At 44.1% G+C, this 121896-nt stretch overlaps 1 protein-coding gene across 1 annotated transcript; it reads right to left on the bottom strand.

Moving 5' to 3' along the window:
* Positions 1–1952: 1952 nt before the first annotated feature.
* Positions 1953–105650, bottom strand: LAMC1 (laminin subunit gamma 1). The gene is made up of 28 exons (XM_088447205.1): positions 104828–105650; positions 35417–35721; positions 33214–33344; positions 32412–32578; positions 28621–28809; positions 25798–25915; positions 25588–25686; positions 24443–24579; positions 23611–23733; positions 21945–22134; positions 20261–20373; positions 19126–19347; positions 18684–18872; positions 17782–18027; positions 17378–17531; positions 16515–16657; positions 16163–16341; positions 15633–15789; positions 15326–15531; positions 14301–14380; positions 12824–12961; positions 12576–12720; positions 10977–11126; positions 9003–9117; positions 8664–8863; positions 5892–6050; positions 5707–5806; positions 1953–5169 (listed from the first exon to the last, which is right to left on the bottom strand). The coding sequence occupies exons 1-28, from the start codon at positions 105210–105212 to the stop codon at positions 4913–4915; spliced, it is 4797 nt and encodes a 1598-aa protein (XP_088303331.1). The 5' UTR covers positions 105213–105650; the 3' UTR covers positions 1953–4912.
* Between the last annotated feature and the right edge of the window lie 16246 nt (positions 105651–121896).

Raw genomic sequence — 121896 nt, 5'->3', positions numbered from 1 at the left:
ACCAAAGACAAAAAGCAAATAAGATTGTTAAGGTTTTATTTATTAGAACTACTTTTGTATGAGATTAACTGGGATTTGGGACAGAAATGTTATCAGGAAAGGTCCTTTCACAAACTGAAGAGGAGATATTATAGGAACAGCCCTTAACAATAACTCGGGTGTCCATAGACATACACCAAACTTTCCCTTTAAATGTTATTATGTTATGTAATTCCATGGTATACAGCAGTGTACAGATCATTTTATTTTGGGGATATAAATGCAGCATCACACTAGAACCAGCTTACTTAGAAGCCAGTTAACCTAGCAGTATGTTTTATAAAACAATTTTATAAAAAAATCTGATCAAACATGAGGAGAGGAGCTATTCTTAGCCTTTTTTAGAAGTGCACTAAATAAATATATTACAGAACAAAACACCCCGTTCTTGTCCCAGGAGAGTGGTGTTCAAACCTGCCCACTACTATGAGGAGAACACTGTGAAGACTTCAAGTAATCACCCTTGGGCTGAGTTTTTAAATGGTACCCACACCCATTAAATGATTAACAGCTCTTAGACAAATAAGGGCTTCTGTATTCTCACTCCTCTTGCAGAATCCCTACCCTGCCTCCCATGGTGCTGCTGCAACTCACTCAGGAGGACTTCTAGCCTTGGGGAGCAGGTAACAGGATAGATTATAAGGATTGTCAGGACTCCTGTATCGACCAGTGGTTGGAATTCACGCTTCTGCTAAGAAAAATCATGGACTATTTTCTGCTGTACACTTTTTTCAATATCATTACGTCACAGTGAAGTTAGCAGACACGTGTAGAAAGAAATGTAAACTAATCGTCATAAGACTTGGTTTTTGGCAAGCTAATGTTGCAAGTCACATCACAGTAATAAATAGCATTGGCAGGGTTCTTTGTTAATGTTGCTCTCCCTCCCAAAAAAGTTTTACTATAGATTTAAAAGGACCATTTACCCTAAAATACAAAAGAAAGGAGAGTTCTGGTAAAACTTACCTTGGTTAACCCTCTTTCTTCAAAGTCCATAGGATCCACAGGGGAGACAATAGGGTATAGGTGGGACTTGGAGGACCGGACACCAACAGAAAAGCTTTTTAATCCCATATGGGCCTGATTAATCACGTATCGCAACTGCTTACACAGATCGGCCGATGGTGCTTACTGCGCATGTACCGCGTCGGCCAGTATTGCGATCGCACGGTGATCACGTACGCAGATATAAAGCCGTCACAGAGTGAATGGGGTGGTGACGGGGGAGTGGTCGGAGAAATGCAGACGTGCCTGTCCATTAGAACGCTATTTCCCAGGTGTGCATAAATTAGCCACTGCGGCTGATACGCAGATTGAGTCCTCACGGTGTGCGACGAGACTTGACATTTCGGAGTAAGGTCAGACCTGCATTTTCGCAGTGGCGCTGCGTGCGTAATCGCGGCTCCAATAGCGATCCGTATCGGATTTGTTACTATATGGTACATTTCAATCTCTATCCATGACAGCTATAGCTACACACGTCTGCATAGGTACACACGTTACACCATCTTGGTGAATACTGAATGGTTGGGCAGAAATCTGAAGCTTTAGTTCCGTAATTCGAAAAAGGAGGCTGTGATGGTAGTCGATTATACCGATGGTTTCGCAGTCTTGCTAAACATTACGGATGTGTGGTAAGTAAAGTGGGCGTCCTTGTGCAGTGCTGCGAGGGAATAGCGATCGCAATGAATTAGCATACTATCACAGTTGAACTGCGTGCGTAATCGCTATTGCAATCGCAGTTGCATAAGGTAGTGAATCAGGCCCAGTGTTCAAAGTAACTTGTATACTTGTTTCTTAGTAAATATTTCTACAAAGCTGAAGTAAAAATATACCCCAGGTATAGAATTCTCCCACTCCAATCACACTTACAACAGAATATAAGAGGGGGAAAAAAAAACACAAGTTCCGTAGGGGTTACAAATATTCACTTTATTATAAATAAGAAATACTGTTTTATACATTAAAAAAAGGTGTTGTGTTCTGTTGAACCCCTTTCTTCCCTGGAAAAAAAAATATGACCACAGATTACCCCCTTCCCCTCCCCTCAGAACAGTCTGTTGTCCTTGAAAAGTCCAATATTAGGCACTGCTAACCCAGAGAGCAAAGGGGCACACACCTCCGTGGCCATAGGAGCTTACACAACAGTGGGACTGATGCTTCTCTGGTAGTGAAGGGCCCTCAGCAGTGGATAATATAAGAGGCTGCTAGAAGGTGTCACAAGACAAGAGGACAGAGACACAGGTTAGGGAGTACGGGGGTGACTGACTTTAGCTTTGTGCTGTAACCCCATAGAAGGGTCTTTGCTCCTAGAGGGGTGAGTTATTGTGAGGCTTCTGGGGAAACTCTCAGCCAGAGCAAATGTTGATCAGGAGAAGAGAAAAACCGAGGCAGCTTGGAAAGAAACATTAGCTATAAAGGAACTGCCCTCTCCCTCCTTCTGGCCCCAGCTTCTCCCAGCCAGAAATGTATTTACAGAGAGAAGATAAAGACGGGAACAAAATAGACATTCAACTTGTGTTATAATCTGGATACAAAAAAAAAATAATAATAAAACACTCACAGGAATCAAGCAAATTCGAAAACCATTTATAGCACCAGTGTCAACAAAAGGGGTGTACCCTCCAATATCTCCCCAACACGCACCGGGGAGCCGGTATGGAGGGTGTCCTTCAGAAGAGGGATTGCTGTATAGAAAGACCAGGTGTAACAGAGGTATGGATTCTCAGCACTGTGAGGCTAACCACACACAGAAGCATTATCTGCCTGTGGATTTCCCACTTAGGCAATCTGGGCCTACTCACTCTATGCCGGAGCATTACGGCAAGCACCCGTCACCGTAAAGCTCCCATGGGTACCGGTACACTGCACGTGTGTAAAGCCTGTAATGCGCAAGCAAAGACTGAACAGGCACCCATTACCCAAGTGTCTAATTAAAGTGGGCGGAATAAAACTCATCTGGTATTAGCCTAGGCGAGATTAGTTACAATTCTTACCTATTTCATTGAGAGGTTTGTCCATATGTGCAACATTATGCTTGTTGTTTATTGTTTATTGGCACGTTATCCCCCCCCCCCGTAAACCTGCTTGAGAATAAAATACCCAAAGCGTAGGAAAGGACAGCTTGGTAAGTAGTACAACAACATTCGTTACAGCCATACGGACTGCTTGTCTCTTTCCAATACTTTCAGATACGTGACTGCAATCAAAATAAGTATAACCTTTGGCACAGGACATAAATATACCAATTAAATCATCTCAATTAACCATTTCAGTACAGGCATTTATCAAACCAAAGTCTTGACTGTGTATTTTCTTTGCCTTACCGAGGTTCTTAAGATATGGACATATAGAACAGAATAAGCATTGTCCTGATTTTACAGCACATTTATACCACCCATGACGTAACTTGCTATAGTACGGATTAATATATTAAATGTAATTTCGCAAGCAGGGGTTTCAGTTTTCTGCAGAAAACAGGTTAAAATAATTGTGTAAAAGGAATAAAACTCATGAACTTTAGCAGTTTGGCCTTCTTCCCTCAATATAAAGTGTCAGCTACAGTGTTCTGTGCATGTCGGCTGCGCGTGGAGAAGGTCATTTGGAATAATGAAATGTAATAGATCTGTCCTGCAACAAGTTAGGTATGGCACCTGAAAAGGCATGTACTGTATAAAGCAAATGTGAATAGACAGATCCTCTTGTTCTGAACAGCAAGTGGCCATAATAATAATAAAATAATAATCTACTATACTACAGAGTGCAGAAATCTCAAATATATAACTATGGACTGGATATAAACACCTCCTCTGATGCTGCCGACATATAAACTATGGTAAAGTTATATACATATTACTGTTCTAAATAACAATATTCCAGTGGATTTTCTTTTAATGGGGTTTGAATTTGGCCTCTTGCTAGTGTGAGATAATGGCTTCATCTTTACGGTGGGTGAAACCTTTCCAAAGTATTCAGATGACATCATACGTTCCCTTTGCTACCGTGCCATGAAAACTTGGCTGGCCGCCGGGACTTGGGGAGTAGATCTCTCTTGCTGTACCGTTCTAGGACACCAGGACAATCCTGTACACTGTTACATGTGGTGATTTGAGTGACAGTCCCAGCGCCTTTGTTCCCAGAATTGCAGCAATACTTCAGGGCAGCTTACCGTTCTATAAACCTCACAGCAGACGTCTCTGCATTAGAAGACCCTTTCTATACAGCAAAACAACAAGAGCCCGGGCACTTATTAATGTGAGGGCTCTGTGCTGTTGGGGATAATACTGGCTGTGTGGTTACGCTACAGGGCAGGAAGCCGGGCGGTTGGTTAGTCAAAGGGAATGGAAGGCAAGAGGAGTGTATACAAGGAACATATTTATTCCGCAGGCTTGTGGGGCGATAGGCCCTAATTTTCTAGAAGGTTGAAAGCATAGCTTTATTAACCACTTCGGCGCCACAGAGCACTTGGATGTATTGCATTGAAGAGGCAGCTTACTGAAGCGGTTAACCCTTGCTAGAAACTGTCCCTTGGCTAACACTGCAGAGCTACCGCATGGGATGTTGCGGTGGTCTTATGCCATGTGGAGGCGCTTTACTGCTGTTCCTCTCACCATTATATCTCTCTGCAGTAAGACGAACAGCAAATTCAGGTGGTTGCCTCTTGTACACACAATATGGCGGTAGAGAGTTCAGGTGAAATAATATATTTCCAATTACAGCCCCCATAAAATGTTCAATATTTGGAGGGCATGGAGTGAATGGTGTGTAGGAAATACAGTCTGGGGTGGGTGAGTAATAAGGCACTTCACAGCCAAACGTGGAGGTTGGTGAGGAAGGAAGTGTGGCTAATCTCCTCCCTTTCTTCCCAAAGGCTTTAGGGTTTCTCAATGATGGGGGTGTTATAGCAACCAGGAGGAAGAGTGTCTCGAATGTCCTCAAGATTTGCGATGTCTTTGATGATCTGGTCAATGTCTTGCTGGTAGGAGAGGAGGGCGGCATCCTGCAGTTGTGCCGATTCCTCCAACTGCGCCACCTTGCGGTCTAGATCGCTGTCACGGAGTTGGGTTTTTGCGTTGTCTAGTGTCCTTTCAAGCTCAGTAAGCTTTCCTACATCCACAGAATCCAGCTTCCCTGTTGTATGGAACAAACACAAGAACTCATCATTCTGTGCAGGATAAACACACTTTTCATTTGTTACAGGAGTGAAACTAACATTTTCCAAGTATTTAGCCTTTCGCAGTGTCTCTCTGATGCTTTTTTTTACAAATCATTTACAACATTTTTATATTCTTTTGTTTTGTAGAACACGTTACACAAGATACAATATAGTGTGTGGTCGGTGCTTAGTGCAGTAGATCTTGTTCTGGAAAGCCATATCATGCACAGACATTCTACATACCGGAAGACACCACAAATGATCTAATGCAAGCTGGGCGTGCGTCTCTTATTGTTTTACAGTTTTCTTTCATTGTTATAGCGTTTTCTGTGTATTGATTTGTGACCAAAGCTATATATTGTGGTACAGTCATCAATATCCATTGCTACAGGCAAGTAGCCTTTCTCCCCACCTCTCAGGGAGAAGCATCTACATTATGCAATCACATACATACCGACATACATACATATATAATTGCATACATTTACAGGAATTAAGTGATAGTTCATTACCGAGCTGGTTGAGCAGGTCATTGATGACCCCGAGAACACTGTTTACAGAGTTCTTGGCTTTCCTGGCATTGTCCTCTGCTACTTGTGCAGCATCGGTGGCCTGGAGGACAAAAGGGTCATTATATACTGCAAGCACCCAGCATGTAGCCTCCCCCTAATTGCCCATATATCCCCATAGCCCTCACCATATTAGCCATCATCATGTCACTGTCCGCTTCTTCCTGCTTTTTTTTCAGCTGGTCCTCGGCATCTTGCAGCTGACGCAGCATATCCTGCAGCTCTCCATCTAAATTGGTAACATCCTTAAATGTCTTGTCCGCGTCGGCTCTTGCTGTCGCAGCATTCTGAGTATAAATGTAAAAAAAAAAAAAAAGATCTCAGATTCATGTCATGGACATTATAAGCAGGTTCAACCATGTTGATCATACAACTGCGGCTACAACTAGTCTCAGTTGATATAATACAAGGAGCAAAATAAAAGCGTCTTCATAGAATCAACCACAAATGCATCACAAATGAGAAACCAAAGTAAAAGCAAAAACCTTCTGAATACAAATTTAATAAGATGATTCAGTTTCTCGGCAAAAGGAAAACCGTTAGCATCTAACAGAATGCTCAGCACTTCTACTATGTGATCTAATTTTGCCCGATATCTTTGGAACTCCGAGACCTGATCACACCCCCATGAAGTCGCCTCCACCACCTGACTCTTTTTACAACACTACAGAGGCTCTGAGGAAGACTATACAAGTGAGCTCAGGAGTTCCAAATCAGGACCATGCAAGTCCCTGATGTGGGGGAGATTTATCAAACCTTCCAAGAGGACAAGTAGATTGTTGCCAATAGCAACCAAATCAGACTCTAGCTATGTATTTAATAGACTGTACTACAGAAAGAATAGCTAGAAATTGATAGGTTGCTATGGGAAATAGATTTGGTATCACCAATAACTTGAAAATACTTCATATATTATATATACTCAGCTTAAAAAATCCATAAGGTTTGCTACATGCTGACGTTTAAGATAGATTGTCTCCATTTTACGATGCTTTTCAATCTTCTTTCGAATTTAGACTTTTGATGCAGTAAATTCAACGTCTGAGACCTGGCTGAAGTTTCCTTTTTTGTTGTCTGCAGCGTGCAATTACATACATAAGTGCTGTTTTTTTTTTAGCTTTGAACATAACAGATGCAGCTCCTAAGCTGATAATGACTAGATGGAGGAGCATGACATTTCTGAGAAATACTAACTATAACAGATGTGTGCAGCGTCAGGAGAAATATTCCCTTTCATCCCGGGGAACATACAAGCAGAAGACACCACAGAAGGCTGCAATGTGGAGAATAGACAACCTATTAACCCGTCCGTTCAACAAACGTATTCCTTACTGAGTATTAGGAATCTGGTCCACATGAAATAATCCAAGATATACAGGTGGAGCAGCTTTTGGTCTCTGGCATCTGCTTTGCCTGATTGCTGAAAGATTTAACTTATTTACTTGTACATTTTATACCCCTCTTCCACTGCCGCAATAACCCGGTTATTGCTGCGTCAACCCAGATCGCGGCTCAGTGTAAAAGGGTCATTAAAAAAAAGAAAAAAAAACAGGTTGACCCAGAAATCCGACCCTGCTCACTACCCGGGTTGAACCAGGGAAGGACCTGAGTAACAGTGCAGTTTAAACGGCACAACCCGAATCAAGTTGACACGGGTCATGCCTCAAACCAGCGGATTGGCTGGCTTTAATAGCGCTTGGAGATGACATCTCCAAGCATCCACTAGTGTGAACGGCTGGACCCTGGAAATAATGTGGGGACAGTCGCCAGTGTGAAAGGGGCAAAACCCGGCTCCAACCCGTGATCAGTGACCTTTGTTGAAGATGGGTTTTGGCAGAAAAGGGGTATTACTAAGGGATGCAGTTTATTTAACGGCGTCTGAAATGCCAGACATCGGAATCCAGACGCTGGAAGCCCGACTCTGTACTAAAGATAGGAGTCTAAATACCAACGCCTATCTGTAGCCAGATGCCGAAATCCCAAACGAATGTAAGCGGGGACTGTTAGCTGCGGAGGGTGGGGAAGAAGGATTAGTTTTAGGCACCCCCGGAGGGACTTAGGGTATTACAGGGCAACAATAATCATATAGAAAGATGCTGCTAAAAAGCATATACAAACAAAATGATACAGCGATATACAGAGGTGCCCACATACATCTTACCTCCGTGCGCTACAAGTCGCATTAAACATAACGCATGAGTATCTTGCAGCTCGGTAGCGCAGAGCAACTTGTTACCTTGAAATGTGTCTTATTTGCAAAGCGATGCACATAGGATGCACAAGCTGCTTCTTCTGATTAAACTTCTATACAGCATGCCTATATTCTGTGCATATGCTATGTTACAGTGTCAGCTGCTGTGATATACTGTAACGTAGCATTAAGCATGCAGATATAACTGCAGTTATACACAGAATATTCATATGCCGCATCTTTTAATCAGCAAAATCTGATTGTGCGTCCTATGTGCATCGTTTTGCGAATAAGACACATTTAAAGGTAACTAAAAGACACTCGGCGCTACATTCACGCCACGCATGGTGAGACTAGAAGAGTTGTTTAACGCGCAAGTAAGATATATGTGGACACATCTGTATTTAGCAATAGTTGGTGGTGATCATGGACAAGTCAAATTAATTGCAAGGTGGATCCTAATCAGTTCCACACTAATACTCCAGCTTAAAGTGATTCCCGTGATGGCACTTAACGAAACTAAGGCTCCCAGGCAGTGACTGGTATAGAGAGGTAGCAGCCGGAGTTTTTGTGCCCAGGCTTGGCACCACTATCTATACATCACAGAACCTGCGCTTCAGGAAAAAAGAAGATTAACAGATTTGTGTCACAGCCCTTCTGGTGTCCCGCTGACGAGGATCACTAGGTATATGTGTAGTACACCGCCTACCTTCTGGACGGTATTAGCGATTTGCTCGGCTTCCTCGGCTTTGCTCTTAGCCCCTTTGGCATCAGCATTGGCATTGCCCAGGGCACTTTCAGCTTGGCGAGTCTTGTTGTTGGCTTCAGCAATGGTTTGGGAGATGGCGGGAATCTTCCGCAAGGCAGCTTCAGCTGCAGTTTTATTATCATTCACTCGCTTGTCAAAATCTAAAGTAGAGATAAGAACGTTTACAGCACATTGGTACTGATCATCTATAACAGGGGTAATGAGGGCAGAGATCACAAACAGATTACCCAGTCCATGAGTGTCCTGCTGCTACCACACTAACCAGTACTGCAGTATTACCTCTCAGGTTGTTCAGTATTTCGTTGGCTTCCTGCAGTGTGGTACGACCTTTCTTTGCGGCCTCCTCCGCTTGGGCTTTTGCGGCATCTGCCCGGGCCAGCAGCTGGTCAGCCGTCTAGAGAGCATAAAGAGGAGAAGAGCCTTCATGTCAGCTGGAAACAAATCTACTGATGGCACTAAGAGGCTGCAATGTGCGAGATGTGATCTACTTCATGGAAGGAAACTAGTTTTGTCAGATCATTTGCAAATTTTCAATCCAGGAAAATATTAGAAAAGAATCAAAGGTCAAATTCCTGGTGACATTTGCTAAAACATATCTGGCTGTTAAATTTGTAAAGATGAACATGTGCCCAACATAATAAATGAGTGACTAAGGCTGCTTCTTCACAGATTAGAAAAATAAAATACAGTAGTCACCCCTCAAAGAAACCTAAGAAAGAGTACTCACAATGTCGTTATTGCAGGTAGTTGTCATAAAGTACAATAAAGTATTATAAGCTGTTCAAATGATTTAAACACAGTGGGCGTGATCCTGTTTCGCACTTAAAGTGATCACATTCCATCCCCTCCTGTCCCACGCAGACATCTGCGGGTAGTCAGAGTTGGATGTATCTGTGCGAATGCGCTGCCTCCAGCTCTCTGCTTGTGGGAGCAGCAGTCATAACGATTACCAACATTCACACCAGCTTTAGCCTTGGTACAGGAGTTCTGGCTGAGTGACGGATCACTGCATACGCTCACACTTCAGAACAGGGCATCACTTTGTGTACAAGCCCACAGCAACATTTATTTTATTTGCAAATGTTCCTTTATCGCCCGGCTGTCACCAAGTATCACCAACACCAAGTGAGAAGCGATCAAGATGCACACGGCTTGTAAGTACATTAAGATGCATAAGCAGCCTGCAACGCATACACGGTTCGCTTTACAAAACTATTTACAAGAATTGATTTGGAATTACTTGCAACTCAGAATCAGTACTAGCGGCTGGAGTATTACTTTTCTTTTGCACTTAAATCCCCTACTCCAATACTGTAGGGGCAGTGAAAATTTTATATTTCATCTCATGGAACTACAACACTGTCATAAGAGTCCGATATCCAAGATGACTTCTTCATCTACTCTACAAGGATATAGACGATGGGATGTCCCAAACACAACGGTCATAAGGCAGGAGAGTTACCCAAGTAGAACAGCCACCTGGAGGACTTTCCTGCCGAAGGCAGCCATCCGTGAAGATGTTACCGGCCACCTCATAGAACTTGGTAATGGCCATAAAGTCACGCTATAGACCACCGAAGACCTGTGCTGCACCAACAAAGGAGGGCAAACGTTCATAGTCCAGTGTGCCAGAAAGCCTGTCGGAGATGACTGCAGAGACAGATAACTCCTGTTTCTGGCCATTTAAGACAGATTTTGAGGGTGGTACACTTGTTAAAAGTTTTATGGGGCTGAACAAGCAGCATGTGGAAAACAATGGGTCCACTAATGTTTGCTTGATGTGGAGCAACTTTTGGTTGAAAGACAGACATCTGTCCTTGTGCCGACACTTGTAGGAAAGAGTAACAGCCGGGACTAATAAATGTTTTATTGCAGTTCTGCAAACAGCATAAGCTGGGTTCACACTAGATGATTTTTGGACAATATGCCATACTAGACCGACACATTGTCCAGATCTAGTGTGTATGTACTCTGCACGCTCCTGTGCACCAATGTCAGGTCGTTCTGTCGGGCGTGAATGCATGCCAGGAAGGTGAATGGTGCAGGCGAACGATATATCGGATTGTCGTTCACCGGATCAAAGAGTGTATACCGCCCGTCCAATATATCATACCGTTGTACCATTGGGCATTGCATTGGCGGGTCGCCTAGTGTGTACCCAGCCTTAGGGTGTAAAACCTTTTTACATTGTAAACACGGAGTATGTGTGGCTGGTATGGCCGCAGGAAGGGGTGATACGGTGAATGAACCCACCTGTTGTTCACTCCTGCCTTTGTCAAGCAAACGTTTGACCTCCATCTCCCGACCTCTCATGTCCTCGCGTAGGTCATCATAGTCTCGCAGCTTTCTGTCGATCAGCAGATCCAACTCCTCTGCCTCTTTCTGGATCTTTCCAGCCTCATTCTGGGGGAAAAGGGAAAAACATTTATATGTCAGTGTCGGGTTAGGTTACAATGCCTCCACATTACTTAAGTGAGTAAGTGGTCGGTGGTACCCTGAGTGGGGTGTAGTTAGCAGACAGACGGGATGCCGCCGATCTGAATACCAACGCTGGAAGTCCGACACAGGACTTAAGATAGGCGGCAAAATACCAACGCCTATCTTAATTCCGATGCCGGAACACAGACAGATGCCAGCCCGAACCAGATCCGGGGCATCTTGGCTGTTAGCCGCAGAGAGGGAGGGTTAAGTGTAGTTAGTATAGCGGGGTTAGCGTTAGGTTTGGCAGCGGGGGTGTAGGGTTAGGCACCACAGGGAGGAGACTTAGGGTTAGGGTAAGTATACTTACCCGACCCCTGTTGGGATACCGCTGTCTGTATTTTGAAAGGAGGCATCCCGACAGCTGCCATTACATACCGATTCCCCCTGACTAAGCGGTCTGTGGTACCCTGACTGTAAGCGGTCTGTGGTACCCTGACTGTAAGCGGTCTGTGGTACCCTGACAGTAAGCGGTCTGTGGTACCCTGACAGTAAGCGGTCTGTGGTACCCTGACAGTAAGCGGTCTGTGGTACCCTGAGAGTAAGCGGTCTGTGGTACCCTGAGAGTAAGCGGTCTGTGGTACCCTGAGAGTAAGCGGTCTGTGGTACCCTGAGAGTAAGCGGTCTGTGGTACCCTGAGAGTAAGCGGTCTGTGGTACCCTGAGAGTAAGCAGTCTGTGGTACCCTGAGAGTAAGCAGTCTGTGGTACCCTGAGAGTAAGCAGTCTGTGGTACCCTGAGAGTAAGCAGTCTGTGGTACCCTGAGAGTAAGCAGTCTGTGGTACCCTGAGAGTAAGCAGTCTGTGGTACCCTGAGAGTAAGCAGTCTGTGGTACCCTGAGAGTAAGCAGTCTGTGGTACCCTGAGAGTAAGCAGTCTGTGGTACCCTGAGAGTAAGCGGTCTGTCTCAAAGATTTAACAACTGCTACTGCAAAGGATTTCCAAATCCGCTCACTTTTATTGAACGCCTGTACGTTTACTATTTGCACATTCACGTTCCGTGTTTCAAACGACAGCAGTCAGTGTTGCATATAATAGTAACGTACTGATCTGTACTGGGGCCAATGAACATTTGCATAAGTTGTAGTAGGTCACATGCATCCTGTACCGTTATGTGCTACACATTAACAGTTTATTGCTGCAAATTTTCCTTAGTACAACTCAGTGTAATCATTCATCCCTCAACTCCCCTCTGAGCATTCACTCAGCAGTTAAAATGGACAAACACTCTTTAGAATTTCCCACAAATTCAAACAACCCCTGCCTGAGACTGATCATTAACTTAGGTATTACAGGTCATCTGTACTTCTGACCTCTACTTGCTGTAATCCACCCACTATGCTTCAGGATAAAAACGGCCTCAGAACTCCCTTTACCTGTAAAGCTGTGGTGTCAATTTTAGGAGCATTGGTGAGATTGGCATAGATCTGCAGAGCCCGGTTTCCTGCCTCCTCGGCCTCTGCATGCACCTTGCTGGCTTGCTTCTCCAGCTCCCGGGACAGATCCTTAGCTTGGTTATACCTTAAGAAAACAGCAAATAACAGTTTGTTGGGGTTTTTTTTGCATTGAAGAACATTGCAGGACACTGCAGTCCTTTATGAATACAATAGGCTCAGTCACTCACTTTTTATTAAGTTCTTCTATATCGGAGGCCGTCTGGTTCTCTGCAGCGAGAGTCTTCAGTAACAGGCGGTAGGCTTCATTTGCGGTGTCATTCGCATCCTTGGCGGCTTTCTCGATGTCACGAGCTTCCTGCGTATGTCTGAAGACACAACACTGGATTAACAGGAGGCTGACTTTTTTGTACCACAGAACAAGTACAGATTCTGATAATAAAATATATAATATAGACTTAAAGTAAATTGTATTATCTCAGAGCAGATAAATGTAAGGTCAGTGAAAGAAGTGTTCAAAAATCTTTTACTCAAATCACAAATCCCCACAGTAAAAATTGCTCCCTATTCCAAAGGATGTGGAACCACAGAGGAGTTCTGTACTCTATCCCCCTTTCATCCCCAAATTACAGATGTGTCCATATACACCCATCCTCAGATCGCACAAAAAATGTACCAAACTTCCCACCAGACTTTCCCAAAATATGCTTCTTAGTTGAGGTACCCTGGAGACCTGCGCTGGCATTACATGCAGCTGCTGTGTGTGACACAAAGGCAAGAGACGGCAGTCAGATAGGAGTGAGCCGCACCACATATAGTGGTTTATTCATCTGTAACTTGGTAGCAATTCCTTTGCAACAAAAACACTAATCCTAACTTCTTAGTACTTAGTATGTATGTGGCTACAATACGAATAAGATGCTAAAATTGGGTAAAAATGATGAAAGACCAGGTATCGCTGCTCATGGCGGAGCGTCTAATGCATCATGTGGCGCAAAAAGGATATGGGTATGAGGACACATCTGTAGGATTACAAGTGGGTGGGCTGCCAGGGAAACTACTTCTCCCATTCCAAATACTTACAGAACAACATTAATGAAAAGGACTAATTTGTGGGATCTCTTCTCTCTTTAATATCTCCAACCAAGTCACCGGACCACTACCCACCAAATCCGTACACCGGACCACTGCCCACCAAATCCGTACACCTGACCACTGCCCACCAAATCCGTACACCGGACCACTGCCCACCAAATCCGTACCTGGGGCTGTGTGAGGAGCAGCCGCTCAGTGCAGAGAAATTATTTTATAGTTCTAGTTACAGCTGGGGTTTTAGGGGGGGGGGGGGGGGGGGGGATCAGTTTTAATTCTTGCCTCAGACTTTTCCAGTCACATGTAATATGCCACCCACACGATGATGTACTCTGTGCTGGACTGTAATTATCCCTGACCTGTCAGCATCAGCAGCTTACCTGTCTGACAAAAGACAGATCTATTGCTGACCTTTGCTGCTGTTGGGGGGGGAGGGGGGGGGGGTGACAAGAATAATCTAATCATGATTATTTCTGGTGCTGCATTTGCTTTTTCTTTGATGTGCTATGAAACAGGGAGAGGCCCTAGTGACAGTAAGCACCCCTGTAACTGGTATGAAGATTCAGGTGTTTGGCCCCAATTCTATAGAGCTAAAATGTACAGGTGTCCCCTCACCTTTCAGCCAGCTTTCTCGCCTCTTCTGCCAGCAGTGTCATGTTATTGGGATCACCGGTTGTCTGCGGTGGAGTGATGGACTAAACAACAAAAACAAAAAGCAATTATTAATTTTATACACTAGCTGTATCTGATGACACTGGGAAAACTTAGTGATATTTATCATTGTAAAAATCAAGAAGTAACTTTGCTTAAGTGCAGCAAGTGCTGAGCTGTATTGCTCTATTATGTGTCCACAAAGATGGTGAAGCACATGTTATGATAAATACAAGGGTAACCCAAAAAGTAAAGAGTGTTTGCCTGTTTAAAAATATATATTTATTTATTTTAGAGTACCTTTGTCTACTTCTCCACATAATCACTCCCTTCATTTAAGAATTTATCATATCTCTCCAGCAAGTTTAGAATCCTTTTATTGTACTCGGCTGCCTCCAGTCCATCCAACCAGTTATTGACTACAGGCTTCAACTCACCATCACTTCCAAACAGTTTCCACCCAAGAACTATTAGAGCTTAGTGAAAATCACTTGGAGCAAGGTCTGGACTATAGGATGAATGAACGAGAACATCACACCCAAAACTGTGACAAGCGATGGGCGTCCCAGGCGATCATCATGCATGTTTGCCAGTCCATTTTTGAACATGTCACACCACTCTCTTACATTACCACACGCCGGCTTTAATGGACGAGAAATTTTGGCAGGACTCACTTACTGCGTAATTGAAAAACACTTTACAGTCGAAGGGATTTTGAATCGTATGGTTCATTTTCATGCTGCAAAACATCGCCAAACACAACTACAACAGAAGACCACTCACACAGCATTGGATTGGGGAGGGTGAATGACCTGCAAACAGTCTCTACTTTCTGGATTACCTTTGTATTTCCTTATAATGGAACAAACATGCGTCATCATATTTTACTTTTAATACTCAGTAACGGTTTCCGGACGCATCTGTCCATGCTGCTACATCAGCTTGTATCCTAACTCAACCTCACCCCTAACTTAATCTTGGGTACATACCACATTAGCAATTGCGACCTTGGCTTTCTCCAGTTGCACCCTTGCAGATTCAATGATCAGCTCTGTGCCTTCCACACGATCCCGAGCCTCACGCGCCTGTTTGTCGGTGTCACGGATCATATCTTTGATATTCTGCAGGCGCTCCAGTTGGGAACTTAGAGTGGCGTTTATCTCTGCAAGACGATCCAGCATCCCCTGATCTACATCTGAAACAAAACACAGTGCCAATGAGCAGTTAGCATCAAAAGAGAAAAAGGCAAAGCTGCCGAAACCGCCCCGCCCACCCCCCAAAGAGACAAGATTGTACCTTTGCTACCCTGGGCATCCAAAAGGAGGTCACTGACAGCCTTCTCAGCCTCCCTAAGCCGCTCCTCAAAGCCCTGATCTGTCACTGCTTCATCACCTGTTCCTAGGTTCTTCAGGAGCTCCTCCAGTTCCTGCAGCTTTTCTCTTTGATCAATCACCTAATATAAAACACATAAATAAGCATACATAATCTTTCCTACCATACATAATATCAGAGTCCTAGGTGTAATATAACACACAACAAAAAACATTCTTCTGTACATGTAATAAAGTACAAGTCAATCACTTTACATTTCTCTACTTCTCAGACATCAGTTAAAGAAAGCAACCAAAACGGACTAACAAAGTCAAACATGCGTAGTGCATTATTAAAATGCAACAGCAGCGCCACCTGGTGGCTGCCCTCAAAATAGCAGTAACAAGTTGCATTTTGTTTTAGGATTGACAATTACTTTGATTGTAAAAGCAAAACAAAGCATAACCTAGAGATGCTCAAAGCTAAGCTTTGTATAGGTGAGACAGCTGGCTCACCTTGTCTTTAACCAAGCGGTAGCAGGCAGGACACTCCTGACAGCCTGGGCCAGAGCGGTTGTAGAAATAGTTTTCCTCACACTGGTCACAGCGGATGCCCACAAACCCATCTTTACAATCACAGCGCCCATCCTCCTTGCACTGCAGAGTGATTGAGCCCTCAGGATCACAGTCACATGCTACAAGACAGATCAGAACAGGAGATGATTGGTCACGGAAAACAACAATAAACCTCCTTTGACATTATTCTTTAACAAACCAAAGCACTGCCCCCAAATCATGAACACACACACACACACACACACACACACAGAGGATCTTTAGGGTTTATACCCAGGGATAGCTCACTTACGTTTACAGCCTTCTGGTCCAAACCCAAAGTGGTTGGGCTCACACTGCTGGCATCGTTTGCCACTGATACCAGGCTGGCACTCACACTGCCCGGTGCGAATGTCACACTGCCCGTTTGTGGATCCTAGGGGATGGCACTCACATCTGCAAAATCAAAACATCCTACTTTATGTATCAGTGCAAACATACTACGTTTAATTTGCTTAGCTAAATAAAGGTATAAAAAGACCACAGCCGAATGCCAAAGATTGTAAAACAATCATTCTACCCCTGCTACCCAGTCCTCCAAATTCCGCTAGTAGGACTAATGGTGTCCATCCACTAGACGATTAAGTTGAGTGATATGAACGATTGAAAGATCATTATCGTTCAAAGTCATTTGCAAAAATGTCTAAAATGACCAGTGATGTGCGTGCCCGCTAGTCGTTTAGACATCTATCATCGTGCAAACATGCTGGTCAACCTGATGATAACAGATGAACCTGCACTGAACGACTGCTCGTTCAGTGCAGGCTCATCACAGACTGACAAACGACTGCACGATTACAATGTCGTAATCATGCAGTCGTTTTCAAGTCTTCTAGTGGATGGGCACCTTAAGAAAGATGAAAACTAAAAACTAGCCACCTAAACATTAGCAATCCTTCACGTGTTGCTTTTTTCACCATACGAATAAACAGATTAGCAACAATGCAAAAATTGAATACCCGTTATAGCAGAGCAGTCAGTCCTGGAGAGTGCGAATAGCAGGGAATACAATTCAAAAACAATCTTCTAAAGAATGACGGAGGAGGGAGAAAATGCCTATAAACACTCTAAAATAGCATTTTAAAAGACGACATAGAAGGAATGAGGAGCTCGGACCTCTCACAGCCACGGCCACTTTGCAGGTTGTAGAATCCAGGCTCACAGGCTGAACAGTCTCTCTCAGTAACGTGTGGAAAACACTCGCACTGGCCGGTCACCTGGTTACAGCTGCTCTGACTGTTCACTGTGCCATAGGAGTTACAGCTGCAGGCTGGAATGAGAGTGATCACTTGTTTGCAACTATACACAATGTCAGTTATTTTTATCATAAAAAATATTTTAAAATGTCTAAGTAATGAGGTAAATGTAACTACTTTTAAATATTAAAAAAAAAAAAAAAAAAGGGCTTGCAAGTAGATTAATCCCAAGTTATTCTGATTCGCTATTGGGTGCAATTGACCCTGACGTATAATCGCCCATGCAGTCTGACCCCGATAAGGTAGAATGCTAAAATGCCACACCTTTGCATTTGAGGTCCGGGGTTGCACCCAGGGGACTTCCATAGAAGCCATCCCTGCAACGATCACAGTAGAAACCAGCGGTGTTGTAGATACATTTCAGACACTCTCCCGTCAAGCGATCGCAGTTTCCCACGGCGTTTGGATCAATGTTGCTGTTGCATTCGCAGGCACGGCAGGGTCGAGGTGCCCCATTCTGACCCAGTGGGTCACCAAAATACCCATCATCACAAAGCTCACATCTTTTTCCTATAAAGTAACAAAATAATAACATTAAAATGATACAATGCAACTAAGTCCTCTCCGTCCCCAAACTGGGTGCATTATGCTACTGGGAAGTTCAAAGGGGAATGACAAAAGAAAACAGAAGTCCAACAAAAAGGTTTACAAAGGCAAAATATGACTTGTATTAGAGAAGTCATAGTGCTGAGATGCCTTATGCCATTTTACACGAAATTGGGATTAAGTCAAGATCAGATTTATAATTTTACCTCCTCCAAGGTACGACAGTTCCCAATGCAAATAGTTTAAGTTAGGTTATACTTTAGTTTTTATCTTTCATTATATTAACGTTGTTTGACCTCTACATACAACAGCAACAAACAGCTGTCTTTGTTATGTCTGTGCTGCCATACAGATATACACGTGTATAGATGTTCCCTCTGTGCGTAGCTTTACAGTCACTGAACTACAACAATGGCTCACTACTGGACTTTTATTTTACGGAGTGACAAACCTTTACACAATTTTGTTTCTTCAATGTTAATCAGAGTCTACTATATACCCTAGTAAATTAACAAACAAAGCATCTTATTGCAGACTATGGCCATTTAACTGTAATTGATGAGATGAAAGATCAGTAGTTAGCCATGGACACAGACTGACATGCCGGAGGTAGTTCTCACCTGTAGTCCCCTGTGGGCAGTTGGTGCACACCACCTCCTTAGTTCGAGGAACAACTGCACAGCTGGATCCGCCAGGGCACGGACAAGGTTGGCAATCAGAACTGGTACCAGCGCTGCTGTCTCCGTAGTACCCCTCACTGCACCGCTCACAGTGAGGACCTGCAGTGTTATGCTGGCAGTCGCACACCCCTACATAAAAGAAAACCCAGAGAGGAGTCTAACATTATTCTAATTCCAATTCTTATAGACCAGTGATTCACCAATAACCCTGATATGGAACTTTGTTTCTACCGTAACTATTACAGCTTTAATATTTAGAACACGGCAACAAACAGTTTATAAACCAAAAACACACAAAGAAAACTGTGGAGCATACTCAGATAATAAAGCATTACCACCTAATCTCGACTCCCCTCAAATGAGCAACTGTTCTCACACTCACCTGACTCAGAGTCACATGTATCACTATGTCCATTGCAAGTGCATAGCACACAGGGGCTGTAAGGCCCAAGGTTGGGGTTCTCTCTCCGGTAGCCAGGAGCACAGCTCTCACAGAATTGCCCGACATACCCTACAGGACAGCTGCAAACCTCCACCCATGGTGCAGGATCACCAGCACCTGGCTGTGCGGTCACTAACCTAACCTCCTCCAGAAATCCAGCACCTGCATAGAAAAACATGGTTACTTAAACCTGTAGTAAGATAAAAAAATAAAATGTTGATGCATCTTATGCACAATAAAGTGTCTCGGCCATAACCGAATAGACCAAATTAAGTTGAGCAGTCTGAGCTCCCCAGCTGTTCTAGATTAACAACTCCCAGCATGCTTGGCAAGCCTTATAAAGGCCAACATAAGCTGGAGACCAGAGGTTGCCTACCCCTGTTCTAGTGCATCTGAAATCCACTTTGCATGGCTGTCCGTTCTACTAGAGGACGTATAAAACATGATAAGTAGACAAACAAAAATTGAAGACTGGTCTCAAAAGAGAAGCTTTGCCGCATATGCTGGAAGGTGCACAAACAATACTTCTATGCAGACAATAATAGTGTTTAGTTAAATTCCATGAAACCTCAGCTTGTTCTGGTCTTGTAACTAGCAATTATCCATCATTTATAAGCAGATAAGGACATGGCGTCTATTGCCAGGGAATGCAGAGCTAACACTGGTTCCTTTTAAAATAGATATATTTCTAGGGACATCTCCCATACCAGGCGGATGGCAAAGAGTCCAGTGAATGGATTCTTAAGCAAATAATTTAAAGAAAAATACCTTAAAAGGATACTCTCTAATCATAGACATTTATTCCTGTACAGTTTCGTTATAATACAGGGCTTTTACATATTAGCCTGAACAAGAAATCAAAAGTTTGCATTGTACAGAGAATATTTACAGTAATTAACAAAGCAACTAAATATTACTACAGATATCATACGATAAGTGCTTTAAACACATCTATAGGCAACAAATAACCATTAATTACACACATCCCATAACCATACTGCTCCCTTACATACATATAGTTACTCAGTATCAAAAAGAAAAAAAACAAAAGAAAAGAAAAAAAACAAAAACATACTCCTTTCACTGTATGTTCCTCGGATTTTGATGGTAGTAAGATTCTGGAGCATTTTCTGGAATTCAAACGGTGAAACAGCCGGCCTCCAGGGATAATCAGTAGCCTCATGTAGCCTGAAGTGCATATGGTAATAGGTCATTTACATCCCCAAGACATGACATTTCAGATGATTCACCAAACCAACACCAGAACTCATTGCTCAGAGATATTTCTACATATATTATATATGAAATTCATGGTTTTTAATCTCACGTTCTATAAATAAAGCAGAGTGCTGGTTTGTACGGTTCTCACAGAAACCCTACACTGCCCTGTAACTCAGACTCTTCCCCCACTAATGTAACATCTTGGAACCCTCCATTCAGTAAACAAACCAGCAGATTTCAAATTTGATTTATGTTTAAAAAACAATTATGTGCCGTGTATTTAAATCAGAATCAGATGTTCTCCAACAAAGGAAACCATTAAACAGTGTATGGTTAGTCTCCATCTAAGTGTCCCATCTATGAGACCGTCTGCAGTCGCACTCCACGTACTGTAGTGCATTTCATGCCAAAACACATGGGTATGTACTCGCCTAGCAAACATCATTTACAGTCCAAACCAAGGACTGCTCACGGTAATACCAGTTGAAAAGCCAGCTACTGGGCAACGAAGTATAGTAAAAACTTAAAATAGAGTGTTGAACAACATTATCTACTCCACTTTATAAATCACCAGGGCATTTAATTTTTGTGGTGGATTCTAGGGGTAGGCAGCATGGTTATATTTTTATTTACATCAGATATACTAAAAGGACTTCTTGAGTATGGCAGTGGGGGGCAACATGACCTCTTCAGAGCCCTTTCATCCCTCTAGGAGACCACAGAAAGCCTCTACGGAGCAGAATTAGATCACGTTCCAAGACCAGAGCAGCAGCATGGAGCAATCGTAGAGCCCCAGAAGAAGTTCCATTATGGGTGACTAGTTAAGCTGGTGGGAAAGCATCAAACCCTAATCTGCTTTGCACCAGTATTAAGCCACTGCCATCAGTACCAATAAGATGAGGATCAGATGTGAAGTTTCCCGATTCAGGAGGGCTGTGTATGCAAGGAGCCTCCTATAATAATGTATATGTGGAAGTTGAAACGTTCACTTAATAAACCATTTCCAGGTGCCCCGTATTAATCTTACTGAGAATGAATAGTGGTGGGAACATGTGCATATTGTACGGGTATTTATAGAAATCAAAAAGGTCAGGGGAATTTTAATGGATTCTAGCAGATTGAGGTGGGGAGTAGACATAAATTACTGTGATCTATGAAGTGGTAACCCTTTCCTTCCCCCAGATCTGCTCTCTCCATGTCCATACAGGTGCCATGCAGTAAATTCCTTACATTACTCTATTCCATTGCAAGAGGCACCAGAAGGCAAAAGCCCCATCCATCCTAGAGGCTGGCAGAGAACCCAACACATGTGTTCTGTCTAGTGTCTGCAATTGCTGCTGATCCCTGCATTTGCTGGAGACCACATGTGCATTGCTCAACCTGCCTGGTACAGACCTCTAGAAAGGAATGTGTTAATACTCTCTTTGCTAGTAAACATTGTCACTGAACTATAAACACTTGCATGCCGTATATCAGAACATATAAGTGCTACCATCCTCTCCACATCCATCGAAGGACCTGGGCTGAATATTATTTACCTGAAGACATACTGCAGGGAGTTTTCGCTGGGATAGGAGTTCCCCTGTGCGATCAGAGGCACGGATACTCGGAGCCCGGCGCCTTCCAGCACAAGATCTTCCGCTGAAAGTCGCGTGTCCCGCCGCTCCACGCGGAAACCGAATGTCAAGTTCTGTCCATAAGTTAGACCCTGTTTACCAAGGAACTTTGCTGCAAGAGAAGTGAAGATCAAGACAAAAGATTAGGTGAACGCCAAGTGTCCAAATCTTAACTAAGCTTTATGTACACAAGACTTTTTTTCCTCCCCAAGTACTAATAAGACTTCCTCCAAGTATCAGTGGTTCAATGCTTAGAACCTCTGTAGCTCTGGACTCTAGTGACACTCACCACCTCCCCTCTCTGCCCAATCGCTCTCTAATGGGTAATACATTGAAATTCAATGATTCTGGGACATAGTGGCTTTTTGGATTTCAAGAGCACTGATTGGTTGGTTACTCTACACATGACAAGTTTGTCCTGTGTCCTGTGTTTGTCCTGTTGTGTACTCTTTACACAACAGTTCCCTACAGATGTGCCCACATACATCTAGCCTCCTTGTGCGTTGAACAGCCCTCCTAGTTGCATTATGCCGTGGCGTGACTCTGTAGCACCGAGCGTTTTTCATGAAACTTTTTAAATGCAGAGTGGTGCGAATATAACGCACAAGCAGCTTCTGCTGATTAAAATATGCTGCATCCCTATATTCTGTGAGACACTACGGGTGTATCTACAGGCGAATTGCTGTGTTTCAGTGTCACAGCCGCTGACACTGTAACGTAGCATTTCGCTTGCAGATAAACCCGCAGTTGCACACAGAACACAGATGTGCCGCATATTTTAAGAAGCACCACTCTGCGAATAAGAAGCTGCTTGTGTGTTATATTCGCTCAGCGTTACAGAGGTCACACTGCACTCACACGTTGTGTAGCGTGACTTGTAGCACACAGAATTAGCCATTAGAAAAGCTTTGCGGGATGGAATACGTCTCTCCTGATGCCTGTCTTTGTGTTACTTGGGAGGGGTGGGGGCGTGGGGAGTAGTGTTTGAGAGACACAACTCCTAATCCAACCATCTAGCAAACCTAATATTTATGACAATGCATCTTATTAATACTAGTGCCTAATGGCATCCATGGGGAACTTGAAGTAGCAGGATGCATTGCCAAATATTTCCACAGCCCATATAAAAATACCGTAGCTGCCTCCATTTGTAAAGTCAGTTGCAATTGTTTATATACTACTTTATAGAGCACTGTATAATGTGCTATGCCATTATTGACCACTAGATGTCAAAGCGAATTACAGCAGACGTGGAGCAATGACATTGACAGAATAACCTCCCGAAAACCGCGGCTCTCAAACAAACCACATCCCGATATAAAAACAGCTTTTCCTTCACTTAATGTAATAATTTGTCTGCCAGATGCAAATAACATTCTGCTAGAGTTCAGAAGATGATCGTGATAGAGGTTCATTTATTAATTTCCTGCAGAACATTCTCTGCTCTTCCATCCACCCCGCTGGAAATGTTTGTGCTCTATCTAAATCAGACGGCTGATCTAATCTGCATTAAAAAGGCTAAATCGTTACTTTTGGGGACATACACAACTTGTTCTTCACAGACTGTGACAGCTTCACTGCCACTTACCAGGTGCAATGAAGTAGATAGGGAAGTAGCTTTCTGAGGCAACAGACAATGAACTGGTTTCAGAAATCCAGGTTAGGGGGTACTCTGCACCATCCCTCTGCTGTGCCAGCCACCCGTCCGTTCCTGAAAGACAGCACACACAATTATATCATAATACATAGCATGATCTCCTGGGGAGAGCTCAAAGAGAACCCAATCCATCAATCCAGGAGCATTTGGTAATGGTGCTTACACACTCATACAATGAGGTTCATCAGAGAGTCAGCAAGTGCTCAGATCTGAGGACAACTTGGTGACACATATACAGGACAAAGAGGTGGCAGAGAACAGTTTGCAGGTAACACAGGCCTGGCCATAATTTCAAGATCAATAGTAACAACTTCTATTCAAACTGGTTTACAATAAACGTTACTCTTCCTGCATTGCGGATTTACAGGACGTCAGGATGGCAGTAAAGGTCAGCACTTTGTGCTCAGGTAGAACTAGTAAAGATCTGTCCATTTTGTTTTCACATCCGGACAAACCAATACAATTTATCTTTTCACGAACAAACTCGTTAAGCAAGGACAGACCTCAGCTTCAATACCAGCATGGGAGAGGTCTGCTGAGATAACACCTTCTAAACACAAGAGACTGCTGCAGTGAAAGTGTAACAAGCCAAAAGCAGTGTCTGTAGGGAAAACACCACAACTTACAGGGCAAATAGCGGACCGGACGTGACGCTTATTACAGTGAAACAGAAGCCAGGCGTATCACAGGTGGTTATGAATGTTCTGCTTATTATAGATCCTGGCAGATGGTGACAGAATTTGCACGTGTAGAGGATAATTACCAGTCTCAAATGTGGAGATGATACTGGAGACTGTGAAACCTTCTGCGCTGCTGCAGACGGAGGAGTGACCATAACAGAAACAGGGGGTGCAGCCGCGGGGATTTGCTGCGTCCATGTGAAAGAAGCCAGGTTTACACCTAAAATAATAGATAAATAAATATGTAGAATGTTTCACATGTATTGGAGAATATGGTAGAAAACTAGAACAACATTATGCAAGTGTGAATCTCAATTCTTCTGATCTTCCGACAGATTCAGTGTAAAGAATCTTGTGGTCTTATGTGAAGTGTTGTGAGACTAGAAATCGTTTCACAGCTTTGTCAAACCTTATTCACTTCCCAGGGAGGAACTTGCTGAATAGAAACAGTCTGCTTGTAGGCACGATTCTGTGTCAGTACCTCACATCCTACAGTGTCCGTGCTTGCCTGGTAATCTCAGATCTAGCAACTCCTGTTACAATGACGCTTGCTTGCATTTAGCAGCTATTTAAACACACATAAACCTTACTGACTATCATACAGAAGAATTATTGTTCAGATGTAGATCTAATACACAGAGACAACCCCTTGGCCAAGCATGTACTACTAACTTTCTGAGCGACGTTCCTGTACTCTTCACCAGCCTTTGCCTACTGCAGAATAATACAGTATAGTAATGCATGGGGGTGGGGAACGTTAATATAGATATTTGTGAATGTTTACAATCAGCTGTTAATTATAAGGCAATCCGTATATTTAGTCTAATTTTCCGCTCATGAAGACTGTACTTGTGACTCACATTGGATAAACAAATTTGGGCGATTTAATTAGCACCGAGGGGATGTAGCTCCCAGGTTAAGTGTCTGGAGGTAATTAATTGACTGCATTGTGTCTGGCACTTAACATAAGAGGTGCACTTTAACGGCACTAATGCCCAGGTCTAGACGCTGTAAACAGCATCTCCTGGGTTAAGTGCCAGGCAAGAAGCAGTTACTGCACGAGGTAAGCCCGCTACTACTAGGCCCGAGGCACTACTTATTGCAGATTTCTACTCACACCCTCGGGAGACTCAGAGCAGAAATCCACTAGTTGCGTGCTTACCGCCGGAGTAACCGAATAGCTCCAGGCACTTGATAGCAAATATGTTACTCTATGCGGCAGACTTACCTTTCACAGTTGAAACCTTCTACATTGTCTTTACAGCTGCAGCGTCCGGTCTCTACATTACATTCATCGGTGCTGCCGGCAGCATTACAGGCACAGGGTCTGGTGAGAGAAGATATTATTTACCACCCTGGAGATCATATCCACCTTGCATGGATGTATAATGATTGGTGTTGCTCTGTGTATGGAAACCATCTCCCATTGGATAATTACCTGCAGCCGGCCTCAGTAAGAGAATGGAAACTGGGCTGACATCGGTCACACTTTTCACCCATCACACCGGGCTTACAGCTGCAGCGTCCATTGTTATCACACTGGGTGCTGAGCGAGCCTGTAGAGAGCCAGGGAGATGGCAACACGATTACTGGTGAGCAAAACTTCCATGGAGGTGAAATTTAAATAACTTGTTAATCTCACCAGTCAAAGTTAGTGACAAAAACATACATTAAATGCTGCAAACAATCGGATTTCATGACCGCCTGTGTATAGTATGTATTATATCAGCGGGCAGTACTAAGTGCCAGGGATCAAGTCAGTTGTTAACAAAAACTTGAAAACTGCATGTTATTTAAATAATGTAGTAAAAACACATCAATACCATTCCTGGTGAGCGGCTTTGAAATATTTTACAGATGAAACAGGCTTTATTACAGTGAAGGGTGCCCCATGTCTAAGTATAATGTGAGAATATGTGGTAACTAGTCATGGCTCTGTGTTACAAAGTCTATATGTGAATAGCCTCGGATACTTGCATTGTATTGAAAGCAGAAAACTCTTTAGTCCCTGTGTATGGCTTAGTTATAACCAAATCCAATTGTACAAAACAGCATTGGAATGGGAGTCGGTATGAAATACCGCCGTCCCTCTGGCCGGCAGTTCGAATCCCGTCTGTGGCAGGTCAACAGAAGCAGAGATCCCGGCAGCGGAAGCCCGACAGCGCTGGAAATCCCAATTGTCCGTAGGAAAGTAAAAACTAACCTAACCCCCTAACCCTGGCCAGGATAAAGCAGTCGGGAAGCCGGCTGTCGGGATTAAGACGGACGGTTTCCCGATTGCATCCCCTGGAATGTTGTATAAACCTATGACAGTAAATATATGAACTTCGCCACCAATTAAAAATTCCCCCAGCTCCATCTAAAGCTGGGTACACACCAGGTCGATGGGTCGGCAGACTTATCTGACGATTGGCAAGTGTATACACACACTTACCAATTCGTCTGTCCGATGTGTTGGGCTTGACAGCTCAAATATAGGGGCATTTAAATCGCCCACCCAGTTGAGCTGTCAATCACCTCCGGGTCCCCGTAGCATGTGTACGGGCGATTAGCGGGTCATGTGTACACCCAATCAGATGACCGATATATCTTTCAGACATATCACCCATCTGCTGTGCTGCACAGCAGATCGGATAGGTCTGTACACACCCAGCGATGTCCTACAGATATATCACCCGTTCAATGGAACGGGTGAGATATCTATCAGTGTGTACTTAGCATAAGAATGGTTTTATCTCAGTTCGACCCAAGAATGATTTTATCACGGTGTCATCCAAGAATGTTATTATCCCAGTGTCTTCTAAGAATGATTATCTTGGCTAAGAAAGCAGGCTGGCACCTTGCATCCGTAGCAATAAATCACAGATACACAGAGCAATAAAGAGAGGTCTGTACAGATATGTTTACATGAAATGAAGTGGCAATAAACCCTTGGTATCAGTGGGGAGTTATCTGCCCTGAACCTGGAGAGCAGAGCCTTGCTGTACAACGCAATGTGAGCAGATATCACAGTGTGCGGTCTCCTTTGTTTTAGGAGACAGCAGGATGCGTATTTACATGGCTGTGTAAGGCTGGACACCATACACTCAAAGTGCTTACAAAACTATTTGTTTTAAACCCAGGGGGGAGATCTTCTAGTTCCAGATCTGAAGATAAAACGTCATTATATCATAATTTAAAACAGGCCTATACAAAGTACATGGGGGGGACTGAACGTCTTGTGCTGCCTAAAAAGTTAATTTAACAAAATGTAGCGGCCTTTTAGATTTCTTTCATCTAGAGAAAGGATAAGCCAAAGCCTGTGATATAGCACAATCCTGCACTAATTGGACGGGATAGGTTACAAGAGAAAACCAGAATCAAAAATAGTCAGAATTTAGGTTTTCTTCAATAATCAAAACACTCAGGGACAATTGTTTTTGCATCATATGACAAAGCAATTCCGTATGACTACGCCTCAGAAAAGGCGCACAAATCTCCGCAATGATAGATGAGGCCTTTTTAATACAATGTTAATTATTCAGCATATTGTCCCTGTAGGAGCGGTGAGAAAAACATAGCTAGTGCAAGTAATACACCATTTCCATTCTTCCCTGGGTATTTATCCTGGTATGTGGGTTCTGTACTCTAATACAGCATTTGGGGTGATGTACACAGCTATTGAGTATATAGACAGAATCTCCAATAGATGCTAGTATGCAGAATCCATGGGTAGCGCTCCAAGAAAGCCTATGAAAGTGAATGGTACACAGAGCTGTAACTAGACTTTTTGGTGCCCTGTGCCAGAAAGAGCATTGGCACCCCCCTCATTTTTCAAAGGGACATAATGCACCCAAAAAAAGGGGAATTGCCTCATGAGAAAGGGCCAGGGAAGAGATAGGAGAGACCAGGAGATGCTGGGGATGATATAAGAGGAAGTTATAAGTGAGAATGATAATAAACAGAGATTTGAGAGTTCCAAAAAGCGCCCCCTGACCTGTGGTGCCCTGTGCGATGGCACTGGCCGCACTACCCTAGCTACGGCCCTGATGGTACACATAGGGCTACATGGAGAGAATAACCCACCTTAATGCATACATGTTTGCAATAGATTTACACTTCTGATAATTAAAACACATTGTCGTTTTAGACCGTGAAGCGGACACACACACTATTACAGTATGACCTAATGTGTATCTGCAATGACAAATGCAACATCTGGTAAATCTTCAACAGGAGCAGTCACATATGCTATATAAAGACAACGCAACGTTCTACATACCAACTGGGTTACAGTTGCACGCCAGACAAGACTCGTCGCTGTTCTGACGATAGTAGTTCTCACGGCAGCGCTCACAGTTTGGCCCATCGGTGTTGTCAGTACAGCCCATACAATGCCCGCCGTGGCCAGTAGAACGGTACAGCTCGGGGTCAAAGTAGCATTCCTGGGAGCGGCCATTACAATTACAGGCTGTAAAAAGGAGGCAAAAAGAAATAAATATTGAGAGATGTAAGGACGTGACAGAGCTGAAACTGGTTTAAAACGATATCTGGTAAAGCGCTATCTATTGCTGGAGTACATTTTAGCAAAGTTCCGCGCCCTGCCTGATTTCAAGATGGCAAAATGTGCCCTGCTAAAAGCCTGCAAGGGGAGGGGGGAGTTGCAGTGCAGTGCTCACCACCGATGAATAGATTTGGTGCCCACATGCCCTTCTTACAGCCCAGCACCCTGCCCGCCCCGGACCTAGAATGAACACTAGTAAAGCAATTACTCCATTGACGGGTTTAACCCCAAATCTGTGATAATACTTAATAAAACCCTCTCTCCTTAAAGCTGTGTGTAGATATATCTTACTCCCATCTATAATTGTTTTGCATGGCTCATATCAGTCAGACACAAGTAGGAATATTGAGGGACTATGGTGACACAGTGTTGAGCATTGCTGTCTCACAGATATGTGGTCATGGGTTTGATTCTAAACAGGGGCCTGTGTGTGTGTGCGTGCACACATTTCCTCCAGATACACAGCTTTCAACCCACAATCTAAGCATACTGGTATATTAACCCTGTTTACCCTGGTGGGTGGTGGTAGTGAATATAGACTAGAAGCTCGACTGGGCCCGGGACTGATGTGAATGACTAAATATTCTCAGTAAGCGCTGTGTACTGTGTGTGCACTATATAAATAACTGTAAATACATAGGGTTTATTCAATTAGGTGCTGTGTGTACCATGCGGGGAAAAGCTCAGCTTTCCATGGCTGGAGCTATTCCATTTGGCGTTTTCCCACGTGGTAACCCATAGATACAGCATAAAATACTGGAATCTATAGGTTTCCTCATGCGTGAAACCCCAGAGGCTGCATTTAACGCAGATTTTTTTCTTGCAGCTCCTAAGGCTGCCAGGAAAAATCAGAGTTACGTGTAAGGATGCAGGATCTAATTGAATTGGTCCAGGCTGTCAATTAGCTGTGGAGTAAACCCTGTGGCTAACTGGATATGCCCATAAAATAAATAGTGCTAAATCCATTATGTCTATGTGATTAATATAACCAAAAGCCTCAGACAAAGTGAAATTCAGGACTGCATCATGGTTACAGCCACTGTACATATACACTTGTCACTGCTGCCTAGCAAGACTGGATACCAAACTCAAACAGCCGTAATAGTAATATTTTGGAAGAATAAAACATTTGTTGGTGTGTATTCTATTAGAACACATTGCTTTTTGGGCACAAGAGAATTGTAAACTCAGATGTTCTTCCTGCATGGACTTCCGCACCTTAAAGCCAGGGTAAAGGGCCAAAACAAAGAAACCAAACACAATGAAATGACTGTATTTTTGGCAACTCAAATAAAAAATGTAGTTAACACTGAGAAATTGATATTACCTTCTAAAGGCCCCCATACACAATGCGATTTTTAACACGATGTGGACGACTTAGATCGATTGTAACGATCAATCGTGCACATCGTGTGTGGTTTCTGCACCATTATGATGCGTGTCCCCGCCGTCGTCTAGTTGGACCCGTCTGTGCTGCTGTGTATTTCAATGACACAGATGCACGCACGGACCAGGAGATCGTGCTACTTGCATCTGGGCCATTGACATAGAGCACGAACAGGTCCGTGAGACCAGTCTGTGCTGCTGCGGTAAAATAAACCCCCCCCCCCTTCCCCAAAAGAGCATCCAATGAATTCCAGGGAACAAACGACGTAGGGGTCCCCCGTATTCTGCACAACCACCACTAGGCTCTGATCTGGTCCTGGTTCTGGAAATACAGGGGCAAAAATTAGTAGTGTTCCCCTGTATTTACCAGAACCAGCACTGGACTTTTTCTAGCGGGAGGCTGATGCCACAGCCAGGGGAGCCCTTTCACAGATGCATGTAGCATGGATCTCCCTGGTCCGTGCTATCTGTGTCAGATCGTACACGATCTAATGATTATGTAAATCATTAGATTGTGTACGATCGATTGGGTGAACATTGTGCTGCACATCGTTCACTTCAACTGCTGGAGAGATTTCAAGGGCGATTGCATACAATATATTGTATGCAATTTCGCACCGTGTATGGGGGCCTTAACTGTATTTACTTGGAAAGATTATAAGCTGGACAGGCTTTGCAGCCATCTGTGTGACTAGCTTAACTCCGGGCAGATTGGCTCTAAGGGCCTTATTCAGACCTGGTCGCAAGCGCTGAGCGCTCGCAACCGGGTCGGTTTGCCCACTGGGCAAGCGCACGTCGGAGCTGGCTCCGACATGCGCATGCGCGAGACCCGGCTAGCGACGGGCGCTCCGTCGCTACGGGTCTCGCACCAAAGGGGGCGAGCGGTCGATGGTGATTGACAGCTCACCCCGTTTGGAAGGCGGGGGGGGGGCGGGGTGTGTGTGGCCGGCCAAACGGAGGCGTTCCCGACGGAACGTTTGCCGTTTGGGGGCGGCCCCACTGACATCAGCAGTGATGTCAGTGGGGAGCTTCCTGCTCGATCAGAGCAGGAAGCTTCCTGGGGCTTGCGCTTGCCGAGACCCAACCTTAGGGTCTCGTCGCAAGCCCCGATGGTCGCTCGCTAGAGCTGTGGGTGGTAACCCACAGCTTAGCTACCAACCAGGAGGCCGCACTTCACACCACAAGCGGCCGCCCTCATTCAGAGCGACCGCTTGTATCTAGCGATCGACTCTAAATAAGGGCCCAAGTCCTAATGACTGGTTATGTGTAACCTCTGGAAATCCTAATTTTTTCCTTCTTGTTTATGAACATACACAATAATACACTTAACGTAATTACTGTATTTCCCTCCCCACTGTACTGCCTGACTGTTGAAAGGCTCTCTCTAATTTGGCCACCTACATGTGAGACCAACCTGGACACAGAGAATAGGATAAATTCGACTAATTTTAACAAGGGTAAGCAGTTTACATTCAAATGGTCTCAACATTCTGATGCATGTAACTCACACTATGATCCTTCTGCTATGATCAAAGGGCCTGATTCAGACCCACTCGCGAGCGGCTGTCCGCTCGCAAGTGGGTCGATGGTCTGCACTGCGCATGCGCGCGATGGAGGGAGCTCCGCCGTGCGCATGCGCGAGACGCGACGTGCGAAGGACTTTCCTTCGCTCGTAGTGTCTGATCAAAGGGGGCGTGCTGTCGATGTTGATTGACAGCACGCCCCCTTTGGTGGGCGTGCCTCCCAGACGGAGGCGTTCCCAAGGGAACGCCTACCGTCAGAAGCCGGCCCCACTGACATCACTAGTGATGTCAGTGGGAGTGATTTTGGCTCTGATAGAGCCAAAATCACTCCTGGCCCTGCGGTTGAAAAACTCAACCGCAGGCTTCTGCTCACAGTGGCGATGGTCGCGATGGTCAAGACCATCGCGACCATCATCCTGCACGCTCGCATATGCTGTGGGTGGTGACCCACAGCTATACGAGCGTTCAGGAGGACGCTCCATATTTATGGAGGTGGGCCCTGATTCAGAGTGAGCGCTCTGGTCAGAGCGTCCGGCTCTGAATCAGGGCCAAAGTCCAATTGGAGTAATATATATATCAATCAAGAAAGAGGCTACTCACGTAAACACTCGTTGGCACTGTCGGCAGTAGCCCTCCTCCAGGGCCGATCGTTAAAGAAGGGTAAACATTTTTCACAGTCAACACCGAATGTGCTATGCTTGCAGTTACAAACCAGCCTGCTAAACTCATTGTTCACACATTCGCTGGCATGGCCATTACACTTACACCTGAAAACGAGAGAAGGAGCATGGATGACACAAGTAAATGTTACACAGGGGAGTTGAAAATACACAACACTCTAACAAATCTTGGCTCATTTATCACCTTTGTGCAGGGAACACGACTATTGTAATTTAGCATTGCAGGCTATGTAGAGGAGAATGGTAGAATTGCAAAACAACTACACAATCAATGCAATCACAGAGAAATAAGCTTATTAGAACACGGTGGAGTCATGTCTGTTACTTATTTCATGTTTTCCTACTAAGCGTGAGCTAATTAGACCATAAAAATTATGAAGGTTTATGATGATAGGAGAAATGTGTTTATGTTCCACATGCCAAAGACATTGCCTGAAACGGAATGAGTACATGCATTCCAGACACAGGAAGTTAGGTCAGACCTCCGTCCCACTCCAGGATGAGGAGTCCAAGCTGTTACTAGGCAACCAAATCGGATAAAGTAACTGTACAAGACCACGGTCAAGCTGTTCCCACATATTTAAAACGCTCATTACTTCAAGCAAGTCTGCTAAAACATATATAGGAGTCTCCTTTTTTGCAGTACATTGCATAGCTTTTCTTTAGAAAATCAGGAAGAGATCCAGACCTGCAGCAAGGAACAAACATTGCAACAAACTCACCTGCCTCCTACAGCAAAGTCAGAAACAGCATAGTAATAGGACTTCAGCACTTTGGGGTCACTAAACACCTCGTCACCAAACGTATTCAGCCTGTTCAGAGTTACACGGATATCTGTGGCCGTCACCCATTCCTGCAGACCAAACAGATTACTGAGCAAGTATTGAGGTCAGTTGCGCCCATATTATTACAGAGGCACCATCGCTGACAACTATACTTAGCTGGATAACAGACAACCTACGATATCGCCAACATCTGAGCTTTTGGAAACAAACATTATGGGGATAACAGAAACAAGGTGGCAAGCTTAGGACGTTTGCAAGGACCACCCACCTGGAATACAACGGCAACTTACATTTTCGCTATTTTTTTTTTTCTTTAGAACTTGGAGCACCCCTAAATTCAATCATTTTCACTTATTTGTCTAAAATCAGTGTTGATATAAAAGGGATGTCCGCTATAAAACCTCCTTTATGTTAGAAGTTATATTAGAGAATTTATATTATTGCTGAATACAACACATTTGCCTTTAATCATACATATATATGGTTTTAGTGCTTACAGGTGTGTGTATATATATATATAAAATTTATTTATTTTGCTGCTGGGGTGTTTTCAGATTAACTTTAGTCCATTCCCGATTCTCTGTAGCTCACTACTCACTTTTTAAATCGGTTAATAACTGCAATAAATGAATAAAACCACAAGTATGATCACTAAAATACATTAAAAAGAGCCCCAGGACTGATCCCTGAGACACTGCCAGTTACCGGCCCTTCCTCTGAGCTACAACACCCTGCGTCTCCTGTATATCAGACATCTTTATCCATTTCCCTATGTTGGAACCAAATACAATAATTTTCTAGTAGACATGTTGGAAATGATCACCCAGCACTGAATTCATGTTGCCATGGATCTTATAGTTTTTATTTAGGCAGACAGCAATTTCCTCATATACATATATACACTCACTTCAGTTTTAGCCTTAATATACAACCCCCCCTATTCCATTTTTTTATTTTCCCAATGTATTTAAATGACACTTAGCAACCTTTCACATCGTCTGCAACCATGTCTGGTAGACTATACAGGATGCTTGTCAGCTGCCTTTTTTTAATTATTATTATTATTATTAAGGTTCCTTCTTTGTCACAAGACAGAGAGGAAACGGATTTAGAAGCAGGACAAATATGGCCTCATCACTGTAGTTTTGGGAAGAGAAATTGCAGGCATCAGCAAATGTAATCAGCCTTTTAGCTACGCAATCATTTTTTTGAAGTTTTACCAAGTGTTCATGGTTCTCAACAATGGCAAAAGATGATATAAGGGCAAATGTGCAGTCTGATAAGGATCAACAGTTAAGCTGGGTACACACTGGAGCGATGTCGGACCGATTTGCAGTTTCGTAATGTCAAATCGTCTACATCACTCCATGTGTACACTGAATATGCGCACTCCAGCGGTCACATGTGACGTCGTCAGGTATGATGTGCTGCACATCAAACCTGACATCGCTAGCGGTATGGGGCACATCGCCTAGTGTGTATATCCAACCTGACCACCGGGCGATGTGTCGTTATGATTTGGCCTCTTAAGACGTAGCCTCTAGCCTCTCCCAGCCAGTGATCTTAAAGATGATTGTTCTAGTGTGTACAGGAGCAACAATAATTCAGATACGACCAAATGATAAGATATATTATTCGGTCATTTGCAAGACTGCAGTATGTGTACGCTCAATTTAGATGGTTCTGGGCTCAAGGGAAATCGTCCGGTCGTCTCAGTGTTTACCCAGCTTTAGACATTGCGGCATAGACAGGAGCATGGAAGTCATTGATATTGTAGGAGCCAGAGTGTAAATATTTTGTAGTGATGTGCAGGGCCGTGTTTAGGGGTGTGAGAGCAGGGTTCTGTGGGTGACAGTCGCTGCCACCTGCATGTAGCTTCCAGGGTGCCTGGAACAGCACCCTGCAGCTACTAGTGCTTCCACAAGGCAGATACCCTGCAGCCTGTGGAGCTGCCCGGGTGCTCCTTAACATTCGGATGCTCTACTTACTGGAGCTGACGGCCCCCCTAGGCACGACGTTGCTTGTTTAGGGGCGGCACAATGCCCACCGCTAAAAATTTATGAAGGAAATGTATAATCTGTCAGTATAATATACCTCATTTAAAAATACATGAAATAAAATAAAAACCCAGCATGTGTACCTGTAATACAGGACTGTTGTCAAAGTTGTACGCGCTCGGTCTTCCCTCAAGAGTAGAGAAAGCGACATTCCCGCCCGTCAATGGAGAAATGTCACTGAACTCATCAGTGCACACCGCCTGCTGCTCATCTTCACCCGTACGGATGAAGCCTTTGTTGATTTTTTGGTATGTATTCTCGCAGGAGCCACTGTAATACTGGTAAGGGAGCCAAGGACCATCCTCTCTCGTCCGCTTGTATAGAGTAAAACTCTCCGGCCGGCTTGTGTGGAACTTCAAACGCACATATGTAATATCAAACGCCTTCCCTAAACAGAGACAAGAGATGATGATTAGTGAATGGAATAAATTTAAAGAAGAGCGGGTTTAAAAAGGTTTTTCCAATTTAGGCAATGTCCTTTAATAGGAGTATCTGTCCCCATGCCTGCATAATAAGTGTGCTTCCTTGGGAACCTTTTGGTGTGTTCGAAGAGAAGCCTGAAGTGTTGGGGCCTCCACAAGGAAGTGCCTAACAGACTCTGCAGAGCAAGTGTTCCATCAGGCTGTCACCACTCCCGAATCATGTTGCAGTTTTATTTTGGACTAAATTGATTTTCTAAGTCCGAGGGCCAATGGTTATTACACATTTGGAATGTGAAATCTCAATCTCACTTAGGTCAGTGAAAAGTGACAGCATGAAGTGGATGGGCGAGTGTACAAAAGGGAAACAGAAACCTACTGAACTCTTATAACTGGGTCCTCCTCTGAGGAGTCCTCAGGAGCACAGAGAGTCCTTCACCTCAGGGGAAGGACTCATTATGCAAATACAGTGGCAGTGGGATGCATTTCCTACAGAGAAAATTTCATTTGAATGGAATTCCAGTAATTATTAACTGTATTAGATTTGTAAACTGTATTGCGATAGATAGCCTCTAAGAAAAGGTATTCTGGATAGTAAGCACCAGCGCCGAATGAGGGGGTTTATGGTGTGTGGATCAGACAAACACTTCCCCGGTCATTAAAACAGAAGTTAGAAAACTGACTAAGGAAGGAAAATATGCATATGAAAGACACATGTAATAGAAGAGGGGGAAGACAACTGAGAGATGAGAGATTCAGACAGGGTGTCCGTTACAACAACAGGCACCCCCCTACGCAATTATTTCACAGAACATCTGGAATAACTGTCCAGCACGAAGGTTCCCAGGCTGATGTGCACAGCTGCAAACCAGCCGTTTCATTCTTGGTTTATGGAACATACACAGGCACACAGAGCTTTCGCGCCAGCCGCTCCGGCCATTTACGCTCTCTCCTCTGATGCTGACTGCATCTTCCACTGCAATACAATCTGATAATGGTGACAGAGGCAAACAAAATCACCCAGCTCCATCACTGCTCCACTTATACCCAGTGTACTCATTTCACCACAGGGTGGGGGCGGCCATTTTGTTTCTGAGAATGCAGCCTATTAATTATCTAAGATAAAATGAAATTTTTCAGTCCAAATGGATGTCACTAATTTCTATTGTGCTTACCCCAGGTAGGTTGCTAACAAATTTATATATATATATATATATATATATATATATATATATATATATATATATATATATATATAAATATAAAACACGGGGGGAGTTTAAATGAAGGGTGAATTCGTTTGCAAAGCCGAATTTGCGCGGCAGCCGCCTGCGTTATAGCAGCAGGATCTGCATTGGATTCCCCCATAGGTTGAACACAATCATGACCAACATATATTTGTAGTCTCTCTAGAACACTGCACAATGAATGATCTGGGAAATAGGTTTGTAAGGACAGAAGCTGTACAAGTCTGCAAGCAGTAGTCCAAGTTCTGCAAGAAAAGGACTAAATAGTCTGTTTGGGTAAAAATACTGAAATCATTCTTTATTGTAACACAAAAATTGATTTATTAAAAAGGATAAGATGCTGTCCCCCACTCTCAGGTCAGCTGCTAATTTTCCCAATATCACTTTGTACGTGTCTGCTAAATAGTGATCAACATACATTAAATATACCAGTGAGACTGCAAATATGGCCAACAAATAAAAACTACCACCCCATTGTGTGCAGTGGTCCATGATTGGCCAGTGTCTGGGCAGATTAAACAAAACAAAGAGTTACAGGGAGATTTGTATTTGTAAAACTAATTGGCATAACGTGTCTATGTAAATGAGATGCAACAAAAAGCCTTTTAAAAATAGACAAAGGTACAACTGCAGATAACTTTCCAGCACAATCATTGCACGCTAAATATCACTATTGTGTCTTCTCAGGAACAAAGCATTATGGGTATATAACATTTTGTGGAGAGAGTAGAGCAGGGGTTCCCAACCACGGCCCTCAAGGCACACTAACAGTCCAGGTTTTGAGGATAGCCATACTGGAGCACAGGTGACTTAATTAGTACCTCAGTTATATTGATTTAACCATCTGTGCTCAAGCCTGGATATCACCAAAACCAGGACTGTTAGTGTGCCTTGAGGACCGTGGTTGGGAATCACTGGAGTAGATGCTTTAACAAATGAGAGAGAGAGGAGACTTAAGGTGGGTACACACCTGACAAATATATCTGCAGATGATGGTCGTTCATACCCACTGAATGGCCATCATCTGCTTGTGCCCTCGGGTCCCGACGGCGGCGTCCTGCCCCATCCTCGCGACTGCCGCTGTGTGTGTAAGGGCGGCGTACACACTTGCCAATGGACATATATGTCTGCTGTCATATCTGTCCATCGGCTGTGCAGCACAGCCAATACGATATGTCAGTGAACGATGACGTTCACCGACATATCGCGGGTACACACTGGCCGACGGACAGCAGATATATTGGTCGATCAATGTATCTGTCAGAGTGTACCCAGCATTAGGGCGGTCTAGTTACTAAGCAGTGTTAGGAAACAGAGTGAAAAGTGATAAGATGCCAGCCAATCAGCTCCCAACTGTCATTTTTTAAACACAGCCTATGAGATGGCAGTTAGGAGCTGATTGGCTGGCACCTTATCACTTTTCACTCTGTCTCCTAACACTGCTTAATAAATAGACCCCTTACAATCTAGGGACCGTTGTTATGGATGTGGATTGAAAGATCTACAGTAAAAAGGTAGACAATGTCAGATAGACACCAGATATTAGACAGTCAATAGGTCGACAGAGACAAAAAGTTGACACTAAAAGTCGACGTGTAAGAAGGTTGACAAGTACAAATGGTCAAAAGCTTGACACACAAATGGTCGATGCATTTTTTTAAATCTTCTAACCTTAATCTTCACCCTAACCCTCCCTTGGTGCTTAACCCTAACCTAAAAAGATGATAATGTGTCAACCATTTGTACCTGTCGACTTCCTTACATGTCGACCTTTAGTGTGTCTACATTATGCCCCTGTCAACCTATTGATGGTCTAACATCTGGTGTCTATCTAAATATTGTCGACCTTTTTAATGTAGATCTATAGACCGGATCCAGTTGTTACATTTTCAGTTATTCTGATCCTATAACACTGACCTCTCCCTGTATCCAGTAAAACTTTGTTACTTTGCTATCTTAAATGTCGCCTCATAGCTTAATGCTGTGTTGATAGGACTCCACAGCATATGTCCGCTGCTGCTGGGCGCATACTAATTCCCCACAGGTATCCCACCCAGACGCAGATGGTTACAGGAAATAATCTCTCAGGCAGGATGTGTAGGATCCTAAACAAAATTCCATACACTCCACGGAGCTGAGGGGGAGAGAGAAACAAACAGGTGCAGAAAAGCTGAAGACGGGTCAGGACAGATAGGTCTGTGGGAAAATGTACACCATGAAGTGTTCATCACATGGATATTAGCTGTCCCGGGTTAAATCAAAGTGGTCTTTTTTCAAGGTCACAAAAGAGATCTCAAAATTAAAATGTTCAGTTATCAAACATGAATGTTCAGTGTTGCTGGGAGATTCCGTTGTAGTTGATACATGCTGCGGAATTGGTATTAAACACCAATGGCTGAATAGCCGCAGATTCTCATACAGACGCGGGAAGCCCGACAGGAGAACATCCCGACAGGGGCACGCAAGTACCCTATCCCTTCCCTCTCCCCCCCCTAACTCCCCCCTAGTGGTGCCTAACCCCAACCTCCCTGGGGGGCGCCTAACCCCCCCCCCTGCACCTTAACCCTCCCTTCCTCTAGCCTAACCTTCCCCAGGGGGTGCCTAACCCTAAATCCCCCCGGGGTACCTAAACCTCCCCCACCAGCGCGGCTACAACCTAACTGTCCCCAGCTTACCTCGTTCTGGATAGCAGGTGTCGGGATTTTGGCATGGGGCTAAAGATAGACGTCAAAATGCAGACGCCTATCTTTAGTCCAGGGTCGGCCCTTCCGCCGTTGGGATTCCAAAGGTTGGCGGTAAATTAACCACATCCCCATGTAACATCTCCCCCTACATGAATATCTGAAGCTCCTCTTACATATTTGGGCAATTTCATAATGGGATCTTATCTAGGTAAAAAAACAGCAACCACCTGTGTATGAATTCACAATGTGTATTTCTGCATAGCAGGTTTGCAAAGCTGTCACTTAAACCCTGCCTGCTCAGTAACATTAACATAGCAAGACAGTGCAGAGAAGCGAAATAGCATGGCGGACATATTTAGTAAAGTATAAGCACGCTGAGTATATCATGTAAATGATATAGCTAACTACACACAGTCTATATGTTGTCAAATAGTGACTTTACTGCTTTCATGGTTTCAAGTAGATTTCCTGCTTTTCCACATCTATTACTACCTTTGTATGTCAAACACATAGGCCATGGATCCTACACTCTCATTCATTAATAGCCAATGTGCTTAAATATGGCAGAATTCCTACTGAAAGTTTCAAAGTAGTAGGTGTCTTAAACCGGATATCATATTTAGGGCCTCATTTATCAACGAGTTTATCACTTAAAACTAGTGATAAATATCACTTTTTCTGATAAATGGTGCTCAGCCAATCAGCTCCCAACTGTCAACTGTTAGAAAAATGACAGTTGGGAACCGATTGGCTGAGCACCATTTATCAGAAAAAGTGATATTTATCACTAGTTTTGAGTGATAAACCCGTTGATAAATGAGGCTGTATGACCTCAAAACGCGTTGGAACGCAGACTGTGGTCTACAATCTCGAAGGGAACCACTGAATTTTGAAAGACTGTGCCATCTAATAATCCACTAAAAATCTGAAGCGCCTTCAGGCCCACCTACAGCCTATAAAACGCCCATTCCAGCTTATCCACAATGCAGTTCCCACCCCAAAATTTGCGATACTCCATCTTGTGTTTTTTTTACTGCAAGTTTTATGTACATGATGTAATAGTGTTTTTTTTTTTTTTTTAAAGGCATTACACTATTTTTTTTTTTATAGGAGTATTCAATCAAGATTAAACCACTCCTGAAAACCTAATAAGGAGGATTTCTATAGACACACCCCAAAGGCTTTAAGTAAAGCTAAAGTAAGCAAATTACTTAAGGGGTACACCCCAAAGTTTTTCTTCACCTCATTAACCTATATAGGGGTACAAAAATCTCATTAGAATTTCATTATTGGCTCATCCATCTACTAAGTGCCTATTTTATGCAATTACAATATCAGACTTCTGATTGTCTTCCTCCCATATGTATCATATGGAAGAAAACTCTTCAGCACCATAAGACCACTGAATGCATCTCCATCTCATTGAATGCTTGTGGGGATTATGGATTGGTTGCATATGTATAACCCTTGATCTATTGTCCTATTTTGCCAGTTAGTGCCCATTATTACACAGACTTTTGTATCTTCCTGTGTATTTCTGGTTCTATGGTGGGGACCCAGCATAATATAGGCTGTTGAGTACCCTTTCTGTTTTACTTTAATTCTTAACTTGTCCAGAAAATTGCGGAATTCTCACAGCCATATAACGGACTTCAGAGACTATCTATACTAATGTAACATTATAATGTTGCCTTTTGAGATGTAGGTTTACGTAGTGAGCTGTGTAGTTGATTTGTGCTCTGAAAAATTATCTATATCCTGGAATTGAGTCCAAATGACTTTTTAGAGGTCAATTAAAGCATACCCTATGTTTCCACTTAACTTCTAGACATATAAACTAGCGTGTGTGCTACAGCAGTCCACATATGTTGCACAGCTTCTCTTTTTGGACCATTTACTATCTGAACTCCTGCACTCTTCAATAGCTGCAATATTAGCAATTTAACAAAATGACTCTACTGGGAGCATTCACTATGCCGGGCTAATAAAATATAACTGTAGGGAGCATTTCTTCTATTTCACTCTGGTAGGATACTGCTATTTTGTGTCATTTAAAAGATAGGCATCAGATAAAAGTACAATTAACTATATTTGGAGATCTAATTTAAGAATGGACAGTGAAAAGATAAATAAAAGACGAAGGCTGGTCTTAAAGCTGATAGAAATTCTCCTGTGCAGATAATACAGTAGGAGTCCTGGAAAGACAGTCACACTATGCTGGATGTCTGGGCTGCATGGCCTGTACAGACATAGCAATCACCTCATTAGGAGACACTTGTCTCAGAATGTGCTATTTGCAGAATCTGACCACAGCCGGCTCCTCACATCTACGTCATAGGCTATACACTCCTATTCCATCTATTTTCTGATGCTTACTCAACAGTTTTAGGCTACATACACAGTGGAGCTAAAATTCTGCCTGTAAGATGCATTATGTGCATGTAATTAGACGCGAAAATAAAAATCACTGAACCAATGAGCTAGCACACATTCTGTGAATACCTACATTTAAGCTGCATTGCACTTCAGCTGGTCTGTTTTAAACAGTTCTTCTAGTTTAACACTGATGAAAATTTACAATTCATCTTGGGTATACGCTGAGACTATGTCGGCACGATATGTCGTTTCTGGCCGAATCGGAACGACATATCGGTCGCATCACTCAGTGTGTACGGCCAATATGCACACTCCCGCGGTCGCTTGTGATATAGTACGGTCGGCCGTGCTGCACGTCCAACGATAAATCGCCTTCAGCCCCGTTGCAGGTAATGAAGGACGGAACAAGGGATCATTCCGTCATTCATTAACTTGCTCTAATGTGTACCCGAGGTACGAAATGTCATCCCTACATATGGTACCGATACACATCGCTCAGTGTGTACCCGGCTTAAAAGTTGCAGTTAAGTGTTTACATGTACATCTTGATTAAGAAATAGACCATCCATTTTTGTGGCAGAAGCCGGTATAAACTAGGGGTGAGCGGATTCGGTTCTACTCTGTTCCGTTCGGATTTTAAAACCGAATCTTATTGGCTATCCAAAACTCGTGACAGCTGATACCCAATAAGATTCAGTTTTTAAATCCGAACGGAACAGAGTAGAACCGAATCCGCTCACCCCTAGTATAAACCCTCCCTCATCTTACGCATATAAAATACAAACATATGTTACATAAGGGCAATGCGATGTGCTTTTACTTCTGTTTTGAAATGCAAGAAAAAAAAAAACTTTATTGCAAATGCCAGTCTGTATGTAACATATAAAAAACTAAAATAAAATCACAAGCTACAGGAACAGCAATAAGTCTGATTAATTAATGCATTTTTTTCTAACCACCAACATACAATATTCCATCATTTAGACCAGAAAATGATCTGCTTTTTCTAAATCTATACACATATATGTCTATGTTTATCAGCCACACAAACGTGGCTGGCAATGCTTCCTTCCTATATACTATGGTTCATAAACATTTGGCCAAAAATGATACACATCGTATTCTTATGTATATAGTTCTGCAATACAAATTATACTTGAACTGATTGCGGTCATGTAAACTCTAGACTAAACACACATCCCATTAAGATTTTCAATATTCATGTCCTATCTTGAACATTCCAGCCTTGGACGGACAAGTAACACTACAGCACCGGAGGTTTTCATCCCCCTTTCAAAAAGGTCCCTTCTTTTTTTCTTTAACAAAACAATTGCATTTATTAATGCAGACACAGCAGCCAGCTACATAGTAGGCATGTTGTTTAGCAAGCTCCTCCATAGTGACAGGTTACATAACCAGAACATAATTTCTTTTGTTTTTAAAATTCCAACCCAGAAATTGGAGATCAGAATGAAAAAAATCCAAATGAAGGTGCCCAAGCCAAGTACGCTGCCAAGTTCCAGCGCCAGACGTAAAGTGCTGTTGAATGTGGGCCAGATTCAGAGATGGCCGCTAATTCCACCGCTGTTGTGAATTTGTGCGCAGCAGGCGTGCAAAAATATGCAAATGTTGCAGTAGCTGGGAGGGGTTGTGAGACGCCCACCTGCGGCTCTGCAAATCCAATCGATCGCCTACAAAGAAGCAGCATCGGCCGCAGATCAGTCAATAAATGGAGTTCTGAGTAACACTATGGTTACATGGAATGGCTGTCGGAACCGAGACGCTGGGGTCATTTTTACCACTTACAGGATCGCAGTCACAGGCTGAGACACGCCCTGAAAAAGTTTGCGACACGCCTGCATCTGAGTCAGCACCCCTGTTGCTGCCTACAAGTGGTCCCTGCCTGTCAATCATTTTGCAAAAAAAATCGCGAGCAGCAACGGTAAAAAAAAATTTGACACATGCGCAGACCTCTAATAACCGCTCAATGGCATAAACGTTCGCATTGCACCCATCTCTGAATCAGGCTGTGTGCGCTATATAAAGAATGGGTAAATAGTATTAAGTTACTGTTTTATATCACATTTATATATCATTTGGGGTTTTTTTTTACACTAAAAACAGTAATGCTTAGCTTTCCACATGAACTTAGACACATGCTGTGCAGAGACCTACAATGCCTTATTTGTACACGTTCTATCCACACCACATTCTGTCATCACAGGGGGGTTTTGTAGTGGGATTTGGTGCTTTCAGCCATGCTCAACATCTTCCAGAATTAAACTATACTGATCTGCCCGATTAGTTCCAATATAGTGGCAAGCTGAGCCATTCTACACAATGCTATGTTATGGTTACACAGAGGCCCTTATGCTCTAAAGAGGATGTATCCTTCTCCCAGTCATAGGTAATGAACATCCTTCAATAATATTTAAATGGACAACCCACCAAACTTTCTATTGAGCAATGGGAACATTCATGAGCTGGCACAGCTCATGGATCAGGTTAAAATTACATTTGTGATCACTTTATTTTTAAAGTCAGATGTATAAAGTCTCAATAGTCTGTTTTGTCACTTGCAACTCCTACCTAACTTATATTGCCCGTTAGATACTTTACTATACAGTGTATCTAACAGTACTTTGAAATACAGAGCTATGCAGATTTCTGCCCCCCCCATATGACATCATCAGCTCTTGACTAAAAAAACACATGTTTTCATGCAAGCAACCTGTGTGATGTCATGCAGGTGATGTGTGTGGGAGCTAAAAGGTTGCAGTTCATATTAAAGCTTGGTAGAAACACCTTTCTAAGCTCTATTAAAGAGATACTTGTAAGAAGGAACATTTTCAGTGTAAAACAGCTGTTTCCTTGTCCCCGGGAGACAGGATAATGTCATTCATTGTATTGTTCACTGTTTCTATGTTACTTTAAATGGAATGAATGCCACTAAGCTCAGTAGGTGATAGATAATAACCGCTGACCATGTAAACCAGAAATCCCTTACATATATTTCCCTCCTTGAGGTGCTGTTTTTTCCTGTGATATAATGCACACTGCCTGGGGGGGATACATTATATACTGGTCACTTCCGTGTAGTTGGAAATGTAATGTTTGCAGGATGCAGTTTTGTGCCAAAAGCTTTTGCAAACAGCCGTAATCTCTAAAAACAAACAACCAGAGAACTGATTAAAGGGGGAATTCTAAGTAAGTGCTTTCTTTTATTTGCTAAAAAAAAGCCTTTGCACTTCATTACAAATACTCTTCTACACATCTTAACGTCATTAACCCCCTGAAAGCAAGGCATCTTACTCTTATAAAAAAAAAATAAAAAAAAATTAAGAGATGTCAAATTATGAGATGAGCTAGGGCCCAAACAAAAATAACCACACAGCAGAGAGTTAAACATTTTGGAATACTGATCTGCAGTATTCTAGCGCAGACTATAAATTGGCAATAATGAAAGTATATTGAGTTTGTATATATATTTATTAATTAAAGGTTTGCAAAATGTAGTCCGTGTGGCGATCTGGTTTGGCCTGCTGGTTCCCACCCCTTCTCAAATGGAATGCGGCCCGCAAAGTGAAGGGCCATCAAAGACCAACACTGCCCTGGAACTCGCCCAACATATATGAACCCTGCCCTCCCAGCTTCCCGACTATGAACTGCCACAGGTGGAATATGGTTCGGGAGAACCTGCTACTGGTAAGTGGTGGAAATAGGTTGAATTTGGCATTGGCATGCTTTGGGACAATATGCAAAAAAAATGCATGTATGAAACATAGTGGGGATTCAATTGTTTTTTAGGTGACGACAATTAATGGGTGCCCGACGGTGCAATTCAATTGTGGCTCCGATCTGGCACCCACTTTTCTGCTCGCAGCCCCCTGATGGTGGCAAGCAGAAGTGTGCAAAAAGTCCTAGTACTCTAGATTATTTAAATCCTCTCTGTAATGAGAACAGGACTATTCTCATTAATATTAAACCGAAGGACATTGGGATTATAAATGAATGTCCAAGGCAAATAACACTTTTTTTTTTAAGTAATATTTATTGGAATTTTTCATACATAAATAGTAATTTACAACGAGTATGTCAAACAGTACCTGTATCATGAATGGTGCGCACCTAACCTCCATATTTCATTGTTACTACAGACAGGACTAGGTACTACTGTAAGAAGGTGCAGCACTTTCCCCTCCCCCAACACACACCCAGACCCTACACTTCACCACAAGCTTCCCTACCTCTTTCCCCCTTGTATTTACTCACATCCCTCATCACTACCACCTCCACAACCACCCCTTTCTAGTCCCTGTTCCCTCACTACCTATCTCTGTTAGTGCGGTTCCTACCCACCCTGTTCAGTACCTGTATCATGTACGTACATATTGTACATACAAGTAAATAGACAAATTAACAGTTCCATTCTCATGAAAGTACAAAACATATTCAACAGTCATTTACAACAACGGCAGCACAGACGGTGTAATGGCTAGCATTACTGCCTCACAAAACTGATATCCTGGGTTCAATTCCCACTACTAACTGTGTGGAGTTTGTATATGCTCCCTGTGCTTGCATGGGTTTCCTCCAGGTACTCCGGATTTCTCCCACACAGGTAAATTAATTGGCTCCCAACAGTGAGTGACTGTGTGTGTGTGTGTGAGACATGTGGTAGGGAATATAAACTAAAGCTGGGTACACACTGATCAATTGATCGGCCAATGTATCTGCTGCCCGTCGGGCAGTGTGTACCCGCGATAAGTCGGTGAACATCCGCGTTCACCGATATATCGCATTGGCTGTGCTGCGCAGCCGATGGACAGATACGTCTGCAGACATATCTGTCCATCGGCAGGTGTGTATGGGCGGTCGGCAGCTGCGAGGAGGGGGGCGGGATATGCCCCCTGGTCGTCGGGACCTGCGGGCAGACACAGATGGATGTTCAGTGTGTAAGAACAACCAGTGTGTACGAACAACTATATCTGTATAGTGTGTACCCACCTTAAGGCTCCACTGGAGCAGGGACTGATGTGTATGGCCAACTATTCTCTGTAAAGCGCTGCAGAATGTGTGCGCTATATAAATAACTGGTAATAAATAAACAGTGTAATACAATAGGAATGGAAATCCGCACAATATTACTCTAGAAAAGATAATTAAGCCCGGCCTTGGGTAAATTATTTTATTAGATAAAGCAAATCAGGTTAGTGGGAGGAGGAACAGGAAGGTAAGACAAAGGGAGAGCACATGAGGGGGGAAAAAGGAGAAGTTGACCTAGAACAATATAAAATGGGGTAAGGTACTCAGCAATCAAATACATCTGAAAATTGACCTTTATCAGATTGTAACATGTCTGAAAATCTTTAAATATACATGTAGCGTTCCCGCTAGGCTGTTTAATTGGGGCGCCCTGCCCTGCCCTATTTCTGAAGGGCAGAAAGCACCCTGCCCTCCAGCGCGGCGCCCCGCTGAGACAGCCTGTGGGTTCTGTCTCCACCCACGGGTCACAGTGTCCTGCGGGTGGTCAAAACGGCGGTGCAGCGGTCACCGCCGGTGAATGGATGCTGGGCGCATGTGCCCGGCATACATTCACTGTGACTGCAGCACTTGGGGGCTGCCCGGCATGTCCAAGTGCCAGGCACGCCCTCAGGAGTAACGAAAAGGGGACGCGTCATAAAGACAAGCTCCCTTTTCTTTGGCCACATCCCCTATTCGATGTGCCCTAGCTCTAGGTCCGGCGCCCTGCCTGCTGCTGGACCTAGAGTGAACACTATACATGTATAAACTTTAAGCAAAATTGTAAATATTGGTTAACACATTTATAAAGGGTGAGTACAATCTTGAAGGATTTATTTGGTCCAATTCACAGTAGACTGTCAGAATACAGACAGCGGCATTTCCAACAGTCAGAATCTCAACAAATTTCTGTATTATAACCATCCCCTCCCTCAGCCTAATCCTCCCCCCTTACTCTCCCGTCCCGCAGCCTATTCCTAACCCGCCCAACCCTTTCCTTAGTGCCTAAATATAACCCTCCCCATAACCCTAATACTTAACTCCGCAATCTGTCAGCATTCTAACAGTCGTGATGCCACAGTTGGAATTGACACTGGAGGCATTCTGACTGTCGGGATGCTGACTACATCCCGTTTTTTCTGTAACCCTTTTTGGAGGAAAACCTACCAGAAGGTCTGAAAGCCACCAGTGCAATCTGCAATCATCGGTGGGTAACGGTACAATACTACCCAATGCTCAATTGTATTGAAGAGTCAGTGATCATTTATCATACTACATGTATGATTTGGACTCACACAGTGTACACTATATTCGTTTTACTATATTTTTTGGTTAAAAAAACAAAAATAAAAAAACAACACATATCTTGCTATCAAATCTTGGAGAAGTGCTGGAAACCACAAAGCCCCACCACCCATCCACATAAGGCTATTAACCAAACTACAACAAACATCTCTTAGCTTATCTCAAAATAACTCCCAGCTTGACCTCTCCAATCTGCACAAGATCTGTGTCTCTCAGCCTCACTGATTACCTGCTTCCATTCACGGTTATAGGCCTTTTATGGGCTACATCCACTCTGCAGAATGCCCTCCAATGCACAATAAGCTTTTCCTCTAGTCTCCAAACCTTCAAGCGTTCCCTGAAAACTCACCTCTTCAGGCAGCTTATAAATTCAAGAACCGATATAACCTCCATATGCTATCATACACAATTACATCCAATCTAGACAGTCCACACATAACTACATATTTCCTCTTTATTCACTTTCACATACCACTGACCCAGGCCAACATTCCTGTGTGACTGGATAATACAGCCCCATCAAGAACCTTTGCAATCTGGCTGGCCCAATATGCAATATGTAGCACCTACCCTTGTGTATCAATGCCTATTTCCCTAATGATTGATTGTAATCTTGCGAGTAGCGTCCTCTTACCTCTTTGTCGGTTATTACCTAGTCTAGTTTTATTACGGTTTGTTCCCAATTGTAAAGTGCAACGGATTATGCTGGCACTATATACGCAAAGGTTAATAAATAATTAATAAAACACTAAAAGGTTATCAATACATAGCTAGATTACATAGCAAGAGACATCTGCTTTGTTTAGACTGGTTTAGCTGTTTTGCGCAGTACTTTTAGGAGTGTAAAATACTAATGGGTGCTCGAATGTAGAAACAATCGAATTGCTCAGTCGGGCACCTATTCGTATAGATGCCCAGCAGGAGGCGTGCAAAACAATTTAAATCGCCCTCATAATATTAAACAGATGTCTAATCTATATTTACTCCAGCATAGGAAATTACATCTCATCCAAGGTCAGGACATCCCTAAGAAGAAACTTCAATGAGCTACAGAGTAAAGTTTTTTGAAGTAGTTAATGTACTTTTGCAATACAAGTATAAATTGAATAAGTGAACCCACCCAAAATTAGAAAACATATACATTATTGCCACCTAATCCTGATTTTGCACTATAAATGCTGGCAGGTATGCAGCTTGATCACTTTCATACTGTATATTGCAATGTTCATTACTCCTGCAAGACAAGCATAGGCCGGATCCTCTGCCATTGAGTGACTTTTTGGTGCCAATCTATAAATATATAAAGTTGCCAGATAACTACAGAATGAATATTTTCTGATATGACAGCACAAGACACATTTTAACTAAGCATTTTACTAGATGTCCTGTAGCTTTTATTAGATCTGATTCAGTCGACTTCCATCTCTGCTTATAACCTCTCCAAGCAGGAGCTGAATTTAATGGTAACAAGAGCAAGTGGACTGATTCTAGGTTCCTTTCTACCTCATTCTTTACGGATGTCAGGAGTTCAGCTCACGCATAGGAGGAAGGGGGGGGGGGGAATTCAATTAGGCACTGGACTTACCGTGCCGTTGATGCTCTTGAGTTTAATGCACAGAGATATTCAATTAGCAGCCGGTTATCTCAAGCAGCAACACAGATTCCAGGAGAAGTGGCTGGAGCTATGGGTTAAACGTTTGCGGCAAGCCCCGAAAGTCACACTTCCTGCTGATCTCGGATCGCATTTAAGAAGGGTGTGAACAGAAATCAGCCTTAAGTACAGCCTGCAGGTTGTAATTGAATAGCCGCGGGCACTTAACCGGAGAGCTGCAATCTCGCCAAGTGCAGCAGGTAATTGAAATTGGCCCAAAGGCTGTGTAGCTGTTTAGGCTGCATCCCCTGAATGGGCTCAGCTCCCAATATAGGGTCACCTGCTCTGAACAGGTGCTGTATACAATTAAAGGTTATGTGGACAATTTGGAGGACATTTTAAAAGGTCCCAAATAGATGAATAAGTGATCTGTTTGTGGAGAATAAATGTTTAATTGTTAACAGTAGGCTAACCTGAGTAAGTAATCACTGCTGCAGTTACTACAGCTAAATAGTTACTGATAGTGACTCATTAACTAAAACACACACAATCACTACTACTCAATACACACATAATACTCTGCTACCATTCTGATGTTTATTTGGCTCATGCTCTAGCTATGCTGCTGTGGTATGGAGCCAGTGGCGCCAGGTGCAGTGTGTGTCAAATTTAAAAGTGTATTCTATTGAAGGGGAAAAAAAAAAGCAAAATACTTTAGATTTATGCAAATGTTGTATATCAAGTGCAGTGCACGCTTTTTTTTTTTTTTCAGAATTAAAATTACAGGTCAGTTCAGTTTCTTTTTCAGTTTTTAACAGAGGAACAATTAAAAAAAAAAAAAAAAAAAAAAGGTAAAGTTAGGTCTCTCTTATGGGCCCCATACATCTGCGACGGATTGCCGCGATCCTGCAATGCTGCAACCCGGCATCGCAGAAATCCAACATGTTGGATATTGGCGATTTGACGATCGCGATCAAAAAATGATCACAATCGTCAAATCGGGGGCATTTAACATGTCAAATGTCTGCGATCCGGCGACGGATCGCAGAACATCGATGGTGGGCGATCGGAAAATTCCGATAGCATCCCTGCATCACGCCGATCCATCGCAGATGTATGGGCACCTTTAGTTATTCTTCATTTGTTGGTACCTCTTCATGCATTATACCTTGCAAGGTGCCACAATGTCCCTAAATCTGCAGATTTTTAAACAATTTTTTTTCATCTTCACAGTATCCTTACTAAATTTGGTGGCATTTTGCCTATTAGTTAGAACTGTAGACAGCTCTGAATAGGGAAACTTTAATTATGGCCATGTTTTATATATACACTTCTATTCATTGATCCATGTGAGGTCTATGGAAACAAATATGGATAATTAACATAATAATTATACTGTAACAAAGTAAACCGCACTACTACAAGACAGCCTTATAACTGTGTAGACTTTGCAGGTTTAAACTAAATACAATGTATACATGAAATGATTATTGTATGTCCAGACACAGACCCTCTCTGCACTGACAGGCTGTAAATGTAAAGTCTGAGATAGCACTAATTATACTCTCTGTTGACAAATCAAACAAGGATATAATTAAAGCCCTGGCTTCCTTAGCACATACTTAGAAAATGGTGATCACTATACATTGCTAGCCTTGAGAAAACCAAATTGAAAATGAAAGAGGTCCTCTGTGGACACAGCTGTTTTTGTAAGTAGACTGCAGAGCAGAGTTATGTGACCCTCATGTCTCCAGCTCTATCCTGCATCTAGGATGAATACTGAGGAAACAATCTTGTGTTTTGGCCATGGCCTGCTTTAGCTCATACCTGCAAAAAGGTCCCATAATATAGGAAAAAGAACTACAGACATGATATGCAAACAGGTGTATTATATGATCAGTGTGTAACTGGAGTATGGAGATGGTGGGATTGGGGTGTGGACAGCCAGGGTACTCTGGCGGCTAATCATTCGCCATAGGTTATAGATGTAAATTTTGGGTCTGATAAATGTAAACATACGCCAGTTTGCGATGCATAGCTTGGGTGAATTTGCCCTGTACATGCTCTAAAAATGGGCGCACACAAGTGTGGGCAATGAGGAGTTTTACGCATTACTACTGCAGTTACACTTACGCTCAAATGGGCAGAAAACTGTCCCACCTTTCCCGCAGCCTAACCCTAATCCTCCCTTGCCGCAGCCTAACCCTAATACTCAGTGTCAGAACCGCAGCAGTCGGGATTCTTGAGCCGGGATACAGACTACATCCCATGAGGACAACTAGAAGTGAACCAAACGGTCATGTTGCTGCATGTCCGCATACGGCTCTATATATGGGCAAATATACACATTTCTTTAGTGCATGCTTAGTTTAAGCAGTATGCACCAGATTTACTTCCAAACCTGCACCTCAGGACCTTAATTAGTAAACCAGCCTGGGTGGATGTAACTTCTTTAGCCTTGAAACATTCATCAAAATGGTATGTCCAACTCATGGGGCGGAGTTCAATTGTTTTCGCGGCCCGCATCTCCCATCTAAAGTGACAGGAGATCGCGGGCCGCTATACAATTGTTCTAGATTTTCGTGCTGATCGCGCCCAAAGTGGTCGGGTTTAGCCACGTAAAGAAGCTAAACCCGACCAAAGTGCTTGGCGCGATCGCGAAAAGTGATGTTTGGGCGCCCAAACATGTCACTTTCGCACATTTCAGCTCTCACCCCCCTGGGCTGCGAGCTGAAATATAGCGCTGTCAGCTGATCGTGCCCAACAGGAGCAAGAATTGAATAGCTCCGTCGGGCGCGATGGGGGCAGGAATCAATTGAATTCCGCCCATGGAATTACAAGATCATTTAGTTTCAGTACATGAAAAGTGCAGTAATCTAGAAGAAAAACACCCGTTTACCCATCAGTTGTGCATATTCAGGAATATACAATGAAATAGAAGGGGGGAGAAACCTGCTTACAACCTAAACCTTAAATATAGACTAATAGCCTCTTTTTTTTTCTCGTTGCTATGGAAAATATAAGTTTTGGTTTCTTTTTGTGTACAGAAAAAAAAAACAAAAAAACAAATCTACTGGATCAACTAAGCAACCATTTATGAAAGAAAATCACATTACTGTCCTCTCATTATGGATAAGCAGATCATATTACTGAGGTTTGGAATTCCCCCTTGATTTAAAAAAAAAAAAAATCAACATTGTTTTCTGGAAAGACATCCTTAAATATTTCCCTTCAGAAATATTAAGGCAAGCTGTATGTGTGATCGGGACTGGAAGATATCACAATAGGTTTGTATAATAGTAAGAACACAAGACAAATAAATCATAGTTACTTTACTGTGGCTGGTTCACATAAAGGCTAAAGTTAATATAAATGAAGAAACAAACAGCATATTGTAGGTATTCTACATCCAACCTTAAGTATTTATATATGTTATTGATTAATAGACAGAACACTGCAGATATTAAGGCCTGAGTCAGAGTTGTACAACACAGCGGCAATACGAAATTATGCCAATGCCGAAGGCTTCTTGAATAAAAATAGACACATCCTGCCGGCTTCTGTGATCCGCTGCTGCATCAGAGGATCAAGCATCGGATCAACTGTGTGAATCCCTCAGGTTACTCAGGTTGGCCATGAAATTCATGCAGTCGGGGACAGTAAGCCTGCATCAGAAGACTGGCCAAGAAAATGGGGCCCATTTTTTTGTGACACTGGCCGTCGCCGCCCCTTCCACGTCCCCAAACGGTGGCAGCATATCAATCATGCTGTGGCTTAGGGGGCACTGCGACCAATCATAACGTGCACAGTACAGATCCTGTGCATTCGCTGATCGCCCACCATCGGAGTTCTACGCAAATCATCGGGTTTGCGTAAAACACTGAATCCGGACCATAGTTTAAGAATATTTTATTTACAAATCTGTAATATTGTAACTTCTAAAAAACCGAGAGATGACTATAGCCAAACATTCCCTCCATACATAACAGAATGAGGATGGGAGATATTTAATTGTCTTTTAGACATATTTTAAAGAACTTTATCCAAAAAACTGTAAGGCCTAAGCATCTATACTCATAATAAAGTTGTAATGGTTGTGTCTGTACATAGAAATGTTTTTGGAGAAATCGACTCCTTGGGACACTTTTTTTCTTGATTTATTTTTCGTCTGTCTGTTCCGGCATCACACAAACTATGGGATGAATTTGGATTGTGTTTTCAATATTGTATAGCTTAGTCACTTAGAAAGAAACAGAGGTATGTATTATCTCAATGTGACATCAGGGAGAGGAGCAATAAAAGGAAAAAAACAGACGCTTGACATTTGGCGCGTGCAGTATGCAGGCTCCTCGAGCTAAAAATGATGAGCTGTATATAAATATATGTTTTCTGGGACAAATATACTTTTAAGGACTGTATATGAACTACAGAGAAAAAAAATAAAAAATGTACTGGAATTTGCACAGGCTCCTCAAGTCCAAAATTACACACACAGATATACATACACATACATACATACATAAACACACAATATATACTACACATACACTGTACACCCTGAATGCAAATATATATCTATGCATTTATATATGCATACATATATAAAACTCAACTAAAAAGAAAATCCAACTATATATTAAGCACTAATCAGGCAACTTATCTTGACTCAGAAGTTGCAGTATACATATGTCAATCCAGTAGATGGCACACCAGGATAAATACTACATATTGTAGAGTAGTTGCTCATGTTACTTGCAACCTTATAGTGTTATTGTAAGTTAAGTAGCAACATATTTGGGATCTACAATTTACCTTGACTTCCAGCACACAGCTTTGAACTGAAAGTTGGTGTTCCAATCGTGCTTCTTCGGAACTTGACTCCGCCCAAGTAATGCAACGGAACCTGACTTAAAGTCACTGCTCTACAGAGGAACCCAATTTAAGCACAGATTTTAACGGGAACTGGCGCAGGTGAGACTGTTTATTGCACATATAGCCCTTATCCCCAACAATGTTCCTTTTCAATTCAAACGCCTGCACTTTCCTGTAAGCATCTGCTTCGCTATGACGATTAACAAGTCGCAGGGACAAACGCTCAGGGCAGCAGGCGAAGATCTCTGCACCAGTTGCTTCTCCCATGGGCAGCTTTACGTGGTCTCCTCATGAGTTAATCGCTCAAAGCATCTTTTTGTGTTAATCCCTGAAGGATAAACTGCAATTATTTGTTTACAAAGACATTTTGTGATCAATGTCTACAATATAAAATATACATCACAACATTATATGCCACTACTGTCTTTGCAAAATTATTTCCGCTGAGCAATAACAGACATCAATGCGAGCGAAGCTGCGGGCAAATGCAAGTTCTAAATAAAATATCTGTACTACATCAATACAAGGATAAGTAGATATTTTAAGCATTGCTTTTTTAGAAGTAGAATAAGGAATATATTAAATTATATTGGTCTGTTGGTATGGTCTGTTAAGGCGGGAATCCACTTGGCGATTAAAATAAGAGCTTGAACGATATCATTAAATCGCTCATTAATCGTGCACAAATCGGGCATGAAAGTGTCAGAAACGACCAGCAATGCGCGCTCCTCCCAGATTGGCCATGTTCAGGGATGAGGAAGGATGCCTGCACTGAACGATATATCGTACTGTCGTTCCACTATCTGCTAGTGGATACGCACCTTAAGCCTGAATCTATGGGTAATGCTAGTTTTCCAACCAACCAGACATATATATGTCACAGTATGAAAGCTTACTAAAAACAAACAACTTGCTGTGCACAAAGGTCCAAACAGGTTGTCTCAGAAGCAGGGATTCTGGCTTCCTAGTGCAGACACCAGAGCCCCTGGATGGGTTGACATGCATCCCTGCCAGCTCACTTGATACTTCTAGTCCTGTTTTGTTTGCGAGTACATTCTTATTATATAATTTCTACTATGCTTAAATTGTCTATTTTCATTGGATACTACAGTATACCTCTGTTTGTGCTACAATCTAACATGGAGATGCTATTAGTACAAAGGCAGAACTGAAACACAGAAATTCCCTCACCACAATGTCATCCCAGACAAAGTAAAGTGCTGCTTTGATCCTGAATGAGTCAAAATACACACTGACATAATGACCATTAATCCTTTTATCAGGAGCAGTAAGAACTATTCCTAATACCCAATACATTCATCTGTCCCAGTAATGGTGCCTACACACATAGCGATGTGCTCACAATCCCACAATGTGTACGATTTCCCCTGAACTCTCCCCAGGCAGCTCCCCGGCAGTCGTGGTCACGATTTGGAGTAAAAAAATGTCCAATCTGACTTTAGATCTAGCGTGCATCCAGTACATTGTGTCCCAGATTGGCAAATCTGCCCTATAGCACGGCAGATCCGAAGATGCCGCGTACGACAAGCGGGGACGTGCATTGGCATCGTGAATGGAAACTCACGATTTGGCCATATTTTAGACGATTTGTTGAAAATCGGCCAAATCGGGTATTAAAAAAAAAAAAACAACAACTCGGTTTAGCGTCTTATAAATGGCTTACATTTGGATTGTAAATTACCATGAGCATGATGTAAGCGTTCTGCCAGTCTGGGACATGCCAGAATTCTAGAGGCAGCATTATCTACAGCTTCTGTACATTCAGAATCATTATAGGATGTACTATACTTTCCTAATTCCATAGTTTTTTACAGCTTGAAGGCTATTGCTAGACCCTGTACATTCATTCAATAGACCTGTATTTACAGCGTTTATATAAATCGGTGAGGTGAACGTGCTACAAGTGGAAACAGTTTCTTTTTATGAACATACAATTGCTGCTTATAATATGCAGGGATAATACCCAGCCTAGAGATGGTCAGTCTTTCAGGAAGACGGCCTCTGAACTTCCCTAATGAATGGCGTCCAGCAGTTGTTAGCGTTATATTAAAACTGTGATGGGCATCCTGTGCCCCTCTGAGACTGGACCAGCAACCCCCTCTTACTTTACTGTTGGATTTATTTGTTCCAACTCGCAATCCTGGATTCAAATTGCTGCCGATACCTTATTACAGATACATGTCTGTTAAATGTATTGCTTTAACTGAAATCATTTGTACGTAGATCATTGCTGGGGGCCAAATCGGGTATTAAAAAAGAAAAAGAAAAAAAAAAAAAAATCGGTTTAGCGTCTTATAAATGTCTTACATTTGGATTGTAAATTACCATGAGCATGATGTAAGCGTTCTGCCAGTCTGGGACATGCCAGAACTCTAGAGGCAGCATTATCTACAGCTTCTGTACATTCAGAATCATTATAGGATGTACTATGCTTTCCTAATGGATTTATTTGTTCCAACTCGCAATATTGGATTCAAATTGCTGCCGATACCTTATTATAGATACATGTCTGTTAAATGTATTGCTTTAACTGAAATCATTTGTACGTAGATCATTGCTGGGGGCAGGTGACTTTTTTTGAAAAACAATTATGAATTCACCTGCACAGTGTAAATATGGCAGGAGCATGACAGAGTAGGGCATGTGGTTCCCAAACTGGTGATCGGTAAAATCAGAGTTGGTGGCTGCCAATCATAAAATGTGGGGAAGAACCAAAGAGCAACCCTGTCCACCAGCATATAACTGAACCTAAGGATGACATGGAAGCACATCTAACTTTTTTTCTTAATTTCTCAATAAGAAACTTCTCACCTAAGGGTGGAGTGAAAAATAACTGCCGGTACTCTAGGGCGCCGTGATTCAAGAAAGTTTGGGAATTAGTCCATGTAAAGGGGTTCTGTATGTCATCCTTTGAGGACCCCCCAGCTCCCCAACACAGGCCTGAGACCAATAATGCCGCAAATAATGCTTTGTGCTTGCACTCAAGGGGTATTTAAGATTCTTTCTGGATCTTCAGTACCACATTCTGGCCGGGATGCACTACAGGAAAAATGAGGTAAAAACCCTGTTTTCGGGGTTTTTACCGCATTTCCATATGTACTAAGCCCCGGCCACACTTTCATCGGTGCAGAGGGCAACGCCAGAAAAACCTGGCGTTACCCTATAGAAGCCTATGGGCTTCTTACCGCACCCGACGCTTCACCGTCGCCCTCTGCTGGCCCTCACTCACCTGCTCCCCATGTTTGCCGGCCCGCACTCCTCATGGGTCCTCGCCTCCTCCTAATCTTCTTCCGGGTGCAGGGAGGAGGAGGAGTCCGGGGCTTCCTGCACAGGTGACCAGCAGGAAGCTCCCGGAGCTCGGAGGGGGTGGAGTCCCAAGGAGACCCAGTCACCGGCTGCTTTGCAAAGGGCAGCTCTTATCGCAAGAGCTGTCTATTGCTATACTAATCACATATGTAAGTACATATACAATTAGTAAGGTTGCAGTGACTGGCGGAATGGTCACTGCAACCTTAGTGCGCAAGAACTATAGGCCGGGATGTACTAAGGATTGTATTGGAAACTTGGAGGAAATGCACGGTCACTGACAAACACAGTGGACGACCCGGAGACACATGAAATGCAGGACATGAGAATTTCAATTTACATTAAAATGAGAATGATAAAATCCCATGATCGAGACACCAAAGGTGAAATACCCAGGAAACAAGTCAGGTGTTTCCACATATTTTTCGGTTGCCATATTTGTTTTTGCTTGTAGTTTCCAGATATATTTCAGGTTTGCCAGGAGCAAATCTCGGTTAAGATAACTTCCTGTTGTTTAGAGGCCCTTTGAAAATAACAGCACATACCATAAGCACCAACAGTCAGGCATCGGCACAAAAACCTACTGCACAGGGTATGAAAACAGCAAAACCTGCCTTAAGCTGGGCATACACGCTACAATTATTGGGGCGATACGCCCGATAGCCGCGAAGAGTGGAGTGTGTGCGGGCGACCAAGGGTTAAATATCGCCCAGCGACCAAGGGTTAATATCGCCCAGCATGCCCGTCTGATGCAATATTTGTGAGTTAAAATGTCGGCCGCATCGGGCAGTGTATGCCCAGCCGCGGCCGACAGACAGACATTTCCGCTGTTCCTTCCCATAGAAGGAACAGTGAAATGTCTCCTCCCCCGATGGCGGAGCGCAGATGTCGGGGCTAATACACCGAGATATCTCGCAGTGTATGCCGCCGACATCTGCGGGCTGACAGGCATTTTATCTGGCCGTGTATGCCCAGCATTAGACGGGGAATACACAGGAGGCATTCATAAACGTTTCATGGTTTGGTCCCTAAAACAATGGATGTAAAGAGGACAATTTTTTTAAATAGCAAGGTATAAAAGACATCTTTTGTATCTACCAGCCCCTCTATAAGTGTAGGGTAATCACCAAGTTCATCAGGAGTGCTTTTGTTTGGCAGGAAGCCACACAGGAAACCTATTAAAACAAACCATCCGACCACAGACTAACATCTTGTGTGCAGCTGCAGGTCCCCAGAGGTGGTGAACAATTAAACATTACGCAACACGCAGAAGATGCACACAGCCACACCATATTGGATGTAGTCAGCATCCCAGCGTGCAGGAAGCAGACGGTTGAAATACCGGCGCCGGCATACCAACAGCGTCAGGATACCAGCTTCAGAATCCGGACCACTGGCATCCCGAAGTATTGGGGGTTATGGGGAGAGTTAGGTTTAGGGTTAGGCACTATAGGGAGGGTTAGGCAATAAGGGGGGGAAGTTAAGGTTAGGCACTAGCGAGGAGGGGTTAGTGTTCGCTTACTTACCTAAGGGTGTGTCGGGATTCTGACTGTCGGGATGCCGAGGTCGGTATTCTGACCAGCGGCACCACGACCGCCGGGATCCCATGCCCATCTCACTGCCTACAAAGATGACCCAGATCTACTACATTCTTCCCTCCCTACTATGGAATGCAGACATGGAGATACAATAATACAGGGAGTGAAGGGAGATTCCGTGGACAGGTGATGTAACATTCAACAATGGAAGGATCCTGTCAGCAGTAATGAGAAACAATGGGACCAATACACACTTAAACCTGCATACACCTACAGATTAATAAGTCTGCCAGACCAATAATGTGACCTACTGACAACATCCAATATCGTTACCATACACAGTCAGATTATGGCAACTATACTGGATGCTTTCAGCCTGCCAGCATGTCAGATAACCAAGATCAGAGCACCAATTATCAGGTCTTTCTGACATGCTGGACGATTTTGCATGTCCGACAGACCGATAATTACTGCTCGAGCACAGAAATACACTTTTCAGTTATCGGCCCAATCAACAGATTACTGGCTGATCGGGAGAATAAATGAACAGTGTATGCCCAGCATAGAAATGAGCCCCCGACAAGGCATTGAATAGTTATCAAATAAATCTCAGAATGTTCACAGCCAGCAAATTGCTAATAACTTGGTTATATAGCTAATTACCTGAATGCTCATCAAAGAGGGGCAACATTCTTTGATAAGTACAGTGACTGAGGCAATATAAGGATGCCGTCATCCAAAAAAAGGGCCCCAAATCGCTGTATGTGTGAGTCCTGTTGCAACATTCAATTAAATAAAGAGAGAGTTATTAAAAGTCCTATCAACTGATGACAGGTCTGCCAGTGTGGTGTCCCTGGGAAAAACACTGTAGCGATTTTTTGGACGACTGAACGATGTTGTTTAGTCATCCAAAAAATCGTTAATTTTCAGGGCCAAAACGATCAACGATAACTACCGATGCGCACTCCCGTTTGTAGTTGGTAGTTATCATTCATCGCCCGAACCTCCCGTCCAACCTGACGATATTGTCAGCTTAAACATGTTCGGGGGTGAGGGAGGGAGCCCGGCACTGAACGAAATTGTTCTTGATTTCGTTCAGTGTTTGTGCTCACACCCCTGCCGGGGACACACAGGTCGAAATCGTTCATGGAGCGAATAGTCCTGTGTGTATGCACCTGTACAGTCTCCCACTTTATCCATTTACTTATCCACATATCAGCACAATGTAGTACAGGGATAGGCAACATGTGCTATGCCATGTGCTGTGTAACGCCACCTCCCAGCATGCCCTGCCACAGGTTTTCTGTTAGGGCATGCTGAATGTGTAGTTCCACCGCAGCTGGAATGCCATGCATGTCTACCCCTACTGTAGAATATAACTTCACAAAACTGATTTTTTTTTTTTTTAAAAGGGGGGGGGGGGAGGGGTCTAAAGTCCCATATTTTAAACTGTAACCATTTTGAATTATCATCATAAAAATTACTTTGAAATGTAAAATGAAAAGCCTATGCACAAGCGGACAGAGAAAACTAAATTGCAGGGATTGGTCATCTACATGGCTGCAAGATCTAAGAGCATTTATAGAGTCCTACGGACCTGCGCTAGAAAGCTCTGCATCAACCAGATAAGAGATTGCCTGCATCAACGAGTTATTTTTTTGCTTCATTTTAGAAGCTACCTACATTTTGGCACACTAACCCACTTCTATACCCCACTGTACTGAGACTCCAGTGTCCCCTAGTGGATGAAGGAGAAAGATAAACAGAATTATAGACCAAACAAACAAAAAACTTCAAAAGTGTAGTTTTGTAGTGTTTCCATCATGAGCAGGTCATACACTGGCCAATCCGGCAGCTTGGCAGATATCGAAAGTATTATCCTCCATTACCTCTGCAATAAACGTATTCTGTTAGCCAGCTCCACTTTCTGCAAACATTGGAAATATTCCCGTCAGGCTTGTTTCATACAATTAAAAAATCCAAACCTGTGCTTTAGAACAATCTGTTTTATATACAGGGGGTGATTCAATTGTTTGTGCTGGTGGCACTGAGGAGGCGAGCAAAAAAACAATCCAATCGCCCCTACAGATTGATTAGCCATTGTGAGGACCTCTACAATACCAAGATAGCATATTCCTAAACATGCACAAGCTAGGAATTCTAATGCTGCCCATCCACTAGGCGATTAAACCTAGAGATGGAGCGATGACAGTCGTTATCGCTCCTTCGCTTGGTAATCGCCCGCAAATCGGGCAGTAAAAGGTTAAAAACGACCAGCGATGCGCGCGCCCTCTGGTCGTTTTTAACATCAATCATTGCCCGAACATGACGGTCAACCTGACGAACGCCGTCAGGTTGCCATGTTCGGGGATAATTGATCTGCATACACTGAACGTCTGAACGTTCAGTGTATGCAGTTCACCCCGCAGGAGATGACGGCATCGTAATCGTGGCGTCCACCCCCCCCCCCGCTTCGTTAAATGGATGGGCAGCATAAGTGACAAAGTGTAAGTAACTAATCATATTTTTTATTGGCTTGTGTAAGAAGTCATTAAACACAACGGGGGAATTACATTTTTTGGGGGCGCCTGTTATGGTGCGTTCACACGGTACGATATCTATGAACGATAACCTTCAACTATATATCATTCATATTTATGCAGTTAACGATATCCATGATCGTTCGTACATGCAGGCCAATCTGGATGATATTGTCAACCTTGCCTGTTCAGAGATGTGGCAGGATGACTTCACTGAGAGAGATCTTTCAAGTCGTTGGTAGTACAGATCATTCCGTGTGTACCCAGCATTAGTTAAGATGAAGCTAATCAATTGTTGCTCCAATTGGGCGTGAGTGCTGCCGGTGCCAAGATTTCTGTTCGCAGCGTCCTGAAGTGGTGGAAATAAATCTGCAGAAAGTTGGCTGTTTGGGGGGTGCTATACAATATAGTTTAAATTGGTTTTACCTGCTTTACACAGCTAAACCCTGTGCATTTGGGTGCGACAACCGTGACACTCATGCCTGATATGAGCCATAGTTAAAGAGATCTGTTAGGCGTTCGTTAGACAAAACTATTGAAAATAGAGATGCCAGCATAAAAAACCCTATTTTTTTCATTTTATAGTTTATAATATAGTGAGGTCATGTAAACAGTTTTAAGTAATTCTACCATTGGAACAGTTTCTTACATAGACTCCTCTGTTGGGCACTGTTGTTATTAAGCTTTCCCATGCTACATATACAGATGTATCCTCATACACCTAGCGTCTGTACGCCGTCCGGCGTGACTGAGCAGCTCTGATAGATGTAGAGTTACTGTCTTTTTCTCTAAGTCTTGCATCTTATTTGCATCACAGAGGCAGTGAAACACCACTCTGTACTACAGACGCTGGGCTACGACTGCACAGGAATTTGTATTAAACACGTAGTGATGCTCATAGATGAGGCACAATAGAAGCCGCGGCTGCTGCTGCTTTGTAGCAATTCGCATACAAAGACTTACTTGCACACAGATGTACAAATGTTACACATAGAGTTGATCAGTAATCTAGTAAAGCAGTTTTGTAGCTTCCAGTTTCTTCGAATAAGACGCACACATTTTCAGCAAGAAAGTCGTACAGGACACATCTGTACTATATAGAAGATTTTAGACCATGTAAATGCTATGGCATCTGAATATTTTGTTCAAAAGACAAATGTGGAATCCTCTCGCACACTTTTCTCAGTTTAGACTTCATGTTCACAGGTTCACCCATGTTTCTAGTTTATCAACTAGGAAAATACATACACATTGCTAGTGAGAATATAAGAATCAGATGAAACAGATGTGTGTGGGAGATGAAGTACTCAGAACAAGTGGATGCCTACATGAAAGATAAATACAATGGATAAAACATGGTGTGCGCTTCATTTTGGTATATAAGTGAGGTGAAAAGAGACAAAGCTAATGCTAGCCATACACTAGTATGACCAGCATAAGATGAGATTCATCATACGTTTTCCCTTGAACTACCTGGCAGCTCCCTGGCAGTCCCAGCCGTACGATTTGGTGCTTTTTTTTGACACACGATGTTCATACGATCTGACGTACGATCACTCGCTGCTATACGACGGGTCGTGATATGCTCGATCGTGTGCCTCACTAAAAACATGCGATCATAATAGATTTAAATGACGCTGCTCGGACAGTCGGAAGCATGATTCATTGCATGTGTATATACATGGCACGTTCTGCATACGATTATGACGGATAATATGGGCTACACAACTGATCATAAGAAACGATAGAAGAGCGGATTGTACTCCTACCTAAATACTGCACGATTTCCAAACAGTGAGTCGTACGAGACGTCTAAAATCGTGCAATCTGCCCGAAATCGCACTAGTGTATGGCCAGCATAACAGTATAAAGTAGTCTTGTTCTAAAATGTTTCACAAAGTATAGGTTATTGCCATGGCAGAGTCACAGTGTAACATTATCCTGCTTCTTCTTGTCCAGTTGCTCACATATTTTACTTATTTCCATGATGTTGCTCCACCAAGTTGCTACAAGAGCCTTGCACAGCACCTAATGCTGGGTACACACTAGAAGGTGTGCACCCACTACCCAGCGACGGCACATGCAACTGGACGATATATCAGACGGTCCGTACACATTGCACAATTTGGCGTATGACCACCCGATATGTTGTTCCCCTGCCGCATCCAGAATCATGGTGTTGGCCTGCACTGCTAGAAGATCTGACAAACGACACACGGGAGCGTGCAATAGTGCATGCACGCTGAACGATTTGTCGTCCCCAAAACCAAAAATCGTCCAAAATGTTGTCTAGTAGTGTGTACCCAGCTTAAGGCAGGGTCGGTTGATATCTCCCTGCTCTCAACCATCACTGTAGATTATAATTAGGGAGAATATAATCTCTCTACTATGCAACATAATAAATATTGACAAGTGATAGAGAAGGAAAAGTTGATAGTAGAGATTAACTGTAGCTCCATAATACCAGCACATTTATACTAACAATTAAACTGTATACATTTTGTACATTTCTGTAAAATGTTATTTATTGAATACTTAATACTATGACAATTATGATGGTGCAATGAGGTCTTGTATGAGACTCCCACCAATGTTCTATTTGTATAGAGTTTGTATGTTCTCTGTTAATGTGTTTCCTCTGGGTACTCCAGTTTACCCCCACAGTTCAAAAAAACATACTAGTGTGTCAATTGGTTTCTAAAAAATAAATTATAATAATATTCATACACACACACACACACACACACACACACACGGTAGGGAACATATGGATTCCCGGGTTGAGTGTCCGGAGCTTTTCAATTGGCCGAGAAGTAAATCCACGACTAGAGTATTTCTGCTTGTGCACTACTGAGGTGCAAGCACAAATCCGACTTAACTAGTGCCTCGGGGAAGCATTGCATACAGTAACAGCATCGTGCCTGGCACTTAAGTCCGAAAATGCAGTTTAGTGTAACTAATGCTTTATACACACACTAAACAGATATATCTGTGAATCTAGTGATCTGCAGATATATCTGCAGATGATGGTTGTTCAGTGTGTACGAACAACCATCATTTGTGTTCTGTGTGTTAGAGGGGGGGGTGTCACACTCCCATCCCGCAGCTGCAAGTGTACGGGTGGTTGGCTGACTGCCAGTACACATAGCATGAGCCCCAATATATATGCAGATATATTGGGCATTGGCTGTGCAGCACGTGATAGGTCTGAACGACATCGTTCACAAACATATCGCTGGTACACACGGGCCTATCGGCACCCAATATATTGGCCGATCAATTGTTCGCCCAATATATCTGCCAGTGTGTACCCAGCTTAAGCCACGGGCATTAGTCGCAGTAAACTGCATCTCCCGACTTAAATGCAGGGCGCAATGCTGCAAATTGAATAGCTTTCATCCCAGGAGTTGCATTGCTGCGCTAGGAATTGAATTGCCCCCATAGATTGTCAGGTGAATGGCTAAATATTCTCTGTAAAGCTCTGCCGATTGTGTGCTCCATATAAATAATTCTATTTTCATACAAGTCCTGCATGATTTTTTCAACTGTATGCTTTTGAGAACAATTTTGAGATCGTACATTAATGCCTGCTTACAGATCATCCTGGTTTTCCACCCAATTTTAAAACAGATAACTTCTTATTGTGTTTTATTTTGTCATCGAAAATGAGAGCTGCCGATAGCCTTAAAATAAAAAGCAAAATGCATAAAAAAAATAAAATAAAAAAGGGGATTTAAAGTAATCTCTAATGTATAATTGCAGACATTGTGCTTTTTAATGAATTAATTTTAGGTACATAATAGATAGGCACCCTCCCTCTGCATTTACTCAGCACAACCAGCTCTGGTCAGTGTTTCCTGTCTCCCTGAGATTCCTCTGCCCTCCCCACACACCTAGTGCCAGTCGCCGTGAGAAAATTACACTTACAAGGAAGATGTTCAACTCCCATTTCAAGCTTTGTGATTTAAGAGGTTGTAGGTCAACTACCTCACAGAATCTCACCTTGCCATTACTCTACAACTGGAAATGCAGAGGTCTTTCATAATGCTAAGCACAAAGCAGGTAGCCAGGCTTGCGTGTAATCAGCCAGGAATGCAATAAGTACTAATTATGTGCAATTACAATGCAGCAGCAGCAGCCTGATATGAACCCAAATTCCTAAGCAACAGGCCTGAGAGAGGATGCAGTTCTATACCATACAGATTAGCAAATAACACTATTAGATCTATTAATGCATTTAATATAGAATATAAAAGGTTAAAAAGACAGCGACCTTACAACTCCGGAAGGAAGGTATATTTTAGTATACCTACTCTATGTTCATCACTTGATTTGGCTTCCAAGATTCAGACAGCTATAGCTCTATTCCACCCAGCATACTGTATGCCCGTAGCTCCTCTGACTTACATCATTTTCAAAAACCACAAAACCAAGATCTAATACTGAACCAATATTACAGTTCTTTTGGCAGAACCTTTATTTGTAGAGGTTTCCACTCCATTAAAAATTGAATGAAGATTAAAATACTGGCCTCATCCTAAGGTATACATATTGGGGACATTTTGAAATGTTAAGTCCATTCCATAAATAAATCTTATGTTAGCATTTTTACAGTGTATTTATCCCCACTGTACTCTGACATGTAAATATTGGTCACTGAAATGTAACCCCAAATCCTTATTTTCAGCTAGTCCTAAGGTTGAACACAATCAAGGCACTACAGCAGGGATGGGGAACCTCAGGCCCGGGGGCAGTATAAGGCCCGCGGAATCATTTGGTCTGGCCCTCAGAGGTTTTTTCTGTTAGCCTCATCAGGCTAGCAGGTGCCTAGAATGGCACCCGGCAGCCAGAATCTATGCAGCAGTGCCCCTAGGATGCTTCAGACGGTTGCAGCTGGGCATTGCTGTAATCACCGGCAATTGTGGCCTCACCCCTGTGTTACATCACACGGAGGGGGCGTGGCCTTCATTGTAGCACACCCAGTAGTTTGCACGTGAAAATCAGCTCCACGCGGCTAATCCCAATAAATTTTGGTGTGAGAAGACAGCACTTGTGCCCAGGGCAGGACAGTCGCCCAAACAGTTATATAGCTCTCGTCACTACGGGCGTGAGAAAATAAGTGAATTCCCCTTAATGTGTACGCAAGTCAAGTTATTGAACTTTTTAAACTTATTTTCTCTGCCATTTGTTGTTCTTCCCATCTATGTTTGAAAGCCCACCCCACAAAAAGTGTTTATATATCTATATACAAAGATTGGCAGTACATAAACTTTTAGGGAAACAAAATCTCTTGACGACTGACAGTTTACATGAATGGCTGCCTATTGTCTAAGTGCATTGGCCATTATGTCCATGCCTTTTAGACCCAGCCCTGGTACACACTGGAGGAACTTTGTTTTCTTATCCAGTATGCGGCTTACCATTTTGCTAGGAACCAACATCATCACTGAAGCACTGTGACACGAATATGGCCGACAGTGAACGGTTCAGCTCACAACATGGCTACATCCCCTGTATAGTTGCACTGCAGCTCCACTTTTAGTGGACAGTTATCCCCAAATCTATAGTGGACTGCGTCTGGCAATGATACCTAGGGGTCTAGTTACTAACCAGTGTTAGGAGATAGAGTGAAAAGTGATGTCTGTGATAAGGTGCCAGCCAATCAGCTCCCAACTGTCATTTTTCAAACACAGCCTGTGAGATGGCAGTTGGGAGCTGATTGGCTGGCACCTTATCACTTTCTTATCACTTTTCACTCTGTCTCATTACACTGCTTAGTAACTAGACCCCCTAGTCTGCTTTTACAGACATTGCACTGCAGCAAGATGTGCTCTCAAGGCTGAAACAGATCGCAAGTTATGTTTATATCCTAATAATGTGCTATTAAATATGTCCAAATAAAAAGAAGTCTCAAACGGTAGATGAAGATTTTTATGACAGAAAAGACAAATGCCACCTGGAAACACCTCAGAGAACACACATTTGTAATATATACAGGCGGTATGACAACCTGAAGGGGTTAACAGCTTTATAAAAAGTTATTGGGTAGCCCTCTCCTTTCCAGTTTCCTCCCTCTCCATTCATGAAAAGCTAAACAATAGAAAAAGAGAGGGGAAAGGTCCTAAATACACATCGCTAGAGGCAACATTTTGTCAGCTAGCGGGAAGGTGACGGCAGTCTGCCGGAGGTCACAGTATCAGCAGAATGAGTGTATAATGGGCATGCACAGCAGAAGTAAATAGCACAGGCAGGACAAGTACAGTTGGAAGCCTCTGTGGCCCTTTCAGCTTTGGTGACACTTTAATAAGTGCTTTTATTAAACAAATCAACTACTTCACTAGTCACAGGGAAAGAAAGTCACATGCCCGCAAGTGGTAAAGGTTAAGTACCCACTGATGTATGTGAAAGTAGACTGCCCTGGGTTCACTAAGCAGGAGCAGCCCTCAGTCTGGCTAGGTCCATCATCAATCTGGGCAGCCAGGCAACATGAATGGAGTGAAGATAAAAGAGGGCAATATTTCAGCAGCTGAAAACCTGCTAACAGTTACCAGTGAGACATTCTATGCTAAAGAACAGTACAGAAGGACAAGATGTGCTTTTCATTTTCCTAAACAACTACTTTTATTATCTGGCAGTACTTCTAATTGGAGTTTTCATAAACACAAAAGGAGAAAACAGATTTTCCAACATTCCTCGTTATCGTGTCAGCGCTCTTCCCAAAATAACAGTGACAGAGAGCCTGTTTGTGTTTAAGCTACTGGACCACTGATGGACCTTACCTACTCCCCTTCTGTACATGGCATTCCGCTTCAATAAAGGAACGTTCCATCTGAAACTTAAAACCCAATTCTGGTTGGAGTATGGTAACATAAGCCAAAACTCTGCACAATAGCTGGATTGGACGAATGCAGTGCCGTGCCGACGGACCCACCAACCAATTTGGTAATCACACACACTTACCAATCGGCGGTATGATAGGACTGGCCACACATCACAACTGCTGCACCGCAATTAACCTACAGTATGCTTTTGGACCTATCCACATTGTGCATTTCTGCAGAGCACGTCTGATGTGCCAGAGAAGGATGGGAAAGAGAACATGATGAGATAGATTCAGCAGAGTATAAACAATCGTTATTTTATATATGTTCCTCAACTCTGCAACTGTAACATGCTGCAGAATATCCTGTCGCTATATTATATATATTATTATTATTAATAGGACAGACTTTAATATACACCAATGGGAAATAGTGGCTTTACTTGTTCTTAAATAGTTACTTTAAAAGTAGTGTTAAAGCCCAAAAATTTAAATATGCAATTTAAAACCCATATGGGTAAAGTAGTGTCACCACGGCTGAGATAAATCGTTATTTAGTACAGACCATTCTACAAATCCAGCTTCTGACTGGGAGCTGCCAAGTTGAGGGCAAAGAAATTTAAGCGATCATAAAATCTGTGTATAATGAAACCCTTTATAAGAGTATCAGTAAGATTGGTAAAACAGGTGGCTATAACATATACTGTGATTAACAGTGCCCTTAATTTAATCAGCCAAGTCAACAACTAGGGGCAGGGATGGGCTTTAACAAAAAAAAAAATGTAGCAGAACGAACCCACTTCTATATTATCTGTTAGTAAGTATTTAGAGCAAAGTCGTTCTATAAGGAAATATAATGTAATACATTACACCAATCTCTGCAATGCGTTTTTATTTGTTATTTTCTTGCCCTGCTGTTCCAGTAACATTACTTGTGTTGAAGGGAATACATTTTTATTTCCATATAGGTGAAATGAAATGTTACACTATGCAGTGTTATTAAAATGGGCCTTACTTGTAATACTTATCTTGGGTATTACAAACATCATTTATTTATTTCATTAGGATAATTTATACCACTCTTTGACCAAATTCCTTATGCTGTTTTTATATTTCTTCCTCACTTCTTGTGGGAGGGTGTGGTATGATATAATGACAGTCATAATGTCGACATAGTCATTGTCTACATTGACCAGGTCGTCATTCATCATTTTAGAATGTCGACATATTGTTCCTGGTGGACTAGCGGTCACTTACATACTCCCGATGGCTGCAGAGGTTCCCATCAGGTTCAGGGTCCCCGACGATCATGTGACCACCACTACCAGGTCAGACCTCCGATGCTCTAGCGTTGGAAAGATTTCTCTCTTATCCCCAACACTAATCCCTAACCTCAATGTTGACATTCTGACAATTTCTATTTTTCACACGTTGACATTCTGACAAATGTCGACATGTTGCTGTCAACATTTTAACAACGTCAACAGCATAATTCTCGACCTTATGACTACATCCCAAGTTGTAGACTACATCCTCCTGGCCAAGATCTCCTCCGTCCCTATAGCGTTACCTCACCCGCTCACCTATTCACTCCCCTGTGATGCCATGTTTCTATCAACAAACCACTGGTGCCATGTATTAATGCACGTCCATGCTTTTCTCTATTGGAATTAAACGCTTCAGTTTGTGTGTTCATAACCTTCAAAGTGTCAGAACATAAAAAAAATAATAAATAAAAAAGATTCCGACAATGTCTGTCGGCTGCTGGAAGAGAACAATTAGCATTTCCCAGAAAAGTATTCTACTGACCACCCACATCATAAAAAAAGACTTCTGATAAACAGATGTTGGTTCACCAGTTATTTGCTCTTAATGCAGCTCATACAATAACCCTAAAACCTCAATGCGATCATAAATCATCTGTGACTTAATGAGAGAGATGGAGACATATTTATCCAGGTGTATTATTGGTGCGATAGTAGCTCGGCTGACACACGTCTCCCCTCCTCTTTACCCTTAAGGCTTATTATGTTATCCAGCAAAGGGTGGTGAGAAGGGGATTGGCAAGTGATGACAGGACCTGCTATCTATAGCTGATGTCATTGCAGGTGAGCACATAGGTAGGTCCCCACAAAGCTCATTTTCTACTCTTCTCTGAAGTGGAATCATGGGCACCTTCACTGAGACAAAACACAGACGCTCACAAGTAACATCGGCAGCAGAAGATGAAAACAGAAGGAAAAGAAAACAGAATCTTTGTATAAAATATATTTTATGGAGGTGAAATTTTACCCAGATTTATGCTGGCAAAGATGAACTTAACTTTGAGGACAGATTGATGGTGTTTACTACTGGAAAAAGAAGACAAAAAAAACCTAATTAAAAGGTGATGCTCATCTGCGCACATCACACTATTCTTGTAACTGAACACCACAAATATTACAGCACACCTCTATGACGAGAGAGGAAACATCTGCGACGTTGGTGGTTACAGAAAAAATGGTCAGAAAGCCAGCACAATTACAAGTAAATACCCCTGTAGGAATCTGCAAGGGTCCCATCAGATGCTGCTGTGAATACTACCTGCGGCAGGATCATCCAATAGGCAGCCAGAGCTCCTGACTAGAGCCCAGAGGAGCTAAACCTGTTGCTCTTTGTTTTGTATTGGACAATTGATGGGGAAAGGGGGGTTCAAACCAGTATATTTACTTAACCAGGCTCCGAAATTACAGCTTTTTTTTTTTTTTTTGGCAAAAAAAAAAAAAAAAAAAAAAAAAAAACCCACCCCCAAAAAAAAGTAAAACTACCAAGGTTCTTAAGGGCTTAATCTAAATTGGGAGCAAGGCAAAAAAAATATTATACTAGGGCCCATACATCTAGCCTGTATCAGGGCAAATACCCACTCTGATGGCGACAGGGTGTTAGAGAAACCCAACATGGATTATCTAGATTCCACAATTCAGACCCGAAAATGGTCGGAATCGGGGATTTTTAACATGAGTTTTGATTCTGCCCACCTGCAGTGCAACATGGTTTTACCAAACTGCAAAGTTACTCAGACATGAGCAAAAATTCAGACGCTTGGGCATGCTACATTGGACGGGTCTTTTCGGTGTGACAAGCAAGATAACACCTGCACTTGAGCCTGATCGGGGCAATAAAGTTCCGTCGGGTGCCTATTACTAACGGGTGCTCAAACAAACAGTCCATGTTTTTTTCCCTCCAACTTTATAGTACACATTTGAAAGGTAATTAAGACAAATACATTATTTTATTGTTCTCTTTCCATATTTCACCTGCTGTAAGAAGACACTAAATATATAATCCTAATAAAAGGATAAGTTCACATTTTGTGGACTTTGCATATTTAACAGACCATAAAAAGGTATTTTCATTACCTAACCTAGCTGCTCAATTACATACATACGAGCAGAATGTATTTAACAAATGACCCAACTTTGAAATTCTCCCTTTCCACATAGAGGCTTGCTATGTGCCTGACATAAAGCCCATCTACATGACCCAGCACTCTGTCCTCTTTTTTTTTTTTTTTTTTAAGCGCTCGGTGCAAATACCTTTCCCCACCATGGGAATTATTTTATTTTTATAAACAATGACTTTGTCACTGTATTATTCCAGTTTTTCATTAAAAAGTTTTGTTCGTAGTGAATTATATTGCTGATATGAGACAGATTAGTTTGAAACATTGAATTTCCTGTGGGAAACTGGCTGCTCGCACCATAATGCCAAAATGTAATGGCCTTCTTCCCCAGAGACCTAGGAAGGCCAAATATCCAAAGAGTAAACATCAATTCAAAAAATTAATTGTGTATATCAAGCTTTAGTGACTTTATGGTTACAGAAACATTTTCTTACAAAAATAAATCGATTTTGTTTCAACAAATGTAACAAGTGGAGGAATGCTGCAGCCAATCCCTCCTCTCTCTCTCTCTCGCCCAATTGAAATTCACCACCCGCAAGGACTGCCAAAAACGCGACTTCCCATTGCTCTCTGCTAATCACAGCCGGACAGACATTCCCAGGAGAAAGCAGATTCTCCCCCCTAGGACTGCCAGTCCAGACTGCAATTAGCAGAGAGAGCGCTTCCAATAGGAAGTCATTCCCCTGCTAAAACGGCAGCCCTATCTGGCTATAACAAGCTGCAGCCAGTGCAGTCTCTAGAAGCCTGTGCTGTTTGTCAATGTGTGCGCATGCGCGCAAGCTGGCTGCACAGACCGGCATAGAGTAGCGAGCAGACAGTGCAGCCCCACCCCCCATGCTGATGAATGTAACCCTGCATTTCTAAAAAGTTACCAGATATTTGTTAGATGGTTAAAATAAAAGTCAAAAAGTAAATTTCCAACAATAATCTAAAACAACAGCTGATTATCTTAAGAATGATTTAGCCAAGCCTGGGAAAATGCTAGAAAGATAATAATAAAGAGCAACTGTAATTTAGTGCCTATTAGTGAATTGATAAATACATTATTATGAATATTGGCTCAGACAGCTGGAATGTCCTTGAGATATAGACCAACCACAGAACAGAATAGATATGTTGGAAAAAATAAAATTTTTACACTGTAAATATAAAGGCTTACGCTAACCAGAATTCGAAGATGAACAAGGAGCCATTATGGCACTTCTAGCCGATTATCTGGCATGAATCTGCAGCTAGAGTGCCCCCTTCATATTTCTGGTGTAGTTCAGAACAGAATCTGAGTTTCTGGCTAAAGACAGATTGCACACTGATCCAGTTACATTACGCCATAGCTCCTTAGAGGTGCGTACACACTTGCCGATATTTTAAAACGACTGAAAGATAACGATAGTTATCGTTCAGTCGTTCACTATATCGCTAAAACAATCATACATCGCTAAAACGAGGAACGATAACAACGATGCACGCTCCTGAATTGTCGTTCATCACCCAAACATGCATGCCAACCCGACGATATTGTCAGGTTGTAGCATGTTCGGGATGATGGAGGGTGCCCGGCAATGAAAGATATCGTTCAGTGTGTGCGCTCAATGTCGTTAACAACATTGAGCACACCCCTGCCAGGGACACACTAGACGATATCGCTCATGGAGCGAATTGTCTAGTGTGTACGCACCTCAAGACCCAAGAAATGTAACCTACAGTCTCTCAACGTCCAGAGACTGGCTATCCAGCAGTGTGAAAAGAAGGGCTGGTTGTGAGTTCTGTTTGATGAGGACTACTACTACCACAAGCAGATGACAGATATCTGCCTTCAAGCCAGCAAGTCTGCATAAGGGTCAGGCCGATTGTTAAATGCGCATATCTGTCTAGTAGGACTATATAATTGTGGAAGCACAGATCCAGTAATCACTATTAGACTCTGGCATGGTTGTAGAAGTCATTCAATAAGAGGGTACTGCCTGTATGTTGTTGTATGGTGTTCTGCAAGATGTTAAGAACAACAGGAGAACAGCATCATTGAGAAATTGTACTTTTACCATACTGCTTAAATTACACTATCGCAATGCAATAAGATCAAATATTTAAATAAAAAAACTACTACAATTATGAGGATTTAATTGAAAATTGATAAAATATAATACAGCGTATCAGTGTAGAGTTTGTATGTTTTCTCCATGTTAGTGGGCGATTCTAGGGTTTTTAATGGGGTGTTAATTAACGGGCGCCCAATCTTACAATTAAATTGTATTTGGGCATCCATTAATTATTGTGCTTGTTGCACCCAGTTAGACCGGATTTAGTAGCGTAAAACGGCTATACCCATCTAAATTCCTGGCTAGGGTGTCCAAGGATTTATCACACATTTCTGCTCGCCACCTCAGGAGGGTGCATCCAGATATGCCAGCTCCGCCCGGGCGCCCAGTAGTTAAAGCCACCAACGCAAACAATTGAATTCCCTTTGGGTTCTTCGGTTTTCTCCCACAATCCAAAAAAATACTGGTAGGTTAATTGGATTCAGACAAAAAAATGACCCTTGTACACAGGTGTAAAATGTGTTAGAAGATCTATATTGTAAGCTCCATTGGGACATGGACTGATGTGAATGCTAGAATATTCTCTATAGCGCATGACCCGGCAGGCATGACCCGGTGGGCATGTCCCGGCAGAGGGGCGGCAGCATGTCCCAGTGGGGGGCGTGTCCCGGTGGGCGGGGGCATCCTGCCCCCCTCCCCGCGGCTGTCGCTGTGTGTGTGTACACACACCTGCCAATGGACAGCAGCAGCACAGCCAATGAGATATGTCGGTGAATGAAGACTTTCACAGCCACATTGCGGGTACACACTGGCCGACGGCAGCAGATATATTGGGCGATCAACTGATCGGCCAATAGATCTGTCAGTGTGTACCCAGCATAACAGCACAGAACATTGCAGGAAATGGACTAGGTTTATAAACACTGCTGCATCAGCAGCCATAATACCCAAATGAGCAGCAGTTGTAGGAAGTGGAGGAGATGATGGTATAAGGGAAGGAAAAGAACAGGAGGGAAGAGGGCCATGCTTGTGTAGGTGGTAGTTCTTCACCATGCCCCACTCTGGGAAGTGGAATGTAACATCCTGTTTCATTGTCCTGCTAATCTCACAAGCAACAACAAGGCAACAGATTACCGATTCCAACACAAGAGGATTGCCAGTGACACCAGGGTTTTACCATTTCAGATTTTTGTCCTGTATCATATAACAGTTTAAAGTCATGCAGAAACAGATCTACAACTAAAATTAAACAGGATTAAAATTGTAACCTGCTAATACTTTATAGGTGCACATTTAAAATTTGGAATTCTAAATTAGGTTTAGTTACTATAATACTGGCAACTTATTTATGGTACAAACATCTAAATTGTGTTGCTGTATGAAAACATTCAGGTTATGTGCCTATTAAAGATTGAGTTTTTTATTCCGCCTTCTGAACCATTGTCTTTGCATAAACAGCTATTTGATGCACTTCCCCCATTTATTGATCTCTACCTTTAATTTGTAATCTTAGAATTCATTTATTTTTGAGGGTGCAGGTGTGATACCTAAACACTATTAATAGTGTAAATGATCCAAAGCAGATGTGATTTTGTCAGAGCCCATGAGGGGTTGTTCTCCCCAACCTGGGTAAGAGCAATGATCCCAGAAGTTGTTGCATTTCACGTTTGGCTGCACTTCTGCTTTCTAAGCAGACCTAGAACACAGTCACACACACACTAACTAACATTCCACTGCACGCTAGCTAATATTTAACTCATTGCTCACCTGTAAATGCATACAGTTTACTCACCATATAATCTGAGTTACTTCAATACAACGAGAAATGCCAGTTTAAATGTTAATTCTTTGGATAGGACAGGATTGTAATTTCAGTACTTACTACAGGCCTGCATTATACACACATACAAAGAGGAACAAAGCCATGGCTCAAGTTTTCAGAGAGGATGTGAAATAGCATGTATTACTCTGGTTAAACTATCATTTCAATAAATCATCCAGTTTTAATATGAACAAAATAGTAATGCCTTAAATAAACCAGTCAGTCACTTATCTGTGCATTAGTGGCTAAAAAGGAATTAATATTCATCAGTATACAGCCTATTAATTTGCTAGGAACTAGTGACATCACTGAATTACTTCTACATGATGGACACATCGCTTTGAATTGTATCCCCCCTCCCACCCCTCAAAAGAGGCAGGAGTCATTTATTAGAAATCTAGCTCCTCGGGGCGATTCAATTGTTTTGCACGCCCCCTGCAGGGAGTCTATATGAATACGTGGCTGATGGAGCAATTCAATTGTTTCTCCACTCTGCCGCCCATTAATATTTAACAAGAAGCAACGGGTGTTGAAATATGTCCCCCGCAACTTTCGGCGGAGCAACAACTGGATTGCCCAGGCAGATGCCCAAAATAATTGAATCGCCCCCCCCCCTAATTTATATTCTGGAGCTGCAGGCATTTACCAGAAAATGCCAGCAGCAAGCGAAGGACACCATACGCTTCTGAAACAAAAAAGAAAAAAATACTTGATTTACTAAAACGAAGAGGAAAAGACTATTCATACAGTAAATGTAAATTAAAAGTACATTCATAAATTAATAAAATTAGCCAATAAAATGTAATTAAAGCAAGGGGCGTCCAATTGGCTGCACCTCAAGCTTTGTTGTAAAAGGCTTCCCTGAGAATAGACTATATGTAATACGAGCATATACAGACATGTCCTTATACAGCTTTGCTGCAGTTGCGCTAAAAATCCCCTCTCGTCGCGCCACGTTTCATGAGACTCTGCTAGCGCCGGGTGTCTTTTTTGCTAAATTTTCCTCAAAGTTGCAAAGCAATGCGACTAGGACGCACAAGTAGACTGTGCCGATTAATTTGATACGAGACACTTGTATGTCTGTAATCAGCTCCCAACTGTCATTTTTCAAACACAGCCCGTGAGATGGCAGTTAGGAGCTGACTGGCTGGCACCTTATTACTTTTCACTCCGTCTCCTAACACTGCTTAGTAAATAGACCCTTCAGTCGCACACGGATATAGAAGTGTCACATATAAAATTAAATCAGCAGTGTCTGCTGGTGCGTCCTAGTTGCATCGCATTGCGATTGACGCATTTTTGGCAAAAAGAGAGACACTCTGCGCTATAGCAGTCTCACAAAACGTGGCGCAACAAGAGGTAGCACAGGACCAGGCGTCTCACTCACACCAGGCAAATTGCGCTGAGTGGCGTATTGAGGCTAGCTGTATGAGGACATCTGTATGCAGTCCTTCCCATGACACCACTGCAGAATAAATCAAACTACTCCTATCCCTGCATCATTAATTTCTTCCGAAATGTGTCTGAGCTTACAATAATGCCGGCTGTTCCCATGTCACTGCGACCGTACAAAGACAATCATTACATGTGGCAACGTATGGAACTAGAACAATGACACTATTCTGACTTTAGAACAAATAGATTGTAGAACTGTCACAACCTATTTGGCATTCTACAATAAGTGTAGATGGGCTAAAAAAGGGGTTTTCGGCAGAATGTAGACAACAAATGTAACTGCTGCCCGCCCAGGGAACCTCATAATAGAGAGACACAGGGGACTCATTTACACGATTAACAGATTATACAAAAGATGTATTGTTTATAATGAAACTTTGAAGAGAACATCAGAACAGACTAATAGGCTTAAATGTCTCCCCACTCAGGGCCAACTGTGCTGGGTTAACCACAATATTTCTACCTCCCCAGCTCTCTAATCTGTTAAACTGATCTGCAGCAAACAACCCACATTTTGAGACACAGGGTAACCTGCCATCATTGACCTTATGCCACTCGGATTCACCTCTTCAGATGAGCACACAAAGTAAGCAGTCTGCTATGGAGCATTTCCGTTACGTTTCCTTTAGTCTGGCTTATGTCAAAGTGAAGAGATTTTTTGCAATAAAAATAAGAGAAGAAAAGTAAAATAAATAAAGGAGTACAGGGGCAGTTGCAGATTGTAACGTATGCCTGTTAGCAAATTCTTTGTGAATTCACGCTGTGCATGCTCTGAGAAGGAAGGTACACAAAGGCAAGAAAGCAGTGTCAAGTGCAATTTGGACGCATCGACCCTTACGACTTAGAGAGGCAGAACTGAGACAGGCATCCTCACATAGGCAAATGTTAGTGAAGGAGTGTTCATGAAAATTGCACACAAGCATATGCACCAGATCTACAAATGCATGCGAAGCGATAAACCAGAAGCATATGCTACCAATGTAGAGGTTTGTGTATCTCCAGATGTATACAGCTCTGCAAATGTGCAAAAATATGCTATACTAGCTGTTGCCCACGGTGAAATCGCTTCTGCCAACATTTTTTTTTAAATTTGAGGTGTTCTAGTGGTATTGCTTTGAATAGGGGAGTGGCCCACATCACCAGCAGCGCTATAGAGAATGGTGGCATCGGCACCTTCACCCTCACCAATGTCACTGTGTGCCCTGTGCACAGGCTGCTATGTAACCTATCCTTTTCACCCACCACTCACACCAATGTCACTGTGTGTGCCCTGTGTACAGGCTGCTATGTAACCTATCGTATTCACCCACCACTCATACCAATGTCACTGTGTGCCCTGTGCACAGACTGCTATGTAGCCTATCCTATTCACCCACCACTCACACCAATGTTACTGTGTGCCCTGTGCACAGACTGCTATGTAGCCTATCCTATTCACCCACCACTCACACCAATGTCACTGTGTGCCCTGTGCACAGACTGCTATGTAGCCTATCCTATTCACCCACCACTCACACCAATGTTACTGTGTGCCCTGTGCACAGACTGCTATGTAGCCTATCCTATTCACCCACCACTCACACCTATGTCACTGTGTGCCCTGTGTACAGACTGCTATGTAACCTATCCTATTCACCCACCACTCACACCAATGTCACTGTGTGCCCTGTGCACAGACTGCTATGTAACCTATCCTATTCAGGTGAACGTGACCCAATTCACCTCTCCCCCCACCCCTTACCAGCAGGCCACATGGTGCCACACCCATCTCTTGCATTGGGTCAAAAAATGTGGTTTTGGTTATTGCTCAGCTTTAACTTAACAGATCGAGATGAAACAAAGTGCAGGTTATTTCTAGGGGTTTCTACTACAAAGTTAAGCCATTTTCAGGAAAATCGATTCAGTCATTTTTTGCACCAACTTGGAGCAGACAGACAACGTTCTTATAAGAGTATAGATTTCCGAGTAATGTACACCAACCCATGTTACTTCAAACGCCACATCAGCCCCAATCTCTTTACATTTCTTAAATCACTTTGGAAATTTGCCCTTTAAACCTAATGCAGAAAAAGTAAAGGTTTTCAGCAAATAAATGGGGTATATGTAATAGGTTCTTATTTGATGGAACCTGTGCAATTTTGGAGAATTTGTGGCTAAATTAAAAAGCTTGATTTTGCCTTAAAACAAACTACCACTTTAAATTTACAAGCATGAGGCCAGAACTGTGCACTAGATACAGGCCCTCATTCAGAGCCGTACGCTCTGAGCAGAGCGCACGCTCTGAATGAGGGCCGCCCTCCATAATTATGGAGCGTCCTCCTGGACGCTCGTATAGCTGTGGGTCACCACCCACAGCCTATACGAGCGTGCAGTTTGATGGCCGCGATGGTCTTGACCATCGCGACCATCGCCACTGCGAGCCGGAGCCTGCGGTTGAGTTTTTCAACCGCAAGGCTCGGAGTGATTTTGGCTCCATCAGAGACAAAATCACTCCCACCAACATCACTAGTGATGTCAGTGGGCCGGCTTCTGACGGTAGGCGTTCCCTTGGGAACGCCCCCGTCAGGGAGGCACGCCCACCAAAGGCGGCGTGCTGTCAATCAACATCGACAGCACGCCCCCTTTGATCAGACACAACGAGCGAAGGAAAGTCCTTCGCTCGTCGTGTCTGGCGCATGCGCACGTCGGAGCTCCCGCCGTCGTGCACATGCGCAGTGCACAACATCGACCCACTTGCGAGCGGACAGCCGCTTGCGAGTGGGTCTGAATCAGGCCCACAGTTTTCTAGCAGTAACTGATGTCTGAACACTGCACGGGAGCCACTAACTTTAAAAGGCTGAGGGGCAACCCTAGCCACACATTTGGTGATCCAGGTGGTTTTGGAAATATGATCAATGACATCACAACACGTGTGCCTTTACTGGCCAAAGAGACGGCTTTACACCTCTGCAAAAAAGCAAAACACTCTTCAAGATGCAAAAGTTACATTTCCGCAACAAGAGTTCTCAGAAAGTGCTAAATTAAACAACTACATAAAATTAGGGCTGCAATGAATCCGGGATACACCCAAAATCCTGATATACCAGTGATTTTAGCTCACAGCATACAGATACCACCTCCAATACGCAGTTTCAGGTTCAGCTTCAGTTTTGGAAATTGGAAGTTCCGATGAGAGCTCGGGAGCTACCACTAGTGTGTTCTCCAAAGCAGAAGAAAAGCTGTCAGGACAGTTTACACAGTAATACATAGCAAACTATATATATTACAGATTGCAAACATATGCTTGTAGGAGTTGCACTGCAGGGTACAGGTTGACCTATAGCAGAGCATCACTGTTGCCAGTTCAGTCTCCTGATACAGAAGTTTACTTTCTCTTCAGTGACAGCTGCAGTACATTTCTCCATTTCCTTAATGGAATTCGACTAATTTCACAAATGAGAAACCTGCCTTGCCCTTTGCTTGTGAAGAAAACACACAAGTGTAATTATTGCATAATGTTAATTGATTTGATCAGCTTAGCAGGGACTGATGTGCACGGATTCAAAACTCATAAGGGTCTCTCCAGGAACTCTCAGCAGGGCCCTGCCTCTGGGCATGCAATAGGCGCTGAAGGATTTAGCATCAAAGGACTTTCAATGAGTGACCCCCAGCAGTAAGAGATAAGCTGACTAGAAAAAGACAAAGATGGGATTTCCTGAAAAGGGGAGGAGAGACTGCGCTTATACTCATACACCTGGAAGCCAATTAGGAAGGGGAATGATAAAAGGTAAAAGTCTAGTAACATTTTCAAAGTGCCTCCACACTAAGAAAACTTTACTGAACTTCAAAGCCAAGTTCTAGACATATGTCATCAGGTTCAAAGGTTGGTAGTAGTGATGCTACATCAAGGGGGAAACCCACATGCAAATTACAACAGAAGGGAGAGACTATTCTAGGACAGGCCTGGGAGCACAGTCTTAAGTGATCGGGAACACTAGGTACTATAATGTGTGTTTAGCTGCATCTACAACCACAAGATAAGGACATAATGACATGGCCTGAGCCCCCACTGCACCTGACAAGACACCATCCAGTGCTGGTACTAGAAATTGGTCAGCAGATTACTGCAAAGTTTCAGAGTAACAAAAAAAACACACTTATACCCCTTTTACAGCAGAGCAAAAACCTGGGTTATTGCTGGTTCTACCCGATTCGCAGCTCAGTGTAAAAGGGTCCCTGAAAAAATAACCTGTGTCAAGTGACCCTGTAATCCAACCAAGGTAGATACCAAGGTCGGACCTGGATAATGGTGCAGTGTAAACGGCGCAACCCGGGTTATCAGACCTGGATCATGCTTAAAATGAGCTGATTGGTGGTTGTGGAGCAGTCACCTCCCACTTTTTATTACCTCACAAGTCTAGCAGGGCAGACACAGGTTCAGTGTGAATGGGGCTGACATGAGAATAACCCAGATCGATGGTGCTGTGTAAACAGTGTCTGACCTGGGTTAGAACCATGTCTGTAAACCCAGGTCGGACCCAGGTTTTTGGAAAAGCGGTATAATATGAATCCTGATTAAACACATATTCCATTTATTAATGGTACTTATTTAATTGTATAAGCACATGTAGATTGCCCTTTAAACCCTCCATCCAGAGAGCATAAGCCTCGTAAACGAACAATTTAAAAATAATGGGATTTTGGTACTTACCGATAAAGCCTTTTCTCTGATTCCACAGGGGACACTGGAGGTACTTACGCTGGGGTATAGAGGCGTGGATAGCGGGAGCTGGCACTTTAATTCATTTAGAAGTGTGAAGCTCCTCCCCCTCTATTCCCCACCAGCCCTCAGTTTAGAAAATGAAGACCGAGAGGAGATGGAGAACAACAAGAGTGAAAGGGAGTAGAACATCACACAACAAAAAAAAAAAACATACAACGCATGGAACAAACTAACAGGCAGACGAAGAGCGCTGAGGTGGGCGTCCAGTGTCCCCTGTGGAATCAGAGAAAAGGATTTACCGGTAAGTACCAAAATCCCATTTTCTATTTCATGCACTAGGGGACACTGGAGGTACTTATGCTGGGGACGTCCCAAAGTTTTCCCTACGGGCGGGAGCGCTCTGAGGAACCTGCAGAACAAGGCAGCCAAAACTTGATGCTGAAGCTGCAAACGTATCAAATCTGTAAAACTTCACAAACGTGTGAACAGAAGACCAAGTGGTCGCACAGCACAATTACAAGGTAGAGGCACCTCTACCGGCCGCCCGCGACGCACCCACAGAACGTGTGGAAGGAGCCGAAAAAGACCAAGGAGGCCGACGAACATTGTTGACATAAGCCTGACGGATAGTCAGTATAAACCAACGAGCCAAAGTCTGTTTTGAAAGCTGGCCCAACCCTCCGAACAGCATCATAAAGGACAGAAAGAGCCTCCGACCTGCGGAGGGACGCCGTCCAATAAACAAATGTGAAAAGCTCGAACAACCACCAGGGTAGAAGGAACACCTGAATCCTCTACGAAAGAAGGCACCACAATAAGTTGGTTTATGTGGAAAACCGACACCACCTTAGGAAGGAAAGCGGCTACTGTCCTGAGTTCCGCCCCACCCTCATGAAACACAAGGTAAGGAAGCTTATAGGACAGAACCCCGAATTCCGAGGCTGTGAGCCGAAGCCCAAAGTGAGGAGGAGTACCGTCTTCCAAGACAAAAACTTAATATCAACCTCCTCCAAGGGTTCAAACATGGAAGACTGAAAAGACAGAGGCCCTGATTCAGAGCCGGACGCTCTGACCAGAGCGCTCGCTCTGAATCAGGGCCCACCTCCATTAATATGGAGCGTCCTCCTGGACGCTCGTATAGCTGTGGGTCACCACCCACAGCATATACGAGCGTGCAGGATGATGGTCGCGATGGTCTTGACCATCGCGACCATCGAAACTGCGAGCAGAAGCCTGCAGTTGAGTTTCTCAACCGCAAGGCCAGGAGTGATTTTGGCTCTATCAGAGCCAAAATCACTCCCACTGACATCACTAGTGATGTCAGTGGGGCCGGCTTCAGACGGTAGGCGTTCCCTTGGGAACGCCTCCGTCTGGCAGGCACGCCCCCGGCACGCCCACCAAAGGGGGCGTGCTGTCAGTCAACATCGACAGCACGCCCCCTTTGATCAGACACTCCGAGCGAAGGAAAGTCCTTCGCTCGTCGCGTCTCGCGCATGCGCACGACGGAGCTCCCTCCGTCGTGCACATGCGCAGTGCAGACCATCGACCCACTTGCGAGCGGCTGTCCGCTCGCGAGTGGGTCTGAATGAGGGCCAGAGTACCAAGATCAAATCCCAGGGTGCTATTAAAGGAGGCTGCACACGCAAGACCCCCTGAAGGAACGTCTGCACACAAGAATGAGAGCCAATTTTCCTTGAAAGAAAATGGAAAAAGCAGAAACCTGCCCTTTTAGAGTTCCAAGGTGAAGGCCAGGATCTAATCCCCTCTGGTGAAGAAACAAAAACAGGGATAAATCGATAAGTCCTAGACGGAAGGCCCTGACCGGAACACCATGAAATATAAGATCGCCAGATGCTATGATAATGCGCAGCTGAAACCGGCTTTCTGGCGCGAAGCATGGTGGGAATAATAGAGTCTGGGATGCCTCTGCGTCTTAAAATAATCGGTCTCAAGAGCCACCCCATCAACACAGCTGTGCTAAGTTGGGGTGTGCGAAAAGACCCTGCAACAGAAGGTCCGGGTGAAGAGGAAGGGGCCACAGCTCGTCTACCAAGAGGGGCCGAAGGTCCGAAAACCAACTACGCCAAGGCCATTTCGTAGCCACGAGAATGACTGAGGCCGACTCGTGTTTTATTTTTAGTATACGAGGAAGAAGTGTAATCGGAGGAAACCGGTAACGAAGTCGTAAGTCCACGGCACTGTCAGAGCGTTGACCGCCTCTGGATCCCGAGTATACCGGGAGCTGATGATTTAATCGAGACGCTATAAGATCCGCCCGAGAATGACCCCCAGCACCGTACTAGAGCCTGAAACACATCTAGGTGAAGCTTCCATCCCCCGGGATCCTGTGATGTTGTGTAAGAATGACATAAAAAGAGGGACTGTGAGCCCTGTATGTGTACAACCCTGTAACTTTTGAGGAGAAGAGCTGCTGATAAGATTCCTGTATGTGGTACATCTTTGGAAATCCTTTGTGGAGAATTGCTGCTGATTTCTGTGTGATATTCCCCTTCAGGCGGAAGGGAGGGTCTTTTTTAAGACTGAGAGCAATAAACACCTTTGCCTTTAAATTGTACTACATCTGTATCCTGTGACCAACAGAATTGCGCAAAACGCTATTCCGTTCTCCTGCTGTTCTGGGTAAGAGCTCCGTGTCCCCAAGTTCAAGCCCTCTGCCAAGCTACCGTGCAGACCTGGTCCATTGAGAGGGATCAGGTGGGAACAGCCGACACCAAACAGGAGGTGTCCCCCCAGTTAGTCAAACGTATACGCAGCAGACGCGGTTCCAAACGCCGATGGTAGAGTTTGGTGGTGGCAGCATCATTACACGCCCACGGCGCAGTCAGTGACAGGCAGTCACTGACGGTGAGTGGGAGTCCAAAAGCGCTAACCCGTGACCAGGGACGGCCTAGGCGAAAGGCGTCCGGTCACATTTACTAAATGCACCCCAGTAGCACTCACAGCCCTCTTTGTGAAGGATCCTGTAGTCTAGGGATGCCTGGAGCAAGAGAATGTTACATATGCTGCACACCTCCTGAACCAGGGAGAGATGGTTATTCATAGAAGAAAAACAGCAGGCACGCTGTTTTACACAGCTTTCTGCCGCGTGTAGAGGAGAGAGAGTGCGCGCTGGCTAGGCTCCGCCCCCTTCTACATGCCCTAAGAGCTCCCATTATGGTTGCTATTAGCGGCAATATCTTCCCCCTCCGCGCTACACTGCGGGCATCAGCGGGGAATGCTAGAGCCGGAAGCTGCGCTTCAGCGCTTCCTAATGACAACAGACACAGCTTACTAAGCTGTGTCAGCGCCGGGCAGCGTGTAGGGGGCCGGGGAATGCGCAGCTGTTACTCACTGCGTGTCCCTGAAGTCTCTCTCTCCATGCAGCAAAGCCTTCTCTTCTTTAGCTTCATGCTGTGTGAAGGCTTGCTGGGGCGGATAAGGAGCTGTCAGGTGCTTTTAGAATAAGCCATGTGCACTCCTTCCTGATTTTTATATAACAAAAAAAAAAACAGGGCGCCCAGTACCCGGACCCCACCTTTGATATAGGTGGCAAAGGGTACCTGTAGTGTAAAAGATGCATAAAAAATAAATAAATAAATAAAATTAAATGTATTGCTGGAGCACAGCTTGTAGTGACCAGCTCCTAGGGCACATTTTCTAAACTGAGGGCTGGTGGGGAATAGAGGGGGGGTAGCTTAGCACTTCTAAATTAATTAAAGTGCCAGCTCCAGCTATCCACGCCTCTATACCCCAGCGTAAGTACCTCCAGTGTCCTCTAGTGGATGAAAGAGAAAAAAATATTTTTGACTTTTTATTTGATTTTGCAGGTTACATGTTGATGGACGTTACAGGGAGCCTATCAGAGCATCTGATGTTCGGTAACTGCTGATAAGTGTTACTTACGTGAATTTAAAAAGCCAATGAATAGGTCAGACAATATTCTACAAAATCTGTCCCCAGAAACCCAATTAACAATGCTGGCCAAGCCTCCTTTTACTGGCTTACTTAAGCTGGGCAGATACTGATAGACATATCACCCGTTCCATTAGATTAGGAGAGGTGTGTGGAAAAAAAACAATTGAATTCCCTCCATAAAGGCATAAGATCTCTAATCATCGTTCTCTAAAGTCTATTCTCAGAGGTGACAGATGCATTATTGAAAATACTTTTTTGCACACATTTAACATTATTCATTTTTGGCATACATTTTTGTATGCTTGTGTATTTCTGATATTTATGTAACTATTTTACTGTTAGGCTATGATTTTACCATTTAAGTTTAATAAATAAAAAAAAAAAAAAATGCTGACTTCACCCAAAGTTGAATATCAGACTTTATATATTTATAGGAGGGGATGGGGGAATAACAATCTTATTTTCATGCCCGATCTCCCGTCTGAAGTGTCGGGAGATGTGGGGGAGATATTAAATTGTTCTTGGCGTCCCTGCCTTTATGCGCATGCCAACCCCGAAAGCATTGTGTTTAGACGCGTAAAGTGGCTAAAACCGTGCAAAAGTACTGGTTGGTTGCCCCCCAAAAATAGACTTTTTACGGATTTCTACTCGCCACCTCAGGAGGCTGTGAGCAGAAATTGGTGCACCCGCGGCATTCACACTTGATCGGACATCAATTGAATTGCTCAGTTGGGCACCCAGCCATGGGCAAAAACAATGAAATCCCCCTTAAATGCCCAGATTGGTATTTATCTATTCAATGTTAAAAGCTACGTGTCAACTACAGAACACAGGAGGGTGTCAAGTAAAACATCCACATCTGTAAATGGACTAACGACAAATTGCTTAGCAATACGCTGATTATGGCCGGCAACACACTCAAACAAGCCTGAAGGTGCCCATCCACTAGACTATTAAGTTGAGCGGTTGAACGATAACGATCGTTCAATCGTTTGCAAAACTGTCTAAAATGACCAACGATGCGCCTGCCGCTGGTCGTTTAGACATCTATCATCATGCAAACATGCTGGTCAACCTGACGATAACGTCAGATTGAGCATATTTGCAGATGACTGATGAGCCTGCACTGAACAACTGCTCGTTCAGTGCAGGCTCATTACAGAACAATCGACTGCACGATTACAATGTCGTAATCGTGCAGTCCTTTTCATGTCTGCTAGTGGATGGGCACCTTAAAGCCTTGGCTGTTTACAAATGAGGTGTGTGTGCTACATGAAAGCAGAAACCCAGAATAGGAGCCAATGTTTGCACTGTTGTATGAGGAACAGCAACTCTGCGTTCATATATAATATGGCATTGTGATCTAAAGTGGGATAAGAAAGCTTCACATGAAAGGGAAGTCTGCAGGTGAGAACAGGGCACTGTCTGAGAAGTGTGTGCCAGTGGCGTCAGGCTGGTCATAGGCGGTACAACCCCTCTCCTCCTAACACTCCGCTTCATCCTATCTGCAAATAGCTGCGGCATGCCATAAAATTCTAACTCTGGCAGTGCCTTAAAATAAGCACGGGACTTAATGGATAAGCTTCCGAGGCAGCACTCTGGGAGGGGGGCTGGGTAGGCAGGATGAGCCTGCACAAAGAGTGGGTGTGCATGTGATTAAAAGGAAGAAAGAATAAAAAAGGTAATATGGGTGGAGAGGAAGACCGAAAAAAAAAAAAAAAAAATCTTAATTAGAGAAGACAAAAGAAATAATTGAAGGGTATAATTAACAGATGACGGAGAAGGATGCCCCTCTAACACATAGAAGTATGCTGTAACCTCTTCAAGTCCAGACATGCGGTTCTTTGTCAGAATGCCTGATATAGAACCCCTAAGGGGGCAGACAAATTCCATGCCTGGAGCTCTACAGACACCTATCTCGGAAACTTTTACACTTCTCAGCTTATAGTCTTAAATCCAGGAGGAGACAGACACCCCAAATCCATATGCCGTAACCGAATAAGGAAGACTATTAGATACTGGACCCAAGCTAGGTTACATGTTTTTCTACTAATACAAGCAAATGAAGAACCTTACATCTAATTAGATTTAAAAATGAACATTTAAGCTATGAAAGTTTATTTATATAGCACAGTCACATTACACAGTACTGTACAGAGAAAATTTGTCATCCACATCAGTCCCTGCCGCTCCAACACCAGCATGCAGTGCAGCAAATTAGATTTGCACATTTTTGCAGGCTATTGATCACAAAGCACCAAACAGCATTTTAAGGGGTGAAATCAATTGCTTTTGGGTGCCCGTAGCTCCAGTCTAAAGTGACGAGAGCTATTTATTTGTTTGGGGCACTGAGCACAAGTGCAACAGGCGCCATCAATAGTCGCAGGTTTCTTCTCGCACCCTCCTGAGGTGGGAGGAAAAAAAAAAAAAAGTCTGTCTATTGAAGGGCTTTGGATGCCTTAACTGCTGCGCACCCAGTAGTTTGCATGGGAAAAGCCGCTGCACATGGCTAATCCTGAAGCATTTGGGCATGAGAATGCAGCACTCACACCCAGTGGCACAAACAGTTGAATGGTACCCGTCACTTTAGCTGGGAGCTAAGGGTGCCCAGAAACAATGGAATTCCTCCCTAAATGCACCATGGACAACCTACTGTGGAGTGTGAGGTCATAGATACACTGGACAGACAGAGGGACAGATAAATAGTTGACCACAAGACTGCTTTGCCTTTACGGAACTAAAAAAGGTAGATATACGCATCTATGTGACTTCACCAAACCCTATGGATTTGCTTGATCAAATAGCACTCCTCCTCCTCCTCATCATCATCATCGTCCTAGTGCACCTGCACCAGACCTTTATATCTGCTGCACACAACTACAGACAAAAAATATGGCATGACCAAGCTCCTGACCATCTGGTTTAAAAAAAATAAAAATAAACAAACAATTATGCTGTGCATACACATTCTCCCGCCCACTCTGCACAGCCAACGGCTGCCCTCTCACCGGCTCCCCGATCGCCTCCTACGTCCTCCCCCAGCCCTGCTCCCTACCTCTGGAATGCCCTCCCACACATTGACTCTCATACTGCCTTCCAGCATTAAAACATGCCCTCAAAATTCATCTCTTCACAGAAGCCTTCCACCTCTCCTGAGTCTCCAATCAGTGCATTCACCAGCTCTGCCTCCTCCCCCTGTGTCCATCCATAACCCCCTTTAGAATCAAAGCTCCTGCAAGCAGTGATCTCTCCCAGTGTGGTCACTATATTATGTAAAATCTGGACTGTAATTATGTAGATTATAAGTGTATTTTGTGAACGTCTCTAATGTCGTAGCATGTTCCATCCCTCTTGTACAGCATTATAGAACCTTTGAGGCGCGATAGATATATATCTCTCTAATTTTTTTATTTTATTTATTAGAAAATACAACCGTAGACTTCATACAGTTTATTTTTTACAAAGGTTTTTGTGTTGGAAATAAGCCACAATACATACAATGATTGACATGCATACCTCATAATGGAGTTTATTCTTCTTCAAATATATAACTGCTTTACCCATTCCTTAGTTTGATTTCTGAACACCATGCTGTTATTACAACAGCAGAGGGTACAAAAGTAATATGGACCACAATGCATTGCTGTAATGCATCAGCAGGAGAGCAAGACATGTTCCTGTAATCCTGGGACCATGGAATTTCCCCTACAAAGGGAGCATTTTGTCAAATAATCTCTATACAGTTGCTACTTACAGCGACTACATATCAGTCAGTTTATCACTTACAGGAGATCCCAATGAGATTTACAAAACCACTGCCTGTGACATTTATGAAAAATAGTGTCATTTTTATAGTGCAGACAAAACAACGAAAGCCAACAACTGAAATAACTGTTTTGTCCTACTTTTCATGACATTACCCTTATTTTTAAAATAACAGTAGTGAAATATCCCTTTAGGATCACAGGAAAATAAATAAAATGAGACGACACTATTAAAGCATCAGAGGGAAAAAAAAAAAAAAAAAGTAGAGGGAAAAATAAAAATCTTCCCAGTCTACAACTTTATTTAAAGTGTGGGTGGAAATCTGATAGCAGGAAGACCGCATACTGTAAGATTATCTACATCCATAGACAGGAATGAAGACTGATAATAGAAAAATCTGCAGCCCTGGGGAGGAACTGAAGATCAGCGGATCACTTCCTGAAGTCGCTCGGCCAATTATGCTAGCCAACACTTGCATTATGGATTACTCTCCACTGTTTACACAGCGGCCCGAGCTCCTCTTCAAGTAATCTCCAGTCAAACATTTCCCCGAGAGCTCCTGACAATCCTCAGGACTACAGCAATGTCGATAGAATGCCAAAATTTGAGTGCACACCTCAGAAAAGAAAAAAAAAAGAGAAAAAAAAAAACAAAACTCACGGCTCTGTGACGTCACCATCGGGATTTTTTAAATTCCTTTACTACGGATTGCCTTGCAGCAGAGGTGGGTCTGCTGAGAAAAATCCATGCTGGATGAAGTATATCGGCCGGGAGAGTATACAGACATTCATTCTCCCTTCTCTCTGCCCAAAGATACTCAGGAACTCTGGGAAAACTGTGGCACGCAGTTAATGCTGGAGCTCCGAGCAATAAAAGCAAACAAAAAAAAAAGGCAAAAGAACCCCAAACGGGCTAAATCACACATTAATTACCAATGTGAATAAAACACTAATACGTCAAGGCACAAACAGCTCTGTCCTCTGCATTCAGTTGACCATTTCTTTGTATTCTCACAAACATACCCCACAGAGAGGACCGTACTGCTGCTATAGAAGAACTGTACGCTAAAAACAAAAGGGTGGCTTATCCGTGCAGGGCATGCCAAACATCAAATTAAGGCTCACTCCTATATATACACACACACATAAAAAGTGACATGGGTTACATGGGCGCCAGCATTGGGTTAATAATATCATAGCATCAGGTCGTGGGAGCAGCACACTACAGCCTACAGGAAAACTTGGAAAATTTAAAGTTGAGGCAGAAAACTTGGAAAATTACAGATGTTAATGATGTTTAACACTCCCAAGAACCCCGTGCTTTGCCCCCTCCTGGCACTTAGAAAATTGGAAAATTCATCTCCGCGAAGAGGACAAGGACACACGCAAGGACTGTCTCAGACATTTCTGACCAACTGCGAGCAACAGCACGCTCTTTGTTTCCCCCGTCGCTCTGCTCCCCGGAATGGGCCTGCATATTAACTTGAGTAAGAAAAAAGGGCTTGCTTGATGCTGGAATGCTCCAAAAAAAAAAAAAAAAAAAAAAGGCCAATTTAGCCCATGATCTGGAAAATCCCTACCCATCCCCCAATTGGAAGGTGGACACGGACAGAATATCCCATGAGCAATCCCCAAACCTCCTCATTTTAGTCCCAACAGACAAACAACATATTCCCCTTTTCATCTGACCTTAGGCCTCTGCTTATAACAAGGAGTCCCAGCGCTGGGCAGGAAACATGCCTGGATTCCCAAGGCTGACTCACAACAGAAACCAGAGACAACCCCTCAAAACACTCTCTCAACCGTTTCCCTGCTTGATGGATGTGCAGTCCAGCACAAATACGGAACAGGTGGCAATTGTTACTAGCCAAAGATTACAAGTAAGGCTATTTATTTGACTTGATCTAAAAGGAAATTTGTATTAAAACACAAGAGTAAAGCTCCAGATCTTCATCCTCAGCTGCTGCTCTGAATCGCATATGCTTCTCTAGTAGGCATGGTTCCTACAAGACAGCACGCAGGAACATACAGATAACTGGAATAATATGACCTACCTGGAAGAAATAAGTAGATCCCTTTCTCCGAAAAGAAAGTTGATTAAAGGATGTAAAATAAAACAGTCACAAGCTGAACACCAACTTACTATAGTCAATAATGTGGCAGGGCCTGATGTCAAAGACAAATATTTTCTGTGCTGCACTGTGCGAGATGGTGCCGTTGTATGCAGTCAGAAAGCCGACAGTCGAAATACCGACCACCGGCTTCCCGACTGTGCAATCCCGATAGGGGACTAATGACACGCTTCGAAATCCCGACAACTATCATTATCCCTACGCCAGGAGCCCGACGCCCGGCATACCGAACGAAGGCAAGTCGGGTGGCGGGTGCGGACAGCTGCGGGGGCAGGGTTAAGTTACCTATAGGGATCTTCACTGCTGCCGGCGTCAGGATTTAACCCACCGGACATAGGTCCGGCGGTCATTCATACCGATCCCGCTGGCGCTATATATACATTGTCAGCAGAGCTTTTGTGAAGTGAACCATTAGGCCTTAGTAATTGCTAGCAAATTTATACGTAGATTTTGCCTCAGAGAGGGACAGCCTTATCTAGAACTACATTTCTGCAATACAGCTTAGTTGAATAAAGCATAGAGGTGATTCAATTCTTTTATAAGACGCCTTCATTAATAGGCTCCCGACGGAGCAATTCAATTGGTGCTCTGTTCAGGCACCCATACCACGCGTGTGCACCCCACAGCACAGGGTTTAGCTGAGCAAGGCAGCTAAACCCGTCTAAAGTCCAGACTTCACACATTTCTGCCTGCCACCTCCTGAAGTGGCAAGCAGAGATGTGTTTACCCATGGCATGGCATGGCATGGCAGCTCGAACAGCCCAGCATTTGAATTGCTCCGTCAGGTGCCCAATAGTTAAGTTGCCAGATAAGAGAATTAAATCGCCCACAGACCGTTCCGTATTTGCTATATATGGGGCGATTCAAATAGTTTTTGGGCGCCCTTGTCGCTCCCAATTATAGTGCTTAGCTGCGTATAACGGCTAAACTAATCTAAAGTTCTGGTTGGGGTGCCCAAACTACAGACTGTTTGCACATTTCGGCTTGTCCCAGAAGGGCGCGAGCAGAAATTCTGGTGGCTGTATGCGCCCGAACAAAGCAACAATTGTATTTCTCCGTCGTACGCCCGGCACCAACAGCCACCAGCACTAACAAATGAATCTTCCCCATAGCATCATTGACTACCCAAAGTGAGCATTTTACCATGTTTAACACAACTGATCCCCTGTAGTTTTATTGTAGTCTAGTCTAGAAATCACCTATCCAAGAACATATCCAGATCCATGTGCAAATTTGAAATGCCAAAGAGTTTGGCAGGTGCAGTAAAAGTGCCCTCACTAGTGCTACTAAATGCAGATATGAAGAGAAATAAAACTGTGTGTGTAATGATTTATCCCTTAATCAACTCTTTCAAAGGCAAAATGGGGGCAATTCAATTCAGTGTAATGTTGAATAGCGCAGGGAATGAGTGCCTGGAGCTATTCAATGTAGTGTTTCCCGCTAGGTCCAGGGTCTGGCAGGGAACTTTATGTGCAAAAAAGGGGGCGCGAAACAAATCCAGCAGTCAGTGTTTCACCCCAGGCACTGGCGTGCAACATTGGTATCTACGGGATCAGTCCTGACAATGATTTTACGGCACTTGCAGGCATTGATTTAGTCCCTATAGCAACAGGTAAGCCAGATTCCTGTGTCTTTGGATCTCGGTTTTGTACTCTGCTACATAGTTCTTTGCCTATATCTTATGTAGCTCTCAATACAGCAGGAGAGCTGGAAGGAAGAGAGGAAGCCAGTTCCCTACGGACATCTTGAATGCACTAAGGCTGTTCCAGGGCTGACTTCCTGTAGAACACAGAGCTCCCCTGCGGTGCAGGCTGAAGGAAGCATGCTCAAGCATTGCCAGCTCAACAAATAACAAGCTCTCTAAAGCAAAATGGGTTCATGCCCTGGAGTGGGGGGAACCCAATGTTTTGCTTACTATGAAGTGTACATGGTATAACCCAATTAAAGCAAAAGTAACATTAAAAGGACCAGGACACGTACATCATCTCTGTATGCCCTGCAATAATACACTCCAAGAAGAAATAATGTAACTAATGTCTGTTCCCCAGACAACTAATAAGCATTTCAGTAAGTGTATTGGGCCAGAAGTTACACCTTATTTAATTCCAATACTTTGGATACTGCAAAAACATTTTCTGTCAAATCATGTTTATTCATATAAAATCCCACTTAATGTATGCACATACCATAAGATCACCAATGCCAAAGCATGCTAATTAGCAGAGGACCATGGGGAAAAACAAAAGAAGCTCTGTACACAAGTAACTAAGATCTACGGACAATATTTTCATTTCTATTTTTAAAATTAAAGGAAAAGTCCAAAGCCAAAATGTAAGCACATGAAAAGACCAGAGCCATTAGCTCCATCATAGAAGGGATATTGTCCCATTAAAAGGTCACTAACAGCTTCCTTATTATACTGGTCAGGATGCTGTAACGTAAATTATAACTCCACATTTCCAGCCCTGGCCTGGAGAGAAAACGGGTCATCTGTCTTAATATCAGTGTAATGTATTTTTATCATTTGTATTTCCCTGGAAGCATACATCAGGTTTATGTGAATTGTCTTTTTGTAGCATTAAATTCCATGATCTGTACTGTTTAAGGGAAGGAGCTCCCTTTTAAAGCACATTCACAACTAAGCTGGCTTCATAATGCTGCCTTGTTTTCTGCAACACAATTCTCTTTATTTTCCCAAAATTCCAGAAAGAGTAGGCGGGGGATTATGTAATTTTATCATTTGTATTGCTTCATATCTATGGGAAAACTGTGAATCCAGGGTCCTAAACCTTATTTCAATTAGCTCCATGTATCTGGAAAATGCTATTCTGAAGATGCATTTCCAAACTAAGAAAATACAAGTAAACATTTATGAATACAGCCATTTAGAGCACAATTATATTGGTGCAGAACATAAAAGCATTAGACAGTCTTAAGCTAGAAACACACCTATACAATCATCGGGCCGTTCATCCAATATCGAGAGAACGGACGTTGGACTGTATAGGTTATACGCTGTCCCGATGCAGGAGTGTTAGCCGATAAACAGCTTTTAAACGCTTCTGCAGCGATCGGGAGGTCGCATCTTATGTACGGTTTAATATTTATCGGTACGACCTCCAAATCCCATAGAAGCCCGAACACACTGTGCCATGTCTGCACAGTGTGTACGCAGCTCATAGGGGGGAGGGGGGGGGGGTCACACTGGGGACTGACTGCACGGCTGATCAGGACAGTATTACCCGGTCAGCCTGCAATCGTATAAGTGTGTACCCAGCTTAACACACCAACCTACGTAATAGTCTTAAAATTGTTTGATGTTGTCTAGGACTAGACAGATGACATAAATGGGCGGTATTCAATTGGTTTAGCACGTCCGATCTCCCGTCTAAAGAGACAGGAGATCGCGGGGAGTTATTCAATTGATGCCCATTTTCGTGCTGATCGCACCCGTATAGGTGAAGTCAGGTTTAGCTGCGTAAAACGGCTGCCCCCGACCAAAGTGCTGGGAGCGATCGCGAAAAGTGCTATTTGGTCACCCAAACAGGTAACTTTTCACCCATTTCAACTCGAACCCCCCCCGAGGGGAGCGAGCTAAGATGGTGCGCGCTGGCAGCTGATCGTGCCCGACAGGAGCAACAATTCAATAACTGTTGTCGGGCGCGTAGAGGGGCGAAACAATTGAATTCCGCCCAATGTGTAAGACTGTCGCTAGAAACACACAACTAGCCACAGCTCTCTCTCTGCAAGATGCATTTTTTGTTTGTTTTAACCTAATACTTGGCATTGAATTGGATCAAGGAAAGATAGTAAAGCATCCGCATCTAGGTCAGATATAATGCTGGTCTTCCTGTAAGGTAAAACTTGAACATATTGCTCCGCATGAAACAGTTATTTAATGAGAGAGACTGTGAAGTCTTTCAGCAATCTCTTCTCTATACAGTTTTCCTGTTACATAGGGGTCTATTCATGGAATCATCATGTAATGCCGGCGGCTGTGTGGTCGAAATCCCAACAGGTGAAGGTAAGTACCCTAACCCTCCCCTCTCCCCCCCCTAACCCTCCCTTAGGGGTGCCTAAACCTAACCTCCCCCCGTTCGTGCCTAAACCTAACCCTCTCGGGGTAGTGCCTAACCCTAACCCCCCCCCCTAGTGGTGCCTAACCATAACCCCCCTTCCCCTACCCTAACCCTCAGCCATAGGGAGCTTCGTGCTAATGGCAGTCAGACTCGGCAGTGCTAAGTGTCACAAAAGCAGCGGCGATAGGGATCGCAGGGACAGTTGATCTATGGACCAGCTTTCTCCGCACTGGAGCAATGTTGAATTGCTCCGGTGTTTTAGTATCCACCACTGCTACCCGCAGCAAGTTGGATACTAAGGGGCATATTCAATTAGCCATGAAAAGTCCCGTCCTTTTTGCCTGCCGGACTTTCCGCCTACATCACGTGTTTTTGGAGAAAACTTTCCGTGCGTGCGGCAGCTTTTCACCTTATTCAACTCCAAAGGACACGAAAACGCACCCCGGCGAAACTCAAACAGGCAAAAAGTGCCGTAATATTTGGGGAAATCAGCCCGATACCACCCAAAAGATGCACTGACATTGGGGATCACTACAGATCAAATAGCCCTGGGAAGGTATTTGGGTGCTTAAATGCTCTCAATAGCTGCTAATTAGAGTCTTTGCAGAAGTGGTGAAGAATAGCATTTAGCAGTTTTTTTGGCAAAAATAAGTAGTCCCAGCAAATTTGGGGTGCAAGCATGGTTAAAAATCGCTAAAGTGAGATTTTATGTTTTTTTTAAAAAATAAATAAAAAAAACGCACCTTCAGCAAGCACCTGCAATAAAGACAAACAAACAACAAAACCAAAACACATGGGGCATACTTGGGGGATCCCCTGGAGTCTTTCGCTAGTTTTTAAGTTTGTCCCCCAACATTGGACTTTTTCGTCCCCAAAACAAAAGTACTTTTTTGGGGTAATCTACAGTATTTTTTTAAACTTTTGACGGTTTACCTTTGGGGGGCTGTCCCAAGGCTGTGTTCCCCCAACTTTGCACCCCAAACCACCAATTCTGCACTTCTTACTGCCTGCATTCAGAGGCAATCTTTTCCGCTGTTTACGAGGCGCAGACTTTTCGCACCGGTGAAAAGTCTTTGGACTTGAATACGGGGATAAGTTTTCACCTGGTGAAATGACGTCACCGGCGAAAACTTTCTTCGCCGAAAACGGCTTAATAGCAGCTAATTGAATATGGCCCTAAGGGTGAATTGAATAGCGCCGTGAAGGAGCTCCCGGAGCTATTCAATTCAAAGCGCTGTTTAGTCAGACTAATGATTTCTCCTTGGACCCTACTGAGTGTGTGAGGAGAAACTGGATTAATGTGCCAGCCGTGAGGCCGATTTCCAGCTTAGCGCAGTGCTAACAGCCTCAAGGCCGGCACTTTAGTCGAAGACTGGCGGTTCTCCGCGACTAAAACACCCAGGTTAAGTCGCGAGAACCGTCAGTCTTAACTACTTCCTGTCAGAGTAAACATCGCGTTGAATTAAATAACTCCCTCCCAGCACTAATCAATTCATGCTGAATTGAATCACCCCCTTTATTAACGTTGCTCTGAAATGGAGTGCAAGTCCTGATGATGCAGAAACGTACATATTTCAATCACATTGCTACACTTATGACTGATTGGGCAGAACTAGGCTGTAACACGGTGTTCTCATGTAGGCACAGTTTAGTGACGGTACGCTGGCCAGCTGAGATCTATGCACAGTTGGACATAAGCAAAAATATGCCTATTTCCAGACATATCTTTTGTACCTGATATAGGTTCGGTGCCAACATGCACGGATGAGGAGGGCGACGAATAGCAAACCAGGTGGGCACATCATAAGATGCATAGAACTGTGCACACTGGCAAATATACACATTTATTCCATGCACGCAGTTCGGGAGCAACATATGCCTGATCTACTTCCAACTCTTGATCAGCCCTACAGTGTTTAACACTAAAGCCATTAATTACTTGTATATCAGAAACTAGAACATGCATCTGAGCCTAAAGAAATGTATATATTCACCAACTGGCAGATTTGTATGCCACCCTACCCATATGCTTGGTTTCATGCACAATCATCAGTGCGCACTTGCAGCAGCCATATTCCTGGTGCAAAAGGTCTGTCTGAAATTAGGCATATTTACATGTACGCACAACTCTACGGAAGCCCGAAATTCCATCGGCATGCCCTCACTGACACTACATGTGGTTATACCCCATTACCACACAGCCATGCCACCAACTGCAGGTGCTACTGAATTCTTACGATTGCATGTTTGGTTCCAGTGTATGCTCAGTGTGAAGACATACAAGATACCCTCCACAAACGGGCGCATTCAATTCTGCATCCTTAAGGTGGGTACACACTATACAGATATAAATGCAGATGATGGTCGTTCATACACACTGAACGGCCATCATATGTGTCTTGCTGCGGGTCCCGGCGACCAGGGGGCATGACACGGCGGGAGTGCCCCGACCCCCTCCTCGCGGCTCCCGCTGTTTGTACGGGCTGGTCTGCAGACCATCCGTACACACCTACCGATGGACAGATATGTCTGCAGACATATCTGTCCATTGGTTGTGCAGCACAGCTAATGCGATATGTCGGTGAACACTGACGTTCACCGACATATCGCGGGTACACACTGCCCGATGGGCAGCAGATACATTGGCCGATCGATTGATCGGCCAATGTATCTGTCAGTGTGTACAGAGCTTAACTCTACATGACTGTTCTCATTTGGCTTAATATACAGTACATGTTCAAACAAATAAGAGGAAAGGGCAGAAACAGAGGTTAATTTGTACATTCATCTTCTGCAGATGAAACACCCTGGATATTCAAATTTCAATGAGAATGTTAACAGCCGAACTAAAAAAATACAAGTAAACATTCATGAATACAGTGGTTTAGAACACAATGATTGTATTGGTGCAGAACATAAAGGCATCAGACAGTGTCTAACACACCAAACTACGTAATGGTCTTAAAATTGTTTGATGTTTGCTAGGATCGCCCATACAGATGCAGCGGCAAGCTGCGGAGAGGGGGAAGATGATGTTCGTATATGTGTATATGAACGACCATCATCTACATATATATCTGCAGATCACTCGATCTGCAGATATATTTGTGCAGTGTGTACCCAGCAATAGATTCAGGGTTAAGTGCCTGGAGCTATGCAATTACAGAGAGCAGATAGCCCTGAGGGCGCACTTAACATGGATTTCGACTTGCATTCTCCTGAGGTAAGTCCCATGGCTAATTCCCCCCTTAGAGCATCCGCATGCCAATAATCAAAAACTAAGAAAGTTCAACACAATCACGCAAAACACAACAAAAGGTGTAAAGAGGTACAAAAAAAACTAAGACAGAATATATTTTCTTGGTAAAGGATACACATCATTGACTAAAATAATCCACTTTTGAGACATGTTAAATTTTTGTCTGGGAGCCAGGGAACTAGGAACCAAATCTGTTTGTAATCCCCAGAATCTGTTATTAACTATGTGTTCCTTTTGTACTTTAGCTTCTATCGAATATGTTTATAGTAGAGAAGACATCCCCATTCAATTATTACTGTTGTGAATCATAAATCCATAAAGAAATACACGAACATGAATAAAAATATGGGCAATGATATATGGAATGTGTAAAAACATAGGATCCCAGGGAACGTGGTCAAAAGATCGACAATGTCGACAGTTACGTTGTCAAAATTCTCAGAAAGTCGACAGGTGAAATGTCCACATGGTCAGCATGTCGACATTAGGGTTAGGCACCTGAAAGTCACATGACTGCCAGGACCGAGGAAGCGGCTGGAGCAGGCAAGTCACCTTTTGGTCACCGGGAACAATATGTTGACATTTCATCACTGTCTGAGAATGCCAACATATCCATGATGTCGACATGACAATCAACATATCAGCCCAACCCGATCCCAGAACCACCACTAACCATTGGACCACTTTAAAACATCAATTTTCAATTTAATTAATTTATTTTTAATTGTGTGCAGGGAAGTTGACATATTTATTACCAGTAATTTATATAGTGCACACTTATGCAGCGTTTACAGAAAATATTTCAGTCGTTCCATTGGTTCCTGTCCCAGTGGAATGTACAATCTATGAGCCAGATATAGAGTTTTACACTATTCACATCGCTGCTACGACTTTGTATGCAGTGGCGATGTGGAATTATGCTAATGCCGCAGGAGGCGTGTCTTGTGTAAATAGACATCTCCAGCTGTATCCGAGGACCCAGCCATCAGCTCACTTGAGTGAACACCGGACATCTGAGTGAAATTAATTATTTCGTCCAGTGAAGTTGTGTTGCAAAAAGTTTGCACTGGCCTCGACACGCCTCAAAATCGCTTCCTGTCGTCTCTCCCAAACGGTCACAGCATATCAATCACTGCGACCAGTGTTACAGACACCGATCGGCACATGTGCCAATCAGCAACAATCTGAGTTGTACACAAACCACTGGGCTTTTTGCGTACAACACTGAATCAAGCCCTATATACCCTATCACATGTACACACACGTAATTTTCTGTCAGAAACAAATTAACCTACCAGTATTTTTTTGGAGTGTGGGAGGAAACCCTCGCAAACACAAGGAGAACATATGAACTCCACACTTAGGGAGAAATTCCATTGTTTTGCACTGTCCGCTGCTCCAGTCTAAAGTGACGGGAGCATTTTTATATTGTTGTTTGTGCCGATGGGCGCCCATTATTTCTGCTTGCACTCTCCTGAGGTGGCTAGCAGAAATCCGCAAAACACATCTAAGGCTTTTTGGCACCCAGAGTCAGCGTTAGCTACCACTACGGGTTTAGCCACTTTACACGTCTAAACCCGGTGCATTTGGGCACGACATGCACAAACAATTGAATATAGTCCCATCACTTTAGACATGTGATCGGGTGCAAGAAAACAATTGGATTCCCCTCATAGTGACTTGGTCAGGAATTGATCTCAAAACCTTATGTGGGGTACACACCTGAACAATGGATCAAATAACCGACTGACCGATTAAACGATTTTGGCAAGGATGCACAAAACTATATGGTGCATAGACACTTACCGATTTGTCTGGTCAGAAGTACCCATTTATATATGCCCGCCCAATTGTGAGGTCATTGTGATGTCATTATCGTTTACAGATATTTTGTTTGTACATACTTACAGATGGTCGGTACGATATATTGTTAGTTAGCTGTATGAATCATACATCATCCAGTGTGTATTCAGCATAAGTGGCTACTATACACGGGCACTAGAACTGCATTATGTGGACATGAGTTCAAGTGTTTATGTGAACATACCATATTGGTGAATGCACCTTGAGTACACAGAGGTGTTCATGCTGGTTGGTCGTTGGACAAAAGACAATGCTACCAAACAATGTTTCACGGCTATGACCAGATAAGTGTTACTCCTTTTTATAGGTGAAGAACCCATTTTAGGAGCGCATACACACGTGTGCGCATTTTCCCTCAAACAGCTAAGCACACTAGTGTACTTTCCACAACGCAACAGTGTGCTCTCTCATTCAAATTTCACACAGCAGAACAACATTACAAGGTGCATTCACAGATACGTCTACATAAATGTATGACCACACCTCAAATCAACGTACCAAGGACACATGAAAACGCTTACGTGTCCAAGGCCTTATATGTGCCACAGACAACAAAGCAGTCACACCTAAGAAACAAATATTAACTTTCCCAACCTAAGAATTCAATGTACAATAGATGTATAGGTTATAGATCCTTTGTAACATCATTAATGAATATGAGCAAATTGGTTGGCCACCAAAGTGCATGGTGGGAATTTGTCTGCAAAGGAAGGTCACTAAAAGTTGGAATCCTCTAAACAGGAAAGGAGGTAGAAGTAACAAAATAAAGGAAGACAAAATAAGTACTTATTTATGAACATAGCCATCTAAAACATTGCGGTATAAACCTAAAATAAATGTGACGTTATGCTATGTGTGAATTGAGAAGACACTGCTATTCATTACAATCAAAGGGAGACAGGTTGTTTTAAAAGCATTTGCCGACAGCTAACCTAATGACTAAATACATGTGTAATCTACACAATTGTTGTTTCCATTTTGTTGGGAGCAAAAAATAGACCAACTTTAAAAAGTATCCAGCTTCAAAGAAACTCCACATACAAAATTAGATCTGAACCCCTCACTATATATATCCTGCATATGTGCGCAAATAATTTAAAATAACAAAAGCAAAAAAATATAAGATGTATGGAATAGTAATATAAACACACCTCTGTCAGTCCACCATGCACCTCAGCCTCAAAGGTTCACCTTTCATGGTATCCAGGATGAGTACAGGACAGAAGACTTAACAGATGTTGTGTTCACTCACACAGCCTGAGGTGCTATTTTCTGCACCAGGCATTCAATTGCTTCTTTGGTGAGTGGAAAATAAAACAGTCTTTCACTGTCTAATTACACAAAAGTACAATTAAAGTCTTCGGACAGTGGGCCTGATTCTGACCTGCTCGCGAGCACTGAGCGCTTGCAAGCGGGTTGATGGTGCCCAAGTGCACATGCGCACGACGGAGGCGCCTGTCGTGCGCATGCGCGAGACCCGAATAACGACGGCCAAGCCGTTGTTAAGGGTCTCGCACCAAAGGGGGCGTGCTGTCGATGGTGATTGACACCACACCCCCTTTGGTGGGCGTGCCGGGGGCGTGGCTGCCCAGACGGAGGCGTTCCCATGGGAACGCCTGCCGTCTGGGTCCGGCCCCACTGACATCACTAGTGATGTCAGTGGGAGTGCTCTCGGCTCTGAAAGAGCCAAAAGCACTCCTGGACTTGCGGCAGCGAGACCCTACCGCAGGGTCTCGTCGCAAGCCCGATGGTCGCGATGGTCTTGACTATCGCGACCATCATTTTGGCCGCTCGCTATAGCTGTGGTCACCCACAGCTATGCAAGCGGCCAGGAGGCCGCTCCAAAAAGGAGCAGGGACAGACCTGATTCAGAGCGAGCGCTCTGTCAGAGCATCCGGCTCTGAATCAGGCCCTGTGTCACCAGAGTCAATGGCCCAAAAGAGGTATTTCATTGTAAGGCTGAAGCCAGGGCTGTACTTTCAGTGGACACTGTCCTATTATTTCTTTTTGTATATTAATTAATGTTTGATTTTTTTTTTTTTGTTTAAAGAAGGTACAAACGAGAAGAGAGGGGAAATGATAGGAAAACAGGTATAAAAGTATAGTGTTGGCTTTTTGAGAACCCGACGGAGCAATTCAATTGTTGCTCCTTTCAGGCACCAGAGCAACGTTTGCAAGCCCAAAAGCATGGGGTTTAGCCGCGTATAGCAGCTATCCCGTCTAATGTCCTGCTGTGGGCGCCCAAACTCCTAGCTATTCGCACCCAACAGATCAACAATTGAATTGCTCCATTGGGAGCACAAGAGAAAAAGCCACAGCTAAAACAAATGAATCACCACCATACAATATAAACACCAAATAAATAATATTAGCCTACATACAGGGCCAGATTAGAGTTTGCACAGGCCCCAAAGCAACTAACTTGTGGGAGCCCCTACCGATAAAACGGTTAAAGAGATATTCTAGTAATGCCATAAAAAGTATAATGCGAGTCTAAAGCGGGCCATACACGGTGCGATAAAGCAGCCAATCCGATGGATGGTACAGTTTGGCTGCTATATCGCACCGTGTATGGGCCTGATGTCGGACCAAATGCACACCCGTGGGATAGTACATCGCACCCCTTGATTTTACTGCAGGTTCGTGATGCGATGTGCAATCCCATGCATCACTATGCAGGTAGGGGAGAGCCAGCATATCTGGCTGTCGGCCACCCGATCGCACCATGTGTGGGGACCGCCCAATATGTCAGACCCCCCCGTCGAGTCGTACAGTGCCTATCACACCGTGCATGGGCCGCTTCAAGACTTCCAGAACTATAAATGACACCATAGCTATGAGTGTGGGCACCTGGATTAATCCGGCCACAACCTATACACAATTATCATTACCATTAATATAGCATGGTCCGTGCATAACACATGAGCAAATCCGCCCCCACAAACGTATCCACCAGCTCCACTTCCATTATTTGTTACTGGGAATAACTGATAATACCAACATGTAAAATAATGAAGAGGTTAAAGTGAATGTAAAGCACATCAATATGGCCCTAGGTGCTTTGTTTTGTGCGGTGTCACAGCACACAGTCACACAGCCCTAGGCTATGGAAAAAGCTGATCATCATTCCCCGATATAGGCAACAGCACAGGGAAGTGTCTCCAGGCTGAGTGCGACAACTGAGGCGCCACCACAACCTCCCAGTGCCATGCAGACCCTGCTGACCACATACACCGGGGTGCAGATAAGGGGGGTGTGCACTGGGCACAGGAGCTGGCACTCACCCAGATGCAGGGTCAGATTGATGGAGTGCGGGTACTGGATCCCAGCCAGCATGGTCTGGCTCTGCCACCAGGTGGTGTCCGCCTGGTTGTTGTAGTCGGTGAGGTACTCGGCGCTGTGCTGCAGGTGGGGTTGGTCGCTATCGCACAGGTGGCAGGACTTGGTGACCCCGGTGACGCCGGTCTGCACGCAGTACTCCTCTGGGGGTGACCCGCAGGTGTTGGTGGCCACCACGGTAACGTTAAAGGCGGCATTAACAAACTCGGGCATGCAGCGCTGCAGCCGCCCGTGTGCCGTGCACTCGTCCATCGCCGCCCGGGCGGCGTCTGCCAACAGCAGGAGCAGGGCGAGCAGCAGCAGCACGGGGGGCCGCATCCTCCGGAGCATAGGGGTCTCCTCTGCCTGTACGGCGCGGGGGGCTGGGGAGGTGTGATCTAGCCGGGAGTCTCTCCTGCAGGGTGCTGGCTGATTACAGGGCGGTCCGGGTGCTGAGAGCCTCCTCTCATATGCTGGCTCCGGGCTGCAGCTGGTTCCCACCAACTTCCAGGAAACTTTCTCCGCTGCTGGGATCCCGGCTGCAGCTGCTCTCCGGGACAGGGTCTGAGGCCGCGGTGGAGGAGGGTGGCTGTGTGGGTCCGATGGCCGGGGTAGTGCAGGGGTTCCCGGGACCTGGCTCTGGGTGGGGGGCTATGGTGGTGTGTGCTGCGCTCTGCTCTTTGGGGCAGGAGAGAGGGGCCGGCCGAGGACACGGGGTGGGGGCTCTGGACACGCAAAGCAGCCTGGGAATGGGAATGGGGCAGAGGACGGGATCCCGGGAACATGGACTCTCCTCCTCGACAGTTTCCGGAATACTCCGCCCGTCTGCTATACCCGACTGTCAGCTATGCGGGGCTCGGGAGCTCTCAGCCTTATATCTTATATAATGTAATCGCCTGGGGCCACTCATTGTAACTTGTGTTCTACCCGCACTGGGACAGATGTATCTAGAAAGCGATAAATTGGAGAGTGATAAACGACCAACCAATCAGCTCCTAACTGTAATTTTTCAAACACAGCCTGTAACATGACAGTTAGGAGCTGAGTGTCTGGCCGTTTATCACTGTCCACTTTATCTCTTTCTAGAGCTTAATACATCTGTTTCTCATGTGGCTCCCGAAGTTACCCCTGCCTGTACATTGATGAGATTGCTCCATTGTCTCCTAAAAGCAAGTGTGTGTACACTATAGGGGTCTATTTACTAAGCAGTGTTAGGAGACAGAGCGAAAAGTGATGTCTGATAAGGTGTCAGCCAATCAGCTCCCAACTGTCATCTCACAGGCTGTATTTGAAAAATGACAGTTGGGAGCTGATTGGCTGGCACCTTATCACTGTCTTATCACTTTTCACTCTGGGCCTAATTCAGACCCGCTCGTGAGCGCTTGCAAGCGGGTCGATGTTGGCCCAGTGCGCATGCGCACGACGGAGCCGGCTCCGTCGTGCGCATGTGCGAGACCCGGATAGTGACGGGCAAGCCGTCACTCCGTGTCAAGCTATAAAGGGGGCGTTCTGTCGATGGTGAGTGACAGTACACCCCCTTTGGTGGGCGTGGTTGCCCAGACGGAGGCGTTCCCATGGGAACGCCTACCATCTGGGGCCGGCCCCACTGATATCACAAGTGATGTCAGTGGGAGTGCTTTCGGCTCTGATAGAGCCAAAAGCACTCCAGGGCTTGTGACAACAAGACCCTACCACAAGGGTCTCGTCGCAAGCCCGATGGTCTTGACCATCGCGACCATCTTTCTGGACGCTCGCTATAGCTGTTTGTGGTCACCCACAGCTATACGAGCGGCCAGGAGGCCGCTCTAGAAATTTAGAAGGACGGCCCTGATTCAGACCGAGCACTCTGTCAGAGCGTCCGGCTCTGAATCAGGGCCTCTGTCTCCTAACACTGCTTAGTAAATAGACCCCTAAATGTTAAGCCTAAAGCTGGGTACACACTACACTATACAATACTGTATGTACCCAACTGACAGATCAACGAGTTGGAACGCTACATCGTGCGCGTAGTACATAGTACTACAAGCTCCGTTGTACGACCGGATAATATATTGTTCCACGCTACATGTAGCAGCATGACGTCGTTCACCACATCATCCTGTCTGCTGTGCAGCACAGTAGATGGCACGATACGATGAATGACCACTGTGTATGTGCAAATTGGCGTACACACTATACGACCTGCACAATGGGGTAGATGTATTAACTGTCGATATGGGGAAGTATCAGTGCACGTTTTGTCATACCGCTTCTCCCCCATGTATTATATGCACCCCTGTCATTATCGGCACTGCTGTCTACAAGATGCGCTGTGTGCTCAGGCAGGGATCGCCGGAGGGTGAAGTTTTCTCTCCCCCACTCCAGCGGATGAGATGTTAATACATCTCATCGGTAGTGCTTCCTGCTTCGGCTCCGTAAAGAGGCGAAGCAGGAAGAGTTGTCAAGGCACGATATATAATACATCTACCCCAATATATCTTACAGTGTGTACCTAGTTTAACCCTGAGGTTTCATTGTCAACCTTTTTATTGTTGACATTTAATATGTCACAATTTTTACCATGTCGGCACTATGACATTAAAATTATGGCATTGATCTTTTGACAGTCGACATTGTGATCTTCGACAACATGACGACATCCTGTTTTAGCAGCAACCCTCTGTATTATGAAGTGTTTTTTTGCCTTTACACTTAACGTCTTTCAATGCTAAGGCTTTTCTCACCCCTTTGGTACTTTTTGGGAGTGTCACATTCCAGTAGTATCAGTATTTACTTATGCAGGACCCACACAAATTATACTTTATTCTTTTCAGAAGACTATTGGCGGAATACATCAAGCATCGCATTTTGCATGCCATGCATCCCGCCACTGATCGCAAGAATAGCGGCATTTAGATCTGATTGGATCACTTTCAGGGAACAATGTGGAGAGAAGCTCATAGGCTTCTATTAGGTATCAGGTTTGAGTGCCGGAACGTTTAGCTTTCCAAAGCTTGGTGCATATGAGCAACATAAGTGTCAGAACAGAAAGGCGCCAGTGAGCGGCGGACAGTCAGGGGCTGTGCATTATAGTGTTAGGCTGCACGGCCCCTGCACTACACAGAGGAGGTGTAATGTGCAGTCTTTAAGTCGCTGCTCCATGGTGCTCCAGTGCCTTTGAGCCAAGCAACAGGTAAGTTGGAGGGTGGAAGGGGGGAGGCGTCGCCACGAGTTTATATTGCCCCCAACATAAAATCATCCTGACGCCCCTGATGGGCAATGCGATCAAACACAGTTTTTCAGAGGATTGACCGCATTTTTGCAATTGATGAATCCTGCTGTATATATTTCCAGAATATCTCATCAGTTTGGTTATACCTACTGACACGTCAAACTAAATGCTTCCAAAATCCTCCAAAAAATATATATATTTTTTTATTTTTCTATTAAAGTTGAGCTAAAAGCAATTATATGGGAGTATTTATCTCAACACCTCCAAACAAGACATACTTTGAAGTTATGCTTTGTGTGTGTTATATTTAGTCGACATTCACATTGTCAACATTCGTTATGTCATTATTAGACTGTCGACATTGAACATGTGTACATGTTCATGATGTCGAATATCGATATTGTTGAAAAGTCAACATAATCTTTTTCCTGTAATTCTTTCCCTAACCCAAAAGGTTACCCTAACACTAATCCTAAAGGAAATTTCAATATTATGAGTTGCTGGGCCCAGGGCCGAATTTCCCGCTACGCATCCTAGGCACTTGCCTAGGGCCCGGCGGGACCCAAGGGGCCCGTGGACGGGCCCCTTTGCCTGCAGTAATCACCCGTTCACAACTTCACAGCGCTCCCAGAGGAGCACTGCGCGAGTACTGTGTGGTCCCGCCTCCAATCCCACGCGGCTGTTGGTGCTCTCTCGGAGAGAGAGACTGTGTTGTATGCAGCCGCCAGCCTGCGTGCGGCACACTGCAAAGTATCACTCACCGCTCGGCGGGGACCATCCGCCCTGTCCCTCCCAGCTGAAACAAGGGTTACCGGGTCCGCGTCCGTGGCCCGCCTCCCTGTCCCAGTTAGCTCCTGCCGTATCCGCCCCAGCAGGTACATCAGCCTCTCTGTCACTGCAAGACTTGCACCGCCCACCAGCAGCAATCAGCGCGAATGGCAGCACACAGGTACTGTTCATATTTGTTAGTAGTATATACACAGTTGGCCTGGCTCCATATACTGTACATATTCATTACAGGAGGATTATATATATATATAGATCTATATATATATATATATATATATATATATATATATATATATATATGGATCTAGTGACCTTGTAAAAACTGTGCATATATCATAGCAGGTGTCACTAGGGCAAGATACACATTCATATCATATACACACTATAAATATATATTTATATTGTGTATATAATATGAATATGTGTATCTAGCTCTAGTGACACCTGCTGTGATATATGCACAGTTTTTACAGTGTCACTAGATGATATACAGTCAGGTCCATAAATATTGGGACATTGACAGAATTTTCATATGTTGTCCTCTATACACCACCACAATGGCTTTGAAATGAAACAAACAAGATGTGATTTAACTGCAGACTTTCAGATTTAATTTGAGGGTAATTACATCCAAATCAGGTGAACGGTGTAGGAATTACAACGGTTTCTATATGTGCCTCCCACTTTTTAAGGGGCCAAAAGTAATGGAACAAACTAAACAATCCTAAATCTAACTTTCACTTTTTAATACTTTGTTGCAAATCCTTTGCAGGCAATTACAGCCTGAAGTCTGGAACGCATAGACAACACCAGACGCTGGGTTTCATCCCTGGTGATGCTCTGCCAGGCCTCTACTGCAAATGTCTTCAGTTCCTGCTTGTTCTTGGGGAGTTTTCCCTTCAGTTTTGTCTTCATCAAGTTAAATGCATGCTCAATCGGATTCAGGTCAGGGGATTGACTTGGTCATTGCATAACATTCCACTTTTTAGCCTTAAAAAACTCTTTGGTTGCTTTTGCAGTATGCTTCGGGTCATTGTCCATCTGCACTGTGAAGCGCTGTCCAATGAGTTCTGAAGCATTTGACTGAATAGGAGCATATAATATTGCCCGAAACACTTCAGAATTAATTCTGCTGCTTTTGTCAGCAGTCACATCATCAATAAATACAAGGGAACCAGTTCCATTGGCAGCCATACATGCCCACGCCATGACACTACCACCACCATGCTTCACTGATGACGTGGTATGTTTTGGATCATGAGCAGTTCCTTTCCTTCTCTTCCCATCACTCTGGTACAAGTTGATCTTTGTCTCATCTGTCAATAGGATGTTGTTCCAGAACTGTAATGGCTTTTTTAGATGTTGTTTGGCAAACTCTAATCTGGTCTTCCTGTTTTTGTGGCTCACCAATGGTTTGCATCTTGTAGTGAACCCTCTATATTCACTCTTGTGAAGTCTTCTCTTGATTGTTGACTTTGACACATATACATCTACCTCCTGGAGAGTGTTCTTGATTTGGCCAACTGTTGTGAAGGGGTTTTTCTTCACCAGGGAAATAATTCTTTTGTCATCCACCAGAATTGTTTTCCGTGGTCTTCCGGGTCTTTTGGTGTTGCTGAGCTCTCCGGTGTGTTCTTTCTTTTTAAGAATGTTCCAAACAGTTGATTTGGCCACACCTAATGTTTTTGCTATCTCTCTGATGGGTTTGTTTTGATTTTTCAGCCTAATGATGGCTTGCTTCACTGATAGTGACAGCTCTTTGGATCTCATATTGAGAGTTGACAGCAACTGATTCCAAATGCAAATGTCACACCTAGAATCAACTCCAGACCTTTTACCTGCTTAATTGATAATGAAATAACGAGGGAATAGCCCACACCTGTCCATGAAATAGCTTTTGAGTTGATAGTCCCATTACTTTTGGCCCCTTAAAAAGTGGGAGGCACATATTGAAACTTTTGTAATTCCTACACCGTTCACCCGATTTGGATGTAATTACCCTCAAATTAAATCTGAAAGTCTGCAGTTAAAGCACATCTTGTTTGTTTCATTTCAAAACCATTGTGGTGGTGAGTAGAGGCCAAAATCTGAAAATTCTGTCAATGTCCCAATATTCATAGACCTGACTGTATATCTATATATTCACACACACACCAGAATAATGAGGAAAATTGATTAAACTCATTAAAACGTTGGTTTAGTAACGGTCACTGGGCCTGATTCAGCAAGCAACGCAAGTGAGAGAACGCACGCACTCAACCGATGCTTTCATTCTGTGCATGCGTATGCATCGCATTGCGTGCACAGGTTGCTGCGTACCGTTAGGGCTCCATTAGAGTACATAGGGAGCCTGCAGAGACCTCCGATATTGATTTGGGGTGGTGACAGGGGGGTGGTCTGCCGAACGCAGGCCGTTCGCACACCATTATGAGGACGTGCATAAATTACTCTCAGCAGCACCGCACGCTCCCCAGGCGCCTCCCTGCATGCAGGAATATCTCAAGTCCTGCGGCATGTCAGGTCTACCCTTAGCTTTTACGCAGCTTCGATGGCAATGTTCCCGATGTTTATGCTGTCAATCACGGCAGAGGAGGGCGGCTTTATGTTTTGCTGGGTTTCTGCTTCTTGTGCTGCGGTCTGCGCACTTATGCATTGATTAGCAGATACTCGCAGTGGCTGGGTGCGTGCATCTGCTAGCGTGCGTTCCTTGCTGAATCAGGCCCACTTGTCTCCTGTCGTTTTTCACACTGAGTGCTGCTGGATTCTGTTGTATGTATATCCAGACTCACTTATATGGCGCCACAAGGGTTCTGCAGCACCTACCAAAGTATATAAACAAATTAGCAATACAAGAAAGCCATGACCTACAGTTCAAGACATAGCAGGACAAGGACAAACTTTATAAATGTTCCTGCATCAGGGCAGCAGAGACCAAAGGGGTATGGCACATATGATCATATAGGTATATGAAGGAAAAGCACATGAGGGAAGAGGGCCCTGCTTGTGAGAGCTTATATATATATATATATATATATATATATATATATATATAATCTTGTCCTGTTCCAAATGCATCTTAACATGCCCTAGTCCTGTGAACTCATGTTTGGCAGCCCTGACTCATATTGCAAAATGTGTAGACACATATTTGTTTTTCCTCCTGTGCCTATAGAAAATATATTAACTGGTATCTTGCCTAGGGCCCCATGAAGTCTAAATCCGGCTCTGGCCGGGCCCAATGCTATGTAGCAATGGGCCCCTCATTCTACCCTGGCTAATGGTACCAGGATACATGTAAGACAATTGTGTTTGTACTTCTGGCACTACAAGTATGCATTGATTTCCCTTGTTATTGCATGCTAGCCCACATAGAGGCGGCAGTGCATACTGTCACTTATAGTGCCACAAGTGTAGGCCCTTCTGTGTAATAATAAACAAATTGTGCTTTAGCGTAATGATAAAACAAATACTCTGCCCCCCAAATATTAGAGATAAATAATTTTGATCCATTGACTTAATATATTTCTGAACAATAACGATATCTTTCAACGATATACCGTTCAAATTGTCCAGTGTGCATACACTTAGCGACGAACGATGCGCGCTCCCTCGAGTCATATCCACAGTCGTCTGAACATGCAGTCCAATCTGGGATATCGTTAACGATGCCATGCTGCAGAATGCAGTATGCCTCCCCACCCCCCTGCTGTCGTCCGTCGTTGCTGGCATCGGCAAGTGTGTATGTGTAAGTGCGAGTCCGCCACATCTGACATCGCTGGGTACACACATCGTCCAGTGTGTACCCAGCATTATTGAGATTTCCTGCTTTCATCATTTAATGGCGGTCATTGCTAATGAGCCGGTGGATTTTTATTTTTTTTCCCCCAGTTTGGCTACAACAGATAAAGAAAGATGAAAAGAAGGTTCTATTTCCCATTTGGACTATGATGGTTCAAGAAAGAGAAATGTATATTTAGTAAAATGGCGAAGGTCACCCACTGATCACCAGACATTAGCCTTTATGGAGAGGTACTTTGTTTTGAAAGATGCGACTCGTCCTCTCTGCACTATTAGCAGTGGTGGGCTGGGCCGGTGGGCAGGTTGCCATGTGCCCCCTGGGCCGCAGCGTCATGCGGGCCGCTGGCAGTCTGTGTCTCTGTGACACAGACTGCTCCGCGTGTGTAGCGCTGACCAGACGGAGTTCGGTCAGCGCTACACAAGTGACAACACACAGCCGCCGGCACCGGCAGCTGTGTGTTTGTTTTGATAAGCAGCCAAAGAGAGTCTGTCAGACTCTCATTAGCTGCTGCTGCGCCCACTGGAGGAACCACTCCATCTTCCAGCTCCCGCAGTGGGCAATGGGAGAGGCGTCATGATGTCATGACGTCTCCCATAATGCAGAGCGGCCCGGGAAGGACAGACGGAGGAGCGGATGGCGATGGCGGGAGAGGGGATTCAGGTAAGTGTTTTTTTATTTTATTTTATTACGTGTGTCTACTGGGGGAGGGGCGGGCACTACAAGGGGTAGACCACTACTGGGGGCACTACAATGGGGGGGACTACTACTACTGGGCACTGCAAGGGGGGAACCACTACTGGAGGCACTGCAAGGGGGGGGCTACTACTACTGGGGGCAATACAAAGGGGGGACTACTACTACTGGGGGCAATAAAAGGGGGGGGACTACTACTACTGGGGGCAATACAAGGGGGGGACTAGTACTACTGGAAGCAATACAAGGGGCTACTACTACTGGGGACACTACAAGGGGGGACTACTACTACTGGGGGCACTACAAGGGGGGGGACTACTACTATTGGGGGCACTACAAGGGGTAAACCACTACTGGAGGCACTGCAAGGGGGGGACTACTACTACTGGGGGCAATACAAGGGGGGACTACTACTGGGGCCAATACAAGGGGGGGACTACTACTACTGGGGGCAATACAAGGGGGGGGCTACTACTACTGGGGGCACTACAAGGGGGGGACTACTGCTGGGGGCACTACGAGGGGGACTACTACTGGGGGCACTACAAGGGGGGAACCACTACTGGAGGCACTGCAAGGGGGGGGACTACTACTACTGGGGGCAATACAAGGGGGGGACTACTACTACTGGGGGCACTACAAAGGGGGGACTACTACTGGGGGCGCTACAAGAGGGAGGGACTACTACTGGGGGCACTACAAGAGGGAGACCACTACTGGGGGCACTACAAGGGGGGATCACTACTGGGGGCACTACAGGGGGGGGCACTACAAGGAGGGACCACTACTGGCAGCACTGCAAGGTGGAGACCACTACTGGGGATTGTTACTGGGGGCACTTCAAGGGGGGGACTACAACTGGGGGGACTACTACTGGGGGCACTACAAGGGGGGACTACTACTACAAGGGGGGACTACTACTACTAGGGGCACTACAAGGGGGGACTACTACTACTAGGGGCACTACAAGTGGAGCGGACAACTACTAGGGGCACTGCAGAGGGGGCAGGGGACTACTACTAGGGGCACTACATAGGGGGGAGGGGACTACCACTGGGGGCACTGCATCGAGGGACCACTGCTGGAGGCTCTATCAAAAGGGCAATACTGGGTTTACTGCATAGGGGGGAGACTACAACTGGGGCCACTATTTAAGGGGCACTGCATAAGGGTTACCACTATTGGGGGCACTGCATGGGGGGTGGACTGCTACTGGGGGCACTATATAAGGGGCACTGCATAGGGGGTACCACTACTGGGGGCACTATATAAGGGGCATACTACTGGGGGCACTGCAAAGGGGGGACCACTACTGGGGACACTGTATAAGGGGCACTGCATAGGGGGGATCACTACTGGGGGCACTACTGGAGGCCTGCATAAGGGGATCCTCTCCTAGGGCTCAGGGGGGCACTGCATATGGGCACCACAACGGGGCTGCCCCATATCTTTATTTTTACTTTACATTAATCCCATATGGACCCGCCTCCTCCCTGGAACACTTGAGGGGGGGTGGGGGGGAGCGCCGTAGCACGCACGTTCTTTGGGCACCCTGGCTACACGCTACTCCTCTGCCAGGGCCGCCTGCATGCACTTGCCCCCCAGGCTAAAAGTTGCCAGCCAGCCCCGGACTATTAGGGCATATGCAATAGACGAGCCCCACTCATCCTCAGCAGAGAAAGGGTTAAAGGCAGGCTTGCCTACCCTCCCGATTTGGCCGGGAGCCTCCCGATTTTCGGGTGCCGCTCCCGGCCCCCCGGAAAGGCAGGCAAGCCTCCCGGAAGTCCCAGACCCTCCCTACCTCCCTCCTGAAACAACTAAAAAACCCCGCAGCGGGGGGCCGGTGACGCGATTCGCGCTGAATCGCGTCATCCTGGCCCCGCCCCCTGCTTCACAACACTGAAAATAACGGCATTGTGAAGAGGGGGCGGAGCCACGATGACACGATCATGCGGCCCCGCCCCCGGCTCCACCCCCAATGGGAAAAACCTGACCAGCCGCGCCCCCGGCTCCGCCCCCAATGGCCGTCCCCGCCCCCCGCTGTTAGCCGACAATCAGCTCCCTCCCGGAAGGCTGGAGCTGATTGTCGGCAAGTATGGTTAAAGGCTCAGGGCCTGCTTCACTTTGGTATGCAATATTGCGTATGCACGCAGTTCAACTGTGATAGTATGCTAATCTATTGCGATTGCAATGCAAACTCAGCACTATATAAGGACGCCCATTGCACACATCCGTAATACTTAGTAGAATAGCGAAACCATCGGTACAGTCGAGTACCATCGCAGCCTCACGTACACTTGCACAAGCTCTGACCTTACTCAGAAATTACTAACAACAACGCACGCTATCAGGCCTCAGACTGCGTATGGCACAGCAGTGGGTAGTTTATGCCACCCCTGCAATGGCGTGCGAATGCACTGGCACTCCTGCGTTTGGCCGACCACCCCCCGTCACCACCCACAAATGGCATTTCATGTCAATCACTCTGTGATGGGTCTGCATAGTCACTCCCCATCACAGTGGCTGGTTTGCGCACTGCGATGCATAAGCATGCTCTGTGCGAAACAATGGGCAGATTGCATGTGTAATCGCAGTTGCGTACGGTAATAAATCAGGCCCTCAGTCACATGGCCAAGCCAATGCAAGAGCCCACCCTCTCATCAGCAAGCAGGCTATTTAAACCTGCTCAATACTTCTCAGGCTGCCAGATCTTCAGCGGTTTATTTATGAAGCATTGGGTTGTAAAACCCGGCGCTTCTAATGTTTATGCCAGATTTTTAAAATAACAATGCTTTTACTTGAAGTGTCATGCTAGTAATAGCCATGCCCTTTTAAGAGAGAGACGGGTCCGCACTCACATAGGAAATCCAAATGCTAGGGTGCAGCTAAAAATGCCAGCAGACACAGCCACATAGCCTATCCAAAAAAGAAAGTTCCAGGTGCACTCACCAAATTTTAAGACGCATAATTTCTTTATTGGATCAGCATAATGACAAACATGAGTCCGATGTTTCGGTACATTATGAAACCATTTTCAAGGTAATATATATATATATATATATATATATATAAACACGCTATTGCTCAGGCAAGCAATTGTCACATTACATTTTTGATACATGAAGTAAATCAAAAATACGAATACCAAAAACACAGTGAATTTATAATCTATAACAATTTTACCCTAAAATACTTCACTCTGGGCCTGATTCAGAGCCGCTCGTAAGCGGCCGCTCGTTCGCTCCGAGCGATGTTTGCCCAACTGCGCATGCGTACGGATCGTAATACGCATGCGCGAACCAGTCAGTGCGGCCAAAATTTGTTTGTTCGCTAAATAGCGAATGCCTGCTATTTTGAGTGACAGGAGGAGGCGTATGTGGGTGGTAAGAGGGGAAGGTGCTTGAAAACGGGGAGTGGAGATCCGAACGCAGGCGTGCCAAAAGGTCAAAACGGGCGTTTTATGGGTGTGCATAATTAATACAGCAGCGTCACTGGGTTATTTTATAGCCAGAACTGCTCGCAAGATTGTGGTAGCAAAAACCAACCACAAGAATAGCGAGCAGTTCATACGCTGGTCGATGTACTCGATTAATCTAATAAATAGCGGACATGACGTAGGATGCGAGCGGCCAGGGGGCGTATTTTTAAAGAAAAAGACCGCAAGTTTTGTTCGCTCGTTGAGACATAGAGGCGTGAACAGACCGCAATGATCGAACGGTTCATTTGAATAGCCACCCCTATTTTCTGGACGAACGACCGCAAATAGCATCCGGCTCTGAATCAGGCCCTCTGTAAGGGTGTAATAAATAAGCACTTGATGATTGGTTTAGCACTGCATCACCACCTATGGGCCAAAACTGGTAATACAGCAGCAAGAAATTTTCCTTGTCTAGTATCCCAAACTCATTCCTCAGGAAGCAGCACTAACAGTGCTGTTTTCCAGGTCTCCTCACAGAATCGCAAGTGAAATAATTATCTCCACCTGTGGATCTTTTGAAATGTCTCACCCAGTAATGAATAAACCTGTGCACCAATTATGTATGAAAAATGGAAACTGAAACAAGGCATAATGCACTGTTAGTGCTCCCTGAGGAATGAGTTTGGAAAACACTAGGCCTAGTGGGTTATTACAGACAACAACAGCAAAAAAAGAAAAAAAATGTTTTCTGTATTATAAAACAATTAAAATAATGTATTATTATTTCTCTGCAAGATGAAACCTGTTGGCTTTATGTAACCTACTTCTTCCAGGACTGAAAGGAAGGCTGCCTCAGGTCAGCTTACTATTTACAAGGACAACTCAGCTTAGTGACAGAGTAGACACTGCATCCAGGGCTGGCAATTTAATGATGAAAACTGGTCAACTGCACAGGAAATAAATAGAAAAAGAATAGTACACTTTGGAGTCTATTCATGATGCAGAGGAGAGCCCTGTTTACCTGAAATCAGGGCTCTTCTCTGCTTCGTGCTATTAATAGAGCTAGTTTACCGTGGAAAAGTGTATTCTCCAGCGGTTCCCCTGCTCCATGCCTGCAGTGAGTGTGATTCATGAAGGAACGAAAAGCTCAGCTTTCCGTCCCCTCCTGCGATACAGATTCCTCATCAGAGGATAGCGTTATCTGTTGCCACAAGCCGGACAGAGCAGGGAAGCTGCATACTTCCCTGCTCTCTGTCCATAGCAGCAGGTCTGGCGTGACCTGCTGCTCTCAGATGCCGGGGCATGCACAGTGAGGAGCAGGTCTGTCTTCTCACTGCGCTACAGGGATCGCGGAGGTGGCGTATGATAATGGTGCTCCAACCAATCAGCTCCTGTCATCTGTTTGAAAAATGACAGCCACCCTGTGGGGTTTCCCGGCATCAGTAAACTATCCCCCCACTCACCCTACTGTCCTCCCAAAGCTATTCTACCTAATTACACCACCTCTCTCTACACAGCTCAAACAAAATATACATGTGTTCTTTCCTTGCTCAATAAATCTTCTGTCCCTAGGCCAAAACTTCTGCTAACATTCTATATGAGTGAATCTTAAAACCCACTAAGCACATTCTATATGTAGCACTTTAACCCATGTATCAAATTCATCTTTTTCCTTTAGATTATAAGCTTGTGAGCACGGCCCAATTACCTCTCTGTGTGACTGTTAACACCCAGTCTTGTTTTATTACTGTATTCCCAATTGTTAAGCGCAATGGAATACCTGGCATTATATTTTATATAATTAAATGTTAATAAAAGCAATACGAGTGACTGGCAAGTCACTGGACTATTATGCCTGCAGTGGCATCGCAAGGGGGGTGCGGGTTGCACCCGGGTGTCACCCACTGAGGGGTAACACCAAAGTGCTGACTCCTCCTCAGTGACAGGAGCCAGGTGCTGCACACAGTATGGTCCCTGGGGCAGTCCGCATCTCCGGGACCCCCGAAGTGACTAAAACAAGAGTTTGGGCAGCAAGGCCATGCCCCTACCCACGAGACCACTCCCCTACATGTGAGAGACACCACTGTTGCCTGTCCACTACCTGGATTCCTATTTTTTTTTTTTAATATTACATTGATGTCCACATTCTGTCTGACTTGGGCCTCAGGTAAGGAGTTATAAGTAGGAGGAAGAGTGGGGGGGAACCCAGGACCTTGGACTAAACTGCTTCCTGATAGCTGGCAGCGGTTTGTAGATCTCCCTGCCACTCCTCTCCACCCATTAGCCCTCATTCCCATCTCTCTCCTGTGCTCCTGTGATAAACACTAACTGGAAACCTGAATTATAGGTTCTTCCTTTCCACGGAGAGGTGAAGAGGTAAGTATGCCACAGTTTGAGAATGCAGTTTTAATCTTTTATTTCAAGCCAACAAATTGAACTCTTTCGTGCTTTTACGGAGAGAAATATAAATTCACTTTCAGTGGCATCTACAACAACAATTACATTTACAATGTATATTCACACCAAACAAAACAACAAATTGGATTTTTATTATACAGGAACCCAGCCTCCTGGCTACGATCAGTATATTGCGGCCGCTGCGGATTCAAAGGTTATTGCATGCAACATAAACGACTTTGTTACACTTCATTTTAACCTCTATAAACACAGATTGACAGCTTTAGGTTAGCTAATACATAGATTAATTGTTAAAATGCTTTCTGGCCAGAAGCTATCAATAAGTCTCTGCTATGCTAAATTGTCCTGAGTGCGCACTGCGTTGCCCGGGTTATTGGTAAGTTTGTCCTTAGCCTGCTTGTCAGACTAACTCCACTTGCAAGGAATCTGAAACTAACTTGTTCCTAGTTGCAATTAATTCTTTAGTTATTTTGTATCCTGGCCGACTGCCGGGCACTGAAACAAAGTCACTGTCTTCCTACCATAAGCTGCACTGAATGGAAGTTATTACTATTCCAGTGGGGCTGCACTAGTCTGTGAGCTAGCTATACTTTTCCTATTGCTCTTCCACAAAGGAGCCCCTACAGTAATTTGCAGCGTAGGTCTGCTTTTGAGGGGGGGGGGACAATAAAGTGACGCAGTCCCTTTTACTTGTGGCAGGGCCCTTCCCTTGGACTAGTCTATTGTTAGATGCGGTGGACGGGGTGCCTATTAGCAATTAGACAATTTCCTCCAGTGGATGCTTTTCTGCCTTGCCCTTACTGTCTCCCACTTCTTCAGTGGTTGGGGTACAAACTGCAGGACCCTAAGCCTAGGGACTGAGAGCTATAATGAACAGTTTTTCCTTATTAAGAGGGTGCCAACTGTGAGTGCGTGCGGAAGGTGCAGGGATGTGCTTGTGGCCAAGTCTCTTACCCCCTCTCTGTTAATCCCAAGCTCTCTCTCTCTTTAATGCCCCAAGGGTCTTACTCCACCTCCGATGAGCGTCAGTCCCCCGATCTCCGCCTCCTGACTCGCCTCTGTCTGTCCGGACTGTCAGTCTCCGCGTCTCCGCCTCCGGACCCGCCTCCGTCTGACGGGATGCCTCTCTACTTCCGGCTGCCTCCCTTTTACAACTGAGGCCACGTCCGAGATGAAGCCGGTGCCTTCTCTTGCATCCCGACTGTCGGTGGACGCCTCCAGCACAAGCAGGTAAGCTCCGCACAATCGCGTATATCCCAGCTTCCTTTCACACTCCGGACCACTGCGCCACAATCCCGCGCCTCCGGCTATTTATAACCCCCTCTCCTCCTCGTGCCGTTACTAACGGGCAGCCTTTTGTCCCCGCGCTGTCTCTCCACACTACCCCCGTTCACACAGGGCATGCTCCTCCCTATTGAATGTCCTTGGTAGCATCCTTTCCTCGCGCTCCCCCATAGTTCACAGGGTAGTCTAACGGGGCAGCACCAAGTTTCTCCCATAATAGGGGTAAATCCTCCAACCTATTCTTCTTACACCTGTCCATCCTGGGTTCAGATCATTTATAGTAAAAATGACAGCAACATTCTGGTGCCCCACTGTGTGGTTCCCCTATCTGCGGGGTACCACACTCCCCTATTTATTAAATGTGGTGGCTATTAATTTAATGTAAGAGCTGATTGGGGGGAGGAGGTCTGTTTATTAAATCTAAATGCTTTTCATTTAATGGGGCTCATAGGGGTGGAGGAGGCATCATTTTCATATTCAGGTGTGGGGGACTAGAATGTTCGCTCATTCCTTGGCTTTACAGGAGGTATAGTACCAATCCTTTTCCCAACACCTCACCAAAATTTCAGCAGCAACCAACCAGCAAGTGAGTTTTATAAACCAGTAGCAGGCAGTAAGATCAGAATAGGCAGGAAAGCACAGTACAGTCTGCCAGCTGCTGATCCTGATGGGGCAGTTACAATTTTGGAAAACTCTCATGTCTGTATTATTATAATTGCAGGAGCAGTCAAGAGGTCTCACTTCACGCTGCTCATCTTTTCAAAGTGGAGCCACATGCACCCAATATGCTCCTGCCACTTGATGGGAGAGGCATTTGTAATAAGATTAGGCCAGTATTATGCCACCTGCAACTGATATGGATCTCACTATGCTGAGAAATGCAATCAATATACAAAAAACGGCAAAATAGTTGCAGGTCCAGGTAACAGGCAAATTTGGTACACGGGTATCAGTTCAAATAACAGGGGACAGACATCGGAAGTTGAAGGAGCTGCCTGATGGTAACAGGAGCATGGTGTGGATAGTCTGGCAAGAAACTGTAATCACCAAGCAAGGAATGTTTGGCGTGAACTTCCTTATATGGTGCTGGTGGTTGTACCAGATTTGGGCAGGAACCTCGCACCCTTTTCCCAGTCTTCCTGCAACATTGCTGACCCATACCAGCGAGCCAGATGAGAGAGAAAGAGGCTCCGGATCCTTAAAGGGGCAGTTGCCATTGGGTCTGGTGCAGCCGTCACCAGCACAGATGTGGCTGTATGTGACACTATGTTTATGCTTTTGTGAGGTGACACAAGTGTGCTTAGTGCTAGTTACCTGGAGGATTACAGTTTTACTGGTAAATATGTGTCACAATGTTGTATATGAAGAGGAAAAAGAGGGAAGAATGTTGGGAGTGAGCATAGGGTAAGAACTACAACTAGAA

The sequence above is a fragment of the Taudactylus pleione genome, unplaced genomic scaffold, assembly GCF_031769625.1.
Source record: "Taudactylus pleione unplaced genomic scaffold, aTauple2 ptg000423l, whole genome shotgun sequence".
Lineage (NCBI taxonomy): Eukaryota > Metazoa > Chordata > Amphibia > Anura > Myobatrachidae > Taudactylus > Taudactylus pleione.
Note: the sequence above shows the minus strand (reverse complement) of the source record. Positions and strands in the feature narration are given on the sequence as shown.

Coding starts and splice junctions, on each gene's coding strand:
- LAMC1 (XM_088447205.1), bottom strand. CDS start 105,212: ATGCTCCGGAGGATGCGGCCCCCCGTGCTGCTGCTGCTCGCCCTGCTC. Junction 16,342..16,514: donor TGGACCAGAAGGCTGTAAAC/GTAAGTGAGCTA, acceptor TCTGTCTTGTAG/CATGTGACTGTGATCCTGAG. Junction 5,807..5,891: donor ACATGATGATGGCTAATATG/GTGAGGGCTATG, acceptor TTTGTCCTCCAG/GCCACCGATGCTGCACAAGT.